Source organism: Lytechinus pictus, chromosome 16, assembly GCF_037042905.1.
Source record: "Lytechinus pictus isolate F3 Inbred chromosome 16, Lp3.0, whole genome shotgun sequence".
NCBI lineage: Eukaryota > Metazoa > Echinodermata > Echinoidea > Temnopleuroida > Toxopneustidae > Lytechinus > Lytechinus pictus.
Genome location: NC_087260.1, coordinates 1,867,355 through 1,979,292, shown reverse-complemented (window position 1 = coordinate 1,979,292; position 111,938 = coordinate 1,867,355). Strand labels below are relative to the sequence as shown.

At 36.7% G+C, this 111,938-nt stretch overlaps 4 protein-coding genes and 1 non-coding gene across 6 annotated transcripts; 4 read left to right on the top strand and 1 right to left on the bottom strand.

The window, feature by feature from the left end:
* Positions 1-25,873: 25,873 nt before the first annotated feature.
* On the top strand, positions 25,874-25,945 carry TRNAL-UAA (transfer RNA leucine (anticodon UAA)). Its single transcript has one exon. It is a non-coding gene; the product is annotated as a tRNA-Leu (tRNA).
* Positions 25,946-26,660: 715 nt separating this feature from the next.
* LOC129279624 (uncharacterized) lies at positions 26,661-57,228 on the bottom strand. Of its 2 annotated transcripts, XR_010296097.1 has the most exons (18): positions 57,127-57,215; positions 51,516-51,629; positions 50,227-50,365; positions 49,224-49,338; positions 48,210-48,392; positions 45,167-45,306; positions 42,870-43,005; positions 41,762-42,119; positions 40,823-41,218; positions 40,051-40,391; positions 38,574-38,683; positions 36,686-36,851; positions 36,144-36,329; positions 31,349-31,632; positions 30,408-30,586; positions 29,131-29,257; positions 27,606-28,066; positions 26,693-27,549 (listed from the first exon to the last, which is right to left on the bottom strand). XR_010296097.1 is itself a non-coding variant. In XM_054915723.2 (17 exons), exons 2-17 carry the CDS (start codon positions 51,576-51,578, stop codon positions 27,996-27,998), a joined length of 2,994 nt encoding a protein of 997 aa, XP_054771698.2. In that variant the 5' UTR covers positions 51,579-51,629; positions 57,127-57,228; the 3' UTR covers positions 26,661-27,995. The 2 variants fall into 2 exon arrangements, 1 of the variants encoding a protein (XP_054771698.2); XM_054915723.2 differs by having other exon boundaries at positions 26,661-28,066; positions 57,127-57,228.
* A 5,973-nt stretch (positions 57,229-63,201) lies between these two features.
* Positions 63,202-73,865, top strand: LOC129279198 (alpha-(1,3)-fucosyltransferase 7-like). Its single transcript, XM_054915303.2, has 2 exons — positions 63,202-63,566; positions 71,080-73,865. The coding sequence occupies exons 1-2, from the start codon at positions 63,528-63,530 to the stop codon at positions 72,406-72,408; spliced, it is 1,368 nt and encodes a 455-aa protein (XP_054771278.2). The 5' UTR covers positions 63,202-63,527; the 3' UTR covers positions 72,409-73,865.
* A 4,977-nt stretch (positions 73,866-78,842) lies between these two features.
* Positions 78,843-94,799, top strand: LOC129279016 (uncharacterized). Its single transcript, XM_064111564.1, has 7 exons — positions 78,843-78,993; positions 84,184-84,546; positions 85,189-85,617; positions 86,179-86,390; positions 86,882-86,984; positions 91,769-92,058; positions 92,954-94,799. Exons 1-7 carry the CDS (start codon positions 78,843-78,845, stop codon positions 93,878-93,880), a joined length of 2,475 nt encoding a protein of 824 aa, XP_063967634.1. The 3' UTR covers positions 93,881-94,799.
* A 6,745-nt stretch (positions 94,800-101,544) lies between these two features.
* On the top strand, positions 101,545-107,513 carry LOC135157076 (echinoidin-like). Its single transcript, XM_064111563.1, has 4 exons — positions 101,545-101,777; positions 102,268-102,428; positions 103,719-103,732; positions 106,606-107,513. Exons 1-4 carry the CDS (start codon positions 101,641-101,643, stop codon positions 106,834-106,836), a joined length of 543 nt encoding a protein of 180 aa, XP_063967633.1. The 5' UTR covers positions 101,545-101,640; the 3' UTR covers positions 106,837-107,513.
* The last annotated feature ends 4,425 nt before the right edge of the window (positions 107,514-111,938 follow it).

The following is a 111,938-nucleotide window of genomic DNA, read 5'->3' as shown; positions in this document are numbered from 1 at the left end:
AACTTAAGCAAGTTTAAACATTACTGTTAGAGTGACGGGCTTAAGCAACGTGCTCAAAAGTAAACACTGAGCAATTTTATAGTGTATATTCTTATTTTCATTTTTATTATTCTTCTCCTTTTTTATTGTGCTTGTTGTTTTATCATCATCATCATCATTATTATTCTCAATCCTGTATCTGCTGATGTTACTGATAGCTATTTTGCTGCAAAATTCGCTTGTTGTAAATCAGCTGTAGATGTTCATTAATTTTCTATTGCCACGTTCGGTTGCCTATGAAAAAGATAAGATAAGTATCTACAAACAAGCATTCGAAAAATGGGATTACGAACTTAGTTCAAAAGAATAATACTCTAAACGTAAGCGGGTAAGTTTCCCTCGCTATTGCACACAATAAACCAAACAACAAAAGAATTACGAATACAGTGATTTGTAAACATGTATAAACACGCCCCTTTTGAGCGGGAGCACCCTATTACGAAATACAACTTTTTCTCCAATGCATTGTTTTGAATATTACGAAATTCATATCTCGCCCCCATCATACATGTCCTAACCTGCTTTGTCAACAGAAGTGCGTAGTCTAAATTTATTCCCACCTATGCATAAAACAAACAACTCGCTCAGAGCGAACTCAATGTGCACTGCGAACTCGGCGTGTTTAATTTGTGTACAGTAGTTGTGTACATTTATTATATTTTCCGCGCATGACTGGTTCGAGTTAATGCGAGGGCAGGCTGTTGTGTGCGGGGATCGGAGCGAGTAAGCAATGCTTTCGCTGAACAACGGGGTAAACACGAAATCACTGGTTAATAAAGCTCTCCTTTTCCACTTTCTGATTAAAAAAGGGAGAAAGGGAGAGATATAAATAAAAGTATATACACATGCATGCATTACTGATGATGTTAAATCATTAAACAATCATTTATAAAAGTTCACAATTGCTAAGTAAAAAATAAATGAAATAAATATTAAAATCCCGTGATCGAACTCTGCCTATTGTTTTATTTCAATTTTTTTTTTGGGGGGTGGGTGCTTTTTAGAGGGAATAGAGGATAGTAGTATACTTTCTTGTGTTGAAAATGTGAAAATTTTTCTTGATCGTTTCTGTTTCAAAATAAAATTTGTTTTTCTAAACATTTATTTCTCATATAACGATTAATTAATGACACTCGTTCATGACATAGAGCCTGCTAATAATTCCTTTTTCTTTTCAAGGGGGATTCGATTCCTGAAATTCACGAAAGAAATAATGTATTGATCTTTAAAAATGAGAGAAAACATCAGGACCTATATGATTCGGGTATGTATATTTATCATATTTGCATTATTTTCTTGGATTACTAAATAATCCGGTACACCCCGAATGTTCTTCGGAGATTCTTCACCCAAATCACGGCGTGACATCTAAAAGAGTAGCTATCTTTATACCGGCTCGCTTTCATCTATACCCACTTTACTTAATTACACTCTTGGATTAATATTGGATGAATCAAGCGGCCCCTAATCGATCGACATTCGCGTACATTTAAATTGTAGATTCAAATCTAAGCTTGGAAGACGTGCGCCGATAATACCCATCAATTTAGAGGGTTCTTTGTTGTGGAATTACCAAGGCCTGCAGGGCCCTGGTAGCGGATATGACTGCGGTATTCCCCCTGACGCACCGGGTGGCATCTATGGGGTTTGGGTGCACTCCGTGGGTTTGGTTTCCGGGTGGCTTTGCTATGCTCTCGCTTGTCCGTGGCTAGGGCCAACACTTCGGCGAGGCGGTAATTACAATGTTCGTGAGTTCGTGTTCGCTTTGAGTGTGTGTTTAGTGCCGAGCGTCGCTCGCTCTTTTCATATCATGCCAAGATTCCTGCGATGGCTATCGACTCCAGCTCGGTGAGTGAAGGTATTCGAACTTCCAAGGCGATCCCTGAATGCGTACCACTGGTATATCGCGAGGCGAGGCGGTCGATTCAAATGCAGTATCATTCTCAAAACTTTTCATCCAATCTCCCTTGTTTTTTTTTGTTTTGTAGTAATCTTTATTATTTATTCAAATAAAATTCATACATACATAATCTAAAAAATATAAAACAAAATGATAATTGCAGCTGTGAATACACAAATCAAATAACACTGTAATAAACATAGCAGACAAATTGTATCAGAACAGAGACATAATCCGAAAGCATGCAAAAAAATAACATTTCAACAACTAATGTTGATGTTTTGTCTTTTCGATCGATCGATAAGCTAATTAGGGTCGAGGGCGGCTTCACTGATCGGGGGGGGGGCGGTGAAGGAGTGATTAGTTAATTGCCCATATTTGTTTTAAGTAGTGAAAAAAAGAAGAAAGAATGAAGTACGTAAAGTAAACAAAAAAATGTATAAATATATATGTAAAAAGGAAAGATATGTGTGGTACGTGTAACTATATCCCCCAATTTTATTCAATTGAAGACAAAAAAATGACGTCAATTTTGGCTCTCTTGCAACCCCCCCCCCCCCCCTCGTCGCTGCATAGGAACATAAATGAAGAGTTTGGTTGGACCATTCCGAGAAAAATCATGTGTTTTTTTTTTCTCACTTATTGCAATATTCTTATGAGAAACTAAATTGTCATGATGTACTACCCTATCATGTGAACATAAAATTGGATATAAAAGAAATCTACTTGTCTTAATTTTTTCTAGATCTTTTTCAAAAATTATCATTGTGGACCTGACCCCTTTTGCAAGCAAACTGAAATAAATCCAATCTCTTTTGAATAAGATAAAAGGGTTTTCTTTGCCACTTTTATTCACGTTATAATGTGAATTTCAAATTTTCTTTGGTATCATCAGAGCGACTAAAAATCTATATATAGGTTTTGAGACAGAAAACAATAAAATTGATGAAAAATGGATCTAACCCCTTTTGACAAATGAGCTCTTCAGAAGAGTTTTGTTGCAAAAGGGGTTAGGTCCGAACAATAATTTTTTTAATCTCCCATATCGCAATATTCTTTTGCGAAACTAGATTTTCGTGATATCCTACCATGTAAAAATAAAATTGGATATAAAAGAAACCTACATGTCTTTAGGCTATCTGTCGTCATATTTTGTTAATATTCTTTTCCCCAAAAAAAATCTTTGTGGACCTATATAACCCCTTTTGCAACCAGACTGGAATGGACCGAAGGCCCCTTTTGATTTTTTTTTTTCCAGTTTGTTCACTTTTTAATAGGAAAAATTCAACTTTTTTGGTAACATCTTATAAAGCTACTAAAATTCTACATTGCTATCACAAAAATCAAATTTGATGAAAAATGGATCTAACCGATTTTGCAACTGAACTCTTCATAATAATGTAAAGTATATCAAAACACATGCTATGTAGATTATCTTCACAATAATAATATATAAAATTAGGTAATAAAAAAAAGAAACAATGATAAATAAAGAATCACCGAAATGAAAGAGATGGGTTATATATGAATTTAAAAAGAAAAGGAGAGAGATGAAATAAAAAAAACATCCTAATGTTCTTTTATTCTGTGATTTTTTTTTCACGTTTAATTTTTATCATGAATCTGATCATGATGAGGAAAATGATTGTTAGAAATTGTCAAATCTTTTTTATGAAATTAGTAACATGACTGGTACCTACAGCGTTTTTAAGATTATGATGTATCGAAAAGAACCCATACAAAATTACATATTTGTAATATCTTGTAGCTGTTGGTACAAGTCCACCCCAACAAAAACTTGATAAATGAATGAAGAGACAAATCCAACAAGCATAACACTGAAAATTTCATCAAAATCGGATGTAAAATAAGAAAGTTATGACATTTTAAAGTTCCGCTTATTTCACAAAACAGTTATGCACATCCTGGTCGGTAAAAAATTAATGAGGAGACTGATGACATCATCCACTCACTATTTCTATTGTATTTTATTATATTGAATATGAAATATTCCCAACAGTTAACACTTACTGTTCATTCCTCCCTGAATATGTGGAATTAGCATTGTTTAATACAATATTTTTTTTTTTTTTTTCTCTTTGCCTCTTCCTTGAGGATTTATTGTTTCAAAATATTTACATATATACATATTTACATAGGAATAACTTTTTTTCAAGAGTCAAATGATATAATATTTATAACAGGAATTACAATATATCAATAATTTTCTTGACCTCTAATACACAAAATTGTTTAGATCCGTAATGATTCAAATAAAACTTCAAATATGAAACAAATTCCGTGATCAATCTCTTATTGCTATGATTTAGATTCTGAAGGTTGCATTTTACATAATGATTATAAACTACAAACTGAGCAACATTGATCGTCAAATTAATAAGTTCAAATTTTGGGTTTTCTATTTTATACCCAATTAACAATGTTTTCATAGTTATCACCATTTCTTCTTTGAAAATGAAATAAATCATCCTCGATATGATTTTCCAATAAACTTTAATCTTTTTGCAGAAAAACAGAAAATGGCCAATGGTCTCGATTTCATTACAGATTTCGCATTGATTTGTATTTACAATTTTCCACTTGAACAAATTGTCTCTAGAAGGTAATATTTTATGTAACAGTCTGAAATTGAATTGCTTAATTCTGTTATCTTTTATCTTTTTGAATTTAAAATGAAGGATATCTTTCCAAACTAAATTTTCTGGCAATTTTAGTTGTTTTCCCCAGATGTCCAAAATATAAAAATCAACCTTCTTTTGTTGTAAAAACAACACATAATATTGTTTTGCTCTGGTGCAAGTTATATTAATACGTTCACCAACAGATGTATCAATTTCTTCTTGTTCTGAAGACTCATTTTGCTTTTCTTTCATCGTACTTATTTTTTTAAGCCAATGAGCAGGAAATGCTTTTTTTAATTTTAAAAATCTAAAACTAAATACTAAATTATCAACATCAAAAAAGTTTCTAAAAAATGATATATCTTTCCATTTACCTTTATATACAACTTGTTTAACATATAAAATACCAACTTCTTTCCATTCCTGGAAATTTAAAGGTTGTCCATTTATTGTAATATTACTATTATTCCATAATGTTTCACGATATATATTTTCAACATTCTGCTCATCTAAATATCGTAATTGAGCCCATGTATATAGAAATTCAATATAAAACATTGGTAAACCCTTTTTTCGACAAAGCTTTAACATGTGTTTTGGATGACAATTCATTTGAAAACAGTAGGGGTTTTCTCCTATGTAACTTAACCAAAACGAGAAAAGTGTTTTCCAGACTGCATCATAATTATTAAAAAAGGAATTTATCCAAGACAATATAAGTGATTTTGATTTCGAATATAGATCGATCATACCAAGACCACCTTCAACTATCGGTCTGACACAAATATTACGTTTAACTTTTTCACGCTTTGAATTCCATAAAAAGCAATACATTATCTTATGTAAACCCTTGCATATATAGTCTGGCATTGGTATAACCGAACCAACATAAACGATTTGAGGCACAATTAAACATTTTATAATAATTATTTTACCATAGCATGTAAGCTGTCTCATTTTCCATGTTTTTAATATGTTATTGACCTTTTCAATTTTCCCTTCCCAATTTAGCTTTCGTATATGCTCTTCATTTTTTCCCACAAATATTCCTAAATACTTAACAGGATCATCTGTAAAATCGAACTCGCTTCTTTCTAAGTTAAATATCCCTATTTTTAACATCTTTGTCTTATTCCAATTTACTTTTGGACCTGCAATATTACCGAAATTATTTATCTCTTTCATAACATTATGAAGGGAATTAATCGAATTAATAAATATCGTCGTATCGTCTGCGAACTGTGTTATTTTGGCTTATTATATTCACTCGCGTTCGTAATCACTCGCGTCGGGTTGGTAATCACACGCGTTTTTTATTTTTGGCGAATTTTTTTTTTTCGGTGCGATTTTTTTTCTAACGGTGTCTTCAATGGGACAAACGTACTGGAAAAATAAAATGAAATTGAAATTCGAGTTTCGTTTTATTTTAAGCTGGTAAGTGCCTTAAATAAAACGTTCTCGACCACTGTTTTAAGATAACAAGCAAATTTTGACTACTGTTTTAACATAATCACATTCCACATCTTAAATCTTAGAGCCATAGGCGGCGGAAGCGGGGGGGGGCTCCCCCTAAAAAAAGAGAGAGGGGGGAGAAAGGAAGGGAAAGAGGGAGAAAAGAGAAAGAAAAAAAAAGACAGACAGAAAGAAAGAAGCAAGGAAAAAAGGAGAAAGAAAGGAGAAAAGGAATAAAGAAGAAAAAGGAGGGAAGGCTACTCTCGATTTAGCTTTGCCTTTGGAGGATTTTCCTGAAGTCTGTGGTATTCTTTATAAAGCATAGCGAGGTGCTACAATTTCATAATATCACTTTTTATTTGCTTCTCCCTTTCTTTGTGAATTATTTTACACTAACGTAAAAATCAGGGAGGAAAAAAGTGCTGAAGAAGAAAAGCAAGAAGGAAGGAGGAGGAGAAGTAGAAGAAGAAAAAAGAAGATGGAGGACATAAGGGGGTAAAAATGAAACTAAAAAGAGAAAATTGAGGGGAGGATGTAGAAGAAGAGAAAGAGAAGATAAAATAAGGGGAAGACTGAGAAGAGAAAAGGAAGAAGTGAGAAGGGAGATGAACACTAAGGAGAAAGGGAAGAAATTGAGAAGTAGAAGAACAGGGAGAAGAATAAGATGACATAATAATGGGAATAAAAAGAAGACTGAGAAGAAATAGAAGTAGGAGGGGGAGTAAAGTGCACTCTGGTTATAAAGAAGTCCGAGGGACCAACAAAATTGTTCCTTTATACAAATAATTGTGTGTGTGTGTGATATAAGTTTTTTTTATATAATGATGGTGCACTGAACAAAATTTAAAAATGGTAAAATGGATTTTCATTAATCTTGCAGGACGTTGCAGGGTGAAAAATATGAAAAAATTTGGGGGTTATCAAGGACAAGAAATCTACACTGTATTGTAATTTGTATTGTAATGTATTTACAAGTGTATATTTGTTGTTGATCACAATGTTTTATTTATGTTTATGTATCCAGCCTACTGTGACTCCCTGAAGCCATGTCTTCTGTTTTCCAATCCATTATTTCTGACTCAATCTGAGTTACCTCGTACTTGGAGTTGTTTAAGGGGCCTGGATAAATGACGTAGCCGACAACTTCTGTTTTCAGGAAGGCACCGGGACGGTACGGTACCTTGGCTTTGATCGTCGCGCGAATTTTTACCGTGAGAGCGCGCACAGCCACAGGGGCGGATCTTGACCAAAAGCTTCGGTCTTTGTGTCTATTAATTATTATGTTGGTTGTTCCGCTGAACTCCGTTGGCTCCACTCACCAAATACAGAGAAATTAAAAAAAAAAAAAAAAATGTTTGAAAAAAACTCCTCGAAACAGACTGCTGCCAGCTGTCTGGGGCGGATCAAGCTTGTTTTCTATTCTTTAATTGCCGGCTTAAAACGAAACTCAAATTTCCCTGCATGTCTGTCCCATTGAAGACACCGTTAAAAAAAAATCGCACCGAAATAAAAAAAATCGCCAAAAATTCAAAACGCGAGTGATTACGAACCAGAACGCGACGCGAGTGATTATAAACTGCCGTTATTTTTATCTCTCTGTGTGGTAAGCATAAACAATTTCCTGAAATATCTATTCCTCTGATTTCATCATTTTCTTTAATACGAATTGCTAAAATCTCTGCAACCAAAATAAACAACAATGCTGATAATGGACACCCTTGTCTTACACCTTTATAAATATGAAATGATTCTGATAACCACCCACGCTGTAGTACTCTACCGTGAGCATTTTTATATAACATCTTAATTCAATTTATAAACGATTCCTTAAACTTCATCCGCTTTAATGTTTCAAACAGAAATGAGTGGTTCACATTGTCGAATGCTTTTCGAAAATCTAAAAAAATTATAATGCCACGGGAACTTTTAAATTTACAATAGTCAATAATATCTTGAACAAGCCTAACATTTTCGGATGCCGATCTACCTTTAATAAATCCACATTGATCAGTTGAAATAATTGATGATAAAATTTTCTGTAAACGCATCGCTAAAACCCGAGCTGCAATTTTGTAGTCGATATTGGGTAAAGATATTGGTCGCCAATTGTCCAGAGATCCCCTATTGCCATTTTTGTATAATAGAGTAAGAACTGACTGTCCTTGTATAAAAGAGAGTTCTCCCTTTTCATACCCCTCATTTAAACTATTTATAACTAGATCTTTAATTTCATTCCAAAAACATCTGTAGAATTCCACACTTAGACCGTCACTCCCGGGTGAACGGTTTAAATTCATGGAAGACAATGCTTTTCTACATTCTGTTTCAGTAAGCAACCCTTCACAACTTTCTGCTTCTTCCCGAGATAAGCATGGTACCTGTACATGAGTAAAATATTTATCAACATCTGTTTCGTGTATCGGTGGACAATACAAGTTTTTATAAAATCTGTGAATATCTTTAAGAATCTCGTCATTATTAAGGACCTTTTTCCCATTTTTTTCAAGAAAGTGTATTTCTTTTTTATTTCCTCTTTGCCTTTCTAGCTGAATAAAATATTTAGTACATTTTTCTCCATTCTCTATCCATTTTTCTCTTGATCTAACATAAGCACCTTTACACTTATTTCCATACCATTTGTCTAACTCTTCTTTCAATTTATTCATTTTGTCTATTAATTCATCATTCATATCAGTATCAAACATTTCGTTGTAATGCCTTAATTCTCTTTCTAATTTCAGATAATACCCTTTTGCTCTAGATTGCTTTTCCTTTGCATAACGGATACTGTATTCTTTAATCTTATATTTACAAACATCCCATTGTATTTGTGTACTCATTCCTTTCGTTTCAAACTTGACCACTTGTATCAAACTTTTAACATAATTAACATAAACCTCATCATTCAACAACGAGTTATTAATCTTCCAATAACCTTTACCTCTTTTTTCTTGAGATATTTTTATCTTTAATGATATAGCATTGTGGTCACATTTTAATGCGGGCCTTATGTCTGTTGAAAAGACTGAACCCAAAAGACCTCTACAAATCAACCAATAATCTAGTCTTGAGTGTACATTTAATAATAATTGTCGCCAAGTAAATTGTTTTTTATCTTGGTTACACTTTCTCCATATATCAATTAATTTGTTTTTTGCTTGAAAACTTTTAAAATTCTTTTTTGGTAAATAAACATTTGATATGCCATAAGTATCTAATATTCTATTTTGTACACAATTCCAATCTCCACCTGCTATAACCATATCGTTATTAGGTTTACATGCTTTTACCCAGGCATCTAAGGACTTGTAAAACAATTCTTTCTCCGTGTTCTTTGTCGGAGCGTAAATGTTTATACAAAAGTATGATATTGAATGACATGAAAATCGAATAATGATAGCTCTACCATCTCCTTTACAATTAACAGAAATAGAGTTCAATGAAAGACCCTCACGAACAAGAATGGCTACTCCTCTGGAGTGATTTGTGCCATGGTCAAAGAAACACTGACCTTTCCATTCCTTCTTTACACTTTGCTCTATATTATGTAGCCAAAACGTTTCTTGGAGAAACGCAATATCACATTTCTGATTTTTTAACCATAAGAATATCTTGTCTCTTTTAAGCTTGTTTCGTAACCCCCTCACATTCAGGGAAACGAAATGTAACATAGACTTATCTATGAATCGATGGTTTGACATTCTTTCTTTCTAACTGCTCATCAATTTCTGTAATTTCTTTCCACTCACTTATTTTTGCTTGTGTCTTTTCGCTTCCTTTTAGAGGGTTTTCTCTTATCTTGTACCAATTGTAGTGGAGGTGTTTCAGCTGACAGCGTGGTGCCCTCGTCATCGCTATCGCGATCGCTTGTTTCTGTTTCTGAGCTTGATCCGTAATTACTCTTTGCTCTATCTCCTTTAGACTTATCTCCAGGATCTTCGTCTGTAGATGAAAACTTTCCATCGCTTTCCACGACGATAGCATTCATCACACTATGCGCTTTTCGTGGTCGACTAGCTTTCTGATCTGATGGGGTTGGGACGGGTAGGAAATCCTGTAGATTAAGTTGCTTCTTCGCTTTTCCGCTGTATGAAGTGCTTGAAGTGAGGCTAGCAGCGGCGGCTTGTCTCGGGCGATCGTCATCTAGTCGAAGATCCGTGGCGTCCGTAGTTTCCGTTGCTATGTTGGTTGGGCACTTGTTTCTAACGTGCCCACTCGCTTTACAGAGGGAACACCTGATTGCATTCTTGCATGAGGATACGTGATGCCCTTTCTCCAGGCATTTCGAGCATGTAGCGACGCTTCCAACTCCCTGTTCTGGCTGTCCAAGATGGTACAGTCGACCGACGAAAACCTTCCCGAAAACGAATTTCCTAGGGAGGGCTTGGGCGGGTGGTTTGATGAACAAAACTCTATCTCCATTAAGGCAGCTCGTCAGTTGTCCATTAACTCTTAGTTTTTGTCTGATGATTTCACCATGAATTTCAATGTTTTTGGTTTGAAACTCAGACTTGATAAGTTGGTCACTTACTGAGAGTGGGATATCCTTGATTACCACACGAAGGAGATTCTCATCCCTGGTTTTGGTAAATGGGTTGAGGTCATGTACAGGGGTAACTGCCCCACGAAGCTCTAAGCCACTCAGTATCACTTTCACTCTGTCTTCATGACGAACGAGGTAAATACGCCATAAGTTACGTATTTGCTGGATACCTGATATGTTAGTAGGTTCTATTATCTTGACTAACGACATGTACAATTCCTCACCCGATATTTGTTTTGTACTCACATTTCGAACATCCTCTGATTTAACAAAAACGGGTTTAGTTCCACTTGCGTTAGCCATTTTTAGAGTGAGACTGGGTGTGGCTTTCCGGAATCTCAGCTAGATTTCTCCCTTTCTCCTAAGAAAAATTCACTCCAAAGCGTCTCAGGTTATATAATTTACTTTTTCCTTCAATCTTGTTCCAAATACACAACCTGATGGCTTATCAGTTTTCCGATGATTTGCGATTTTAATTCTCAATCTGAGAGGGTGAAAAAATTACGCCTTGACGTTGAAATTGCGCCCTCTAATACAATATGGTTTAGTCCAGTTGGTCCTTATTGTCAAATCTGTAAAAAAAAAAAATATTGTATAATTCAAACAATAAAAAACAAAAGAAAAAGTGAAGTGAGGGACATCATCGACTGTCTCATTTGCATGTCACTGAGTTGTGCATATCACTGTTTTGTAAAAAATAAGCGATACTTTAAAATGTCACAACTTTTTTATTTTACATCCGATTTTGATGAAATTTTCAGCGTCATGCTTGTTTGAATTTTCTCTATTGTTCGAATCAACATTTTTCTGGGGTGGACTTGACATCTAATAAGCGAATGATCACTGTCGGCAAATTTTCCACTTGAGTGAGTACCGCTTACTTTTTAAAAATTTCGTGAAAAATTGCTTTCGCAAAAATTGAAAAGAGGTCTGGATGAAAGTGAGGTAATTCAGAAAATCACACTTAGCCAAGTGGATTGATATGAAGTTTCTAACGATTGCATTTTAGCTGTTTTGGAGTCATAATTTTATGTTTTGCCTAGAAGTATGACAGATATCCGATTATGATTGACATTAAAGAGGGTGGATAGTTTTGGTAATTCCTCAAAATCGGCATGTCACCGTTCTAATTAATTTGTATATTATATGAATGTGTATGTCCTAAAACAGTCATGATGTGGATGATATGAAATGAAAAGGTGTTTTTCATGATAAATTATGCTCTTACATGTGTGGATTTTACCTTGCCGGGATACCCAGCTTTTTTAAACGTAGCTGCATGCAGACACTCAAAGTGCGCACCACCGCCTCTGCCGTGCGTGTGCTACGCGAGAACGATAATGTAGTCCTCGCTACACAATTGCGTTGTCAATCAGTTTTACCATAGAGCTATTACAGCTCTATGGTTTTACGAAGCTCATAGTCGTAGATACATTGCCGTTTCCAGACTTTCCTTGCATGATTGCATCACATTACAACGAACGGCAGAGCAGACTTTAGATCTAAACAGCCTTGATCGATATTAGGAGTACGTACCTCATTCCTACCTTCCTTGAAGTTTGAACTTGCCCTTGGCTGGGGGCCGCTTGCATATAACAAACCTCGACCGTCCCATCTTCCCCATTAAAAAAATGCAACCACGATATTAGCTGTTGCAAATAAGTATCTGCTCTCTGATTGCTAATATAACACTGGAACAATTTATAAATCAGAATGAATATAACGTACAGCACAGAATTAGAATTGGAAAAACTTCTTTTTTTGGTTCTTCTCCGACTTCCCGCGTATTAGCCTCAGCTCAGGTTGTTTCAGATTGACAAAAAGTTTTATTTTACGATTCTAATGATTCAAAAGAAAAGAAAGGAAAATGAAACCAACAGAAAGAACCCTTACATTCAAAGAAAATTCCAAGATTGTGCATCCTGTTTATGTTTTGGAAATGCATTGATTTAATTCTCACTAAAATGATATATAAACAGTCTTTGGGTTAATTGTGTCTGAATTCGTAGACTAGTACAGTGTGCACGTTGGATGTATGTTCTGTGTATGCAGTAGGACTGGCCGGGAAGCGCGTTTCCGTTTTACACCATGGCGAAGGCATTTTCCGGAAAAATAGCCACAAAGCGACTAGTGAAGAGTCTACGTCTACGTTTGTTTACATAATCAGCTGGGCGCGCGATCCAAAAGTCCGCACCGAAGATATCCGCAGAACATACGTGCAAATGCAGCTGAGCAGACCAAAAGCTTCAGTCTCTGTATTTTGGTTGTTCCGCTGAACTATATACGTTGGCTTCATGATTTTTTTTTACTTTATCGCACATGATCGTTTATATGAATGAAAACGAATAATAGCTAAAACATTGAAAAATAAAACACATAATTACTTTTTTTCATATTATATCTATCCTTATATCTATCATATCTGTCTATCCACTATCTATGTTATAAATCAATCTATGGTACTACATGATATATCTATCTGTTAATTTGTCTATCTACTCTGTCTCTCTCATTCTCTATCTACCTATCTATCTGTCTATCTATCTATCCATCTAACATCTATCTCTCAAATTCTCTATCTATCCATCTGTCTCTCTTTTATTTCTCTCTATCCATCTGTTAATCTACTCATGTGCAATATCAACACTGCTTCGACTTCCTTCGGGAGTCTATTTCCTCAGCTCTACTTTTCCCTTTTTTGTGCTCGATTTGATTCAATTACTACTTTATTTACTTGTTACCATTGTTAAATGTCTTGTATTGCATAATGAGTTTTTTTTTTCAGACGGTTGCCTCCTATTCTCTTTCAAATTCCACCTCTTGCTTTCCCTTCTCTCTGTCTTATCCCAATTTCTTTCCCTTTTCTCACCTCTTTCTTCTTAATCTTTCATTCCGCTTTTTTCTTCTTTGGTGACACTTTACTTTTGGCCTTTTGTATTTATTTATGATACATTTCTTTTTTATCTGTATGAATTTGTATTGTATTTGATATTTATTTATAATGTTTACTTTATATTTTGTTATGATTCTATTTGTATGTAAACATTTACTTATTTCAGTCTTTGACTGCTTGTGATTGTATTTTGATAGTTTTTATTGCAATAAAATCCAATACATATACATATATATATATATATATATATATATATATATATATATATCAAATTCTCTCTATCTATCCATCTGTCTGTCTTTTTCTCTCTCTCTGTTTCTCTCTATCCGTCTATCTATCTCTCGAATTCTCTCTATCCATCTGTCTGTCTGTCTCTCAAATTCTCTCTCTCTATCTATCTATCCATCTGTCTGTCTTTTTCTCTCTATCCGTCTATTTATCTATCTCTCAAATTATCTATCTATCTATCTATCTATCTATCTATCTATCTATGTAACTACAGTATCTATCTATTAATCTTCTCTTTCTCTCTCTCTCTCTATCTATCCATCTGTCTTTCTCTAGTTCTCTCTCTGTCTATCAATCTATCTATCTATCTTCTATCTATTTATTTATCTATCTCTCAAATTCTATCTCTATCTATCTATGTAACTACAGTATCTATCTATCTGTTAATCTTCTCTGTCTCTCTCATTCTTTATCTATCTAACATCTATCTATCTCTCTCTATCTCTCCCCCTCCCTCTATCTATCTATATATCTATCTATCTATCTATCCATCTGTCTTGTTTTCTCTCTTTCTCCTTTTCCGTCCATATATATCTATCTATCTATAACATCTCTCCCTCTCTCAAGTTCTCTCCCCCATCTATCTATCTATCTATCTATCTATCTATCTATCTATCTATCTGTCTATCTATCTATCTATCTATCTATCTTCTATCTATATTTATCTATCTATCCATCTAACATCTACCTATCTCTCAAATTCTCTATCTCTCTCTCTCTCTCCCTCTCTCTATCTATCTATCCATCTGTCTGTCTTTCTCTATTTCTCTATATCTATCTATCTTCTATATATCTATTTATCTATCTATCTATGTAACTACAGTATCTATCTATCTGTTAATTTGTCTATCTTCTCTGTCTCTCTCATTCTTTATCTATCTATCTATCTATCTATCTATCTATCTATTTATCTATCTATCTATATATCTATCTAACATCTATCTATCTTTCAAATTCTCTATCTCTCTCTCCATCTATCTATCTATCCATACGGTCTGTCTTTTTTTTTCTCTCTCTCTCTATTTCTCTTTTTCCGTCCATATATATATATCTATCTATCTATAACATCTCTCCATCTCTCAAGTTCTCTCCCCCATCTATCTATCTATCTATCTATCTATCTATCTATATATCTATCTATCTATCTATCTATCTATCTATCTATCTATCTATCTATCTATCTATATATCTATCTATCTTTTATCTATTTATCTATCTATGTAACTACAGTATCTATCTATCTGTTAATTTATCTATCTTCTCTGTCTCTCTCATTCTTTATCTATCTATCTATATCTATCTATCTAACATGTACCTATCTCTCAAATTCTCTATCTATCTCTCCCCCCTCTATCTATCTATCCATCTGTCTGTCTTTCTCTATTTCTCTCCATCTATCTTCTATCTATCAATTTATCTAGCTATCTATGTAACTACAGTTTCTATTTATCTGTTAATTTGTCAATCTTCTCTGTCTCTCTCATTCTTTATCTGGCTATCTAACATCTATCTATCTCTCAGACTCTCAATCTCTCTCTCTCTCTCCCTCTCTCTTTCTCTCTCTATCTATCCATCTGTCTGTCTTTTTTCTCTCTCTCTATTTTTCTTTATCCGTCCATATATCTATCTATCTATCTATCTATCTATCTATCTATCTATAACATCTCTCCATCTCTCAAGTTCTCTCCCCCATCTATCTATCTATCTATCTATCTATCTATCTATCCATCTCTCTGTATTTCTCTCTCTCTCTCTACTTCTATCTATCTATTTATCTATATATCTATCTATCTATCTATCTATCTATGTCTCTATCTATTTATCAGTCTTCTATATCTATCTTTCGGCATCTAAGTGTATCAATCCATCAAACTTCAATTTTCTTTCTATTATATGTATCTGTTTATTTTTATTTTGTCTGTCATTCTATTCATTTAGTTAATAATTTATATTTAGAAAAAAAACTTTTTCATAACTATTCATAAAAAAAACGTTACTGCAAAAGCATGTTCGGATTTCACTCATATGACTGCTCTCTGTACATGAAGTGCCGAGGAACTCTATGCTCTGATCAGTAACTGTGCAGATTGCATGCGGTGGTGTGGGGCTTTGGGCTCGCCTGTGTCGCACGCTGCAACCAGCGACGTGTGTAGACTCTTCACTAGTCGCTTTGTGGCTATTTTTGCGGAAAATGCCTTCGCCAGGGTGTAAAACGGAAACGCGCGGCCGGGAATTTCATTCACTTGTGCGTGGGTGTACGGTATGAGTGTGTGTGTTTGTGTTGAATAGTGCGTGTGGAGACGTTACGTAATAAGGTCAACAGATACATTGCATGCAACGATCTTGTATACCGGGCCTCCTAAAGGTCATGAAGAGTTCAGTCCACTGGTCATGTACATGGAGAGATCCTGCGTGTCCCGAGATAATTTGATTCAATCGAAACCATGGGCCTAGTATACAGCTCAGCATGCCGAGTTTCAGAAAACTGGCTATCCTATGGAATAAGTAATTTATTGGATAAAGTTCTGTAAATAATGTTATTCAGTTTGATCGTATATCTTTCCATAATATGGCCATTTCACATGGTAATAACCACTATCTCACTAACTAAATAGGCCTACCAAAAAGAACAATAAAAATAATAATGTGGGTCGGGTGTAACGTCGATATAGGGCCTCGATATCATTTTATATATTTCCCCATAATTTTATTTTTTTCCTGAATATGTGGAATAACCGCTGAGGATTATATCTATGGTTCAGTCAAGTTGGTCCTTATTTTCAAATCTCTAATTGAAATATAATTTAAACAAGCCAGGGGGCGGTGGGGGCGGTCGCCCCCCCCCCCAAAAAAAAAAAACGTCCCCAAAAAGAAAAAAAGAGAAAAAAGAGAGGAGAAAAGGAAAAGGGAAGGGAGGAAAGGGAAGAAAGGTAGCTTTGAGGTTTTTTTTCTTTTTATTCTTTTTTTTTTTCTCAAAAGAGAAACTCCTTCACTCTTGCTCTAGATTTATATATGAATTTTGCTTCCGCGCTGCGCGCGGTTAAATGACAATATTGAAGATCTCCATTGTTCTCCCCACCCTTTCTCTAACCCTGTTTTTCCACCTCAGCTATATATGTGTTTCTTGCCGGGTAAAGTTCAAATGTATACATTAGGGCATGGTTAGGCCGAACTAGTATATGAAGTTATCTTTTTTTTTAATTGATCGCGCAACTTCTGGTCGGGTCGGCTCCGGTTGGGTGAAATCTTTATATCAATTTCTGCCGTCACCTCCATAAAGTCAACTTCTCCCGCTTTTCAGCTCATTACTAAACAACCATAATTTTGGGGGCAAACAGGTTCCTAATTTAAAAAGATGAAGGTATAAAATTCGTATCTTATTAAATAAAAAAGTACAATATTTTTTATCAAATTCTATTAAACTTCATGTCATTTCCCTGCACATTCATCTCCTGTCCTGTTTTGCGCCCTCAGGTTGAAATTTTGAATGACGCCAAAGTTTCTTTATAATTCAAAATGAAGCGCTTCAGGATAAGTCAAAGAAATTAGGTATCCTTTTTATATAATTTCAATAAATCACAGAAGTTTCAACTTTTTGCGCACTATTTTCCTTGTAATGAAGTTCAATAATCTTAGAAAATTAATTGAATTAGAGCCGATCGGGTATTGGAGATATCTGCATTTGATGAAACGGCTGCCCTTTGAAATTTCAGAGTTTCGTTGTTCTGCGCGGGGAGGAATATCTTCCTCCCGGCATATACACTTCTTCTCCTCTGTTTTGCGAGTTAAAGATATGCACTGTCGCTAAATTGTTTGTAATCAAATCTGATCTTTCCAAGGGAAGTATCCAATATGTGTTTGAGAATACCGTTTTCTCGGGACCCTTTTCATGGCAAAAAATTGATAAAACGCTTTAGTTTCCGCGCTTCGCGCGGGGTTATTATCATTTTAATTTCCTCCATTGTATTCCTTTTTTGTGCGTTCACAATCTTTTTTGAAAACAATGTTCAAAATCACAATATAGTCAACTGAATTGGAGCTGATATATAGGTACTAAAGACAAGAGAGACGGCTCCTTTTCATTTTAATTTATGAAACACCAAAAGCTTCGCAAGGGAGGGGGAAACTCCCCCTCCCTGCACCCACCCCCTAGGGAGCGCGCTTCGCGCGCTCTGTAAGTGTTGGCACGCTTCGCGTGCATTTACCGCCCCCTCCAAAATGAAATCCTGGCTACGCGGTTGGTAGTGATCGAGGGACATCATCAACTCTCATTTGCATAATACTGAGTTGTGCATATAACTATTTTGTGAAAAATATAGGCTATGTGAAATTTGGAAATGCCATACTGATTTAATCATTTTTACATCCAATTTTGATGAATTTTTCAAAATTATGCTTGTTGGATTTTTTTCTATTGATTCAAATCAACATTTTTTTTTCTGGGGTGGACTTGACCTTTAATTAAACATTGAACTGTGGGAGAGATGCAAAAAAATGGCAGGGACAATGATTTACAAGCCAAGCGCTGATCGATTTTCAAGTCATTATCAGAAAAAGGAGGTGAAAGAACGGGAAGGGGAAAAAATGCAATGAAAGAAAGAAATTATATAGAGAAAGAAAGAACGTAGGGGAGGGGGGTTGGGTGGGGATCGAGCTGCATGGGAACGAGTCGTTGGGAATTTGTCTAGTCTGACAAACTTTATTATTGCAATTCTTTGTTTCTAACTTGACAACCAAACGATACACGTCCCTCATGAATAACCGGATATATATTGTCACTCGGACTGTTATGAGTGAGAGAAAAGCAAAAAAACCCAAAACAAACATGTTGCGATATCGGCCTATATTAATTGCATCATAATTCATAGTGCATTGAAGTAATATTATTTCTTCACACACACTTTCTTGTGAAAATGCCTATTTGTTCAACTGCATGGCCTATCCCTTCCCCAATAGGCCTACCCCCCCCCCCCCCAACCTCACCAATCGCATAGGGTGGACAAAATAATACTGCACGAGCAAGTATTTGGCCTTCGGCTGAATAAAACGTGTAATTTTTGTTTGTCAACGAAACAAAGTACGAATCTCTTGTAATGAAAAGATCTCTGACTTCATAATTTTATAAAGTCAAAACTTATTCCCAAAATATTTTATGAATGTGAGAAAGACCAGCGGTCGAGAATACAGCATATACGCCAGTTTTCTCAAATTTTTCTTTCCACATGTAAATTGAACTGATCGAGTATCAATGCAGCTCGCGCTACGCGCTCGCATTATTTGTCAAGTACCCAATCTCTAGTCTTCGTATTTACAATAAATTCTCAAAATATTCTTATTCAGGTCTGATTGTCAAAACATATCAGCTCTGATTGTCAAAACCTATCAGCTAGCGCTGCGCGCTCACATTTCGATTGGTTAGTTATTTATCTCTATAACAAACTATTTAAAATCCCTTTTCATGACAATTTATTTAAAAAAAATCGGTTCGTGATTTGCGCTCGCATTAATTGTTAAAGATATATCAACCAATGCCTTCTATTCATAAATAGAAAAATACTTAGAATATCCAGTTTTCAGAAATTGATATTAACAAATTTCTCGCTCTTATTGGGCTTATTAGAGTAATAAATAAGATAATAACAATAACATTTCATGAATTGCTAATAACTATATTGTCTTTTTTTATAATTGAAAGAATTTTCATCTCGCGCTTGGGGACACTTAATAGGTAGATAATTTCTATTTTCATATGACAAAATGTCCTTAGAATGTTCCCGTCCTAGGTCAGAATAATTTCCGAAAAATATCCGCTCGAGCTTCGCGCTTGAATCATTTATTGAGTGCGATCCACATCCAGTCAGTTTCATTTTCAGTGTTTGAAATAGTTTTCAGATTAGAATTCTGCTCGCACTTCCCGCTCGCATTACGTAGGAAGATGCCTAATTACCCATCTTCACGCCTTACAAAACATGAACTATAGTGTCCCGTTTTTAGCTCTAAATCTTAATTTTCCCCATCGCGCTTATCGCTCGTATTGTCTAGTTATATACCTATTCAGTTCAGGATTAATGCTTAGAATGTCAATTTTCTTGTTGGAATGTCAAAAATGTTCAGCCCGCACTTCGCGCTCGCATTATTCCATTCTTGAAATAGGCCATCATAATTATATAGGCCTATGTATCGTCTTCATGGCTACTACAATCAGAACAGGTCCCTTGTTTATCAGGCCAGAATATATATGAAAAAAAAATCTGCTCGTGCTTCGTATTTGCAGTATAGTTATTAGTTAGATGTTTTATTTTCAGGACAAAATATGACATTTACGAAAAATTTTAACTCGCGCATCACTCGCACTATATTGAATAGTACGTATAGGATTATACATTTCAGGGGTCGCGGAAGCGAGGGGGGGCTCCAGCCCCTGCTTTTTTCCATAACCGTGTTCAAAAAAGTAAAAATGACCATTTGATTGTGATTTTTTGCATGGTCACCCCCCCCCCCAAAAAAAAAAAAAAAAACATTTGACTCAGCCCCCCTCACTTTGAAAACCATTCTGCGGCCCCTGCATTTATGTTGTTTTATAAGAATAAAGCTGACTGTTAGGTCTACACCTTCAAAGAAAGAAACAAACAAAAATCAACTCAGAGCGGTCGATCGTGGAAAATAATGGGTGAAAAATTCCCCCCCCCCCATATTCGTGATATTGGCCGCGAAATTGATCTGCCTCTGCTATCATGTTAGCTCGTTCCATTCTTATTTCCTGTTTCCCTTGCCTCATTTGTTCTTTCTTTTCCTGTACTTGTTATCCTCTTTTTTTTACCTTTCCCTTTCTTCTTTTCTCCCTTTTCCCACTTCCAAATTAATTTCCCTTCCCCAATGCATGCGCTGAAATATGACGTGAAAGACATGAACACATCGTACACGCAAAACTGTGTATGAACAGAATGCATAGAGTTGGATAAAGCGTGAGAGAATGTCAGGCCGAAGCGCCGAGCTGAGCGAGCGTGACCAATGTCCATCGCATCGCATCGCATGCAGCATGCAGTATAATGTATCTCGCAGTTTCAAGAACCATGAACCAATCTTGTCGCACGTGGAAATTTGTAGCCAAAATTTTGACAGACTCATCTCTAATACGTTTTCATGAACGTCAAAATAAACTACTGTAACATGTGAACTACAGGTTGGAGGGACAGCATAAGGGGTAAGTTAGTCCACATTTTTTAAAATAATTATGTAACCCATCTAACAAAAATTCAACGGTTTCCTGTGCTCCTCGCCGAACTCGCTGGGGGAGAAACTCGACGGAGGCCATGCTAAAACTAAGAACAATGATCGACGAGCGGGTACACGGAATTAGCAGACTACGCTCGCAGGGATATTTCGGTTTGCTAAAAGTGGAACGGCTAGTGATCAACTAACAGGGGGAAAAATCAGTCGTGGACGAAAGTGGGCGCTATATGAGTGCGCATAAATTCAGCGAACTGTCTTTGAAATTCAGCCGAGGTGAATGATTTTATTTCTCGGAGTTTATTTAAAATTTAATATTTCCAAGAAGAAATTCTGTCAATTTCGCATTGAATCATCATCAGCAATCGTTATTCAATAGGAAAGATCCATTCAACTGGAATTTTTGTATCCTTTACCAACACTATCCACGAGCTTTAAGGTGAATGAGTTTTAAATCAGTTTTATATCATTATTCAAATTTTCATTGCATTTCTTCTCCTTGTCATCATATAATCTTTTCTCTTTTTTTTCTTATTCTTCCTCTTCTTCTTTTGTCTCCTTCTTATGTCATTATTAATATTATAATTGTTGCTATTATTATAATTAATTTATTTATTATTATTATCATTTTTATCAACATTATCATCATCAATGTACATCATCATCATCATTATTCTTATTCTTATTCTTATTGTCAATATTTTATTATTGTTGTCATTATAACTAATAATTATTACCACCATTGTCTACAAGGCTCACTTGTTATTCTTCATTTTCTCCTACTTTCCTCCTCCTCCTTCTTTAACCTGGTTGAAACGACAATTACGGGATTTTTGGCCACAGACAAAGTCTTCTTAAAAATCCAATATTCCCGATGTTTATTGTCATGTAAAAAAAAAAAAGAATATATTTGATTTTTGCATCTATCTCCCTCCAGTGATTTCATTAATTTACATTTTTGTGCCTTTCAAACGAAGAAACACACATAAAACCCAGGAAAAATGACAAATTGACATCGTAGCCGACGTAATTTGCAAAATAAACATAAACAATATCACATAGCAAAAATCTTTATGGCATATGTGATGATCTTTTCAATTTTTATATTCTTTGTCTTTTCAGTCAATTGAATTCACTAGAAATGAGAAAAATGATTACACGAAATAATAATAATTTACTCAGAGCCCGTGATCAGGGCCCAATGGAAATTTCACAACTATGTAATATTTCAAACTGATTAAAAGATGGATCATAACTTACATACAACAGCCTATTATTCCCATTCATTTCAACCATGTTACGGTACGTGCCAGCGAGTGAACTGTGACGATAGATGGCGCCCATGCACTTCGACGAGCAGACTGAACATGAACACCAAACGAGAAAACACGCCAAATAAGGTCAATGACATCGAACGTCACAAAGCCCGACAGGAGTCGTATTTACCCCATCTACGCTCAGAGTTATCCAATCACTCGGTGATAATACTTGCTGAACTCTGCAGGGTTTTGAGTACAGTGTAATGATTGTGATGTAATAGTGCTATTGGTTATAAAAATCAAGGAGAGGCAAGCCATGAGGAAAACAATTTTGAAATTGAAAAAGATTTGACAATGGATTATTCCCATCCCTGGTAATAAAATAAAAATTGTATAATTTAACACCCCCTTCTCTTCCTCTTAAAATGATTTCATTATCCTTCTCTTTTCTTCTCCTTTCCTCTTTCTTCTTCCTCTTCTCTTTCTTCTTTTCCTTTCTCTTTCTTCTTCTTCTCCTTCCTCTTTTCCTCCACTTCTTCCTCTTTTCCTCCCCTTCTTCCTCTTCTCCTTTTTCTTCCTCTTCTCCTTTTTCTTCCTCTTCTCCTCCTTCTTTCCCCCCCTCCTCTTTTTCTTCCTCCTAATGCTACTAAATAATGGCATGTTTATGATCTTTAAAACCATTCGAGTTTCAATCACAATCATTTATTGTTACAAGCAAACAATATTTTTCAGATGAAAAATAGAACAATTCACATAAAGTTAAAGCTGCTTTTCACATATATCAAAACACATTAAAAACTGCTGACAAATTCTAAAAAAGTTCTAATAAATAAATTCCTTCAAATTCTACAATCTCAAATCACGATTTCCACAATAAGTAAATTTGTATTTCTGTCTCCTTTCTCAGTCACAATAAATGTGTAATTCCTTTGAAAATGTAGCTCTCAGCTAATAAATACTATGATTTCAGTCAACAGTCATTGTGACTTTTAGTTGATGGAAATGGTCCTACTTGTACAGGTGTGGTAACATCATATGCTTAGTACTTGCAATTTTTAAACATGATTTGCAGCTTGTAATGACTGTGTTCACGAAGCGGGAGTGAGGGTGACCGACCACACCCTTTCGAGAAGACTGGAGGGAGAGGGGCTTTCAGGAAAGGCTGTGTTGAGAGCTTTCTGAACCAGTCATTTCTATGAAAATTATAAATCAAACAACTACAATACTACATCAATAGGAGAAAACTAGAAGAGCTTACATTATTTTCTTGATTTTGAATAAATTTGCATAATTAATGTAGTCCACTATCCCCCCCCCCCCCACATACACAGAAAAGCCGTTATACACATTTAATTAAGAGAAATAGCATGTTCTATACTCAGAATAAAAACTGGTATGGGAGAATACTCAACACAGTTTCTTTTTAACCCTTAACATGCCATGAACACATACCTGTGCATCCAACTGGAGTGCAATGAACACATTTTCGCGCAATGGTCATACAGCTATTGTAATGCCTATTGCATTTTGAGGAGTGCATTGCACGCATAAGTGATTCCATTTTTCAGTTCAGCTTATGGTCAAGAGGTTTAACATTTTCTCAGGATAGACTCTGAAAACATGGCACTCGCTGATTACAGTGAATGGCACATTAATAGTTAAGCCCCCTCCCCCCCCCCAGTTGCCTCGGAAGAGTGCGGCTAACCCTACTCTACTCACACAAATGGACAGACATAACTTGCCATGGTTTGCCTTATATTTAAAACAATACTTCATTGAACAGTAAATGGTATATTTTGTCACTTACAGGGCACCTATCATGGTCAATTGCATGGCTTTAAAGTCAAAGGAGAATGAAACCCTTGAAACCAGCTGAATCCATATCAAAGAGAAAAATCAAAGGACTATATTGTTGAAAGTTTGAGGAAGATTGAATGAATAATAAGAAAGTTATGAGCATTTGAATATTGAGATCACTAGTGCCATGTAGATCCTCCCATCGGCAATGCGACCAAGATCTGTGATATCACACACGTACAACTCCCTCGTTACTTTAGTACTTATTTCACTTATATTCTCACTTTTATAGAGTCTATCACAAGGTTAGGTGTTTTCTTTATGAGATGACAAGTACAGAGGTTTCACAACATTATATCATTGATGAATCGTTTGTCATATGATTAGAATGAGCAAAAAGAGATGTTTTGGGGTATATTTTCAGTGTCCGAATGGGAGAGTTGTACGTGTGTGACATCACAGATCTTGGTCGCATTGCCAATGGGAGGATCTCCATAGCATTAGTGATCTCGACATTCAAATGCTCATAACTCTTTTATTGCTAGTCCTATTTTACTCAAAGTTTTGTTGATCTTATTCTTTGATTTTTCTGCTTTCACAAAAGCTAACTTGCTCCAAGAGTTTCATTCTCCTTTAATTCAATTTAAAATTTGTGAACACACTAGCTTTCATTGTATCTAATTTTAAATTATTTTTGAGTTGCATTCTGAGTTGAGTTGCAAGAAAATTTAAGAAACCTTAAAAATATCATACCCCACACATAGCATAGTACATTTCTTAATATAAAAAACAGGTATAATTTCTAACAAAAGTATGTAGGATCAATAAACACTATATTAAGCAATGAATCAAAATACTATCTTTGACAATAAACATGAGTTTAAAAGGAATGTTAAGTATTTTACATCAGAAATTACACCAGCATACAAACATAACGGAGTAAAAATACTTCCCCCTCCCCCACAAATAAGAGGTATCCTATTGCAGGATTGCAAGTCCTCTACAACAAAATGATGATTGAAAAAAATGAAAAAAATCAGAGCATAATGTTGAAAATTTCATGAAATTAGATGTAAAAGAACAAAGTCATTACATTTTACGGTTCGATTTATCTAATAAAACAGTTATATGAACATCCTATAGGTAATTGATGACAGATGAAGCCATCCACAAACTACTTCTTTTGTATTTAATCATATCAAATATGTAAAATATGAAATATTTTGAGTGTTTTCCTCATTTTTATGAGATATCAAATTCAATTTCCACCGACAATGTGGAATTGCTACTATCATTCGATGAAAAGTCTTTTTATTGTAAAATCTGCAAAATATGAAATATTATATGATTCATACTATAAAATACAAAAAGAGTGAGTGACATCATCAGCTGTCTCATTTGCTATTATCACTGAGTTGTGTATAATTACTATTTTGTGAACAATAAAGACATTTACATATGGATATAATGAGTGAGTCAAAACAAATTGACACCTCACATATCCCCCATTTAATGAAAAAAAAAAAAAAATATATATATATATATATTGTGTGAAAGAAATGGATGAAGAGAACAATGGTAGGCGTAGCTTAAATCAAGGTTCCCAAGAGCTTTCTATCCTTAGGAAAAATTGGTGATGCAGAAAAAATGTCTCTGCCGGGAATCGAACCTGGGCCCCCAGCTTTGAACGCCGGTGCCTTAACCACTAGACCACAGAGATATATGTTCAAAACCCACCTTCACCCGACAAAGGAAATTATAATTGGTATGGTGTCGAAAATCTGTCTATCTGACGGTCAATCGTATCGGGGTTGCCCTGGCCACTAACCCGTCTCTGTGGTCTAGTGGTAAAGGCACCGGCGTTAAAAGCTGGGGGCCCGGGTTCGATTCCCGGCAGAGACATTTTTTCAGCATCACCAATTTTTCCTAAGGGTAGATAGCTCTGGGGAACCTTGATTTAAGCTACGCCTACCATTGTTCTCTTCATCCATTTCTTTCACACAATATTTAAATAAAAGAGTTGCCAAAGCTGTAGTACATGTATAACTTCACATATTTATATATATATACATATATATATATATATATATATATATATCATGGACACATAATCACATATTTTCTCCTATATAATTTGAAGTATGATTTGTCTTCATGCTCGGATAATCAGTAGGTATTCTTTGCAGTGATATAAATTTTGATTTACCCCAAAGTAAGGCATGGCTCCAATTAATGAATCCAGATATCAATGATTTCATAATCCTACAAGGGTTGCATTAAAATCCATTGCAAAATACCTATTCAATAAGTAAAATTAGATTTGTTTCCTAAACACAGTTTAATATCAATTCTCAAGTTAGTTTCATTGAAAAAAGGATTTGCAAATATATTTACTAACTCACGTAGGATTATGACATCATTGGCTTCAGGATTCATTGATTGCAGCCATGCCTTTACTTTTGTGCAAATCAAAATTTACATCACAGTAAAAAATATCTCCCGATTATCCAAGCATTGACACATACCACACAATCACGGTATCAACTATCTTGGGAAGATATTCTTTTAGGCCATACGTGTATATAATAATTACGTGTTCATGATATAGGTTTTTTTTAATAGGGAATTTGTGAGATGTCAATTTTTTTTAATTCACTCGGTATAATAAATCAAATAGAAATATACATAGCACTGAATTCTGGTAACTTTGATACACATAATTTTTGTGATTTTGATACCTTTGTACACATGTATTAATTCTTTTGTGCTAGCATTTCCTAAAGCCAGTGTATAAATTGAGATTTGGCATAACTTCAACTAACTTGATCATCTAAAAAGGAAATTTTTCAGCTGAGAAAAATAAAGAGTACTGAGAAGTTCAAATTTGCAAGTACTGAGTAGAATCACGGCAAGACAACATGTAATCATAGACAATAAAAATAGAAGTGAAGTTTTCTAAACTCTATTATTCTTTCACATTTGCATTATCTTCATCTATCGCTTTGTGGCCTGCAATCATGGCACCAAAAAGCTCAGTATTATTGTATTAAATAATGTTTAAACTCTAACCAACCTCAACAATTATGTGGGGCGAGCTTTCATACACATCGGTTGACTTCTTCGAGCCAACTGGCCAGTCACACACAATGCTGCCTGCGGACTGAAAGCTTGCCCCAAATAATTGTTAAGGTTGGTTGAAGATGGTTGAATTCATCATCCCCAACTGATGAAAGTATTCTCTATCACTATTATATTATTACCTTGTTAAGGTACCATGTTGTAAGTCTTAATGAAACAAGTCCCAGGCATAAATTAAGTCCAGTCGAGTTGGGCGTTTCATAAAGCTTTTTGTAATTCATGAGCGATTTTGCAGGTGACTTGTGACCTTGTTTTATTTATATACACCAGAGGCCAGGTTCATAAAAAGTTACAACTACAGTAACTTTGCCATTATGGCAACTACCATGTAAACCTTGATGGTGAATGGCTGCAACATTTATATAGCGCTTCATACAATGTTTCTAAGGGTGGTTTACTATTACCCAGACTTTAGCACGGCTACGTACCCTGATCGGACGCTCGAACATTCAAGAAATTTCTTCCTACCAGGTACCCATTTACTACACCTGGGTGGAGTGAGGCAAATATAAATAAACGCCTTGCCAAAGGACGTGAGTACTGTGGTGGTATTCAAGCCTGGACTTTGTGGTTCAAAGTACAGAGACTTATCCACTGAGCCACAAACCTCTACGTGTTGCCATGGTAGTTTCACGAAATTTGTCAGCACTGACTAAATTGTCAGCGACCGACCATTTCAGTGGAATCCTTGCTTTTGATTGGCCGATAAGCACTGGCCTCTGACTATTACTATGGTAACTGCAGGGGAAAAATGATTACAATGTTGCCAAACTTTGCCACACAACGAAGATCTGTGATGTCGTTTGAGTTCGTCTCACGAAACGTAGCATTTCTTAGGATCAGGCGGGCTGTCCGGAGCTCCTGGACTCAATGGCTCTACAGATTCTAGAAGAGAAATTAAATAAAGAGAGACATAACTTGAAAGTCAAACAACTCATGAACTAGGTCCATATATTTTCTAAGTTATGATGACATTTCAAAAACTTAACCTTAGGTTAAGATTTCAAATTGATTCCACCATGGTCCAAGTTCATTGACCCTAAATGACCTGTGACCTTGGTCATGTGACCTGAAACTCAGGCAGGATGTTCAGTAATACTTGATTAACCTTATGTCCAAGTTTCATGAACTAGGTCCATATACTTTCTAAGTTATGATGTCATTTCAAAAACTTAACCTTAGGTTAAGATTTGATGTTGACGCCGCCGCCATCGGAAAAACGGCGCCTTTAGTCTCGCTGTGCTATGCAGGCGAGACAAAATTCTGATCATTACCAGGGTTGTTAAATTGAGATAAATAAACACATTGGCTCGTATTCTCAAAAGAGGTTTCAATTGTACCAAGGTACAAAACCATGGACTATATGCAGATTTATCAACATCGCATGCACAAAGTTAAATCCAATTAAATGCGCGCTTTTGGCAATGTGCGCTTAAAATAAAGCGCGTTAATGAAATAATAATATTACTAATAATATGCAACATTTATATAGCGCTTAATACAAATTTTTCTAAGCGCTGCGTACTATTACCCCGGCTTTAGCACGGCTACCCTGATCGGGCGCGTCGAGCATTCAAGGAATTCCTTCCTACCGGGTACCCATTTACTACACCTGGGTCGAGAGTGGCAAATGTAGATAAACGCCTTGCCAAAGGACGCTAGTGCTGCGGTGGGATTTGAACCCCGGACCTTGTGGTTCAAGGTCCGAAGACTTATCCACTGAGCCACAACACCTCTACAGGTGTTGCAGAAATAAATCTGCATATAGTCCATGGTTTTGTACCATGGTACAATTGAAACCTCTTTTGATAATATGGGCCAATGCCCCCATTGAGTTTCTTTTCTCGCAGAGATTACATCAATTTCAATGTTTCTCCTTTATCAAAACTTTCTCTCATTAAAGCAAAGTGAAAATATTTTGGACAAAATAATACAGAATATAAGGCTACCTCCAGTTCTTTTTCTCTCTTGCGGACGTGACCTTGGTGTAGATGAGCTGGTGCTTGGCTCTGAGCTAGCGGCACTTAAACTGGCTTCAAGTTCAGCAACAGGAACATACTGCCCTTTTTCATGTTCCTTTCAAAGTACAAGTACAAGTAAAAATACACATTTCTTACAATAATTCCATATTCTTATCATGTTGGCACTTCTAAGAGGTAAACCTTAATTCAGGCATTTTTCTTCTTCTTATTTATTATACAAAATTACCCCCAAACCCATGTACTTTTAATTTCTCTGCCTTAACCCTCAAACCGCCGGGGGGGGGGGGGTGAATCAACCCCCCCCTCGACATTTTCTGCAACCATTCCACTGTGCGAAATTTTTCGACGATGCTCTCTGACTTTTTACTTTGAAGTCTTGCACAACTTTTGAGACCAAATTTACGATGCCCAGGTAAGTGGTTCGAAAATTAGGTAACATTATGTAAGTGCATGTCAGACCCAAAATTGCTCTGAAACGTGATTTTGTGTACAAAGTCAATGTAAATTGAGTGCCCTGCTACAAATTTGGTAAAGAAAACAAAAACAAAATGTTGAAAAACAGATGAATGCATGAGAAATTCATAAAACAATAAAATACATAAGAAATTAATTTTCAAATCAGGATTTTTTTTCATTTGTAATTGTTTAAAGAATATTTACACCAAAATATAGCATGCTAAGAGCATTCTTAGAGCAAAAAGTATAATTTAAGTATAAATTAGCATAATTAATTCATATAAAAAATAATCTGATGATTTCGGAAAATTAACCATACAGCCTTGTAGATTACATCCCACATTATTATCATGCCAATTTTCGAGTCGTTCGGCAGCCAAGATCTCAAGGGGGGTTGATTCACCCCCCAGTCTTGTAACACCCAAAAAAGCCGTCTGGTTAGGGTTAAGTAGACTGTGGTATATTGAAAGCTGGAAAGAATGGGAGGAGGGGGCTAATTAAGGGCCCCCCAAGATCTTGACCACTGATTGTCCAATCGCGATGGAAATTGACACGCACATCATCCCATGACGCAATCTCCAAAATTAAATATTTGATCATACGGAAAGTAGTCTAACTTAACATATTCAATTAATTGAGTATGTTAATCTATGCATGAAATCATAAGTTGACTGTAAATCTCTAAATAAAGCTCCTAAACTTTCTTAAGTACCGGTACTAAGTTTTTTGTTGTCTTTTTAGTTTTTGGGGTTATTAGACCTGAAAAAACTTTAGGGAAATATATTCACCTTGAATTTGAGGCTGTATCGTTGCCATTCTCTCTTTTTATTGAGGATTTTGAAGAGTTTCTCAAAGTCCTCCTTGAGATCAGCGTAGTCTTGACTGCGTCGATCGTATCCAACCTTCAACTCGATGATCAGAGCCCGGTCAAAACACTCTCGAGCTTTCTTGTACTCCTCAATCTCAACTAAATTTTTATAACAAAATTGATTGAAATACTGAATATATAAATAAATAAATTAGTTAGTAAATTAATAGATAAATGAATGAATAAACAAATAGATTAGTAAGTATACAAATGAATAAATTAATCAATAAATGAATGAATGAATAAAGAAGTAAATAAATAAATAAATACAATAAAAACCTCAATCCCGAATTAAAAAAGACAAAATGAATGAATAAATAAGTAAATGAATGAATGAATAAATACATAAAAACCTCAATCCCCAATTAGAAAAGACAAAATGAATGAATAAATAAGTGATAAACAAATAAATACATAAAAACCCTCAATCCCCCCCCCCCCCGAATAGAAGAGACATCATTTGGAGACTTGTAGAAATATTCTAGTCATACTTGGTTTCTACAAACATTAGACGTCACTAATACAAAATGTATCAAAGAGACACTTGTAGGCTACATGCAGGAATGATGCTTGTTTGATTTTGGACCTAAGCCCGGGGGGGGGGGGGGGTGTCTGATACTAATCGGATGAGGGTGTACGGCTGAGACCTCCAAATCTATACCCCTATCCACGGGCTCTTTTAGGCACCCATGTCTAGGGATTTTTTGGTGAAATGTAGACCTACAAATGTATGTCTACAAGTTATCGAAATTTCAAGGCCTGCTGGGCAAATGTCCCCTCGATTTCTACAAGCTTCCTAATTAGTATGGAATCCCTACAAAGCTTTCTGATCCACTTAAAACAATTACATGGAGAACTTACACACATTTTTGCCGGAATCTTTCTCCTCATCCCCGAGGGACATGTAGAGAGATCCCACAAAGTAATGCGCCCTCGCCACGTCAGGATGGTCATCACCCAGTGTCCGGACCCTTATACCGGTGGCCTGATCAGCGTAGTCCAACGCTTGTCTGTACTCCTTCATCTCACAGTATGTCATAGCCAAGTTCTTCAGCATCGTGCCCATGATGGAGGTCTTCTCCATGCCGACCCCACGGAGGGCCGTCTGGCCGTCCTTGTAGGTGCGGATGGCTTGATCAAAGTACCTGGAACAGAGAAAAAGTGAAGGTTCCCTTGAAGAAGGCATCCTTGGATTCTTCATGATGATAAAGAAGATGATGTGCATGAGGGTGGTGGTGATAATAATTTTGAGGAGGAGGAGGAGGAAGATAATAATGGTAATGGTGATGATGATGAAAATAGTGATTAGGGATGGTGCTTGCAATAGTAATGATGGTGACAATCATGATGATGGCGGTGGTAATGATGATGGTAATGACGATGATGATGAAGATGATGGAAATGACGTTGATAATGGTGGTGGTGATGATGATGGTAATGACGATGATGATGATGAAGATGATGGAAATGACGATGATAATGGTGGTGGTGATGATGATGGTAATGACAATGATGATGATGAAGATGATGGAAATGACGTTGATAATGGTGGTGGTGATGATGATGGTAATGACAATGATGATGATGAAGATGATGGAAATGACGTTGATAATGGTGGTGGTGATGATGATGGTAATGACAATGATGATGATGAAGATGATGGAAATGACGTTGATAATGGTGGTGGTGATGATGATGGTAATGACAATGATGATGACGAAGATGATGGAAATGACGTTGATAATGGTGGTGGTGATGATGATGGTAATGACAATGATGATGACGAAGATGATGGAAATGACGTTGATAATGGTGGTGGTGATGATGATGGTAATGACAATGATGATGACGAAGATGATGGAAATGACGTTGATAATGGTGGTGGTGATGATGATGGTAATGACAATGATGATGACGAAGATGATGGAAATGACGTTGATAATGGTGGTGGTGATGATGATGGTAATGACAATGATGATGATGAAGATGATGGAAATGACGTTGATAATGGTGGTGGTGATGATGATGGTAATGACAATGATGATGACGAAGATGATGGAAATGACGTTGATAATGGTGGTGGTGATGATGATGGTAATGACAATGATGATGACGAAGATGATGGAAATGACGTTGATAATGGTGGTGGTGATGATGATGGTAATGACAATGATGATGATGAAGATGATGGAAATGACGTTGATAATGGTGGTGGTGATGATGATGGTAATGACAATGATGATGACGAAGATGATGGAAATGACGTTGATAATGGTGGTGGTGATGATGATGGTAATGACAATGATGATGATGAAGATGATGGAAATGACGTTGATAATGGTGGTGGTGATGATGATGGTAATGACAATGATGATGATGAAGATGATGGAAATGACGTTGATAATGGTGGTGGTGATGATGATGGTAATGACAATGATGATGATGAAGATGATGGAAATGACGTTGATAATGGTGGTGGTGATGATGATGGTAATGACAATGATGATGACGAAGATGATGGAAATGACGTTGATAATGGTGGTGGTGATGATGATGGTAATGACAATGATGATGATGAAGATGATGGAAATGACGTTGATAATGGTGGTGGTGATGATGATGGTAATGACAATGATGATGATGAAGATGATGGAAATGACGTTGATAATGGTGGTGGTGATGATGATGGTAATGACAATGATGATGATGAAGATGATGGAAATGACGTTGATAATGGTGGTGGTGATGATGATGGTAATGACAATGATGATGATGAAGATGATGGAAATGACGTTGATAATGGTGGTGGTGATGATGATGGTAATGACAATGATGATGATGAAGATGATGGAAATGACGTTGATAATGGTGGTGGTGATGATGATGGTAATGACAATGATGATGATGAAGATGATGGAAATGACGTTGATAATGGTGGTGGTGATGATGATGGTAATGACAATGATGATGATGAAGATGATGGAAATGACGTTGATAATGGTGGTGGTGATGATGATGGTAATGACAATGATGATGATGAAGATGATGGAAATGACGTTGATAATGGTGGTGGTGATGATGATGGTAATGACAATGATGATGATGAAGATGATGGAAATGACGTTGATAATGGTGGTGGTGATGATGATGGTAATGACAATGATGATGATGAAGATGATGGAAATGACGTTGATAATGGTGGTGGTGATGATGATGGTAATGACAATGATGATGATGAAGATGATGGAAATGACGTTGATAATGGTGGTGGTGATGATGATGGTAATGACAATGATGATGATGAAGATGATGGAAATGACGTTGATAATGGTGGTGGTGATGATGATGGTAATGACAATGATGATGATGAAGATGATGGAAATGACGTTGATAATGGTGGTGGTGATGATGATGGTAATGACAATGATGATGATGAAGATGATGGAAATGACGTTGATAATGGTGGTGGTGATGATGATGGTAATGACAATGATGATGATGAAGATGATGGAAATGACGTTGATAATGGTGGTGGTGATGATGATGGTAATGACAATGATGATGATGAAGATGATGGAAATGACGTTGATAATGGTGGTGGTGATGATGATGGTAATGACAATGATGATGACGAAGATGATGGAAATGACGTTGATAATGGTGGTGGTGATGATGATGGTAATGACAATGATGATGACGAAGATGATGGAAATGACGTTGATAATGGTGGTGGTGATGATGATGGTAATGACAATGATGATGACGAAGATGATGGAAATGACGTTGATAATGGTGGTGGTGATGATGATGGTAATGACAATGATGATGATGAAGATGATGGAAATGACGTTGATAATGGTGGTGGTGATGATGATGGTAATGACAATGATGATGATGAAGATGATGGAAATGACGTTGATAATGGTGGTGGTGATGATGATGGTAATGACAATGATGATGATGAAGATGATGGAAATGACGTTGATAATGGTGGTGGTGATGATGATGGTAATGACAATGATGATGATGAAGATGATGGAAATGACGTTGATAATGGTGGTGGTGATGATGATGGTAATGACAATGATGATGATGAAGATGATGGAAATGACGTTGATAATGGTGGTGGTGATGATGATGGTAATGACAATGATGATGATGAAGATGATGGAAATGACGTTGATAATGGTGGTGGTGATGATGATGGTAATGACAATGATGATGATGAAGATGATGGAAATGACGTTGATAATGGTGGTGGTGATGATGATGGTAATGACAATGATGATGATGAAGATGATGGAAATGACGTTGATAATGGTGGTGGTGATGATGATGGTAATGACAATGATGATGATGAAGATGATGGAAATGACGTTGATAATGGTGGTGGTGATGATGATGGTAATGACAATGATGATGATGAAGATGATGGAAATGACGTTGATAATGGTGGTGGTGATGATGATGGTAATGACAATGATGATGATGAAGATGATGGAAATGACGTTGATAATGGTGGTGGTGATGATGATGGTAATGACAATGATGATGACGAAGATGATGGAAATGACGTTGATAATGGTGGTGGTGATGATGATGGTAATGACAATGATGATGATGAAGATGATGGAAATGACGTTGATAATGGTGGTGGTGATGATGATGGTAATGACAATGATGATGATGAAGATGATGGAAATGACGTTGATAATGGTGGTGGTGATGATGATGGTAATGACAATGATGATGATGAAGATGATGGAAATGACGTTGATAATGGTGGTGGTGATGATGATGGTAATGACAATGATGATGATGAAGATGATGGAAATGACGTTGATAATGGTGGTGGTGATGATGATGGTAATGACAATGATGATGATGAAGATGATGGAAATGACGTTGATAATGGTGGTGGTGATGATGATGGTATTGACAATGATGATGATGAAGATGATGGAAATGACGTTGATAATGGTGGTGGTGATGATGATGGTAATGACAATGATGATGACGAAGATGATGGAAATGACGTTGATAATGGTGGTGGTGATGATGATGGTAATGACAATGATGATGATGAAGATGATGGAAATGACGTTGATAATGGTGGTGGTGATGATGATGGTAATGACAATGATGATGATGAAGATGATGGAAATGACGTTGATAATGGTGGTGGTGATGATGATGGTAATGACAATGATGATGATGAAGATGATGGAAATGACGTTGATAATGGTGGTGGTGATGATGATGGTAATGACAATGATGATGATGAAGATGATGGAAATGACGTTGATAATGGTGGTGGTGATGATGATGGTAATGACAATGATGATGATGAAGATGATGGAAATGACGTTGATAATGGTGGTGGTGATGATGATGGTAATGACAATGATGATGATGAAGATGATGGAAATGACGTTGATAATGGTGGTGGTGATGATGATGAAGCTGATAGTTGTCATGATTGTGATAATGATGATGATGAGAGGTCATGATGATGATGATGACAAATGAAGACTGACAAAAGACAACAATAATGATTAATTTATCCCCAAAAAAGGGGGTCGGGAGAAATCACCCCTACATTCTGAAACCGAAGCAAAAGCCAGGCATGCTACATTATTGATAGAAGACACTGTACCTTCTTCCTTTCTCTCTCTGGGTGATAGATCGGCTGAAAGAGTATCCCAGCTCGTGGTAACAAGTCCCAATGTTCATCAGATAGAAGGTGTAGTCAGGATGCGTCTCGGGGTGATTATGGGTAACAGCCGTCAGAACCTCAAGGGCCAGCTTGTGCTGCTTCAAGGCTTCTTCATACTTCATACTCCTACAAATATAATTATAATGATACTTTGTTTCCGTATCTGTTTATGGTAACTCCTGTAGCAATTTGGCAGGACTGCTTTTTGCTGGAAAATGCCTAGCTGGTATGTAACCAATTACATAAGAAACATTTTGTATTTAAGAAGCGCTTTTCACATTTGTATGATAAGTAGCACTTTACAAAAAGTTATATACAATAGATACAATGGAAGATTACATTAACATGATTTGGAAGTTGAAATACATGATCATTTGATAACTGATTTTGGTGAAATTCTTTGCAACATCTCTCCACTTGATCTCTTCATAAAAATAACTTATTCCAAGATTTTTGAAGTCCCTTCTAATTAATGAACTTACTCGAAGTATGCAGAACCAAGCGCATTGATGGTGCGTGCCCTGACGATGCTGTTTCCAAGGTTACGGTCCCGTATCTCGATGCACTTTTTGAGAATCTTGGTACCTTCGTCTCGCATCTTGTTCTGGATGTGGCCTCTGTCTTGGGGTTTCTGCACTAGAAGGTTTCCTAAGGTAGAGAAGAGTGAACCAACGTTACAGGATTTATGTCAGGTTTCACAAAAGTTTATATCGATAGCAAGCTACCATTATATGCTCCCTGATGACAGCTGATTGGCTGAAAACAAATTTGTCATTGAATTCGAACTATTGTCAATAATTATAAATTTAAGGGGCATCCAACCCAAATAAAACTTATTTTTAAAGGAAAAAGAAAAATCAGACAAGTTGATAGGTGAAAGTTTGAACAATATCGGACAAACAATAATAAAGTTATGAATTTTGATAAGGTGTAAAAGTTGGTAATCACTATACCTATGGAGACTTCAAATTGGCTGCATATGTGATGTCATAGTGAAGTAAGACAAGGGCTACTCTTTCATGTACTCTAATACATAAAATGGATTCAAATTATATTTTGCTTTCATGAGGACATAAAACAACATACTACCTAGTGTAGTAGGTTTCATGGTACACGATGTATCTTTATTGGGCAAGTGTTGGGTGGTCCATTTCAGGACCAACACTTGCCCAAGAAAGATGCATGGTGTACCGTGAAACCTACTACATTATTCTTCTTCGCCATGGAAACCTTCAGGAGTGAAATATACTACCTGGGTTATATTTAGATTACTGCCCCAGTGGAATGGGTACTTAGGAGAAAACCACTAATCCCGGTAATAAAGTACATGGCCTATGGGAGAGTTGTCCTTACCCCTTGTCATAATTTTCTTACCCAGTTGCCAATTTGAAATCTGCATAGTCTTAGGGATCTCAATGTTAAAGCAGCCATAACTTGTCCGAATTCTTTCAAAATGTCACTATTTATTTTTCTCCTTTCCAACACAACATTTATGACCAAGGTTGGGTTCCCTTTTAATGGAATGGGAATCCATATCAATGAATATATTATCCTGCTTTTCAGTGTGCGCAATTTTACGATATGTGACAAGATGCAACAAAGCCAAGAAGAATCGCACTGTGCTAACAAGTTCTTAGTCCAAATGGGAAATATTTCCTAATCAATATTTCTGACAGAGGAGAACTTTGCTTGTGATAGTTGGACCCTGCATGTACATGAATGTTAGATTATCACATTGCGTTTTCTTAAGATTTCAAATTCTTATTTCATTTGAAATAAATTCTGTAATGATGTAAAACTTTACGTTTTTGATTCACTTGTGGATTGTATGAAAAGTACATTGTATTGTTAATACTGTTGATTTTATCATAAAATTAAGAAAACACTAGCAAAACAATATACAAATAATGCACAGAAGTGCATGCAGGGCCAAATAATGAATGATGTGCGAGAAGAGCCAATGGATATTCTGCAACGAGTTCCACAAGACCGAGTGCGGTATATCCATTTGGCGAGTCGAGCACAGATTTCATGATTTAGGTCCTCTATGCACAAGAATGCGTGCATTGTTTGTTTTATACACCCCCTCCCCACATTACTGAGTTGCCCCGAATGCTATACTTGATCTAAATTCTAGATAATTCTAGATAATTCCAAACCTCGAACTATCCAGCACTCTGAGGTCAGAGTGCAGGATAGTACTTTTGGTATGACGTGAGAGTGCAGGATAGTGCATTTTAGATGCAATAGTGCAATTCTCTGAATATCATGTGATCCGATTTGGACCAATCAGATTACAGAACATTCTTGGGAGTTGTATAATACAGTCTAGTACATGCTAGACAATGCACTGTACTCTGCAAGACTGACCTTTGACATAGAGGCATTGACTATACCCTTCCCGGAGGTCAGAGGTCATCATGCGCTGACTCTGACAGTAGGCGATAGGATCGACGATGGCAGTCTCTGCATCCCGGAATCTGTGTATCCGATCAAAATAGATACATTTTAAAGGACAAGTCCATCCCAACAAAAAGTTGAATTGAATAAAAAGAGAAAAATCCAACAAGCACAACACTGAAAATTTATGACATTTTAAAGTTTCGCTTAATTTCACAAAACAGTTATATGCACATCCTGTATGAGGAGACTGATGATGTCATCCACTCACTATTTCTTTTGTATTTTATTATATGAAATGTGAAATATTCTAATTTTCTCCTCATTGCCAAGTGAAATAAAGATTAATTTTCCCTGTACATGTGGAATTAGCATTGTTTAATACTATATGGTTCAGTCAAGTTAGTCCTTACTGTCAAATCTGTAGAAAGTGAAATATTGTATACATGTAATTCAAACAATAAAAAACAAAAGAAATAGTGAGTGAGGGACATCATCGTCTGTCTCATTTGCATGTCACTGAGTTGTGCATATCACTGTTTTGTGAAAAATAAGCGAAACTTTAAAATGTCATAACTTTCTTATTTTACATCCGATTGTAATGAAATTTTCAGCGTTCTGCTATTTTAATTTTTCTCTATTCATTCAAAACAACATATTTCTGGGGTGGACTTGACCTTAAAGTAAGATAGTAAAATTCATCCTGTATTCACATTTACATTCCATAGCATCCAAATTATAACTGTTATATGGCATACACATTCATATTCACACACATATTTGCTTTTACATGTTTGTTTTTATTAAAGGTCATACTGGGCCAATCAATAAATTCAATTCAAATTTAAAAATATGTGAGCTTTCTGAAAGTTCTTGAGTTTTTCATTCTCCTGAGTGCTAAAAATTACAAATGAAATATGGTTACATTAATAAAAAGAGTAAAATTTACAGAATAATATATAGCATTTATGAGGCCCTGATTATCGAGTTACCTATTCAATGGGGCACTATATATATTACCCCGGCTTGAGCTCCAGCTGCTTTCAAGAAAGTAATCCTGCCAGGTAACATTCACCTCACCTGGGTTGAGTGCATACAATGCGGGTAAAATTCTTGCCAAAGGAAAGAACGCCCAGGCTGGAATTCGAACCCATGTCCCTAAAATTGAAAGACGCAATTCGGAACCACTAGACCCAACGCCCCTCAACAAAAAAATGAACAAAACTTATACATTTCCCAGTTCAGAATATGGTGCCATTCCGAAATCAAACCACTACACACTCTAAATTGAAAATAATTAAATCACTGTTCAACATACAAATTGGTTACTTTATCATTTTGTTTGACTCAAAATTACTAATTATTGCCAATTTGAGGAACAAGAGAAGATTTATTTTGACCCCCAGAAATCTGTGAACATCCTTGGGTTATTAAAGCAAGAACTCACTGATGAAGCTGCAACTGTTGATCGGCATACCACCCCTGGTAGCTGACCCATCCTGGCAAATCTTGGAACATCTTCGCCGCTTCCGCTCTCTGACGGAAGAACTTGGATCTCTCCTTCGTGAACATGAACCGCTCCATGAATGCCAGGATGTTGCTCTCGCGGGCAATGTTGGATCGGCGCAGGACCCTGCCATAATCCGGGAGGTACTTAGCGAGCGGGTGGGGTTTCTCGTCGAAGGTTTTCTGCATCTCGAGTTCCAGGTACTGAGTGATGTTGGCTTTCTCTTTCTCCAGGCGTTGTAGACTTCCACAGGCATCCTCATCATCGTATCCAGTGAATTTCTGGATAATTTATACAAATTATTTTATTAGAAATATTGAGTTTAAGTAGTGTTAATAAGTGTCAATAAGAGTAAAAGCACCACGAGTGCCAGACATAACACACATCTCATTCTTGGCTGAACCCTAAACTTCAAACCTTCTTTTGGGCAAAACAAATTTTCGGAGTATTTCATTTCTGGTGTCTATTTCGAACAATAAAATATGGATTGGAATCTTTTCTCCTTATTCTTTGAAGCTCTTGCTGAAATTCTTCTACAATCAGTCAAGTACATGTACTTGCATTGGTTATTGTTGATCAATTTAGCCAATTAACATATTATTTCAAAGCCTATATCTGCCTTGTAAACCTCAATTAAAACCTCAAAATACAATTTTGGCCATTCATGTTGGTTATAGGGTGACATAGGTGGTCAGAGAAGCTGTGCACTAACCCTTAGTAGCTGGAAGCATTCATCAATGAAAGAGAGAAGGGCTGACTGAAAGGCCGTCTTCATCTTCTCATCCGCTTCAACTTTCATCAAACACAAGCATCTGACAAGGGGATGCATGGAGTAGAACTTCTCTCTTAGACTGGCCTCCCTCCCATCCTCCGACTGGAAGATGTCAAGGGACTCTCGGAGGAGAAGGCTTGTGCCCGCCACATTATCCAGCTCCCACGCCAGGGCATCAGAGAGGGACTGGCGGCGACTGCCCTCCTGGTCCATGTCTGAGAGGATCTTGAGACCCCAAGTTTGGCTGAAGAGTCCAGGAAGGACTGCTAGGCGGATCAGGTGGGGCTGGAGGTGTGGGTTCATGTCTTCGAACATCACACCAAGACACTTCAGGACCTGGTTAATAAATAAAGGTTCATGTTGTCATTACTTGTTCCTATCAGTAATTTTCACTGAAAAATTTGCTCTAAGCCTATCAGATGCAAGGATTTCTGTAGCTTATAACAATTCAGACCCAATGTTTGGCTGAAGAGTCCAAGCAAGACGACCAGGCGGATAGTGTGTAGCTGAAGGCATGGCTTCATGTCTTTGTTCAGCAATTTGGGTCTGTTATGACTCTCTTCATAACAATAATACTAGGTATTAATATAGCACAATCTATCTGGCAATATTCTATATTCTAAGGTGCACTATACTTATTACCTCAGCCTTGGCTTGAACTGCTATTTCCAGTGTTTATTACTTTAAAGGAATTAATCCCCCCAGGATCCCATTCACCTCACCCGGGTTGAGTGCAGCAAAATATGGGTAAATTTCTTGCTGAAGGAAAACACCATGTCAGGGATACGGACCCACTGCCCCTCTGGTTGAAAGACGAGAGTCGTAACAACAAGACCACGACGCCCCCACTTTGTGATAGCAGCAACCAACTATTCTCACCTGATTGGATTCCCGAGCATATTCCTTGGTGGCATCCTGGCCCAGACCCCAGAGGCTCTGATCATTGAGAACGAGTTCCATCTTCATCGGGTTGGCCAGAAGTCGTAACACTCTGTCCGGTTCCTTCCCGTTTCGCAGCTGGCTCGCCACGGCTCGTAGCGCCTGAGGGTTGTTACCGCAGTGCTCCGACAGCTTCATGGCCTGCTCCTCCGTAATCGACACTTGACCTCTGACCTGAAGGTTACCCTGAGGGACGGACTTGAAGAGAAGCTCAACAGCTTCCTCCATCTCTAAGGATTGCACTTCAATCTCTTTAAAGTTATGATGTTTATTGAGGTGTGGGAAGTTCACGGCATACCTGTATCAATAGAAAATCATTTGGGATTCAAATTTCATTTATCTTGTTTTTAAGAATGCTATATTACATGCAATCTACCTATTTTATGACTTTGCGACCAAGAAAAATTGACGACCAAATTACATTGGCAGTTCTACATGAAGTGCATTTTGCACACAGCCACACACAGCATGTGCTATGTTCAAATGAAAGAGTTGCCAAAATTGATGTACATAGAATTATTCTTATAACACACCATACAACTTCTAGTACTTGCGTAGTGACCCAAAAAAGACCCATATAATTCAAATAACGAAGAGAAAATCAATTTATTCCTCTGAACTTACTGGTATTGAAATGGAAATTAGTTTCACGTCCAATCCAAGACACTACTTCAGCTTGTCTGAACTGGTGGGAAATTGCCGTTGTCGGTTAGTGCCAACACACAATAGATGTTATTGTCTTTGAGACATCGAGGAATTTGGGGGGGATAACTGGATTGGCAACGACGATTTCCCGCCAGTTCAGAAGAGCTGAAGAAGCATCCCGGATCAGACATGAAACTGTTCACCATTTCAATAGCAGTAATCCAGATGAACAGATTTATTTTCTCTTTGTAGTTTGTATATCTTCCTGCAGGAATCAAAACATACATCAGTTTACCCCTGTAATTCAATTCAGAATATTAAGTTGCCTTGCCCTACTATCAAAACAACCTTGGTGCCACCCTTGACAACAAGCCCCACCTCAAACCATTAAACTGGTTGATACCTTGATGTGATGATGATCTTGATATTTGAGTTGTTTTCCCATTTCAGAGTCTGTACCAGCATGTTCTGAAAGTGGTCTTTTGCAATGGACGTCGGCTTGAGAAGATCATCAGCATTGTCAAACAGAAACACATGTTCTAGTGGTACGAATAAAGAAAAAAATGGTGAGAGAGAAATGTCAGTTGTCAGTTACAGCAAACAATTATTCCATGAGAAAGTCTTTAAAATCAAGGTTAATTGTCAGTCAGCCTATTATCATAGATCTAGATCTGGTACATTAACATGATATTATCTTTGCAAAATTATGAAATCTTTATAGCTGAAAACACTTAAGATCACTAACACAGAAAGACATATGTGGGACAGTGTATGAATATTGCTTTGAAAAAATACATGGTATTTCTCTTTAACGCTGCACCCTTTCAACGGGAGTTAATTCAAAGCGCTGTGAGCCTGTGATAAAAGGTTATTATTGGACACTTAATCAATATATGCGATGAATTTAGCAAAACCCTTGGGTTTAAAGCCACATTTGCATATTCGGGCCAAAAATATTGCATAAAACATTGTAGATTGCCAGAGACTGCCAATGCTAGTGTATGAGTTGAAAGACCCATGCAACCCAACTTCAATATGTTGAGTTGTGATTACTCTCTTGTGTGCTAAAGAGATGAGACCAGGGACCATCTTACAAAGAGTCATGATTGATCCAATCAATGTTAATCAATGTTAACTATAAGGAAATCCATCTATGCCATAATTTTGTTTTTCTTCAAAAAATTTGCACAATGCACTTTATGAACAAAGAGAAGCACACTGAATTGTCAAGAAAACAAAAAATGTATGAATATACATCATATCCAGAAAATAATTTGAATAAACATGCATTTTAGATGTTGATCTTGCTGGCTTTCCATAGTTTTGGTTGATCGGATTAATCACAACTCTTTGTAAGATGGGCCCCGTACCACACAGCTTTTAGCAATCATTGTAGAACATTTTTAACCATTGATTACATTGACTACAATGTTCAATCAATCGTGAAAATCAAGCATACAATTAATCGCTAATTTGTCTTACAGGACCAAGGGGAGTGTTTCGTGTCGTATAAAACAAGTCACTAGGGAAAATGACGGATAAAACGTCAAGTCCTGTTTTATCTGACATTTTCCCTAGTGACAACTATGGAAAGCCAGCAACATCAACATCTAAAATGCATGTTTGTAAAAAATGTTTTCTTGATGTTTATTCATATAGTAATCGTTTTCCTGAAAAATTCAGTGTGCTTCTCTTGTTTGCAAAGGATATTGTGCTAATTTCCTGTAGAAAAAATTATGATGTTGATGGATTTCCATATCCTTGAGGTTGATCGGATTAATCTTAACTCTTAGTAAGACAGGGGCCATGAGATCTTTTTTATTCCGCCCCTTCTTGCTAAATGAGAGATAGCAATGAAGCTATAAAGGGTCACGTGGCATAGTGGTTTAAACATTGGACATGTAATCCTAGAGATGTGGATTTAAATCCCAGCTCGGCCATTCTCTCCACTTCCATTAAAATGGCAAAAGAGAGTTATTTCGGTTAAGAATTTGAAGGATTTGAACACACAACCCTCTGTTTCAAAGTCCGGAGACTAATCCACTGGGCCATAATGCTCCACATTCTAACCTTACAAACAGGTATATTAAAGGAGAATGAAACCCTTGAAACGATCTGAATCCATATCAAAGAAAAAAATCAAAGAAACATATTGTTGAAAGTTTGAGGAAGATTGAATGAATAATAAGAAAGTTATGAGCATTTGAATATTGAGATCACTAATGCCATGTAGATCCTCCCATTGGCAATGCGACCAAGATCTGTGATGTCACACACGTACAACTTCCTCATTACTTTAGTACTTATTTCACTTATATTCTCACTTTTATAGAGTCTATCACAAGGTGAGGTGTTCTCTTTATGATAGGACAAGTACAGAGGTTTCACAACATTATATCATTGATGAATCGTTTGTCATAATGATTAGAATGAGCAAAAAGAGATGTTTTGGGGTATATTTTCAGCGTCCAAAAGGGGAGAGTTGTTCATCTGTGACATCATAGATCTTGGTCGCATTGCCAATGGGAGGATCTCCATAGCATTAGTGATCTCGACATTCAAATGCTCATAACTCTTCTATTGCTAGTCCTATTTTACTCAAACTTTTGTTGATCTTATTCTTTGATTTTTCTGCTTTCACAAAAGCTAACTTGCTCCAAGAGTTTCATTCTCCTTTAAGTAAAACAGACAAGTACACACCTTCTCTGCATGATCTTATCCAATCATAGATGAGCTCGAGTTTGAATTTATCGGCTTCGACCGGTTGACCTACCGAACTCAAAAACCCCATGCCGACATCACCAACCGAGTTCTTCTTATTCAGATCTACCAAAACAAGGCTGAGGATGTAAAAAAAAATTATTTTACTATTTGAAGGTGTTAACCCTAAAAGGACTGGGCTATTTGAGATGTGTTGATGCGACTGGGGGGATGATGGCCCCCTTTTGATCTCGGCTGCCGTTCATGTGATCGCGTCCGAAATTTGGCATGCACATTTCTGAAAATAATCCTTTGTTATTCATTATGAATAAAATATACAAATCTATTCCTGAAATACATTATTTGCAATTTTAACGCCCGATTGCACTTCAAATTTTTTTTCAAAATGTCATCTTTGTAATGTAATTTAAAGGTTTCCACAAAAGAAAAATTGTGAAAGCCAATTTTTTCCTTAAGTATTTCTTTGGTTTTTTTTCATCTTTTGTTTTTCATTGTTTTTTTTCAATGGAAATTATTACAGACCATTTAACAACTAAATTAAACCCTAATTTAATTAAGCAGACCGTTTTATGAATTTCATCTCTGTACACAAAGTATAAAAATGAGCCATTTTCGGCATGACATTGTCTTGTAAAAAGTCACATGGCGTCGCGATACTATACACGTATGCCGCGGATTTGGTCTCAAAAGTTGCACGAGACTTCAAAGAAAAAAGTCATAAAATTTTGCGGCGCTATCTTTTTGCGTTTCACAAATGCCACGCAAAGTGTCACGGGGTAGCCATCATGCCCCCCAGTCCTTTTGGGTTAATCAACACTGATTTGACTTTGAAAAGTCCAAGCTATTAAGTCCCAATTGTGTCTGTCTGTGATATCTTGTTAAAATGAAGCCTTGAAAAAAAATTTAACCTAAAAAATCATTAGTTAGTGCTTCAAAAAAAGTGAAAATGCTAAATGACAGGCAAAACCATTCCAATTTCATCCAAAAACTACAAATGTTAGTCATTGTCCATGGTTGAAAAACTGAGTGATTTTCAGTCACAAATATCTATAAAGCATCGACATGAAATTTTCTTTTTCTTCCAGGTTTTTATTCTATTCATGATAATATGAAATAAAAATACAATACACATCAAGTTCAGGATGTTTTAAATGGGACCTCTGTAAAATGCCAACCAATGCTTTTAATCATGTACAGGGATTGATTAAACATAGGATCATGTGACCATGCAAACCTAACATTGCTGTAATTTTACCTAAAAACAACTGCTAATGCCTGCAAATCTAAAACCGGTGTGTAGGCTCAGCTGGTAGAGCATCCATCTCACAACCAGGAGGTCAGGAGTTCAAGCCCCGGCTGCGTCATACCAAAAGACTATAAAAGATAGGAGTTGCTGCTACCCTGTTTGGCGTTCAATGATTTAACCCTAAAAAAAGGCCTGGGGGTGGATTCGCTCTACATTTTTCACAATAAATCCGCCACACAAAAATTTTAAACCGCGCCGCTCGCTGACTCTTTACTTCCAAATCTCGCACAACTTTTGAGACCAAATTTGCGATGCCCGGGTACGCGGTTACAAAATTATGCAACATTATGTACGTGCATTTCAGACCCAAAACTGCTCAAAAAATGTGAATTCATGTACAAATCCAATGCAAATGGTATATTTAGCCAAAATCAATAAATGTATCATTTCTATTTTTACTAATTAAACAATTAATTTTGTCTTGTTTATGATAAGGATTAAGTGTGGAACAATTTCCATCCAAACAAACAATAAAAACCAAAAGGTAAAAAAACAGAGAAATGCGTAAGAAATTTAAAAACAATAAAATACATAAGAAAAAATTGCACTACCAATTTTTTTGAAGTACATTAGATCAAGATCCTACTAAGAGGATGTGAATAAAAAATTATTAGTTTTGAGGCAGTATGATAGTTGATTAGAGCAATATTTCATTTCATGCATAAATTAGCAATATCATTAAATGAAAAATCTTATTAATAAAAAAAATTACCCATACAGCCTCGTGAAGTTTATTGCACATTACCACTGTGCAAATGTTCACGTCACTCACGCGATCGAAGGCCGAGGGGGGCGGAATCTCCCCCCCCCCCCCTGGTTGTGAGAAGGGTCCAAATAACCAAGCTATTTTAGGGTTATAGGGTTAAGGGAGCTCTAGCAATGTTGATCAAGCACTGCAGTGTGGCTGCCTAGCCCAAGATATATATAGGCGAAAAAATGACAAGACGATTTGACGTTGCTGTAGACCACAATTTAATTAATATATATATATATACAGTTGAGGCCAAAAGTTTACATACACCCATGGAATTCAGTGAAATTTGTTTACTTGCCAAAGATCGTAAAATTTACTAAATCTTCAGAAATATAAATACTACCATGGAGAATTTGGTATCAAATGAAAGAGCATATTGAGCTCCTTCACATGATGGGAATGGGAATGGGATCCAAGTATATTTCAGGTGGAATTTTCTTTGAAGAAAAAAGTAATATTCATGCAAAATGTATTCTATTGTTAGTTATATTTTCAAGCATTGTTTCATAAAAATATCTAAATGTCAAATCTATGATCTATATTACGTTTTCTATCATGATACAACAATTCTATCATGATCCACTGAACAAAAATGTGTAATCTGAAATGTTTGTGTTGAGATGTACTAGCACAAATATGAAATATTTTTGTAAAGTTTTTATTTTTAATTTGTCTAAAATAGGAAGATTTATGGGGAAAAATGACAGCTAAATATTCTTCAGCTCCTGGTGACAAATCAATGTGATGAAGGGGCATGACATACTCATTAATTTGATATCAAATTTGTCATGATAGCACAAATATTTTATAAGATACAGTAAATTTTATGACGTTTGACAAATGTCAACTTTTCTTTGCATTTCCTGGGTGTATGTAAACTTCTGGCCTCAACTGTATATATATATATTTCTATATCAGATTTCTATTTCGAACAAAAAAATATGTTTTGTGATTATCATTACCGTGGTTTCGGGCTGTCCTTGATCTCAGCATAGATGGCGCATGTCTCTGCTCCAAGCTTCGTCTTCCCTGTGCCTGCCATTCCCCATAGACAGACGCATCTCACTCCGGGATGCCGTGCCTCTTTGAAGAAATCTAAGATGGCTTTAATGTAAGAGTCACGGCCGACAAACAGGGGATCACGCCTACAAGAAAAACAAGATTTATTGTTACAAGTCTTAAACTCTTTGTGTGCTGAATTAATTATGGAGGGATACTAATAACTACTGTTCTTTTTCGTATTTTATTTGAATTCTGCTCCCCTTATTGCACCATTGATACTGTCTGTTTTGTAGATTACTGAAATATGTCTATCAATAAGCTTTGCTAGTACAAGGATGAAGGAGAAAACTAATTGATTACAAGTGTTTATTCAATTGCACAAATGTGATATTTTGTGGAATTCACGTGCACAGGATTTCCTAGGTTTCTATCTATTTTGACTTTGTATTTATATATATATTTTAAAAAATTTGCACTTTTATGCTCCATTCATCAAGCTACTGATTTCAGGGGCACCCAAATCATATCTAAACTTTATTTACAATCACTGATTTTAAAGGTAAATGAAGAAGTTGCAATAAACACTAATTTCACGAGAAACTGTAAAACTAAGATTAATTGTCGCCATATCATCCAAAATCCAGTTGCGGTACAGTTACTATAAACTGAACTTTATGTAATCATGATATCTCAGCTGAAAAATAACCAAACTGAAGATCGCCAACACGGACAAGCACATCTGGGACAGTGTATTGTTATTGCATGGAAAGACCCAACATCTTGGTGAATCCTGCTCATTTTGCTTATAATTACAGAATTTATTCCCGATTCCTGAGGCACATATTTTTTTATCTATATTTTCAAACACTTGGGTGGTCCTGTTGTTGGATTTTGTACTAATTTTGAATTCAGCACCACAGATGGGATTTATCTATACATATTTGAATAACACAAATTAAATTGAATAAACCTACCTGCCGACCAACATGCTGACCCTCTCCAGGTAATCTTTTCTACTTTCTTCATACTGCTTGAGCCTCGGAATCAGTTCAATATACTCTGCCTTGACAAACAGCTCATGTAATAAAGCTGAAAAGAATTTGATTTTTCAATTCAAATGAAAATCAGTGTTTATTGATGAACAACATGTTTTATACCTGTTTGCACATAAAAAAAAACAGCCGCACTTTCATGCCTACAAGTTTGTAGGCACAATAAATATCATAATAAATAAAATTGTGAAAATCATACATTTAAGAAGAAATTTTGAAAGAGAAGGAATAGTAGTGAGACAATAGACCTAGATAAAGGTTTGGTTTAGTCATGTTTGGTCCTTGCAAGAGGGAAGCAACCTTCCCCAAAGCCCAACAAAGAGGGCGACTTGCAGGTCATATTATCCCTATCAAATAAACCAGTTGTGACAAATAGCGAAAATGTTAGAGAAAGTGACAGTTTCTGTGCAAATAAAGTATGGCAAATACATGCCAAACACTGCAAATATGTTTGATGGACAGAATTTTATATTAATATGCACAACTGTTCTTAACTGGATCTTGCATACAATTTTTGATGTTATGTACTCAATTTTTCATTTATAAATCAAATATTTGGAACCTGACAAATTGTGTGAATTATGTGATCTTAATAAAATCCTTGATTGTTCTTTTCAGGGAGGGGAGCTGGTAAATTGTGTTTTCTGTGAAATTCTGTGTTCTTCCCGAATTCTGTTTTTCGCCCATACATGTATCAAAGAAAACTGAGAATACAATGTCTGACCAAAGCTGAGCAAATTCGGTAAAAAAATCTCACTTTTGTAGGTGTTTAGTAGCCATTTGATTTAAGGCCCATGGAGAAAACTAAATGGACAAAATTCAGTTTTCTAGCCGTTTTTCAAAAGGGCTGCAAAACGGCTAGCAAATGGCTATAATAAAAAGGGAGAGAAAGTGCTTGCTGTGAAAATAGGACCCTTGAACAAACCTGTATTATCCTCACTGATTAAACCTTTTTCTTCCAGCAGTTCTAGCAGGTCAACCGGATCGCTGACCGATTCACGATCCCTACCGGTCAGTTTATCTCCGAGGATCATCTTGATGTTTCGCAACTCTTCATCCCTGACCTTGGGGATAAAAGGGAAAATATAAAAGCAAGACAAGATAAATTTAAAAGAGGAGAAGAATTCTTCTTTATGGTATTGAAAATTCATTGTTTAATGCATTTTTGATAGAAATTTAATATCTAAACACCTTATGACTGTTCGCGACCCGATTTTGGAAGAAATTGCATTTTGCTCATTTTCTGAAAATGTGAATGGAACATATCATTTTATTACAGGTTGAAATTAATTGAAAGAATACTAATATAACCATTTTGAAAGTTTGCAAGCCTTTACTTTGGAGTAAAGGGGAAATTAGTTTCAAATCGTAGCCAATCGTACGACTGCTATGACGTCATTACAACTAGATATTAAATTCGCTTTTATTCTAAGGATGATAGCATAGTCACAGATTTGAACATAGGTATTTGTACGATGATTTAGAACATTACACAGTAAGATATTCCAAGTCTCAATATTAGCTTCAAATTCTACTACATTTTATTCTGACATCGGGTCGCAGACCAATCGTAAGGTGTGCAGTCGCCTTTAGACAGGCACACAGATTATTATGAATAATTATTGTGTATGATCAATCAACCCCCAGATCAACCACTAAAATTTATTTATTTATTTTATTCATATATTTTATATATTTATTTATTTTTATCTTTTTACAGGCCAAGATGATAAAACATCTTTGGCTATAGCGGCTGTAGCTATAACCTTATGACTCAGATGTTTGGGATGATACAATTGATTATTGCGTAACTATGATAATAATAACGGTAGGCCTACATTTACCCAGGTAGCCACTTCAGTTCCGAAAAATAATTTCCCAGCAAGCCCTGCCGTTATTATTACCCCTGCTTTAGCTGGGCTGCCTAGGCGCTCAAGCATTCAAGGAATTTCTTCCTACTGGGTACCCATTCACCTCAACTGGGATGAGTGCACCACATTGTGGGTAAATTTCTTGCTGTTCAAGGGAAAAAACTCCATGGCTTGGAATCGAACCCTCGTCCTTCAGATTGAAAGATGAGAGTCATAACGACTAGACCAAGACGACCAAACATTATGATGATGATCAATCACAAAAATGAGCCCAATGATCACTCTTCATTAAGCTTTATGACTCCTGGCCCAGATGAGAGAAAATTGATTACATCCTACATACCTCTTTAGCTATATCCAGGAGAAAGAGGCCCCAAGGTTTGATGATACCTTCTTCCAGGTCCATCCTGATCTACATCCAAGCAACCAGGTGCTATGTCAGACCCTTCACTGTCCTCTGGCAAGACAATTTGGTGATAAAAGAAGTAAGAAAAGCATCTTTTAATAATATAGTGAGTGTTCATTTGTACATCTTATCACTGATCCAATGTATAAGGTTATGATACAACCTTGTCCTCAGTCAAACGCCGTTCACTTGCTTGCTTGAAGAATAATCCCTTTTAGCGCTTCAAAGCTATCCCGAGATGAAAACATTCTGTGACTATCAGTGCAAGCTGCCATAGTGAAGAAATTTGAAATTTCCCTTTTAAACACATTAAAAGTGAGTGTGCACCATGCAATGAAAGAGACCCAACAGGAGGCTGCATCACAAGGATGTGTTGTTCTTAGAATGGCAATGTTTGGACAATGGTTTATTATTTTATTCTAATCATAGATCTAGTTCATATTCCGTTGAAATTAGGCCAGACAAAAGTGAACATTGACAATAAAACAAGAAACCTGACATGATCAGGGGGGGGGGGGATTTAAGGGCAGCTGGGCATATGATATATTTTTCAGATATTTCTTTAAATTCTAGCTGAGATACTGACACACCCTTTTTCATTTTCTGAATACTTTTGCCATTTCTATCAAATTGAAACAAGAGTGTCGCTAAGGCGAGCAAATAAAAAGCCCGTCTATAACACGGAAAATGGAGTTATTGGTCAAGCAACAAAAGTTGAAGGTGGCGACTTCACCTTTGACCTTCTGGCCTCAAACTCAATAGAACTGCTAGGATCTATGCTAGTATCATCCACACCAAATTAGATGAGCCTAGGTTAAGTTTAAAAACTGAAGTTATTGCATTTACAAGGACTGCAGAGTGGTAAGATGAAAACATGTCACTGTGACCTTGACCTATTGACCTCAAAATCAATAGGCTTCCTGGGATTCATATGCTAGTATCATACACACCAAATTATATGAGCCTAGGTTAAGTTAAACTGTAGTTATCGCGTTAACAAGGACTGCAGAAGGGTAAGATGAAAACATGTCACTGTAACCTTGACCTTTGACCTTTTGACCTCAAAATCGATAGGCTTCCTGGGATTGTTGCTAGTATCATACACACCACATAATATGAACCTAGGTTAAGTTAAACTGAAGTTATCGCGTTTACAAGGAAAAGTTAACGGATGGACGGGCAGACACCGAGCGTGATACCAATCATACCATAATACGTCCCGTCGAGACGGGCGTATAAACAGGTGATCCATAATGATAAGCTCATGAAATATATTAAGTATACGGCCATGAAAAGAATGTTCAATTTGCCAGGTCAAAATACCAAAAATTTTCAGCTCACGTTTCGCGCTGGCATCAACTGATTAGATAGGCCTACACATCCTGTTCATGATTACAAAAATTGTTTTCAGTTCGGAATATAAAAACATTTAGCATGCGCCATGCACGCTTGCAATTTAATCGGTGAGACACGTAGGCCTATCCTCATAATGGCCATGGGTCACCACATGCAGCCCTCAAATGGTCCCTTTTCCAGTATATCATAATGGGGGGACCTAAAGCTACTCACTTTGTTTACAAACGATGCCAATTTTAATATTTGAACAAATTATCTTTCACTTAATTGTGGCAAATATTATAAAGATCCTTGACCAAGAAGAAAATGTCACAAAACTCACTAATAGGAAAATCCCGCTGGTGTTTTCCGAACACCTCTTGATTTCACTGCCGATGTAGAATAGCCAGGAGGCTCCTGGAGATTAATGTCATAATATCACTCACAAGCTTAATCTCCACAGAGCCAGGGATTGCGTCCCATTCATGTGTGCGTGTACCACCAAAAAAAAAATGAAATTTTCGCCCCCGAGATTTCTACTTTCCTTCTAAAAGATCTAGCCCTAAATCACATAAATGGGACACAACTTCATTTCCGATGTTAATACGATATTGATTTAATTTTTAAACAATTCATTAAAACACGAGATGCATCATGTAGCTTGGCAAAGAACAAAAAGAAACAAGATGGCGACGTAAACATCGCGGCAGGTTTTCCCCGTCTTTTCATATTTTTCTCTTTTTTTAATGAATTCTTGTTTAAAAATGAAATCTATAAATGTTGGCAATGAAGTTGTATCCCATTTATTTAGATCTACATGATTAGTGCTAGATCTTTTTGAAGGAAAGTAAAAAAGTAGAAATCTCGGGGGCAAAAATTTCAGTTTTTTTCATGGTACACACTAGACAGGAATAACCGTTGTTTCTGGGGATTTATTTAACAATTTCTGACAATGTAGTTTAGCACCGGTCGATTACCAGCATACCTCACCACCAGTAACTGTTCACAAATGTCCTACATGTAGCAAGTCTCTCAGTCACATTTCGAGGTCAATATACCCACCGCTTTTCTAAATATCTTGATCAGGAACGGCTAGATTTTGGCTTCGCTCTTGACATCGTCATGCGGATCCTCAGTCATGCATCGCTTCGCTTGGATTTGCCGTGCACCATAATGTTGATACATGTATGGACTGAAGTTAGCGACCAAAAGTTAAAAAAAGACTCCCCTGCGGCATGCCGGCAGTTTATTCGCAGCATGTTCACATGATTTGGTTGCTAACTTCAGTCCATATTAACATTATAGTGCACGACTGCACGGCGAATCCAAGCTAAGCAATGCATGACTGAGGATTCGCATGACGACGTCAAGAGCAAAGCCAGAATCTAGCCGTTCCTGATCGCGATATTTAGAAAAGCGGTGGGTATATTGACCTCTACCTCAGGCGATGTTCGTGCAGGCTCCACTCCACTTCACTACTGCTACACTACGCTCCACCTACCCGAACATCGGGACATTGAATTCGATCGGATATTCTGAGTCACAAAGGTATTGTATTGTATTGAGGGAGAGTGGAAATACTCTTCATTTATTTCTTTCAATAATATATACATGTAAAAACATACAAATATCATACATTATTTTGAACATAAATATACAAATATAATCATGAAACATTAAGATGAGATTTGAAAAAAAAATAATGAAAGAAAAAGGTATCCCAAAAAGCCTCAAAGGCTTGCAAAAAGGGAAACTAAGAATAAAAACATAAGAGTGGTTATACAAAATGATTTACGAATAGAACAGAGTACCGGAATGCGTCGCCACAACAGTAATATTAGAGTTTGATTGCAATGATCGGCGGGCACGTCGTCAGTACTTTCTTTCAAGCCAAGACACTGACGACATGCCAGCCGGTCACTAAGTGAATCCTTAAGAAAAAACAAACAAGAAAATGAGGCTGCGTTTGAAAAAAAATTTGTGATTTTGGTGATTTTGGGCCAGTATCTTTTTCCTCACACGTATTATTCACGGCCGATTTCAAAACATCGCATGCGATCGGTAGCTGATCGATCGCAATCGCATGCGATGTTTTGAAATTGACCGTGAATAATACGTGTGAGGAAAAAGATACTGGCCCAAAATCACCAATTTTGAGGATAACCGGAGGATGGACACGGCCACGGAGTGAAATACGGGTGTAGAGTAAGATATTAAGTCATTCATATCCCTCGTTATATTTTTTTTCTTTAATTTTTACGATAACCATGATTGCCATCCCACCTTTGTGACTCGGAATATCTGATCGAATTCACTGTCCCGATGTTCGGGTAGGTGGAGCGTAGTGTAGCGGTATGCCGGTAGTGAAGTGGAGCCTGCACGAACATCGCCTGAGGTAATTGACCTCGAAATGTGACTGAGAGACTTGCTAGGACATTTGTGAACAGTTACTGGTGGTGAGGTATGCTGGTAAGTCATTGACCGGTGCGAAACTGCATTAGCGCCCAGGGCTGTTAGGAGCCTCCTGGATAGGCTGGCGCTGGTCCTTGATTAACGTAGAAGGAGACGCGCGCGCCTTTGCCCACTCACACAAGCATCAACGCATGTCATTTCATAATGAATTTTGACGTTTTCATTCATCACACGAATGTGAAAGAATGAAACACGCCAAAATCTTCTCAATATACTAAATTTATTCATTTAAATCTTATCATTTAATTTAATTTTTAAAATGTGCTCGAACGTATTTATAAAAAGGGATTTTAAACGCTTACCTCCAAATCTCAGCCAAGACACTCCGTTTGATCCTAATAGTAATACTCCGGTGGATTTACGCAAACAACAATCGAAATGCGAATTTTTCCTATCGAACAGTCTAGATTCAAGTCGTCGGCGCATAATAGGAAATCGTACCAAAAAAATCAACAGGTTGCATCTCACATATAATCGCTGATGGCGCTACATCATAAAATAATGCTGAACAGCGAAAAAAAATGCGAAGCGCCTAGAACGCAACCAGCAGTACAGCTGATCTAACGTAAACAAGCAAGTTTATTAAATAATATCGCGCGCCCTCTCTGTGCGTATAGAGAAAACCAGCGAATTAGCTCCCTGCCTGCTTCGACATCAAGAAAAATCATCGATATAAAGTATGGCAGTGTGTCCAAACTTCGCGCGTGTCCATACTTCGCGGACGGTCATTATCTAAAAAACTAGCCAATATCCTTAAAATCTGACATCATCAACGTGAAAAGCGACCTAAAAGTACCCTATAGTGAAAATTTCTTTAGGATGAGTTCAGTATTCATGAAAATATTGGCAAAAGATCGGCAAATTTGCCACCGCTAGCGCCCGTTTTGAAGAAATCAACAAGCATCACGATATCACCATTTTGCAAGCAGAAATCATAAAAAATGTGAGTTAAATGTGGTACTAACCGATTCCATAGCATTTTGCCATCAATCTGATATAAATATTTCACTTTTTTAGCTTGATTTTTTGTTTAAATCTCCACAAAAGCTTTGGTGCGCGAAGTTAGGTCACACTTTTTCTGAACGGTTTTCCAGCACAGCGCGCATTCGCCGATCGGAATAGAATTTTGAGATCGCGATACCGGCGAAACCCCTTGACCTACTTTACATTTTCGTCCATGATTTTATAGTTTACGATCTTGTCGTCAATGTGGTAACTATTTCTTGAATTGGTTTTGTATAAATTATGAATATTTTGTGAACAAAAATAAGCCTGATGAATATTTTTGAAAAGTGCGCGAAGTTTGGACACCCCATCATACCAGAAAGACAGAGAGGAAATGAAATTAGCTTCATATCGTTTGGTAAGTTTCATATCCAAAGCTTACTTGATTTAAAATGTAGATATTTTTCTAATTTTTACAAAAGAGGAATAAACTTATTGCAAGTGCCATGCCAGTGGTTATCCTGTGCAGGGCGGCGGTAATGTACCCGTGGGTGCCTTTGGCTTTGCCCTGTTCTTCACCGAGGTCTGTAACCCAGTGAGCTCCGGCCCGCAGTTCCCTGGCCTGGGTTGGTTACGAGGTCTGATGAGGATGAGCATGAGCTGACACACCCTTTGTCATTTTCTGAATATTTTTGTCATTTCTATCAAATTAATAAAGGTGATCCATAATCATAAGCTCGTGAAACAGAATCAAATAACCTAACCTATAATTACATACGGACGATTCAATACGAACCTCGTTATTCAGGCTCAAGAAGCTAGAAAAGTAGAAGGGAGTAACATCTTTTCAGGCCATCTTTCCTACCTCTAAAATCAATGCAAAGATTCGTTTAGCTATGGCGCATGCGCAATCACAGCCTTGTTCATGCTGGGGAATCCCCAACTTCGTCCTTCGATCAATCCCACGTATGTTACTGCCATGGTCATGGACGAGAAGAAAGTTTTAATTCCGTGGGTATAGCATAGGCGGATCCCCGGATCCAGGGGGGCCCGAGGGGCCCGCCCCCTACTCCCCCCCCCCCTACTGGCGGAGCAAAGAAGAGGAAGACGAGTGAATAAAATTAGATGAGGGGAAGACTTGGAAAATCAAAAGTATCTTATGTCGATCACTATATAAAATTTTCGCTTGCACTTCGCGCTCGATCGCATTGCCTGTTATGTGATTTTCATATCTTGTTCAATATGGAGTTTAAATATCAAGTTTGGAAGACAATACAAAACATATTTAATCACGGAAATCGAAATTTCATTATTTTGTGTGATTTACAAATCGATTTTTGAAAAGTGCTCTGTAAAAATGTCAGTTTTATGGTCTGAATATTAAAATGTTCTGCTCGCAAATTTTGATTTATCAGGTACCTATTATATTCGTGTACTCCATAAAGTTTTCAAAATATCCCTTTTCAGGTCTGATTATCAAAACGTATCAGCTTGCGCTGCACGCTCGCATTTTGATTGGCGAGTTATGTATGTACTGATTATACAACAAACTAGTTAAAATCCCCTTTTCATAACAGTGTATAGAAAATTTAGGCTCGCAATTTGCGCTCGCATTAATGGTTAAAAATATATTAACTGATGCATCACTATTTATAATTACAAAAGTGCTTGAAATGTCCAGTTTCCAGGCCATTATAATATCATCAGATTCCGCGCCCTCATTAGACATTATAATGAATAAGATATTAATTCAATAATTAAATTGTCCCTTTTGTTTCATCTCACGCTTAGCAAGAGGAATAGGAAAACAGTCATCATTTTCATAATTATGATGACTATCATAAGGATGTCCCGGTCCTACGTCAAAACTCTAAGTAATTATAATGAAAAACATCAGCTCTTTATTAATAGTCTAGGAGATAGGGGGCTTTATTCAGATTTTTTGGTGGGGAAGGTTTGACAAGCTTATCTGGGGTAAAATTGTGCGCTGATTCCAAAAATGTCACTCTTATTCACCGTACGTACTCACACCATTTTGGCCACTCTATGGAAAATGGTCCCTTAACAGACTGCTTTTGTAGCCACATGCAATTATGCACCCATGCAGATTCCAAATAAAGTGGTTTCATTTGCCCAATTACAATTGAAGTGGTCATTTTGGCCATATTTTGGCCAAAACTGACAATTTTCATGATTTTTTTTGTCCGAAATGTGTTACAAATATTGATCAGAGCTACGATTGCATGAATGTCTTTAGAAATCCACATTTATTTTCCAAATATGCGCTGGATCACAACAATCAACCTCATGTAATTTATTCCGTCAGTTTTGACCTGTGAAGGTCATTTTAATTGGGTACTTTAGACATAACTGACCATTCGCGCACTTTTGCATTATTAACTGTTCAAATAGTTAGGAAATTGAAGTCATTAGCATGTTTTATCTTCTTCCCTTATAAAATGAGAATGCATTCAAATGTCCTTCTTGTGTAAAATTTTATGCTGATTTCAAATATATCAGTCTTAATGACCGTATTTAACAGCTTAAGGGCTTTTTGGCCACTTATGGCCCTTAAAATGGCCAATAATATCAGTTCAATTTATCCAAAAATACTTCGAATGTTACCAGAATCGTAACAAGGGTGTGCTGTGACACCCAACACTGGTGAATGAATCCTTAAAGGGATGGTCCGGGCTGAACGTATTTATAGCTTAATAAATAGAGTAGAATTCACTGAGCAAAATGCCGAAAATTTCATCGAAATCGGATAACAAATAACAAAGTTATTGAATTTTAAAGTTTAGCAATATTTTGTGAAAACAGTCGTCATGAATATTCATTAGGTGGGCTGATGATGTCACATCTCCACTTGTTCTTTTGTATTTTATTATATGAAATTAGGTTTATCCAAAAATTTTCCTCCAAAAACTAGAAAAATTGGATTGACAACTGATTTAGTGCATTAGGTATTTATTGCTGCAACTTATTTCATTATAAGGGATACATATTATTCACACAAGTATGGAATAAAAAAAAAATGATTTTATGTAATAACATAAGAAAACAGAAAGTGGAGATGTGACATCATCAGCCCACCTAATGAATATTCATGACGCAAAATATTCGCAAAATATTGCTGAACTTTAAACTTCAATAACTTTATTATTTGTTATCCGATTTTGATGAAATTTTCGGCATTTTGCTCAGTGAAATCTACTCTATGTATTAAGATATAAATATTTTCAGCCCGGACCATCCCTTTAAAATTGAGCATCCCCAAAGTTGATTACCTTGGTCATTTTGGCCACCTTGAGTGGAGGGGTCAAGCTAAGAGAGAGACCACACATGCATGCTTTGATGATTCAAAAAGCCGAGGGCTCAAATGTTGGTCAGTATCATTATCAGCATGAGCTACCATAATCGGTGAAAAGTGTTGATAATTGTGATAAAATTCATTACGTCGAGCATACATAAGGTTGTTTGACCATGCACGCTGTGGTCATTTACATGATTTTAGCCACCTTGACCACACAGTAAATATTTATGGAAACCTCTCATATATGGGGCAGCAAATTTAGGAATGAGATATTTTAGCATCATTTCCATGTAATGTTAGGACATTTTTTCTAGATTAATGTAGATTAATGATATATCAGTCTTGAGCGAGTGGTAATTTTGGTCGCTTTTGATCCCGACAATGACCAATCTCATTTGCATGTATAAAAAAGGATTCAAATGTTGTTGTCGCTCCGTATTGTTAATAAGATTTATTACATCAATTATTGATTTCAATATAATATGACTAATAGTACATAATCAAAATTGTTGTAACCGTTTTGGTCATTTTGACCATTTATCGCATGTATGACTTTTGTAAATAAACATGACAGGAGCAATTGTGGAAATGCGTTCAATCCCTTTCGATTGGAGGAAATATTACAAGCTCACCTTGAATAAAAAATTGTGCCAAATACATCACCACTGTCTAATTTGGCCCAATTTGGCCCAATTGGTCATTGTATGGTCCTTGAATAGCTATTACATCATTCCTTCCTTTTTAATCTAAATTATACAGGAACTATGTTCCAGAGCAAGGCATAATCCTCAATTCAAAGGTGCGTCATTACAAAGCAATTGGTTAAAGTGAATTTCACGAATAGATTTGACCATGATGTATTTTTATTAATTTTGCCATTTTGTATAATGTTTCACAAACCTCACTTTAGCATGATTGTTAAAGTTTTAAGTGGAAATCTTGCCCTAAATTGTTGAAGAGTGACAAAAAATCGGCACAGAGACTAATCTCATATAGAATGTGTTTTATTACCCAGTACGTCTTCAAAAGAATAAAGGGTAAATTTGCTGCTCATCAATCATGCCAATGTGAGGTTTCTGAAGCACTGTACCAAAAAAAAAATGGTAAAATGAATGAAATTGCCATAATGATGTTTCATATGTAATAATAATAGTATTGCACCTAAAATAAATTGTCAAATGTTTACTCTTAATAAATCTATCCATTCTCATAATACCTGCTCATGTATAAAATACCATTATCCAAAGGTTTCGTCTCAGTCCTTACTCAACTCTTTTAGACACAACGGTCCCCGTATATGGAACAATCTACCTAATAATTTTATGTCATGCACTACATTGTCATCTTTTAAGGTTTTTATTGACAACTCGTCTCTTCCTATTCCTTGTAACTCTATTTTAAGTACCTATGTATCATGCGTGTCCGGGTGTAGGTGTGTGTGTGTGTGTGTTTGTATTATATCGTAACATGTGTTTCTTTTCCCTGTTTTGGGGGACTATGACTTACAATTTTTTTTAACTTTCATATTAGTCTCGAATTTCATTCATTAGATTAAATCTCAATTGTTGCATGTTACTTTGTATTTATTTTATGATTGAAATAAAATTGAATTGAAAAAATTGAAAAAATACTTTAATTAAATGTTACTATAATCGTTAAAGGACAAGTCCACCCCAACAAAAAGTTGATTTGATTAAAAAGAGAAAAATCCAACGAGTATAACACTGAAAATTTCATCAAAATCGGATGTAAAATAAGAAAGTTATGACATTTTTAAGTTTCGCTTGATTTCACATAATAGTTATATGCACATCCTGGTCGGTATGCAAATGAGGGAACTGATGACATCACTCACTCACTTTTTCTTTTGCATCTTATTATTTGAAATATGAAATATTTTAATTTTCTCCTCACTGTCCTGTGAAATACAGTTTTATTTCTCACTGAACATGTGGAGTTACCATTGCTAAACATTATATGGTTCAGTCAAGTTGGTCACTATTGTCAAATCTGTAAAAATTGAATTATTGTATAATTCAAACAATAAAAAACAAAAGAAATAGTGAGTGAGGGACATCATCAATTCTCTCATATGCATGTGGGTAAATTGTGCATATAACTATTTTGTGAAAAATAAGCGAAATTTAAAAATGTCATAACTTTCTTATTTTACATCTGATTTTGATGAAATTTTCAGCATTATGCTTGTCTGATTTTTCTCTGTTATTTCAACACAACTTTTTTCTGTGGTGGACTTGGCCTTTAAGGGTGTGCTGTGACACCTAACACTGGTGTATTAATCCTTTAAATTGAGTGTCCCCAAAATATTTTAACCACCTTGGTCATTTGGCCACATTGTCCCCTGCCCAATGTGTATACTAAATCAGCCTGTATCGAACATGAAGGGACAATTCAGGATTGTTTTAATACTAGCATCAATTATTGTTAAATGGGGAAGTTTGAAAGCTTTTGGGTGAAAATCAATGCAATGATTCCATATAAACCAGTGTTATTGGCCGAACTATTGGATCTTGTGGTCAGTTTGATCACTTTTCCTCAATAATGTCTAGTGACCACACATTATTTGATTTAAAAAGGGCTAAAATGCTGCATAATATTATTATCAGCGTGAGCTACTACACCAATAATCAAGAGTTTAATAAATGTGATAAAAACCTTCACATCAAGTATACATAAGGTTGTTTGACCATGCACTTTGGTCATTTTCATGATTTTAGGCACATTGACCATTTTGTAAATATTCATGGAAACAAATTCAGGAATGAGATATTATTAGCATCATTTAATGTCAGATATGACATATTACAAAAACTTTCTGAATCAAATGATTTCAAATATATCAGTCTTAATGACTATTTAGTGGTCATTTTTGGTCACTTTTGGTCCCTATACAGTTAGCAATGACAATTGCATGTATCAAAAGTATTCAAATGTTGTTGCTGTGTATTTTTGTAAGATTTGTTTATCAATCATAATCAGTGACAAATCATTTAATTCAATATGATATTACTAACAGTACATAATCAAAATGTGACCATTTTGGCTACTTTGACCGTTTATCCAATGTGTGAATTTTGAAATAAACATGACTGAGCAGCAATTGTAGGTCTACGAATATGATGAAATGCGTTCAATCCCTTTTGGTGGGAAATATTAAAGGCTCACCTTGAGTAAAATTTGTGCCAAATTTCTTGTGACTGTCTTCTGTGGCCCCTTTGGTCACTGTGTGGTCCTAAATATTTTATTTTATATATATATATTTTTTGTTGTTGATAAATTGAAGTATTGAACAGATGGTATTGGTCACTTGGGGGCCAAAAAGTGGCCAGAATGACCATAATCTGTTAAATGGGGTCATTAAGACTGACATATTGGGAATCAGCGTGAAAGTCTACACAAGAACGGTCTATATGCATCATTCCCATTTTGTAAAGGAGGATGATAAAGCACACTGAAGACCTCAATTTCCTGCCTATTTGAACAGTTAATAATATGAGCGACAGGATCGCCGTCGTACACAAAGCATTATAGGCTGCACATCCAGACTCGAGTGAAGGGGTTTGTACAGCAGACTACAATCCAGCCCTCTGTTTGTTTCCTTACTGACCTAACAGTAACACGAAAAGTAAACACCATTTTGTATACGTAGTCAAACATTTTGGCCAACGAATGCATAGTCCGGCAAGTAGAGGGCTTGGTCTAGATAGCACTTATTATCAACCTATTATAATCCACTTTCTCTCTACGTGGTCTATTTATTGCTCTAAGCGGCTATCGAAATATTCCTGTTGAAAACTGAAAGATTATTACAGTACGATATATCACAGATATGAGACTAATGGACTGATGTCACGTGAGCTATGATGAGCGAAAGCAACATGACCGTCGTTCGAATTAAGGTAAGTAAAACCAATCACTTTTCATCTTCAATATTGATTACCAAAATACTTTCTGCCATATTATACGGTTGAAGTAGATAGACTTACAAGTGTTGACCAAATTCGAAAGTAAGAAGAATGCTAATTAGTAAAAAAAATCTAAGGAGGTTTCTCGAACTTGAATAAACATTTTTTACCCGCGTAATAGACCTTTTCAAAGTTTGTGTAACTCCCCCCCCCCCCCCAAAAAAAAAAATAAAAAAAATAAAAGTGCCAGACACTTCCAAATTATTAACATAATGGCAATTAACCGTTAGAGTGTGTATGAGTTGAAATAATGACGTGCATGTTCAATCGGATGTATTTAGTGATTTTTATATTCAATTTTTCAATTAAATTCAGTTGATCGATCGCATTTATTCTTTTTCATTCCAAAATTTAGCAAAAGTTACAATGTATAGCAAAACACAAAAAATATAATATACAGAAATGAAAACAATTGAATATAATATAAAAAAATGAACAATTAATGTTTTATTCAATTCCATTAAAAATCAATACAAAATTAATGATAGAATAGAGTAATAACAGATACAATTTTATCATGAAAATGTATATAAAACAAGAAATAAACAGGTACAAATTATTTTGACTGGGATCGCGATACTGACCAAAGATAGAATAACTGACTAGTAGTCCAGTCAATATAGGGTTTGACCCACCACTAATTGCAACACGAGATATTCCACTGCAATGCTTTCAAGGAAGGTCCCCTAAACAACATACTAAAAGTCCCAAGAAATCCAAGCAGTGGAAATTTATGAAATTTGCATATTATGCAAATTAGCCTTAAAAATCTAGAAAAAATAAGGAACATAGCCCAAAGATTACAAATTGAGTGTCCAAAACAATTTAATTTGAGTGAAAATTCATTATAAATGACTGTATTCAATGTTTTTTGTCAAAAGTGCAAAAAAATCTACCTCATTTGCATAATATGCTAATAAGCATCCTTATATGGAAAAATGTCAAGGTATTGTTATTTTCTCTCATTAACTGCTTGAAAATTTCATTTATGTTGAAATTTACATGCTGCTATCACTAAGGACGTTGAATACATTTGTATTCAGCTTAGTGTCTGTAGTGTAATTTGCATATTATGCAAAGAAAAGTATCTAACATATGTAAGGTATTGCCATATTCCAATTTGAATAGATAATCTACTTGCAATTTTTGAGGGATGCATCACCAGTGTGTTTTCTTAAATATTTATAACCTCCACTGTTTGAAGACATTGAAATTTGTGAGATATTTCCTATTTTTGAGCAAGCGCCATGAGCGCCCAGCTGAGGCGGATACCGGCGCTTTACAAGAACCCGTCATCATCATCATCACTTGTCTTGGTGGTGAATATGAGAACTTGCTTGGATCACAAGATCTCTGGGCATGCTTAATAAGAGTAACAATGGGCATTTTCCTATACGAGTGACATGAAAGCCATTCATAAATTCATGATGAAGGCTATAGGCATCTTTCTCAGATACAGGAATCGTGATTAGACGTTCTTGCTGAATCCAGTTGCTGCTTCATGATGAAGCATCCATTTTCTGTTCTTTCCTCTTTGATAAATCTCCTATGGCAACCGTCTCCAAATATTAAAGCTATAGTTTGTAAGTAAGTCGTATGCAAATAATATTAATTTCCTGATATCTATGGTAAACGGAAATTCCTCAGTGAGACAATGAACAAACCAGAAGGAGGACTAAGCCAGATTATTGCCTTTCCAACAAGAGGACACAACGTAATGGAACACCCTTAACATCACCATCAAATACCATCCAACATTGATTAGACAGTGTGTACCACTTCCAGGATTTATTTGCCACAATGTGTTACTCATGGGTATACTGTGATGTTATCCAGAGGAATAAACCTTTTAGTAATTATGGTACGCGACTAAGGATGTTCTTCTGGAGGAATGCTGACTTTAATAGTGTCATGCAGATGTACTTTGGACAATCATACAACTCTCTGTACTGAAATCCGACAAGTCGAGCATAGGAGACTGAATGCCAATCACGAGGACTTTAACAAGAACACACCGTTGACCATGTCTTCTTCCGACACAAGTTGCCTCAATGAGACAATGGACATAAGTTGTGTCGGAAGATGTCAAGAGTTTTAGAGAAAGGCTAGGAAGGCTTGCACATTTTAGAGCTCCAAAAGCATCAGTAAGGTAAAGCTAAGAATTGCTACAATGCATTAAAGAGGACCATAAGAGGGTTTGTAGACAAGCATACAATACATAATTTGTTGACCGGATTGACAATGATCCAGGCTGTAACAATTAGCATGTTGGGAGCCCTTAATATCAATAGCTATGACTACATTGGAATATCATTATTAAAGGAAGGCAAATATTTTTAGTCTTAGTATTCACCACTGATCATGATAATGATGACGCTGATCTACAAGTCCTGGGACCCAGTCCTGACCCAGATATGGCCATGCAGATAACGTATTGTTTAGTCAAGCAGGTGTAGCCAGACTACTGAAGAAATTGTTAAAGAAAAAAACCTGCATGAAGCTACTAGGCTAGACGGAATCTCTGCTACATTTCTTAATGAGACTACTCACCAGATCCTACCTATCAGATCCTACCTGCCATAAGTTTGCTTTTCCTCCCTTTATCATGATTATACGGTGAAATTTCAAGAAAGTCTGAGTCGTTCCCATCCATATAAGAAAGGGTTGTCAACTCTAACAAACTACACACCAATTCAAATACTGTGCTTTGTTCTTGCCAATCCCATCATCTTGTCAGAGTAACAACGCGGCTTAGGAAGCGAAGAACATATTTCCAGTATTTTTCCTTGAATATAAATCATATTAGGATAGATTTGAATGCTTAGTGATAGCAGCATATTAATTTGAAAAAACTGAAATGTTTTCACTGCAGTCAATGTGATAAAAATCAAAATTTCTTGACATTTTCCATATAAGGATACTTATTTGCATAATATGCAAATGAGGCAGATTTGCTAGCTTTTTTGAATAAAGATATTGAACTTATTTATTCATCATGAACTTTTGTTCAAAATTACTTGCTGTGGACATTTAATTTGTAATCTTTTGCTTGATTTCCTCATTTTCTATTTTTTTTAATGGCTAATTTGCATAATATGCAAATTAATTTTCAGGCATTGAGATGAATTATCATGCTTAGTGATATAGTAGCATATGTCAACATTAATGAAACGTTTTCAAGCAGTCTATATGAGAAAAATCACAATATCTTGACATTTTTTCTATATAAGGATGCTTATATGCATAATATGCAAATGAGGTAGAAATTTTTGCACTCTTGATTAAAAACATTAAATTCAGTTATTTATCATGAATTTCCATTCAAATTAAATTGTTTTGGACACTCAATTTGTAATCTTTGGGCTATGTTCCTTATTTTTTCTAGATTTTTAAGGCTAATTTGCATAATATGCAAATTTCATAAATTTCCACTGCTTGGATTTCTTGGGACTTTTAGTATGTTGTTTAGGGGACCTTCCTTGAAAGCATTGCAGTGGAATATCTCGTGTTGCAATTAGTGGTGGGTCAAACCCTATATTGACTGGACTACTAGTCAGTTATTCTATCTTTGGTCAGTATCGCGATCCCAGTCAAAATAATTTGTACCTGTTTATTTCTTGTTTTATATACATTTTCATGATAAAATTGTACATTTAATGGACATTTAATTTGTAATCTTTGGATTATTTCCCTTCTTTTTCTAATTTTTCATGGCTGATTTGCATAATATGCAAATTTCATAAATTTCCACTGCTTGGATTTCTTGGGACTTTTAGTATGTTGTTTAGGGGACCTTCCTGGAAAGCATTTCAGTGGAATATCTCGTGTTGCAATTAGTGGTGGGTTACCCCCCTATTCTGGCTAGATTGACTGGACTATAGGTATATGCAGGAAAATTGTTAGTGAGACACGATATAACGTATTTAAGTGTTCTGAAAAATAGATCTAACCACTAGCGTACCTACGGGGGGGGGGAGGCAGTCTGCCCCCCCCCCCTGACGAACCACAACCCATGCAAAGGACGTATCCCTGCCCCCCCCCCCTGACGAGATTGAAGACCTTTATTGCCCCCTCCCCCTCCCTGACGAGCTTGAAGACCTTTTTTTTTGTTTTTGCTTGTCAATTTTTTTTCTGGTACGAAATCCTTTATTAGTGATTGAAGACCTTTTTTTTTGCTTGCCCCCCTGTGGAAAATCCTAGGTACGCCACTGGATCTAACCAATAATTAAGTTCACTTCAATGAAAATAAATCATAAAGAAATATATGTGACAAAGTGGTATCTTAATAGGCCTATTTTGAAAAAAATAAGGATTTCATTACACACTCTCTCCCTCTCTTCCTCTGCCCCCTCACCCTCTCTTCTCTCTCTCTCTCTCTCATTGTCTGTCTATTTCTAAATTAAAGCAATAACAAATATTTGACAAATCATATCATTTTGCAGTTGATAAATTAGAACGACGTATTAGTACCTGATGATTTATTGTTTTGGTAGGAATAATTATGCCCTGATGAATCAGTTTCTGATAGCATATAGTTGGATTTTTTTCCTGCATTTGATTTGTTTTGTCATGTTTTTCCTTTGGTTTTCGTTTCGTTTAATTTGTGACTCTATATTTGGTTAGAAATGTTAAATTATCATTGTAAGTATGTTCGATAATTTGTAAGGAAAAGTAATGTGCATTTTATTTTGATTGTAATCCTTTATGTTTGGATTTGAAATCAATAAAATAAACTTAAAACTTGCTTGGCCATTCGCCCCTCGACGGAAATTGGGGGGGGGGGGGGCAATCAGTATCAGAACTTGCACATGCACTCCACTGACGCACTCGTAGTGCGACCCCCCCCCCCCTCCCCCATCCATCTCAAATAGATCATAGTCCCATGTGATACGATTGTAGTTTGCAAGAATGTATGACTGAACAACTTTCCCCTACAAATCACTCATTGTGGTTAACAGAAAGACAAACATTAAAAGAAAAGAAGGCATTCTGGTACTCCTATGTTGTGGAGTGTAATTCACAAAACATACACAGTATAGGCTGATAAACAAATAAGGGGCTCACCTCACAAATGCTGCAGTCACAATAAGAAAACCCAACGGTTTTCTGTCATTGAAAATAGCGTTACAGTGTTGGTCAGGTATCGCCGGTCTGACAATGACATAACAATGGCGATTTAGCCGAATATGCACGGTAGGTAAGATAATATAGCACCAACGCAAATTTTCACAAAATCTCACAAAATAGTTGTATTTTTCTTAAATAATGCTTCATACCCCACCCTCAACCTTCAAATAGCTCTGCAATTTGATATAATAAAATAACAATTGGAATTATGTGGCGCATTTTGTCTAGGATAAAAAAGATAAACTTTTATTGCCCCGTTTTGCCTCGAGTTGTCGCTTCATTATATCAGCGCTCGGTGCATTCAAGAAATTAATCCTGAACAACATGGTAAATACAAATTTAAAAAAATACCACACGTATCTCATCTTACTTTATCGCAAGAAATTATTCCACAGTGTTTCTTTCTAAGTTGGCGGATTCGACATTTTCCAATGAGGGATCGGGGTGGAAGATAATTTATCCACATTTTCGAAGAGCCAAAAGCAAGGTGGGATTATGTAAAGATTTGTGTGGAGCGTTGTGGCCCAGTTGATTAGCCTTCTGACTTTCAAACAGAGGGTCGTGGGTTCGAATCCAAGCCATGGCGGAGTTTCCTTCAGCTAGAAATTCATCCATATTGCGCTGCTCAACCAAGGTTAGGTGAATGGCAGGAATTTATTCCTTGAAAAACCACCGCGCTGTAAAAAGTTGGGGGGCTAATTAAGGCCAGTTTAATAATATACAAGTACTTTGGAAGCGCATAGGGACGTTATGACATAATGCGATGTGCGCTATACAAGATCTGCGTTATTATTATTAATAAAGAGTTATTAAAAAAACTTAATTAGCAACGTCATTCACAAGGATGCATACAGAGGCTTTCAGCACTTGGATGTATGCCTAATATTTTCTTTTAGATTGAATACTGTAACATTTCTTGTTCTTTGTACACTGCTTATTGCTTAAAATCTATAACGGGCTAACATTGACCATTCAGGGTCTTGTCATGCCAACGGAACAAATACCATTAAACAGCAACTTTGGAACCTAACATTTGTAGGTTCTTTGAAATCATTTGGTTTGTTGCACGTAAAGAACTTTTCGGAAACCGTTTGTCTCGATGGTTACAAATTATGAGACAAAAAGGGTTTTAATTTGAACATTTTTTCTAATACTGAATGGCCATTGAAAGACCGAACTTCACTGAAATGTCTGGTTTCTGTGGAACGGCTCTGACATCTCTGAAACCCCCTGAAATACCTTTGAAAGACTAAACAAAAATTTCCAGAAGGATAACCTGAGGACATTGAACAGAGCTATCAGACTAGTGAGAGATCAACGTAAGTCCATCTGACGTACACTGCCAGAGATCTTCAAAATCATTGAAAGATCTTTCAATATCTCTTAAATACTTGCAGAGACCACTTAAAGAACTTACCAAGACCCCCGATACGAGGAAACTGAATGTCTGACTAATATGCTACGACTAGTCACACAGTCTGACAATGACTGTCAATGGTATTTTACGTATTTCAATGATCCTTCATCAGATACCTTTTATACAACAAAGACTTTCGGCAAATTACCTACGGCGAATTTATCTAGGCTTTTCAATGATCTTACAAGGATCTCTCAGAAGTCTTTTATTGCCCCTTCTCCTCCATATAAAAAAAGACGAATGAGAGACAGTCGAAGGATCATGGAAAAACTAACAAGACCTTTAAAGTTCCTTTATAAGCCACTGGCACATGACTGAAAGAGTGTTATGAACATCTGTTTTACTCTCTTTGTATTATCATAATTGTATGATAATAATTTTGGCTTATTGCTTACCGAAAATATTTATCTATTTCCTTTGTGTGGTCATATTGATTACAAAGTATATTCCCTTGTATGGATTTGTATGGTTATTATTCCATATTTTGTGTAATATGTTGAGTCGAAATGAAATAAAGAAAACTTAAAAACTTTTTTATCAAGTTGCGGAGCCAACGGACACTCAGAAGATCACTGTACTGCTAAATAATCAGTATTAATCAGGAATCGTCGGAGACGATCAGAGATCTTTTAAAGTTCAAGCACGTTTCATGGTCTTTCAGAGGTCTTGTTCTATGTGAAACGGAGGTTTACTATTAATAGATTAAGATTACACAAGGAGTTTTGGCATCTGTTTGGTTTGAGCAGTTAACAACCCAGGGGCCTGGGAACGATTTGAAGGAGGAAATGCCTTTTTGTTGAAAACACTTTGTCTAGCACCCCGCTTCCAAGGACCATGTAAATCAAGAGGCTCATTTTTATAGAAAATAGCGATTACAAAATTGTATTCTCCGTCTTTTTTCAGAAATCTCTGATCCTGGCGATTGCCCTGGGTATCTTGACTTTCATCGGAATATTAGCAGGATGGAGGATTACGTCCCAGCGTAACTACGGTCACAGAAAAGCCGAGATGTCACTATCTGAAAATGATCCTGTCGAGGGTGAGGAGTCGGTCTCCCAGTCTCTGTTTGCCAAAGCGGGTTGTGTGAAACATGTGCACATATTTGGCAGCGACAGAGAAATGCGCCACATCCCGGAACTGCATAGATATATGGACCTATTTCAAAGGAGTAATCAACCCCTGGACGCTGCAGATGTCGATTGTGTTTCTGAGGGATATGACTGCGACATCGTCCTCACCAGAGGGGGTAATGTGGACTACCTTGAGGGGAAAGATGTCATCGTCTTTGGACTGGTTCCCACCGAATTCCGAGGCGAAGGAAGAGAACAACTCAAGAGGCTGATGGAGTGGGAGCCCAGTCCAGGTCAGACGTGGATATACTTCAGCACTGAAACGCCATTGCGTGTCCTGAAGTGGACGCGAGATTTCGATGTGATGCGTCTTAAATATCATCTCTTAATGACCTATGATTTAGATTCGGACATCGTGGTTCCTTTTGGTTACTACCGGTCGTTTGATGAGTCAACAGAAGCTCTTAATGTGAGCTCCAAACAAGCTTTGGAGACACGTCGGCTCCCGGATCCACTCCTGGGCAAGGAAGGAATGGTATCGTGGATGTCAAGCAACTGCCATGGATTCTGGCCACGTGTTGAATTCATCAAGCGCATGCGAGACGTTCTCCCGCTTGAGGACTACGGACTCTGCGGTCGGAAAGAGTGTCTCCCAAGACGATCTGACGAATGCAACAAACTCATGGCGCGCTATAAGTTTTATTTCGCTATTCCCAATTCAGAGTGCAAAGACTACATCACCGAGAAGTTTTGGCTGCAGTCGCTGTCTTATGGCACGGTGCCAATTGTGCTTGGTTCCAAGAAAGAATCTTACGAGGCAGTGGCACCTCCTAACTCCTACATTCACTTCAGCGACTACGACTCAGTTGGCAACTTTGTAGCGTTCCTGAAGCGTCTCGACAAAGACGATGAAGCGTATCGTAAATTTTATGACTGGCGTACTAAAGGAGAAGTGGTCCTCACCTTCCCAACGCGACCTACAATCTTCTGTAAGGCACTACCCCATCTCCAGGATAAACGTGATGTGAAAGCTTATAAATATCTCAACGATTCCCCGTGGTTTAAAGGTTGCAGGGTAACACCAAACAATAAAGTATTCGATATGAGCAGAGAGGAAACTAGAAACTTTTTCAAATTTGAAAACTGGTCAATATGGCGATGACCCCTATAGCACGGTCTCTTTTGAAAATAGAGACGAAATATTTTCAAGTGGCCTTATACGTCGGCTCTTCTTTTAATGCGACATAATATTTGACTAGGATCGATATGGCGTAAAAGAAATCAACTCTGTTTCGAGTCAAATCGACTCCTTTCCTAGAGTAATTTTTCAGCTGATGCCATACCATTCCGAGTAAAACTCATTCGAAAACAGAGTTACTTTCACCCAAAATATGGATATATCCCACCTGGCAATTTTCTTTGTCAAATTTGACTTCGCGGAAATAAGAGAATGGTATACTTTACTTAACTTCTATTATGATGCAACTGAGATCCATATTTTGACCTAGGATAAAATTAATAAGATTTTTTTTAATGATAACTCAAGAATTAGTAGTCGCCTAACTGGCAAATTGTACTTTAGTATTGGTATTATTGTTATTTCCGTAATCATTATGTTTTCCATTGTGACATTGTGACATGACGTCATAAGGATATCATGGAACGTCATTCCTCTACATAATAACGCCACAGTGTGGCTCCGACTAGCTCATAGGGTGATTTCAAGTACGGTGCTTGAATCTGAATCCCGTTTCATAAAGAGTTACAACAGGGCTCAGCAGCCGATAAACAACAAGGGTCACCATGGTAGTTACCATAATTGATAATGGCAAAGTTACGATAATTGTAATTCTTTGTGAAATGGGCCGTTTCATCAAGCTGTTCGAAAGTTAAGTGTGGCTTTAATTGATCCTTTCTTGAGGTAAATGATATTAACAATTAAATGTTCACTGGGGATTATTTAGCAAGTAAGAAAGGTCCACATGGCGTAATTTTGTTTGCCAGAGGTTTTGTTTATTTTCCATAGTTTTTTATGGCAAAAGTTTTATGCAACGGTCTGGCGTTGGTGTTGTGACAACAAAAACACCAGCCACAACACATACATCTACTTTCCGGTTTAGGAACAAATCGCATTTGCTTATTTTCTGAATATGTGTCTTTTATTTGAGGCTCAAATGAACTGTAAGAATACTCACAATTTGGGGCGATTACATTCCTTTATTTTGGAGTAAAGGCCAAAATAGTTTTAAATTGCAGCCAATCGTGCGATTGCTCTGAATTCATTACCACTAGATATTCAATTCGCTTTTATTCTAAAATTGATTATAGTACAGTCACATATTTGAACAGGGGCATTTGTACGATGATTTTAAATAATCCCATGAATGCCCAAGTTAAAGTAAGATATTCAATATCTCAATATTCACTTCAAGTTTTACTACGTTTTATTCCAAATTGGGTCGCAGACCAATCGTATATTTGTGTGCGGTGGTCTTAAGCGTTTCCAAGTCCATGAAGTCCATACAACTAACTATTTTTGTCATTCACTATGTCTCGATGAAGCCGACATGTTTTCGTCGAGAATTTTTGGACTTGAATAAATTTTGTTGGAAAAAAGTATCGAACTTTCGATCTTGTCTCTTTCGCGGTGGTTATTAACTTATTTATAATCTATATATGGGCGGATCCAGAATTTTTCAAAGGGTGGGGCAATTTGACAACCACTAAAAAGGTTTTCACACAAAAAATGGTTATTTCGTCCTCGAAAATTTGACAAGCAGAAATACAGTTCTAACTTTCAAAAGTTAGAAAATACAGAAATACAAAAAGCAGAAATACAGTTCTTACTTGTGTAAGAATTGCATATTTACATTATAAATTTTGAATAGGTCTCTCAAAGGGGGGAGGGCAAGGGCCGGATGTGCCGCCCCCCCCCCCTGGAACCACCACTGTGTAGACGGTCAGATCATGATCATTAAAATAAATTCATTCGATTATTAGTGTTATATTATATTAGTCGGTAAAGTGTCTGCCTGTCGAGCCAAAGATCGTGGGTTCGAGTCCACCCCGGGCGGATGGCTGAAGCCAGTGCTTTGTGTGTAAACGTCTCTCCCCTGTTTCATAGATGCAGGCTATGTTACAGTATAAAACACTCCGTTCCTCGGATAGGATTAAAATGGATGCCCCGTGTAGAGGAGAGTCACCACCTTTGCACGTATAAGCAGGGGCCACGGAAGCGGGGGGGGGGGGGGCTTCAGCCCCCTCCCCCAATTTTTTTTTCTAAAACCGTGTACAAATACGCAAAAATGACCATACGATTGTGATTTTTTGCATGGTCAGCCCCCCCCCCCCCCCACTTTGAAAACCGTTCCGCGGCCCCTGCTTAGAGCCCACTGCACTATTCGATTAAGAGTAGGGGAAACCTCCGGTAAAGTCGTCAACCCGTTATTCCCCATAACGGGAGGAGAGACTTGCAACCCTGGCTGGCTTCTCAAAAATGCGCCTTTGAATGTCTCTGACAGATATATGACGCTATATAGACGCTATGCATCATCATATTATAAGATGGCTTTGGTCTTGGATTTTAATATGCGACCTTTTAACGTTTGCTAAGATTAATTATGTATATACTATTCATTTATCCTCTTATTTGTACCCTGGGTGTATCGTTTCCAGTACCAAATCACTTTACAAGTCAATAAGAAGGCCCTTCAGTTCACCATATAAATTTAGTATGCCAAAAAAATGTTGCTATGACGTAAAATCGTTTATGGTGCATTATAATACCAATGTTCGGATTAAAAGTAAAATATTGTCATATTGCTGAACACCACCAAGTTGATCCTGTCCCCCACCCCCCGGGGGCAACTGAACTGAACTGAGATGGCAACTGACCCCCACCCCCCCCCCCCCGTCTCCCTCGCAGGATTTCAATATTAACATCAACAAATCTACCGCGAATAGAGCAACAAAAAAACCCAAAACACGTAATTAAAGCTAAACGAATGAAGAAAGTTAAAGAAAGGGAATGAGGGAAAGGAAGACAGAGAAAATGAAAGCAAGGGGGAGAAAAAAGAGGAAAGGGGGAAAAGGAAAAAAATAAAAAAAGGGAGTGGGGGGGGGGGAAACGTGAAAAAAATGGGGGACGGAAAAGAGGAGAGAAAGGAGAAGCAATTGAATGGAATGGAATTATTTTTGTGCTCACTCGCTCGCTCACTCGTCACGATGGAATCGAAGTCGACTTGCGTTTCAAAATTATAACAAGAGTCAAAACTCCTGCAGTAAGTCGTTACTGGCGAATATACTTTCCCCTAATGCAATAAGTAGCCTAAATTTATTCTCAAGTTTTTCGTTACTATAGGTTTTCCAGCTAAATTTCTCATTTAAATCATTTAATTCAATGTTATGACCATCAATCTCGATTACTTTGTCATTAATTGTATTTCATTATTTGTCACTTGAATGTATTTTCCGCGCAAAACAATTATCAAATCAAGTCACAAGAATTTAGATTAAGCAGCATGCAATCTAATGAATACGCGAGCATAACCATTTTCCGCATGTGGGTTGATTATCTCTGCAAAACATCATTCTTCAAGTGAATCAACTGAGTTCTTACAAAGAGCATGCGATTTCAGGAATAGGCATTTAAAGTCATCTTTTCCACATGGGAATTCATTGTATTTGCAAAATCTTTTTCAAGTGTGTTATTTATGTGTTAAGCAGGTGCACGGATATTAAGAAATGGGCATTCGAAATCAGATGTTGCATGGCGTGGTAGCTGTTTAGTCAAACGAATTCTCGTATAGGCAAGCATTTTAAGATGTTAAGCAACGATTCACTTAAAATATGTTGATTATTCGGCGATTCTATTTCATGTGTAGGCCTACTCTTCCTGTTAGTAATATTTTGATATAATGTTATAAAATGTACTACAATAATAATGTTTTTTCTAAGATAAAGTCAGAATAAAGGCATCGGTTGATGGTATGGAGCCATCCCTTCCAAATCCACCATGCTTGACATACAGAGGATCACCCTTGAAATTGAATAAAGTTGAAAATTTGTATGAAAAACGACATGTCAGTGGTGGACCCACTTTTGAGAGGCACAAAAATATTTTTTTTCTACTGGAATGTGTCATGCATAGGCATTTGGGGACCCTTTTTTCCTTGAACAAATTACCTGTACCTCGATTTTGCAGTGAAAATCTTTTTCTTCTAGGTTGTCAACATTTTTCTGAACAAAATGCCCCCCCCCCCCTCCTTGAAAATCCGAGATCCGCTCTTGAGACTTGTAAGAAAGTTGAAAAGAAGAAAAAAAAAAGTAAACATTAATGAAAATGCCCACACACTCAGCATTGTCGGGTGAAAATGAGAAATATAGAATTGTCCTTAAGCCCCCTCACACCTAACCGAATTGCCTGAAATATGCCTTGCGATGGCTGGGGAAAGGCATTTTTTTTTTCGTTTTCAATGGTATCTGATAGTAAATTATATTTACCCTTCGTTTTGGCGTTCGTACATCTTCTGAACTAACAGCTGCGATTATTCAAATTCGAGCGGAAATTTTGAAAATGTTTAAAATTTCCCGACGAATTGAAAAATCGTTGGTCATCTGTTTTAATTCGCATCTCTTATTTAGTCTGCGGAAATCGTTCATTTATCGTTCGTGTGTTTTTGTCGCGCAATGCCCCACTTCGCGCTTTTGTCAAAGTGGGCCGATATCGAAAGAACCTGTAACGAAGCAACACGATGACCCAACGAACAAGATTGCCCGATTTATTCCCTCGTCTTTGTTTCTAACCGCATGCCATATCAAACCATTGCTAACTTTTCGTTCGTCTCATTGGGTTATATCAACCCTTCGCTCGCCTTCGGCCGCAATTTTCTCTAACCGAAAAATCGATATCCTTCGCATGTCATATTTATCCTTCGCTTACCGTTCGTTGATAAAATTTGACAATAGTTACTGATCGCATGATTTGACTGAAATTGTATTTGAATTCGTTGAATTCGCGGTCATTTTGTTCATTTTTCCCATTCGTCACCCTTCGTCCGCCTACATTCGGTTCGGTGTGAGGGGGCTTTAAACAAATTTAGCCACAATGCATAACAATTCTAATGTTATCACAAATTTGTTTAGACAATTACATAATAGATATAGATACCATGCAAAACAAACGAATTCCACATCATTAATTTGAACTCTAATGAATTAACTGGATGCTCAATCCTATCGGTCATTGTTGATTAAATTAAATGCGCAATTCATGAATTTCATTGCCCAAAATTAAGACGAAAAAGCAAATTCGTTAACTTGTTAGACCATTAACGAACCTCTTTGCCTTAGAACGAAATCTAAAGCACATGACAAATATTGAAATTATCAAATTTGAAATAGTCTTGACCGTAAATTTATTTGAATGATTATAAATAAATTATAGCGTCTTTACATTAATTCCATTGTCTGATTTTGAAATTATATTATATCTCCGGGAAAACGAAAACGCGTGAATTTAAATGCATATTAGTAAATTTAAGTCACTTCTTTATGAAATTGGACGGGAATACCTACATGTATATCAAGCTGACATAAGTATGGATTAATATATAGATTAAAATCTAAACTATGAACAGTATCATTATTCCAACGATATGAGCAGTTTCAAGGTTCAAGTTATTGACAAGCATTAACATGAATTTGTATGGCCCGTATTCTGAAGTCGGGTTTTACTTAAACTCTGGTTTAAAGTTGTGGTTTAAGTATGGGAAGCCAAAAGTATCAAATTTTTTATTAAGTTGTATGTTTTTTATGTTTACTGTGCTCTTTCCTGATTCATCAATGGTGAAGACAATCATCTATTTATACTTCCTACACAATTATGAATGATTTTGAGAGCCGAATGAGCTGACGTATGATATCTCTACTGTTAGTGATTATGTAACAATTGGCCGTCCATACTTAAACCACATCTTTAAACCTGAGTTTAAGTTAAACCTGACTTCAGAATACGGGCCATAGAAGGATGCTTGTTCCTAAGTTGAATATAATGATCCAGTGATACCCAGGCTTGATCAATGATTGATTTTGTAAAAAAAAATGTCTTGATTTGATTCAGAAACTTAAGTTACAAAATTATTGAACACAAAATCACTTTGGTGAAAATTATGGGACCACCTGGATCCCTCCCACCGGCCCCTATCTCCTTCCCCTTTCCCATAATGCCGTCTGGATGCGCAACGCGCGTCCTGCGCAGATTTGATATGACGTCACAATCTACAACTGGTACCATGAGCTAAATACGCAAAAGTTGGATTGTGATGTCATCTAAATAATTGCTCCCATTACGCGGTTCACTTTTATCATAGTAACGCACCATGGAAACGCGCACCTGTCGCACGACAATGCCAAAAATCATGCATCTTTTGTTGACAAGTCATTTTTACATCATCTGACATTCTTGAGGCAAATGACGGAGCAAACCGAAGACTCTTTTCAACTTACATCAGTGCAGTTCTTGCTTTATATCTCGTTCTATATTGGGGTATTTCTAGCAACGCTTCTCATTTTCTTCAAGAAAATCAGCTCATAATCATGTCGCTAATCAATGAAACAAATAATTTGGGTGAGGAAGGAACTTTGCCGACTGTGAATCAAGTGGATAGTGGAAATGATGACCAGTCAAATGGAAGGACAGAAGAGAGATTAGAGGAGTCCGTTACTATTGAAAGTGTTGATATAACAGGTAGGATGGGGGGTTGGGTGTCCGGACACGTAACAGAAATGAAGCCTTGTTTTTATCTCAGGAATAAACCAAAAATATAGGCCTAGGTTGAATAGTTTTTTTTCACCATCAATATTTGTTCTTTATAATATTTTCTTATATTCTGTGCTAAAAAGAATTAAAGACATTGCTTGTAAACTTTTCAAAATTGACAGTAAAAGTCATGTGTCCGGACACCCAACCCGTCCGGACACACAACCACTGGGTATAGGGTAAAACATAAATGGAAACAATAATATGCAGTAGGCCTATATCTAGATCAACTTCCTTGCGATTAATTGGGATTGAAGAAGATAGTCTAACGTTAGAATTATCTTTAGACATATTGGCCCGTATTCTGATAGTAGGTTTAACTTAAACTCATGTTTAAAGTTGTGTTTTAAGTATGGGAAGCCAAAAGTATCAATTTTTTAATATTAAGTTGTATGTTTCTTATGTTTACTGTGCTCTTTCCTGGTTCATCGGTGTTGAAGACAATCATCTATTTATAGGCCTACTTCCTAGACAATTATGAACGATTTGGGAGCCAAATGAGCTGAAGTATGATATCTTTACTGTTAGTGATTTATGTAACTTGGCTTATCCATACTTAAACCACAACTTTAAACCTGAGTTTAAGTTAAACCTGCTATCAGACTATGGGCTATTATGATCTTTATGATCGTTATAAAAAAACAAAAAAGATTTAGAATCTAGGCCTATACTAACATTCGGTCTAAAGTTAGATCTATCTTAGTTTCATCATCCATCTCATCTGCTGTAATCTTTAAAGGGCTCAGCAGCCTATCACGAAGATGAAATAAGAATTATTATTTCCTCTAAAATTAAAATGGGTGTTTTGACGCCAAATCGTTTGCAGAATGGGAAGCATTTTCAATTATTAGTCCTACTTTTAATTTAAGTTTAGGAAAAAGGCCAAATATGAATGAATTCTGCTTTCTTAAAATCTTTAATTGAAATCTAGATATTAATTTCATATTTTTGTCTCACCTGCATAGCAGAGTGAGACTATAGGCGTCGCTTTTCCGACGGCGACGGCGGCGGCGGCGTCAACACCAAATCTTAACCTGAGGTTAAGTTTTTGAAATGACAGCATAACTTAGAAAGTATATGGACCTAGTTCATGAAACTTGGCCATAAGGTTAATCAAGTATTACTGAACATCCTGCCTGAGTTTCATGTCACATGACCAAGGTCAAAGGTCATTTAGGGTCAATGAACTTAGACCATGTTGGGGGAATCAACATCAAAATCTTAACCTAAGGTTAAGTTTTTGAAATGTCATCATAACTTAGAAAATATATGGACCTAGTTCATGAAACTTATACATAAGGTTAATCAAGTATCACTGAACATCCTGCATGAGTTTCACATCACATGACCAAGGGTCAATGAACTTTGGCCGAATTGGGGGTATCTGTTGAATTACCATCATAACTTTGAAAGTTTATGGATCTGATTCATGAAACTTGGACATAATAGTAATCAAGTATTACTGAACATCCTGTGCAAGTTTCAGGTCACATGATCAAGGTCAAAGGTCATTTAGGGTCAATGAACTTTGGCCAAATTGGGGTATTTGTTGAATTACAGCCATAAATTTGAAAGTGTGTTGGTCTAGTTCATAAAACTTGGACATAATAGTAATCAAGTATCACTGAACATCCTGTGCGAGTTTCAGGTCACATGATCAAGGTCAAAGGTCATGTAAGGTCATCATATCTCTATAAGTGTATTGGTCTAGTTCATAAAACGTGGAAATAAGAGTAACCAAGTATCACTGAACATCTTGTGCGAGTTATAGTAGTTTTCAAAATCAGCACTGCTGCTATATTGAATCGCGTGATGCAGGTGAGACGGCCAGAGGCATTCCACTTGTTATTCGTTTAATATTTAATTGTTTTATGATGAGATATCTATTCCACGGAAGCGTTTCCTGAAAGGAATTGTCGGACGATTGATCGGATAGTTTCCATAGTAACAGTGCTTCTCAGCCAATCAAAATCAAGCAAAGTTGTCAAATCCGACAATCTGTCGGACGAAAGGTGTTGATTAATTAAAGATCACCAAATGTTTTAAAAATATTAACCTATATTCATTTATCATTTAAAAAGAAAGTGGGAATTGGATTTTAAAACATTTTTCTTCTAAAAAATCATTAAGGTAATGTAAACTAATCTGTTAATTTTCTTTGCCACGCTGTTTAAAAAGTTTGAAACACGTTGTTTAAACTTATTTTGGAATTGGTTTCATTTTTTAAACATCTTGCTACAACTTTTAAGCATTAGTTGTAGTACGAAGGGGCTTAAACAGCACGCTGAAAATTTTCGAAAAGCATAGTGTGCCAGGCATTAATTTAGGGCATTTTAGCAAGCACTTTGCAGACACTTTCTATAACACAGATAATCTCTTTTTTAAAGCCATTCACAACAAAGCAGTCTTTGTCGAAAATCGATGAATCAAAACAAGTGTCATCGTAGATACTGGACGAACGACATATTTGCAATTTTTGGTCCGCTATAATCGTATAAAGACGATGTGCTGTCCCGGTCCACCATCTTTCTAATATGTAAATTGTGACTTGACGGGCTGGCATTTTCAATAGATTCTGAACGGTGAAGAAAGTGTCTTCAAAATGGGTCCTGAAATACGCCATAGATAGATAGATAGATAGATAGATAGATAGATAGATAGATAGATAGATAGATAGATAGATAGATAAATGGATTTTATTAAAAACATCACGTCTATCTGTACAAAACTAACTTTAACATGAATTACAAATAAAAATAAACATCACATACATGTATTACAAGTAACATTTTAAATCAAAAGGCCACTTCCGAGGTCACTCGAGTATCCAGACACCCAAGAGGGGGTACATAAACCTTAATATATTCATCAAAAAGGCATATTACCTCGAAAATGACCAAAAAATACTTTACATGAAATTTTATCATTCAATCATGCATGTAATAATCAAAACTGAAGCATCCATTCAACAACTAATAAAACGATCAAAATTCTTTAGAAAAATAAATAACAAAAGTAACCGTAAACATTGAATATGAACGAATACGTAGCATTAGTTCTACAAAATTAATTATGAACGCTAACTGCACTAGAATATCTTGACAACAGGGTAAAACATAACAAAACAAAAACATATGAAAAGGAGAGGCTCAGAGATGGAAAATCCAGATGAGCCAGGGTCTAACTAAACATGATTGGTAATTAAACAAAGTTATATTAATTCGTATGTGAAACAAACCTTTATCAAAAAGAAAACAAATCTAAGATACATTGTAAAGTCATTCAACCTAAAACCGGTAGATATGCAAAGAAAAAGCGAACCTGAAGTAAATTACTTTCATTTTAAATAAGGACGGATTACAGTTTTAAAGGTATCATTTTAAGCCAAAAATATACAATTTATCACAAAGTTTTATAAAGTTTTATGAAGAAAGATGTCTATGTTTTATCTTGTTCTTCAGTCAGGAACGGGGCTGTTTTCAATTCTTGTAGTCTTACTTCTGGGTTCAACACAAACACGCTGCTTCCTTAGCTCTCGACGTTGTTTGGTTGTAGCAAACCATCCATGCACTACGTTTAACTTGATGGCACTGCGAGCAAAGAAAAGACACAAATTCAATTTTCAATTCAATTCAATTCTTTTATTTCATTTCCATTCAAAACATAATACAAAGTTATATAAAGTAATACAAATCAAGTACAATTTTACAGAAGGGCATTCTTACTTCGTAAAAAAAAAAAAACAGTATAATATAGAGCAAAATGGAAATGAGGGGGATCCACTAAAAAGCAAAGCTTGCATAGTGTGGATCCCCTTGGAAATGAAGAAAGTATAGTCGACTTATTCTTATATGCGTACATATATGTATTACAGGAAAGAAAAAGAAAAAGAACAAAAGAAATAATATTGATGCAAACATAATTACTGAACAAATGCAAAGCTTTTCACACAAAGAGGTCTCCGTTGTAAAGGATATGTTGCGCAAGACAGAAGAAAAAAAAACAGAAAGAGAGAGGGGATGACAAGACATAGAAGACAAGGCAAAACAAGAGACAGGACAGTACAAGACAAGATAACTATTTTTTTAAAAGGAGGAAAACTAAGAATGGGAAAGGGCTGACCACGAACCAGCTTGATCTGGTGAAATAACAAAATATGATATAACTGGACAATATCAGATGAAAAAAGATAAAACAATAAAAGTGAAAAATGTAATGATTATAATCAAGATAATGAAGTGTTAGTTTCGTTGCGAAGAATTATAGGAATTAAGCAGGATAAGTTTGAGTTTACGTTTGAATGAATTTAAGGAGACACTGTCTTTAACATTATTAGCTAGTGAGTTCCAGAATTTAGGACCGTTTTGGCCAGTAAAGTTCTGTAAAGTGGAATGTGAAGTTCGTCAGAGTGTCTCGTGGGGTAGTTATGATAAAATTGATTTTTAGGGAACATGGCATCAAAAATATGGGGAAGTGCATTATTATTATAACTATACATGAAGTGCCCTAACTGTAGTAAATACAGGTCTTTGACTTTCAACAGTTTACTTTCTAGAAAAAGTGGGTCCGTATGAGAACGGAAACATGTACTATAAATAATACGAAGTGCTTTCTTTTGCAAAAGCAACAATTTATCTAATAAGTATTGACGGGTATCACCCCAAATAAGAATCACGTAGTTTAAATAAGGCAAGATTAAGGATGAGTAGAGCATGATTAATGATGTGGAGGGAATGCAAAATTTTAGCCTATTAATGATACCTATATTTCGTGAAATCATTTTGGATATATTTTCAATATGATTTTCCAAGAAAGTTTACTGTCAACTGTTATTCCAAGAAATTTGGTGTAAGGTTCTAATGAGGTATTATCAAACATAATGTTTGATAATGAACCATTCTCTCAGACAGCATCTGTAAATTTGTCACAGAAATGCAATTTTGGCATGATATGTACTGATTCGATCATACAGGGTAGACTGAACATGAATTTGTTTTTTTTAAGCTCATTTGTTTCGGATTACAATCATAATAATTTTGTCGTATTTTCTTCATATGAATCACGCTTATCAACAATAATGATTATCATTTTTTTTTAATGTGTACATTTGGCCAGCAGACTCTATCAACATCACTGATGGTCAGCCGGACATCGTCACCGAAATCGATGAACCGAACATCCCACCTACTTCCACTACTCCATCACAGTCGCTTTCAATGGCATCTTCGTCATCACCGTCCGCCACTCTGGGAGAACAGGATGTGTCGACGACGACTATCTCGACATCGGAATTGATGACACCTATGATAGAGCATGTGCAGGGTCCGGTTATCCGGGTGTACTCCCCTTACATCGAAGACCACAGAGAAGTCACACCGGGACCGAACGTGTTTGAAAAGAATATCCGAAATGCCATTGAATCGCGCAAGCATGAAGAGGCAACCCATGTCGACGAACATAAAAGAGAGCAGATTCAAACAGGTAGCTAATCAAGAATGAAAATGAAGTTTACTTCAATTAATTGTTGTCTTGATAGATACGTTAACTACTTTGCCTCCACGTATTTTTGCTATTTATTTTACTCGTCATGTTTGCATTCTTTTTTTTTCTTCGGGGAGCGTTTTAAAAGGATTGTGGGACAGTTAACGAAGTAACTGCTTCTCAGCCAATCAAAATCAGGGAATGTCAGATCTGACAACCTGTCGGACGAGAATGTTGATGAAACGCTTCCCAGACCGCTGCTCTTGTGTGCAAACGAAATTTCCAAATCTACATTCATCTTTTGCTTAAATAACTTCTAAAGTTATACTACTACTACTACTACTACTATTACTACTACTACTACTACTACTACTACTACTACTTCTTCTTCTTCTTCTTCTTCTTCTTCTTCTTCTTCTTCTTCTTCTTCTTCTTCTTCTTCTTCTTCTTCTTCTTCTTCTTCTTCTACTACTACTACTTCTTCTACTACAACTCCTACACCTACTACTATCTGAGCTAATGTCACTCTTTTCTTCTCCTTCATTTCCTTCCTTTTCTTCTCCTTCTCACTCCATCTTCCCCTTCTCCTTCCTGCTCATGATTATCTTTCTTCCAAATATCTTCCCAACCACGTCAAATCAGATGATCCTGTTGAAGAATCCACAGGCGGTAATGTTTTGGAAAAAGCTAATGATCTGGATCAGGGTGAAACAAAAACACAGAAGACTGACCAGTCGTACGAGGGAACCGATAACACGGAGAGCGCAGCGGTTGAGCCAAATGGACGGACTGATGCTCAGGAAGGTGATGAAAACTTGGTTGAAACACCCAGCAACCAAGAAGGTGCCGGAATTTCGGCTGAGACGGCATCTAGCAACGATGCAAAGACTAACTCCACATTCGTTGGGCCCAGTTACAAGGAAAACCCCAAAACCTCGCCCGAAGGTGTTTGCAACGACGAGGATGCCGGGGCTGAGAGCACAGAGCAAGAAGATACTACTAGAAGACTGTCCGATATCATCTCTGCTGGTGAACAGCCAGAGAAGGTCGACTCACAGACTGATAGCTCAGGTATGCTACTTTGCAATATCTTTCAATGACTTCAAGCACATAGCTCCAGTTGGTTTATCTTTATCATCCTCAGATAGTGAATAGCTTCATTGATATATCTTTCCATAAAAGATCTCATCTATCTATCTATCTATCTATCTATCTATCTAACTATCATGTCCCTACAATCTCTTCAAATGAACTCGGTTCGAACAAAAGTATTTTCAGATATGACACCCTTTCCGTCAGTTCATGGCCAAAGGAAAGACCGGTTATTTTTCTGGGCCCAGCTCTAAGGGGCTTGGATCGACTTTGGACAGTCGTGTTGGCGTACATTATGATACTTGTTGCAAAAAAAAAAACATTGGATCAACCGAGCTCATTTCCCAAGATGTAGTTTTAGTAGGCAAATATCCACCATCACCCCTATTACTTTCTCAAGCTAGGAGTAATCAGTGCGTGTCCCAAGCTTGCCCATCAAAATTAAATGTGGCCAGAGGTTAGTTGAAATTTGAATATGTTTATAATTTACAGAATGTAATGCTTACACTTGTTACAATTTGATTATAATCTTGGCTGCAGGAGCAGGTGTGCAGACTCAACCGGAAGAATCGGACACCCTCGCCCAGGCCAAGGAGTGGCACGATTCCATCGTTCGTCGGGTGGCTCGGCTACGAGGATTGTCTTGTTGGCTCGGTGAGCGTAACAAACGGATGGACGGCATGGTGGAGATCCTTGTTAGATCGCTTGAGCATATGGGTGTCGGAGCCGTGACGGATCACATTGGAAATCTGGTAAGCGAGAGACCGATTCATGCAGTTATATCATGATCAAGTGTTGCTAAAGGGGTAATAGGAACCCCTTCCCGTCCCCATCACATTGCGCAGTGACATTTCCCCTTAATTGTCATACTTCCCACTCACCCTATTTGTGCCATTCTGGTGCATTCTTGCAAGTTTTGGTTGACGTTGTATTCACCTTTGTGGAAAACCATCGCGAATTAACCGTTATCTTAACCGTCAATATGTGATCGCATCCTTCCGTGCAAGCATTACGGGTGAGTTGCGGGCAATCACTCGCGGAAAAGTTTTGAGCATGTTCGAAACTTTTCTGCGTGCAAATCAGACTTGCGTGAGCTAATGCGGGAAATTGCGTGTGAGATACTGGCGAGATAATGTCAATGCGGGCGAGCTATTGGTAAAAATAGTCACACGAAGTCACACGCAAAGCCTTTCGGAAGATTCATTACTCATTAAGTACGCTATATTTTTCTTACCGTTTGTAGATTCCCCTTCAGAACTTTCGTTTGAACTCGGCTATCAAGCTTTCTACAACGGACCACACGTGGACGACGTGCGATGAGGATGTCATGAGCAATGATATCAATTGTAAGTACCTTAAGCCCAGCGCAAACTATATGCGATGCAATTGCACGAGTATCCGAAGGCAACAAGTTGCCAATACCCACTATTCGCTGTGCAACGCGGGCGGAATTTACGACGGTATATTGATGATTTTGAAAAAGACTTTTGGGCCCGTCGCAAAACACTGTCTTGCAATGCAAATTGTGTGACCTGAGAATTTTTTTACGTTTCGCATCCGCAACGGAAACATTAGATCTGCGTTTCGTGTGCAAAATTATGGTTGCTACTATGGTAACAGCGATATATCCGACTTAGGACGAGCTTCCAGACCACATTTGGTTCCTCCCAGAGCTCGAGAGGGGGGGGGGGGTGCACTTCCATTGACAAATGGATACCAGACGCGACCACGTGTAAAAAGGGATTTCCTTTTCAAGAGTGGGAACGTTACGTACTGTATATTATGTAACGTTATATGGGTGTCAAAACGATATTTAAAATACTGAAAAGGGATACATTTCGTTAGAAAATCTACGTATTTTAGGTCTTATTTCCAAAACTTTTTAAGGGTAGGGTTTCACACGCCAAATACTTGTTAAGGGATGCATTTTCATAATCTGGAAAAGACTTGCCTTCCTTGTTTAGGGTGCTTTTCTAGACCCCATGGTCGCGCTCATGGTATCCACTCGTCAATGGAGGTGTTCTACCCGGACCCTAATGACGCGTCCCCGAAGTTTGCGAAAACTCGCTAATATCGCAAGCCAGCGCACACATTGCAACAATTCTGCACAGCGCTGTAATTCCATGGCGCGCATATCGTCTGCGCTGCAGGAGCTCAGAAAATTGGTCGTAAGGTCATCGTCTGGTTGGCTGACATTATAAAAATTGCAGAGGAATCGTAGGAAGATTTGACATGGAAAACTTTTGAGATATGGGGCCCGTTGCATAAAACTTTTTACCTGAGAAAACTCAGGTTGTTTTTACTGGAGTTTTTGCCCTGTGTTAAAGTCAATGGCAGATATCAGACTAACCTTAGTTTTCAGTTTTTACCAGAGTTTTCTCAGGTAAAAAGTTGTATGCAATAGGCCACTGGTCAGCGATTCTTCTGCGACAAATCCGATCGCAGTCGATTTTCTTGCAATCGGATCTTAGTGCGATCGTGCCATGCACCTCTAGTGTACGCTGGGTTTCATTCCCCAAGAAATGTAAATTTCAGCAATTAATGTGAATTATTTTGAAATCGATAAGAAGGCAGGACGAAGGGAGTGTTGATGAGTTAAAAGAAGAGTGACGAAATTAATAATAAAAATGACCAATAGATTCCCCCAAGAAAAAAAAATCAAAATGTCAAAATAAATTTATATCAAAGTTTGAACGAATATGTAATGAATGCGATAAGGACGTTCCAGTTAAAATGAAGTCCATTTCCTTTTCATCAAATTTTGCAGAGTTTCTTTGGTGTGCTTATTTTGTACGGGACTTCAAAGTAGCCGTATTTGAATGATATGAAATGTTGCGCAATCAAGATAACTATGCCTCTCTTGGACCTCACGAATTCCCCAAATGAGTTTAAATGGCCTCTTTACTCTGTCGATATCGCATCAAACTTTCAGGATATCTAACTAACTGGATACCAAAGTAAGAGAATATCTTTTAATAGGCAAAATAAATCTATTTGGAGTCAGCAGGCCCTCATTTGACAAAAATGATGCATAAACTCCCCCCCCCCCCAAAAAAAAAAAAAAAAAAGATTCCTTAAGGGACAAATCTACTCAAAAATTTTAAAAGTATAATTCAAGCTGCAATTTATTAAAAATCCATGTCATTTTCATCATATTCGATAAAATTGTAGAAGAATGCTTTACAAAGGCTTAGGGAAGTTAAAAATATGGGGTCCATGTGCTATCAGTGTCTAAAGTGTTGCGAGTTGGCTTGAAACAGCCGAAAATGCGCCGAAAACGTGCAAAAGTCTGATAATACCTTCTAAAGTGCGAATGGTTCCATTGTCTTGCTCCCAAACATTGAAAATCCATGTCATTTTCATTATACTTTGCACATAAATACTTTAGCACCTGAATATTCCAAATATGCACAAATTAACATAGGTCTATGTGCTTGATTGTTTGCTATAGAGCTTCAAAGTTAACCCAAATAGATGTTCTTAAGAATTGCGCATTCAAAAGAATTTGGCATTTTTAGACATCACGAGATCACAACATTGAGTTTAAAGCTCTGTTACCATGATTACTCAGTAAAAAAAACAATAAAAAATCATCAAATTTCGCAATATAATGAATATTAAACAAATATATCAGGCTTTGAGAAAGTATAGTGGAATTATTTATCTGAGGTTGGTCTGGCAATTACTATTTTTCCCCGAGGGGCGAAGCCCCGAGGGAAATATAGTAGTTTTGCCAGTCCAACCGAGGATTAATAATTCCCACTATGCTTTCGAATGAAACACCTGATATATTTGTTTTATATCCTACTTTTAATAATTTATAACCATAATCTATGCGCTGAGCATGCAAAGTCCTGTTACTTGCGTTGAATTACCTACTTTTCTCCGAGCCACCGCGCTCAGCGGAACGCAGATTAGTGTCTGCGCTGACGCATCGCGCTGGACTTGCGCGCCCGGGAGAGAGAGCGCGCAAACCGGTGCGCCGAGATATCCAGTTTTGTGAAATAATGACGTCATAATATTGGTATATCCAAAAATATATCGAGGTCTGACGTCACGCAACATCATAGTTGAAATATATTAGGTCACATGATGCTACTTGAACCAATCACTATACAGGATTTACTCTATGTAGGATATAATAAACAAATATATCAGGCTTTGAGAAAGTATAGTGGAATTATTTATCCGAGGTTGGTCTGGCAATTACTATTTTTCCCGAGGGGCGAAGCCCCGAGGGAAATATAGTAGTTTTGCCAGTCCAACCGAGAATTTCCACTATGCTTTCGAATGAAACGCCTGATATATTTGTTTTATATCCTACTTTCAATAATTTATAACCAAAATCTATGTGCTGAGCATGCAAAGTCCTGTTACTTGCGTTGAATTACCTACTTTTCTCCGAGCCACCGCGCTCAGCGGAACGCAGATTAGTGTCTGCGCTGACGCATCGCGCTGGACTTGCGCGCCCGGGAGAGAGAGCGCGCAAGCCGGTGCGCCGAAATATCCAGTTTTGTGAAATAATGACGTCAGAATATTGGTATATCCAAAAATATATCGAGGTCTGACGTCACGCAACATCATAGTTGAAATATATTCGGTCACATGATGCTACTTGAACCAATCACTATACAGGATTCAATCTATGTAGGATATAACAATATATATATTAGGGATTATATCCTACATAGAGTAAATCCTGTGGTGGCTCGGAGAAAAGTAGGTAATTCAACGCAAGTAACAGGACTTTGCATGCTCAGCGCATAGATTTTGGTTATAAATTATTGAAAGTAGGATATAAAACAAATATATCAGGCGTTTCATTCGAAAGCATAGTGGAAATTCTCGGTTGGACTGGCAAAACTACTATATTTCCCTCGGGGCTTCGCCCCTCGGGAAAAATAGTAATTGCCAGACCAACCTCGGATAAATAATTCCACTATACTTTCTCAAAGCCTGATATATTTGTTTATTATATCCTACATAGAGTAAATCCTGTATAGTGATTGGTTCAAGTAGCATCATGTGACCTAATATATTTCAACTATGATGTTGCGTGACGTCAGACCTCGATATATTTTTGGATATACCAATATTCTGACGTCATTATTTCACAAAACTGGATATTTCGGCGCACCGGCTTGCGCGCTCTCTCTCCCGGGCGCGCAAGTCCAGCGCGATGCGTCAGCGCAGACACTAATCTGCGTTCCGCTGAGCGCGGTGGCTCGGAGAAAAGTAGGTAATTCAACGCAAGTAACAGGACTTTGCATGCTCAGCGCATAGATTTTGGTTATAAATTATTGAAAGTAGGATATAAAACAAATATATCAGGCGTTTTATTCGAAAGCATAGTGGAAATTCTCGGTTGGACTGGCAAAACTACTATATTTCCCTCGGGGCTTCGCCCCTCGGGAAAAATAGTAATTGCCAGACCAACCTCGGATAAATAATTCCACTATACTTTCTCAAAGCCTGATATATTTGTTTACTATTTAATTGTTTGCTATTCCAAGTCTAACAGCACTCTCAGTTCTTAGATATTGCGCGAAAGATAACGCATCAAAAGCTTTGTATCTACAATATGTGGAGGAAAAATTCTAAAACCACTTTACCAATTATTCCAACTCGGGTAATATTCGTCATGCTTTGCAGCACTACAATGTAAAGTATTTTGAAATTGTTGAGAAATTCAGAAATATGGTCCATGGAATAATTCCAGTTTATTAGCTTCATAAAATCTGCAGTTGAGAAAAATACATGCAGCTGATACATACAGCTGATTAATCACTTCATTCATTGTGAGTGCGCAGTGTAAAATATGCGCAGATCATTATGCGCAGATCATGATGCGCACAAACATAATTGTCGAACAATTGAACTTTATTCTTGATAAAAAAATACCACAATGACGACTGCCAATATTATGGGTTTTTTTTTCTCTAGCCAAGGATGGCAATGAAATATGCTATGAACTGAAGTTTTATCATTCTGATATGAAGAAAAGCATTCCATGACAAGTGCCAGTATCCACGGCTGTGTCATTCATGGGTTTAAAAATGAAATGTATGCACAATTGTTAATTCCATTTCTCTACTTGTTTTGTTATCTGATCCTCTCCCGATTAATGTAGCTTGGCTGCCCGATTCTCTCCCAGACGAACATGACCTTCCCTTGACGAACGAGCAGATGAGGAAGTACGAGAGTCAATTGGAGGTTCTCCGAGCAGAGAACGAATCTCTTCAGCGGTCACTCCAGGCTGCCCTGGATAGTCAGGGGTCGTTGGGCGTTCAGATCAACCAATGGCAGGCCTGTATCGATAGCGCCGGACAGCAGCTCTGTCGCGTCACCCAGGAAGTTCACGAATCTAAATCACGCGAAAGGCACCTGCGCCACCTCCTTGGCGAGGAGAGACGGATTAAGGTAAACTGAAGATATCAGGGTGCACCCCCTACTTCTCCTGGAAAAGTACATAAAAAGGTAACAAAAATATCGACAGGTTTTGGACTTTTCCTGGGAGATAGGGGCTTGACAAAATCTTTCCAGGAGGCAAAATATGTTGATCGATCAATTCTTATGTATAGTCGACCGTTTTTGTTACCAAGAACCCCTTTTTTGTTTACCCCCTCCGGCAGGGACGCCGATCGATCCATCCATGTTTCGAAGGGGGGGGGGCAAAAGTGAAAAAAGATGATTAACTTTTCGGCGTGCTAATTTATGATACAGAATTAGCGTTTAGCATAGCGCGCCAAAAAGTGTCAATTTTGCAGGTTTAATAGTATTTTTAAGCCAGGTGTAAAGGTTTATCAGTGCGTTGCAGTGGTTTTTGAAACATTATGTTTGCATTGCATATTACACATTTTTCAAGTTGTTAAAATTATCGATGGGCGAATAGTCCCCTTCCAAATTTTCATTGGGGGGATCCCCCCCCCCCCCCTCTGAATCGACCCCTCGATCTGCACTTGAGAAAAGTTTTAACGGGATTGGATAAGAAACAAATACACCCATAAAAAGGATGATGAAGAGCACAATGAGGGGAAGAAGGGTTGAGTTTTATCAATATGCTCATTTCTTTTTGAACTTCTAATGCCAATACGTAATATAAGCATAAAATCAAGATCAGCTACCATTGGATGAGTCAACAGCTGGTCGTTATGAAGTGGTATAACCTGCAAATGCGCCTACCATGCAAAAATGAAAGCCAGAGATTGAATATACTGCAAATTGAAATTATCGGCTGGGTTACTTCGAGTTTATTAGAATCCATTTAATGGAATATTGGAACATAAAGGTTTGTTTCTTCATCTTTACCCCTCAGGATTCGCTGGTGCAGCGAAATTCTTTAACGAAGGCAGAACAGGATCAGACATTGGAGAGTGTGAACAGATGGTCCCAACACAGTAATGAGGTCATGAGTGGTCCTACTAGCTCGGGAACCTTGGCAACCGATGAGAATAGTGCAACTCTCTTGCAAGGGATGACGGCAGAGAGGCAGCAAGTAGTTGATAGTTTTGCTTGCAACAACTACCCAGGATCCCCCTTGTCCCAGACCACAGTCAAAGGTCCAAATGGTTCGGAGAGACCGTGGCAACAAAAACGGGTTGTTGGAACAAGGGACACACGCAGTAGCAGACTAAATAGCTCTGCGCCGCCTTTCGTTTCGGCATACTCTTCTTCTCATCGTCCAAACTATCGTAGTAACTGGCATGCAGGATCCAACTGGCATTATAGATCCGGATCTGGACGAACCGTTGGATCCAGCAGCACGGGACGGGGTCGGCACGGGAGCGGAAGATCGTATTACCGAAAAGAACACAGCAGCAATGCAGGATTTAATCAACTCCTTAACGGATTCTTTGACAACTTGAACCGGATCGAGAACGCGCTTCGGCAGCAGGGTATCAACGTGCCTGGTCCGACGTCCGAAGCAGTGCCAGGAATTCAGCAACAACCGCAGGAGGTTAATGTATGCAGTAACGTACAATACCCAGCATTAGGTGTCCATGATTTACAGCAGCAGCAACAGGAGGCGGTAGCGACCAATCAGCCTGTGTATTTCAGCGGCCCATCTCTACAGCAGAATGTGGTCTACTCTGATGTGGAGAACGTAGTTGCCCAGCAACTGATCCAATCGATTCCCTCAGTGCAGCAGGTCCCTCCGAGTCAAGCGGTAGTCAAGGAAGGAGTACAAACTGTCCCTGCGGCTCACGTACAGTTTGCACAAGTCGAGGGCCAGGCTTATTAGAAAATAACAAGGACGTGAATAGATTTGAGTGCTACGGAGGTAACAGTGCTGCCCAGTAGAAGAAAGCGCAATTTCTATTGTGTTTGGGGTCTTATTCCCTAGGGATCATACCCCAATTGGAATTATGTGAACTGTTCTTGACTTGAGACGGTTTTTCTCAGACATTTCAAAAGAGCTTGGCTCCCCTTTGGATGTTCTTGTTTTCATGCCACAATACTTCCCTTTCCATTTATACTCGTTAATGTTGACGTGAAGGATATTGATCATGTTGTTGCCGACCAGAATGTGATTGCTGTATAAAAGTATTTGTTAACTCTTATATCAATGCGGACATGGGCGGAAATCCCAGGGGGGACAGGGGGGCGTGTCCCCCTACTCAAAATAGTAGGGGGGACACAATAGCGAATGCCCCCCCTACTATTTGTGGTCTTTTATGATGGTAAGAAATACATCATTCAAAATCGAAATAAACATGTATTTTAGGACGAGATGACCTTACTTTTGGGATGATAACCTTTTTTTTTTTTTTTTTTTTTTTTTTTGCTTGTCAAATTTATTTTCGTCGAAATGACCATAAATTTGGGAAATTTGGGGTGATAACCTTTTTTTTTTTTGCTTGTCAAATTCTCCAGCCCCTTGTCCCCCCTACCTTTTAGGAGAGATTTCCGCCCATGAATGTGGATGTTACAGTTGCAAACGACAAGCATTGAAGATTTGTTGATGGAGGTGGTGAAGGTCATTGTGGATCGGAGTATTTATGAACCCGCCGCACACTACACGGATTGGCTCCGACCCGATTTTCTTAGGAGTCGCATTTTGCATTGAATATGGAAGATCCAAAGAATCTTTTTCATATCGCTGTCGATGAAAAAAAAAAATCCTGGGCGTCATTAAGATTTAGAATTTAATGTGCGATTCCTCCCCCCCCCCCCCCCTTTCATTAAACAAGGAGGCTTTGTAAAATCCTAGAATTTTGATTTTGATATCCCTATATTTCGATTTCGATATTCCATCATTGACCGTTAAGATTTTACAAGTTAGAATGGTAAAACCAATTGCTATCATGAATTCTAGATGTTTTCCAAAATCGGATCGCAGTTGGATCGTGTTGTGTGCGCAAAGATTTGGTGATATATACGCCGACGTGAGCCGCGTGCAGTTGCGAACTTTATGGTTCAAACTCCTCGCGCCTAATGTGGATCACGTAATATTTAAGTGGCGCCTTCGGTGATAATGTTCTTTGCAAAATAACGAAAAAGCTGCAGTAGGTAAAAGATAATACACAAATATATCAGGCTTTGAGAAAGTATAGTGGAATTGTTTATCCGAGGTGGGTCTCGCATTTACTATGAAATTTTTAGTAGTTTTGCCAATCCAACCGAGAGTTTAACTAAATATCCAGTTATCTGAAATAATGACGTCAGAATATTGGTACAGCGAAAAATATATCGATGACTGACGTTACGCAACATCATATTTAAAATGTATTTGGTCACATGATGCTATTTGAACCAATCACATTACAGGATTTAATCTATGTAGGATAGGCCTATAATACATTTTATTTGTATGTTTGTATGTCTGTCTGTTTTGGGGATGTGTGAGGTTTGTGGGTTGTAAATCATGGAATATTTATTTAAGTGATGTGTATATAATCGTGTAATTATGATATTTGTAAATAATCTTTATCATGTATATTAAATTGTGACGTCAATAACAATGGCTTCAGAGTAAGAAGAATACCCCCATCATGCCCATTGCCGGAATCTGTTGAAGTCAAACATTGGAATTAAGATTTGAAACATAAATTATACAGAAATAGACGAGGAAATGGTAGGTTGAGGTATAAGTTGTAAATAATAATATTGAGAACAGCAATGGCAAAACCAATGGTAGGTTAGTTTTAAAAATTCCAAACAAGTATATTCTGACCATTAATAAAAATGGGATGGTTTTGAAATCTGTTTGAGATTTGGTAAATCTAAAGACTAGTCAATCCAAAGTCTGAATTCATTGTCAACTAATTTAATGGAAATTAAATCACAAAGCAAAAGTCACGTTAAAGGTGGAATCAGAGATCTTACATTTCGGGATAAAATCAATTTTCAAAATGTTTAAACTTGAGAGGTCACGTTTTTATTTCCAGTTAACAAAAAAGTAATGAATACATCAACTAATCAATGGTAAAAACGTTTTTTTGTTTCAATGAAACTATTTTTAAAGGGGAATCCAGCCTTGGCCATAAAATGTTCTGTTGGGAAGGAGAAAAATAAATTAAACAGAATGGCGAAAGTTTGAAAGAAATCGGACAAGCAATAAGAAAGTTATAGCTGCTTTTAAATTGAGATCACTAATAGTATGTAGATTTCAAATTGGCAACTGGGTAAGTAAATTATGACAAGGGGCAAGGACAACTTTCCCATAGGCCATGTACTTTATTATCAGGGATTTGTGGTTTTCTCCTAAGTACCCATTCCCTTTGGGCAGTAATCTAAATATAATCCAGGTAGTATATATTGTTTTATGTCCTCATGAAAGAAAAATATAATTTAAAATAAAACTATTGGGAAAAATGACATTTTAGCCATAATATGTATTGGAGTACACGGAAGAGTAGTCCTTGCCTTACATCACTATGACATCCCATATGCGGCCAATTTGAAGTCTCCATGGGTATAGTGATTACCAATATTTACAACTTTTAAATAATCATAACTTTCTTGTTGTTTGTCCAATATTTTTCAAACTTTCACCAATCAACTTGTCTGATTTTTCTTTTTCTTATAAAAACAAGTTTTTATTTGGGTTGGATTCCCCTTTAAGTGTTGGATTTGGCGAGATTTTCAGATATGATCTCTCTCATACGCAAACACTTGAGGTTGATGTTTAAAGGGTCTTATTCGGGATTATCGAAGAAGAAGGTTTAATCTTATCAACAGAGAAATCCAGGTTTGAAAAAGCAGTCATTGGAAAGGGGTTTCTGAAATTTATATCGTAATAAGGTAATTCTATAATAAATCAATGAAATGCACATAATTAAGTCCTTTCCGATGCTTAGACAGTCTGGTATGATATTTGTTTCCTTCAACATGAGCTATACATACATGATTGGAGTTCATTTATGAACAAAATGTTCGCTGTTCAAGAAAAAAATATTTTACAGATTATGTATACATGACCATGATTTGAATTTCGAACTTTTATTGGTTATGGGGTGTGAAAAGTTATACAGATTTTGATGAAACCTGATTATGATAACGAACAGGCATCTATACCTAACGGTATTTATTTGTGAAAGAAATCAAAGAAATAAAACCAAACTTCTCTCAAACTTGTTTGTTATATCTGCAATTGTCAATTTGAACGATTTACTGTTGTTTAATTATTATTTCATTTATTTTTATTTCTTATATTTATTTTATTGATTTGTTTTGCTGGATTTTTTCCAGCAAGCAAGCGAATATCCCAGGCTGAAATTTGAAACAAAAATGCATAACGCCAGTACCTGGTCATTAAAGGTCAAGTCCACCTCAGAAAAACGTTGAGTTAAATCAATAGAGAAAAATCAGACAAGGATAATGCTGAAAATTTCATTTAAATCTGATGTAAAATAAAGTTATGATATTTTAAAGTTTTGCTTAGTTTTCACAAAATAGTTATATACACGATTTAGTTACATGCAATTGAGAGAATCGGTGATGTCCCTCATTCACTATTTCATTTGTTTTTTGATTGTTTGAATTACACAATATTTCATTGTTTACAGATTTGACAACAAGGACCAACTTGACTGAACCATTTAATGTTAATTATAAGTAATGGTAATTCCACATGTTCAGGGAGAAATAAAAATTTCTTTCAAAGGACAATGGGAAGAAAATTAGAATATTTCATATAATAAAATACAAAAGAAATAGTGAGTGAGTGATGTCATCAGTTCCCATTTTGCATACCGACCGGGATGTGCATATAACTGTTTTGTGAAATTAAGCGAAACTTTATTTTACATCCAATTTTGATGAAATTTTCAGCCTTATGCTTGTTGGATTTTTCTCTTTTTATCCAAATTAACTTTCTGTTGGGGTGGACTTGTCCTTTATTGGCAAATTTCCTTCTTTTTCTTCTTCTCCTCGGACATGTTGGAGTCGTGTTTAGTTCTAAGCTGCCAATCATCCTCTTCCTTTTTAGGTAAACCCTAACTTTCTAGAACTCAGCCAGGAAATGGCTTAATGTATTTGTTATTTTCCCTGAATGGTATCCTATGTAACACAGATCAGTGGAATAATGACCCAACAATTTTGAAGTGGCTAGATATGGCATATTGCCTATAAAATTGATAAAAAGTTGCAAGCGAAAAAACTTTAAAATTATAACAAAAATCAAATTTTGAGATAGATTTTGACGTAATATTGAGAAAATGATACCATATTTCACCTTTCCTTTTCTGTTCTATTCTCTCTGTTTTGTTGTAGAAAAATGGGGGAGGGGGCTCTTCCTTCCATCTGTATGCCAGTGGGCACAACACTTTGACCAATCTGATGCAATAACAACAATTACTGATATGGAGAGGTCTCGAGATAATGAACAAATCAATGAAGTGAGGGAGCGGGTGCGAAGTTTTATTGCCCCCCCCCCATATCCTCCAAAATAAAGTAAATTTAAAAATAAAAGGATAAGGGAAAGGGAAAAAAATAGAAAATGATAGGTAAAATAGAGAAAAGGAGAAGGAAGAGAAGGAAAAGAGAAAAGTAAAGAGACGAAAAGGAACGTGGAAAATAATTTGAATTTTCTTTTCGTTCATATTGGTTACATATTACTGTCATACGCTTTCCAAAAATTATTTGCCTTGAGTCTGCCTGGCTATCGCTTCAACGCATTCAATATTTGAAACGAGTGATCAGGCATCTAGCCAATAACGTTTGAATGGGCGTGAAATGAGTAATGAATCTCGAATACTTAATGTTTTGTGGTTTTTCTCTGATTCTGATTGTGGTTATATCCGACCATGCAGTGCCCCCCTCCCCCCCCCCCGCCTTGAGGGGCACCAAAATATATTTAGTCAAATATGTATGTCATGCATAATCAAGTGAGAACCTACTTTTTGGGGGGGTGGGGGGGTTGTCGAAAATTCCCTGTACAAAATGTCCCCCTTTGAAAAATCATCGATCCGCCCCTGATGATGTTGATGATGATCATCATGATGATGACGATGTTGCTAATGATGACGACGATGATGTTAACAAAGTGTCCTTTTTAACTTGAGAATAACGCTGAAAAACAGAAAGAAAAGTAAGGAGGAGGTATTTATACCCGTGTTTAATTTACGGCCTCGTAACGGCCGGGCCGACCCCCATAGGCCTACTTTTCAGAATGGAATATCTCGCGCTTAGAAAGAGGGATAGGAAGAAAGACATCATTTTCATATGATGACAAAATGTCCTTTGAATGTCCCGGTCCTAGGTAAAAATAATCAGCTTGCACTTCCCGCTTGCATCATTTCTTAATTGCGATCAACATCCACTTCACAATTTTTCTACATAGTGCTTGAAATAATGCTTAATTTGTTCCCTTCACAGATCGGAATATCAAATATTTTCAGCTCGCGCTTCGCACTCGCATTATTGATTTTCATGATAAAAAAAAATATTCCGAATGCCCAGATACTAGGTTTAAATATAAAACATGCGCACGCATTTTTTTTAAGAGGCGCAGCTGGTTCATCATTTAAAACGTGCAAAGTTATCAAATTTCAGACCACAATATCAATTTTTTTTGCTCGTGCTTCGCGCTCGCATTATATATAGGAAGGCCGAGTTACCCATCCATTTCATGATTAAAACAAAACATTCATAGAGTGTCCCGTTTTTTGGTCTGAATCTCGTTTTTTCCGCTCAAGCTTCGCGCACGCATTGTTTAGTTATATACCTGTCCCGTTGAAAATTACAGAAAGTTCGCCCCCGAAACGCCCCCAAAGAGAAAAAAAAAGGAAAAGGAAAAAAAAAGCGATAGGAGAAATGGGACGAAGAAAGATATAGCTTTGTTGCCATTCCTTCTTTTTTGTCAAAAGAATAAAAACATAAACGAAAGGTTGGTCTTCTCTCTTCAAACAAAATTTTGCTTCCGCGCTCCGCGCGGGAAATATATCAAAAGCGCCTTTCCCTTTTGCATCCCACAATTCTTTCTACTCCGTTTTTCCCCTTCCCGGCTGTGGGAATTGTATATTCTCGCCAGAAATCATAAATTATACCTTGGTGTATAAGAGTATGACAATTATTTTTTCATTGCATTGACACAAAAGGTCCGCTCTTCTGTTCGGAGCGGGTAAACCTTACCGTCACTTCCCGACTCCCCAAATTTCTTTCGCTATTGTTCAGCAAGTAGTTTTTTGGCAAAGTATATCTGCTCAAAGAGGGAGGCATTAAATTCGTGCCTTGTTATATGCTAAAGTATGTATGATATGAAACTTTTTACTATTATTGCTGCACATCCATCTCCTGTCTTGTTTTGTGGCATTGATTTCAAAATTTTAATATCACTGAAGTTTCTTAATCAAATATAAGGAAGCGCTTAATACATGTTTTAATATGAGCGAAATTGCACAATTTTTTTTCTTCTAAAATAAATGAGAACGGTTTCCGTGCTTCGCGATTAAGTCCCTCTTCTAGCTTGCATCATCCCTTTCACATTTTGAGCTCATTTTTCTTCTTAAGCGAGTTAAAGTCTAAGAAATGTCAAAATTATAACAGGTTAAAGTTTCAGAGAAATTTCTCAAATTCAGCGCTTCGACGCCATTCGCGGAAAGGAATGGGGCCTATTTCCTACGCGGTTGTTTGAGCGGCCGATCACGGAAAATGTGGGTGATTTTTTTTTCGCCCCCCCCCCCCCCCCCCCCCATTGACGAAAGCTGGATCCGTCCCTGGTTGTTGTTGATGATGATGATGATAATCATGATGACAATAAATGTAATGTGGAGCGTTGTGGCTCAGTGGATTAGTCTTCGGACTTTGAAACAGAGGGTCGTGGGTTTGAATCCCAGCCATGGCGTAATTTCCCTCAGCAAGAAACTGATCCATAGTGTACGTGCTGCACTCAACCCATGTGAGGTAAATGGGTACCGGTAGGAAGTAATTCCTTAAAAAGCTGTGTGCGCTATGAACGCCTAGCTTAGCCGGGTAATATAGGAGCGCCTTGAGCACCTAACAAGGTGAATATGTGCGCAATATAAATACCATATATTATTATTATTAATCATTATAATGATACAAATAAGAAGAATGATACAACAATAGGTAATAATGAATAGTATCAAAGTGGTAGGCCTCTTGGTAATATTTAATGTAGAATATGAGAGAAATACCAAACAGAAACATGTAAAAAAAAATATTAATATTCAATTTTAAAAACAAACGTCCGTCATCCACTCAATCAAATATCGAAGAACTCATTGTAGATACGCATTGTTCTGAAAATACCGTTATTTTGTGAGAACTTTCGACGACATGTCTCTTTCAAATATCACATGAAACCTGTGTTTGCAACGCGGGGCAGGGGCTTGGCAGAAATCGCCCGCGGTCAATTCTGGATCCACCCCCTGTTACCATGGTTACAATTAAAGCGGAAATGTGATTTAAACCGGATTCTACTTGCTACTTCCGAAACTGTAATTCACGGTGTTCTACTAAACAAAAACACCAATTTGCAGAGGTTTTACTAATCTTAGCCCTGTGTTTGCCCTAAACCTGTAGAATATCTAAGACAAGATGAACATGATGAATGCTCAGGGGAAGATGCTGTTCTTTTTCTCTTTGGTCATCATCGTTGCTGCGTGTTCGACCGGGGTACTAGCGGGATGTTGTTGTCCTACATACTGGTCTGCTTTCGGACAAAACTGCTACAGGTAAATCAAAATTATCAACAAAGTCGTTCTTTTAATTTGTTAAGTGGCTGTGACATTGCATTTGAATTTGAAGTATCGGATAAATGAAATAGATCAGTTTTTCAGACTTTTTAAAGCAACATAGGCAAACGTGGACATGAATAGGCCTATATGTCTATCGATTTTACATGAATTAATTCAATGAGAATTAGCTCAACACTATTATCAGTGACAAGCGTCATTACCCTATCTCATAAAACGATGTAAATCAGCTAGTTCACTTTGCTCGCTTACTTTCATGTATTCTTTAACATTTTCACTTTGTGTAAGACTATTGGCTATCTCACCCAGTAAACTCTGGCATTATTTGCAGTTTTTCATATTTTAACTCTTTTGTTTTTAAAGATGATCGAGTGATCCCCTGATAGCAGATTTTAATGTAAATTCTGTATTGAAATTATAATATAATTCGTCCTTGGGTCTCCGCCCTCTTTCCGATCCGGTCATTTAGGTTTTTCGCCTCCAACAAATCCTGGGAGGACGCAGAAAACTCCTGCCAGTCGTATAGTGTGCCCTCTCTTGGCAGTGGAGGGACAATTATCGACAGTGTTGGGCATCTTGTCTCTATTCATTCTGAGGAAGAACAAAACTTCGTCTCAACAGTTTTCAGAGGTAGGTAAAGGGGGGGGGGTCGCTTGCCCCACCCAGAAAACAAAACAAAAATCAAGATCAAGGGGGGGGGGAGAAAGGGAAAGAAAATGAAATAGTGAATGGTGGAATATTTTCTGAAAATATCTCAAAATCCATCACAAAATTTGACTTTTGAACTTAATATGTCGAAAATTTTGCCCGATACTCTCTATCCGGCCACACTCTTAAAACAAATCAGTCAAATTGACTATACCAGTAGTCAACTGGTTGCAAATGAAACCAAAGCTCTTATTATTCTATTACAAGGAACTATATTATACGTAGATTAGGACATGCATGCCTTATATTAGCATGCAAGATGGCAACGCTTGCAAATCCTAGAGCTTATTTATCTCTTCAGCTCAGGTAGCATATACTGTAATTTGACATTCTATTATACCTAATTAATGAAATGAGACGATACCTCTGAGGTCAACTGGTTGATTATTAGCTGATAAAGTTTATCGACCTTTCTTACAACGAATTACTTCTTGTATTACAACGACGTACTTCTTGCATGACAGTTTGTTTATCATTAAGACATTAATTTTCCCTCTTTTTTGCATTTTTTTGCGATTTGATATTAATGTAAACCCAGTGTATACGATTGAATCATCCGTTAAGATCTAAGGTCTTTAACACATGTCATTGGCCATGCTTCTATATTATTAGCGCATTTTGGCTTACATTGTTTGCAACTGCTTAGTTTCATTTTAATGATTCGTAATAGACAGAGCAGATAATGATATTTGACTTCACCTGGCAACATACTAGTAGTTTATTTTTGTCTCTGTTTTCCAAATCTATATATTTACAATATTAGTTATGCAAACTCATGTATCGCACTCTTTGCGGATACCCCCCCCCCCCCCCACACACACACACACTATTGCGTGTCTTAATTTCCTGAAGTGCACAATTTAACTCATGAGTATTTCAAATTGTACATATAGCGAACAGTTCTCGACACGCAACGCTTGATCCTCGATCAACGACTCAACATTCATAATGTAGGTTTAAATTTTGTACATCTTATTGCATAACCAATGACAATCTTAACTTGGTGCTAGCAAACATTTTGGTTTTTTAAATCAAGAATGGCCCCTTTCTGGGTGTCAACTTTTTAGGCCGTGTATCCTTCTGTTATGATAACAATGTACCCATCCGTCTAATGTATGCAATTACTTGAACAATATACCAAATACTTGAGTTTTAATCGCAATATCAGATCGAGTCAGCTGAATGCTTTCCGTGTGCCCTTATTCTTTTTAGACAAACGGTTGAAAGTAAATCATGAGGTGCAGATGGTTTCTTGGATGAATGTGTCAGCTCCCAATGTTGCATGCTTTTCTTGCATCTTATTACAATGCTTACAATTTCGATAAATGAACCTTTGAATTCGCTTTCACCATGTTTCTTGAGAGATGGCAATTTTCTTGGGTACCTTGCCTTGCTCCAGATTCTCAAGCATATTTGACATTGTGTCAGCTGCAGCATTCACCAATTACCATATTGCATTATCATGACAGTAGTAGCCCATATACTGTTTAACTTACAATCATTATTGATTCACTCTGTAGTTTGGAATTCAACAGCCTAATTTCTGACTATAGTTGCAGTTGCATAACGGCGGAAAGGTTGAATTCGATCCTGCATAACACGACAGCGACTGGAAAGCGTTTAGTAACTGGATGAGAACCCCCCCCCCCCCCGAAAACAAATCTGGTTTGAGTTATCATCGCTTTGGTGACATTGTATCCAAAACTATTTATTTATATATATTATTACATACTATTTTAAATTTCTTGCCATTGGTTGTTTGTTGATAAATATAAAAAAAAGTAAATTTTGTTCTTTAAGATTTCATATACTAAAAAAAGTTAATACTGTGGGGCTCTTGTGGTGGACAGCGTCGCGCAAAAATAGTGGGGTACGTTTCCATTGTTAAAGCAAATGTTTTTTTAACTGTTCATCGAACATCTGCTGAATTGTTATCGTTTTCATAAAGGTATAATCAACGATTTTATATTTCCCTAAAGGGAGAAATGCAAAATATTCTTATTTATCCCTTATCACGTGGGTTAGTCTATATCATCAATTATCCGGGGTTTGGTTTTGTGTTTTTCATTTTTTTTAAGTTCGTATTTATTTTTTTATATGTATTTCTTTTTATTTCATGTTTTCTCTTGTTTGTTTCAATCGTTTTTCGTTTCCCCCTCTTCTATCCTACACCATGAGTAGTAATGGTTGTTTTCTTATCTGGTCTGGTTCCGGTTTCTTATCTCTTCTCTTCCCATTTTACTCTTCTTCCTTTAAACTTGTATTGTCTTTTTCTATTGAACAGCATATCTTTTTTTCTTACGTTTCCCTCTTCTTGCACAGTAACAGGAGCATTAACATGGCGACGTGTCTACTCTTTTAGCGTATCTAGTGTAATTCTTCCCAGCTCATATAGTCCAGGATAGGCGCAATAGAAAATTGACCAAACCTTGTTTTTTCATATATACCATATATTTCTTTATTTTCTTGTCAATTCGAGGGTGCTGATTATGAATCTGAATGATGCCACTCGTGTAACCTTGAGCATTTTCCGCAAATTGGCAAAATCTAATATGGCCGCCAAAATATGCATATTACCCATGAAAATCATAAAATTGCCAGCAAATTGGCTATAAAATGTATGTAATTGTGTTGCAGGAGTGAAATACTCTCTGAAGAAAAAACAAACATTTTTTGACAAAATATTTATTTCTTGATATCCAAAATTAATTGGATAATTAATAATTAAAAAACATAATTTCTAAAGAAATATATCATTCAGGTTTTAAGTTTGTGTTTAATACTGTATTTTGACTTTCAAAATGGCCGCCATAGACATTGATTGTATATACAATGCGAACTAGGAAGTAAATTTTCACACGAGTGAGCACCATAAATGCACGTAATTGCTAATAATTTTATGCTAAATGATTTATACCTGATTTATTGTCAATGTATGTTTGTTACATTTATGTTATATTATATTGTTATGTAGAAGAAAAATAAATTCAAATCAAATCAAATCAAATCAAATCAAAATGGCCACCACAGACCTCTGTATATCCTATTATGTACAAATAAATAGGGAACATTAATTTTTCACAAAAATTATCACTAAAATGCAAATAATTGTGGTCTATGGACGAAGTAATATATGAAAGTCATCAGTGCTAACATGATTATATCATTTATTATGTCATGTATGGGAAAATTGTTGTATTTAATATTTAAAATAGCTTCCACTGTGCCATATAGTATTATTTTCTATGGCAAAGGGGCCAACAAACATCGCAAGATTGAGCACTAAAATGCAAATTATTAAGAGAATCGAGTGGAATACTGACTAAAATCACGATTGCTAACGAAATATTATGTACAAATTATGATAAATACTGTATTTTGATATTAAAAAATGGCCGCCAAAGGCCCTAACAGTATTATGTACAATGAGAAAGAGGACCAAAGAAATCAGAGTGAGCACTGAAATGCATTTATTTGTGATAAATAAATGGGATACTGTCTAAAAATCATAATTTCTAAAGAAATATATCATTCAGGTTTTAAGTTTGTGCTTCATGCTGTATTTTGACTTTCAAAATGGCCGCCATAGACATTGATTGTATAGACAATGCGAACTAGGAAGTAAATTTTCACATGAGTGAGCACCATAAATGCACGTAATTGTGATCTATGAGTAAAATATCAAACGCAACTCTAAAAATCACGCGCAACTTGATTTTCAACCAATCAACAGCGCGCATTTTGGACTTGCGATTGATTTTTTGACTTGCGTTTAAACTCTTTCTGCAACGGGCCCCAAAGCATAACTTCTAACAAGATATATCAGTTCCTCTAAAGTACTTAGAGAAAGCGCTATATCGTTTAACGTATGATATCATCATCATCATTATCACCATCATTATTATTATCATCATCATCATCATTATTATTATTATTATTATTATTATTGTTATTATTATTATTATTATTATCATTATCATTATTATCACGTTTATCATTTTTACTATCATTGGTTTTATTATTTTATTATTATTATTATAATTATCATTATAATGAATGATATCAATATTTATTATTATCCTTTGCATAATTCTGTCAGACTGCACCGACGGCCATGTGGCTTGGACTACACGATACATCAACTGAAGGTGAATTCGAATGGACAGACGGGACTCCGATGGACTTCACCAAGTGGTCACCAGGACAACCAGATAACTGGAGGACATTGGAGGATTGTGGGCAGATGAGAAGCGATTATGGAAACAACTTGTGGAATGACGCAGGATGCCAAAACGTGCCCTATTTCATTTGCAAACTTCCGGCTAAGTAGAGATGAAATGATAACGACGGTGACAATAAAAACATAAAACTTAATTAAAAAGACGAAAACCTTTCTCTCATGAAGCAACCACCAGTTCTCTCCATTATTCTAAGTACATGTGTTTTTGTGAAGAGGATGGTGGTCAAGAATGAAGCAAATTAATACACTGGGTTGCAAAGCTTTCGGCACGTGGCCTTCTTCAGTATTGATCAGCTAGAAATAAACATGGCAAATGTTGTTTCATCATTACTTTATAAAAGTTTAAAGACACTGATATAATATGTATATATATATATATATATATATATATATACATAAAGAGACCAGGTCAATCGTTCCATTCCAAACAAAATAATGGCAGGTCAATGCATGGATTATAAAACAAGTAACACGTACCAATATAGAAAATTATTTAGAGTAACATAAATGCAGGAAAATAATCAGTTAAAGCTGTTGTTGATATCACGTTGAAAAAAAAAACACTTCATCAATTTTCCTAAATTAGAGTTGGATATGTAGATGGAATTAATTAATTATTGCATATAATTTGAAATGTAGAATAAGCAACAGAAAGAATATGATGGTGAATAACAGCTAATTAAAGCAAAACCAAAACAAATGTGAAAAAATTTATATGGTAATTATTTAACAAGGATCATACCCAACAGAAATTAAAAAAAGTAAATAAAATGAAAAAATTAAATCACATTTGAAGTGGTGTTATGGTACCGTGTGTGTTGTTTACAAAGTAAAATGTATATAGGCGAGTAAAGAGAGCAAAGTGAGAAAATTGAAGTAAAATGAGTGCATTTGAGCAGAACTGATGAACAATACAAGGTAAAAATGGCTTAACGTAGGACACATACGGTATAAGGTAAACAAAATATATTACTATCTATTTTGATGTATTCATAAAATAATTAAAGGACAGATGCATGTATAAGCTCAGACGGCAAAAGGTAAAATTGTAGCATGTATATTTAATTATCAAAACGTTATAAAGGTCTATACCAGAAACATTAAAAAAGACGGATATGATAGATGGAAAGAAGGAGGGAAAGAAGAAGAAGAATAGGTATTTGTAGAAGAAAAGAAGAATTAAGATAAAGGAAAGAAAGACATGCAGAAAGAAATACAGAAAGAAAGAAAGAAAGAAAGGAGAGAAGGAAAAGAAACATATTTCGGTCTTATTCGTGTAAATATACCGTTGGGTTTAAGGGTGTTTTTTTAACTTAAGAATCCGAATGATTCCTTTCTTTAGTGTATGTCATCTTTATTGCGGATTAATTCTATACCAGTGACTTGCATATTTATGTTATATGGAGTGGCCTTCTTTGTTGAAGTGGGAGGCACTGGGGATGTCCTTTCTTCCGTTGGTGTTGGACTTTTTTAAAAAAGGCCAATATATCAGATTTTGTGTTGCTCATCCTTGTGTGTAGGGTGGTTGTGGTTTCCCCCCACATATTGCATCTTGAATTTCTTGCAAGTTACCAGGTACATCACAAAAAAGTGAATGTGTTGGGTATACTGGGGAAACCTATATGGCATGTGATTGTGCTTGTAAAATGACCATAGATTCCTAGATGAATGGGGAATGCAACATTTGCGAGCACCGCATTTAGTGAAGCCTATCTGTTGGGAATTTTCAGGGGTCGATAGGCCATGTTCGGGATCCCAGACGATTCAGAGGTCTACATTTCGTGGAAAGCTCCCCCGGTTGTCTAAAAAAGGTGCATTATTTTGACTCCCCTCCCTCAACCCACCCTTTCTAGAAAAGCTCCTCGGTTGTCTAAAAAGGGTGCATTATTTTAAATCCCCTCCCTCAACCCACTTTTTCGAGAAAAGCTCCTCGGTTGTCTAAAACAGGTGCATTATTTTGACTCCCCTCAACCCACCCTTTCGAGAAAAGCTCCTCGGTTGTTTAAAAAAAGGTGCATTATGTTGACTCCCCTCCCTCAACCCACCCTTTCGAGAAAAGCTCCCCCGGTTTCAGTGGCGTAACTACGGGGGGACATGGGGGGCACGTGCCCCCCCCCCCCATCGGCTGACCTAAAAAAAAAAAACGGGGAAAAGAAGAAAAAGAAGGAGAAAGGAAGAGAAACATAGTGGGAAAGAATAATATATTGTTTATTATAATGTTATGCAATATTATAATTATAAGAATTTTTTCTTCATAACTTTATGAAAAATAATTTGCTCAGGGCCTATCTTCATTGTTCCTGGTGCTCGCACTTTCTATTTAACGAGATATAAAATCATGTTGTAATAAAACCTCCCATTTTAAGTCTATACACACCAAATATATTTCCTCGCACTTCGAGTTATCATTGTTTTATGTAATTGCATTTGCTTCTTTTTCATGACTACTTAAAGTGATTGCCCCATTTTAAGGTCTTAATATAAAACATTCCCTGTACGTGCTTACGTTCGCATTAGTGGGTTGGTGAGATATGTCTGCTCTTCATGAATTCCTAAAATCAGTCCTTGAAAACGTCCTTTTTATCTGAATATCAAAAATTTTCAGCTCGCGCTTCGCGCTCACATAATTTGGGTAGTGAAATACGTGTGGTCTAATAGTGAATTCCTACAAACAAACCTTAGAATGCTCTTCAGGTCTGAATTTCCTAAATTTTCAGCTCGCGCTTTGCGCTTGCAATATTTGATTAGTGAGATGCGTATGTTAATCATGATTACAATGACCACAAGTGTTCCCTGTGTTTAAATTAATTTGTAATTGTAACAAAATCAGCAAATACTTGGCACTCGCATGAGATGACTATGGTGAGAGATGTATACTCTTAATGGATTCCTGAAACATAATATACCCCAAACAGCAGGGACATTTTAAGGACTATATTATAGTCCTTATATGTTTGGGGTCTTTACAAAAATTTCAACTCGCGCTTCGTATTGTTTATTTAGCGAGACAGGTACGTATCATGATTAAAAAAATTTGCTTATAATGTCCCATTTTAGGTCTAAATATCAAAAATTTTCAGCTCGCGCTTCGCGCTCGCATTTTTTGATCAGTGAGATACATATCCGTTTAATAGCACTGTCCTTAAAATGTCTCTATTAGGTCAGTATACCTGGCAACTGAGCACGCTTCGCGCGCTCACTAAGGGACTCAAAATTTTTGCTGGTGCCCCCCCCTCCAATGCCGCGACCCACGGTACGCCACTGCCCGGTTTTCTCAAAAGGGTGCGGCCATGCACCCCAGCTCCATCCCCGCTCTGCGAACGCAGACGACCGTACAAGCCCTTTTTATGGAATACAAAGCGTGAGAAAGTTATGCGTAATATTTGTGTCAGACCGATAGTTGAAGGTGGTCTTGGTATGGTTGATCTGGTTCTAGGACAATTACCCCCGGACAATTACCCCCAGGACAACTACCCCCGGACAATTACCCCACGAGGACAATTACCCCCCGGACAATTACCCCCCCCCCCCCCCGAGGACAATTACCCCCGGACTATTTACCCCAGGACAATTAGCCCCCCCCCGGACAATTACCCAGAAAATCCCCCCTTCTCTCCAGTATCAATGTTAGAATTAAGCGGGACCCATTGTAAATTTTGGTCGGTGGCACAGGTTTTCGAAATATTTTCTACTTTATCTTACGTTAATAAATTTTACTTTCTGTTTTATATTGTTCTTTCTCCTGTTCTCTCACTTTCTTAGAGGCGCATTCTGAATCATGAAAAATGGGGGAGGGGGGGGGGCTTGCACCCGAAACCTTCCGTTTGGCTATGCATATATACATCAGAAAATGTGCGAACTGGCCCTCATACTAAGTTTTCATAGAACAATTGAACACAATTATTAAGTACCAAAATTACTAAATTGTTAACAATATGACAATCAAATACAGTGTTTTTTCTATACAAATTGGCAATCATGATAGTATATACGATTCGTTTAAGGTGCATTTTAAGGACGGTTTGTAAGACTTTATAAAGAAGTAGGCCTATGCAAATCAAATAGTGCGACTGAAAATATTAATATTTAGACTATAAAACGGACATTTTACAGAGCACTTGAAAAAAACAATTTGTAAATTGAAAAAATAATGAAAGCTCGATATCCGAGATGAAATATGTTTCGTATATTGACTTCATAACTTCATATCAGCCTATACAGTGCGTATAAAAAAACGGGACAGATTTGAAAAGTCTATACATTTTTTGTTTCAAATTATGATGTCTATATTTTGGTGTAAATAGGTGCTCTCATGTCTTATCTTTGGAATGCAAATTAAAAAAAAAAATTGTTCATGCTTGAGCGAACACGGAACGTTTTTGTTGGGGGTTCAAAAAGAGGCTTGCGCCAGAATTGCAGAATATGAGTAATATGATGATCAGACTTCTTGCTAATCAGGAGACTTCCTCGTGACCTTTTCATTATCTGTGCCACAATTTTCGAATTATGCTGTCAAATTTTATTTACAAATTTATTTATTTACTTGAATTATTTTTTTTTCATTTAAACTTCTCTTACCTTTTAATTTTCCTTCAAAAGTAACTGAGAAAAGAAGATTTTTGTCAACCCAATTAAGCAAGAAAATTTGCATTATTAATTTGGAAAACTTGTGATTATTCAAATCCTTTTATTATGTGAAACAAATTATGTTATGTACCTTTAAAAGACATGAATCTATTTTTCAAGGGGTCATCGATTCCTTGACCAAGTTTAATTGCTTGACGGGAAACACAGGAAGGGTTTCAAGTCTTTCAATGACAATGGTGTATTGAGTCAATTTTGAAGAAGCTACTTGTAGATATGGCACAATGGGTAAAATGTATTAAAAAGTTGTGAGCGAGCGAAGTGAGCACGCAAATATTCCCACTTTTTTTATTACAATATCAAATTTTGTGATAGATTTTGACATAATATTCAGAAAATAATATTATATTTTACTTTGTATCTTTCCTTTTATTTCCTGTCCACTTTTTTTCTTGGTCATGATATTTTTTTAACTGAGGGGGGGGGGGAGCATCCCAAGCCCCCGCCCATCTATGTGGCACTATTCAAAAGGCACCATAACCTTTGTAGCACACAATGAAAGGATTTGAAAAAAAAACCACGCTCTCCCATACTTCGGTTGAAACAAA

Excerpts from the sequence above, each read along its gene's own strand:
- LOC129279624 (XM_054915723.2), bottom strand. The coding sequence starts at position 51,578 with ATGGACCTGGAAGAAGGTATCATCAAACCTTGGGGCCTCTTTCTCCTG. Across the intron at positions 41,219-41,761 it reads ATGCTCGGGAATCCAATCAG|GTCCTGAAGTGTCTTGGTGT; the intron begins GTGAGAATAGTT and ends TTTATTAACCAG. Across the intron at positions 29,258-30,407 it reads GATACAGCCTCAAATTCAAG|GAACATGAAAAAGGGCAGTA; the intron begins GTGAATATATTT and ends GTACTTTGAAAG.
- LOC129279198 (XM_054915303.2), top strand. The coding sequence starts at position 63,528 with ATGATGAGCGAAAGCAACATGACCGTCGTTCGAATTAAG. Across the intron at positions 63,567-71,079 it reads TGACCGTCGTTCGAATTAAG|AAATCTCTGATCCTGGCGAT; the intron begins GTAAGTAAAACC and ends GTCTTTTTTCAG.
- LOC129279016 (XM_064111564.1), top strand. The coding sequence starts at position 78,843 with ATGTCGCTAATCAATGAAACAAATAATTTGGGTGAGGAAGGAACTTTG. Across the intron at positions 86,985-91,768 it reads CATGAGCAATGATATCAATT|CTTGGCTGCCCGATTCTCTC; the intron begins GTAAGTACCTTA and ends CGATTAATGTAG. Across the intron at positions 92,059-92,953 it reads GCGAGGAGAGACGGATTAAG|GATTCGCTGGTGCAGCGAAA; the intron begins GTAAACTGAAGA and ends TTTACCCCTCAG.
- LOC135157076 (XM_064111563.1), top strand. The coding sequence starts at position 101,641 with ATGAACATGATGAATGCTCAGGGGAAGATGCTGTTCTTTTTCTCTTTG. Across the intron at positions 101,778-102,267 it reads TTCGGACAAAACTGCTACAG|GTTTTTCGCCTCCAACAAAT; the intron begins GTAAATCAAAAT and ends CCGGTCATTTAG.